Source organism: Artemia franciscana, chromosome 4, assembly GCF_032884065.1.
Source record: "Artemia franciscana chromosome 4, ASM3288406v1, whole genome shotgun sequence".
In the NCBI taxonomy this organism is placed as follows: domain Eukaryota; kingdom Metazoa; phylum Arthropoda; class Branchiopoda; order Anostraca; family Artemiidae; genus Artemia; species Artemia franciscana.
The window spans coordinates 53,633,472-53,747,294 of record NC_088866.1 but is presented as its reverse complement, the minus strand read 5'-3'; the positions used below and the strand labels follow the sequence as shown (position 1 = coordinate 53,747,294).

The 113,823-nt window shown below is 35.8% G+C and overlaps 2 protein-coding genes across 8 annotated transcripts; one reads left to right on the top strand and one right to left on the bottom strand.

The window, feature by feature from the left end:
* Nucleotides 1-5,790: 5,790 nt before the first annotated feature.
* LOC136026595 (E3 ubiquitin-protein ligase TRIM23-like) lies at nucleotides 5,791-58,805 on the bottom strand. 3 transcript variants are annotated; one of them, XM_065703310.1, is made up of 10 exons: nucleotides 58,675-58,805; nucleotides 54,585-54,769; nucleotides 49,781-49,943; nucleotides 39,366-39,490; nucleotides 32,045-32,323; nucleotides 25,920-26,028; nucleotides 22,063-22,301; nucleotides 15,765-16,184; nucleotides 13,119-13,244; nucleotides 5,791-9,275 (listed from the first exon to the last, which is right to left on the bottom strand). In XM_065703310.1, the coding sequence occupies exons 2-10, from the start codon at nucleotides 54,654-54,656 to the stop codon at nucleotides 9,099-9,101; spliced, it is 1,710 nt and encodes a 569-aa protein (XP_065559382.1). In that variant the 5' UTR covers nucleotides 54,657-54,769; nucleotides 58,675-58,805; the 3' UTR covers nucleotides 5,791-9,098. The 3 variants fall into 3 exon arrangements, with proteins under 3 accessions (XP_065559382.1, XP_065559383.1, XP_065559384.1); XM_065703312.1 differs by having other exon boundaries at nucleotides 6,661-9,275; nucleotides 54,596-54,769; XM_065703311.1 differs by lacking the exon at nucleotides 54,585-54,769 and having other exon boundaries at nucleotides 58,675-58,798.
* Nucleotides 58,806-72,247: 13,442 nt separating this feature from the next.
* LOC136026592 (uncharacterized) lies at nucleotides 72,248-108,304 on the top strand. Of its 5 annotated transcripts, XM_065703306.1 has the most exons (5): nucleotides 72,248-72,334; nucleotides 77,952-78,137; nucleotides 98,922-99,017; nucleotides 100,005-100,737; nucleotides 105,851-108,304. In XM_065703306.1, exons 4-5 carry the CDS (start codon nucleotides 100,612-100,614, stop codon nucleotides 106,199-106,201), a joined length of 477 nt encoding a protein of 158 aa, XP_065559378.1. In that variant the 5' UTR covers nucleotides 72,248-72,334; nucleotides 77,952-78,137; nucleotides 98,922-99,017; nucleotides 100,005-100,611; the 3' UTR covers nucleotides 106,202-108,304. The 5 variants fall into 5 exon arrangements, with proteins under 5 accessions (XP_065559378.1, XP_065559377.1, XP_065559376.1 ...); XM_065703305.1 differs by lacking the exon at nucleotides 98,922-99,017; XM_065703307.1 differs by lacking the exon at nucleotides 77,952-78,137 and having other exon boundaries at nucleotides 72,301-72,334.
* The last annotated feature ends 5,519 nt before the right edge of the window (nucleotides 108,305-113,823 follow it).

The window sequence follows — 113,823 nt, the reverse complement described above, 5'->3', positions numbered from 1 at the left end:
ATTTTGCCCCAATTCTTTACAAACAACTCCTGAAACACAAGGGTTGTTTAATTAGAACAATAAGTAACTTTTTTTTAAATGCCAAAAACTGTAGCCTGAAGAGCGAGGTGTTAGGAGGAACGTGAAAATCGCTTTCGTATACGTAAAAATTTCTGTTTGTTTTAAGTTTTGATGCTGCTCCTTACTTTCAGTTGAAAAAACTTTTCAGGTTTATTTTTTCATTGTTTTTTTTTTAAATAATGCTAGAAAATCCTGCGCTCCGTTTATTGAAATTTTCTTCCCCAAAGATAAATTCCTCCATGGAAAGTTATCCCAACATATCCCCCTCTTCACAACCCCTCCCCCTAACCAAGAAATCCCCCTGAAAACATCTGTACACTTCCCAATAACTACTACTATATATGTAAGCACTGGTCAAAGTTTGAAACTTGTAGCCCCTCCCACGGGGACTGTGGGGGAGTAAGTCGTCCCCAAGACATGGTTATAAGGTTTTACAACCATACTGAATAAAATGGCTATCTCAGAGTTTTGATCCGGTGACTTTGTGAAAATAGTTAGCGTGGGAGGAGGCCTAGGTGTCCTCCAATTTATTTGGTCCCTTAAAAAGGGCACTAGACTTTTTCATTTCCATTAGAATGAGCCCGCTCGCAACATTCTAGGACCACGATTACCCTTGATCACCCGAGGTGATCACCCGATCACCTTGATACGATCACCCTTGGGAAAAAAAAAACAAAAACAAATAAACATGCATCTGTGATCTGCCTTCTGGCAAAAAAACACCAAATTCCACATTTTTTGTAGATGAAGCTTGAAACTTCTATACTAGGGTTTTCTGATACGCTGAATCTGATCATGTGATTGTCGTTAAGATTCAATGACTTTTAGGGGATGTTCCTCCCTATTTTCTAAAATGAGGCACATTTTTTCAGGCTCGTAACTTTTGATGGGTAAGACTAATCTTGATGAAACTTATACGTTTAATTTCAGCATTAAAATGCAATTCGTTTGATGTAGCTATTGGTATCGAAATTCCGTTTTTTTTAGAGTTTTGGTTACAATTGAGCCGGGTCACTCCTTACTACAGTTCGTTATCACAAACTGTTTGATATCGACAGTTTCGAATTTGGTTATCAAACACAAAAATATTTAATGCCTTTATACTCAATTGTTTATAAAAAGTAACGCATTATCAAAGTAGTTCGTTAAAAGTAAAATATTGAAACTAAAATTAAGAAAACAAAACAAAATTGTTTAATTAGATATTTTTAATATAATTTTGAATACCAAAAACCAATATATTTGACGCCTTTATGCTTCATAAATGTAAAAAATTAAATCTTTTTCAAAATGACAACTTGATCAATACAATCACTCCTGGAAAAAAAATGATAATAAAAAACAAATAAACGTATCCATTCAGAGGGAAAATACAAATATTTCCAGCATTCCGTTCAGGAGACACATTTCAGATTATAGTGGCTTCATATATCAGCTCATGGGTGCTCCTGCAATGCAAGCAAAAATTGACGGTATATTTTTACCAAAATTTCCCCTTACTAAGTTGTCCCTTGCGTTTTCTATAATTATACGAACTTTCTTGTGAACTAATAACGGCACTCGTTACTAATAAACAAATAAATATTTAGGATCACCATAAAAAGCTGATTCCTTGACTGAATGTTATCAATAGTCAGGCTTATACTTTCGTTATTGATAAGGATCGTTATTTACTTATCAGTCATTACTATAAAAAGTTTGATTTTTTTTTTGCTCTATCCAAATCATATAGAAAAAATGTTTGTGGAAAACTGGTTAGGGGTTATTCAGTCACAAATTAGAACATATATTTTCCTTATTAAGGGTGAAAATCTATTGGCAGGCAGCCAACAATGGGGCGGCAGACATTTTTTCCATGGTTTTTACCTATTCTCCTCTCTTTCCTTTGGTTTTCTTATAATTAATTTTACGCTGAACCTAAACATACAATCATATTTTGCGGTTACTCACAGTTTTCAGGTAGTATATTTATTTGAAATTTTTGTATTTTTTTTATAGTTTTGAAATTTTATTTTTTACTCAATTTTTGGCTGTTGCAACCCAAAGCATGCACAGTGGTGTTACATGCAATTTTGTAGAACGAGTCAGTAATGAAATCAGAACTTTCATTAGTCCGTAACTGTGTACAGAACTTATGAGGATATATAGTCTGTTACATCAAAATTAAAAACGCTGAAGCAAAAGCTAGTTCAAAATCATAAGCAAAGAAGTCTTTGTGCATCAGATTTAAGGAGAAAATAAAAAAAAGTATGGGTAACTTATAAAAGCGGGAGCTGGCGCTTGTATCGACAAAAAAACTATCAACACCATCTAGGATTTGGCGACCATTTTATAACCATTTTTCGATCAGGAAATAAGTTTCTTCAAGTTATGGTGGGTAGGGTGAATATTTAGGTGATTAGTTTTCATTATTATTTTTCACGGTTTGACACTAATGGAAAAGTGGTATTACCCTACGAAATTTCTTATTTCGTAAGGCATATTTCTGCCTAATTTGACAAGTTGTTCGAAGAACCGATGCGGCTTTGAATATGTCATTTTATGATTAAAACTCCTTATTATTATCCCAATTGTTCAAATGCACTAATTAAATTAATTAGTGCCGCCAAACGCTAGATGGCATTTAAACTTTTTTGTCGGCATTAGCACCAGTTCCCACTCTTATAAGTTAACCAAAATCGTTGGGGAAAATTGTAACTATTTAAGTTGTTACAAGAGTATTTAACTGCATTTTTACATCTAGGCCTTCTGGAAAATACTAACAATCCCTGAAGAATATAACTAAACTTTTGATCTAACTCGAAAATAAAATAAATACATCTCAAGGAAATTTACAAAACATACAGGTTTCACAAGCAACTTTTTAAGTTTTTTTGTTTGTTGAATTTTATGGGCTTCACAATTTTTGTACAAAACTTATTTTTCATAGTTTAAAAGGAGAGCTTCCGAATAACGTTTTACAAGCTAAGTCATAAATTTTGCCAAAATTTTTGTATTTTCCGAGGTATTGCGCAAGTTTCTTTTGGAGTTTCTACTGAAAGAAATGATACAACAAACAGAAATACATAAAAAAAAACGATGTCAAATGTATATTCTGAACTGTTTGTTTCTCAAACAAATTTGTTTAAACATGAACAAATAGCTCAATTTACAACCCTTGTTCTAAGGATTTTTGAGTCTTACTTTTTACTTATGAAAAGTTGGTTGGGTTAGGCTCTCGGCGTCCAAAAAGGCTGGGTGTAATAAATCTAAAATTTCAGGAAAGATTGAAGATGTTAAACTACATAAAAAGACACTAGGTGAACCCATGTTGTCGGGAGGGTACAAATATCCAGGAGCAACTAGAGATGAATGTTGTCAAAATGACCTCTCCGCAACATAAAAAAATGTTGCACTGTCCTGCTTTCTTGAGCTGTACTGAGAGAAAGATTAAGATGGCTGGGATACTTTTCGCAGATGGCAGAATGCCAAATATTGTCCTTTCGGTCATCCAACAAGGGTCAAACAAAAACAGGTCGTCCAAGAATGGGACAGGAAGAGGTCGTAAGGATGGGCTTAAGGTGAACTGAAACTTCTTAGGTGGGTATAAAGAGGGAGATTTGAAAATGGTTGGGATGGAGGAGAAGTGTGCGTAGCTGTGTTATTGTAAGACAGTATTTAAAGGAAATTATAGCTCCTTTGAAGGGCGTCAAAACGGAAGCTTTAAATAAATTGAGATGGATGAGGAGCTTGCACGGCTGCGGCCTCAGGTGGCTTAGTGCTTCAGTGAGTTATTTGTAGCATCCACAGTAGCATACCTTACTTTTATACTTGCTGTTGTTATTCATTCAAATTTATTTCTCTTTTAAATTTTGTTTTTTCATTCACAATAGCTTTTTTTGTCTCAAGTTTGAATTATGTTTATTTCATTGTTTGTTTCGACTTCATTCTTGATCGTCTTAATATCAAAGATTTTGATATCAAACTTAATTTTTTTGTGAAAACTATATTCAAACTTATTTTTAAACATAATTAAATTAAGACCTTGAAAGGGTTCAAGAGACTAGGCGGATCTGAGACATCCCATTGTCCCGAACTTGTAACTCCATCAATAAAAAAACACCCCAATGAGCTATTTATTCATTTTTTTTAGTATTTTGATTATATTGACTAATCGAGCAACAAAGAGCATAAATTTGTGCGGAAAAGCCTAAGTTATATACAAGGCTACTCATTTTTTCTTCGAAATAGTTTTTTTCACATTACGAAGCCATAGTTGATGGCATAATTAAAAATTAGGCAAAGAAATAGAGGTAACAACGTTTAGGGCTGTATCAGACCACACAGGAAAGAGGGTTGGGACGCAGTTGTCAGGGTATCAGCCATTTTGTCAGAACTGTGTTGAATGACGAATCGACAAGACCAATTGTTTTGCTATTATGATGTTGAGCCTAGAAGAGACGATGCACAAGTGTAACCTAAGTGTTTTATTGATAGTTCTGAATGGTTGGCGAAATATTTGTGATTCTTTTAAAGCTTATTAGAATCTTACTTGAAACTAACCAAAGCAGTAATTAAATACAGGACGGCCAACAAAAATCAAGCGAGAGCAACAGACTGCCTATTAAATTATGGTCGTCATTCAGTTCTCGAGTTTATTTTATATTTGCAATTAAAGCTCTATTTCTATTTATCAATAATTCGCCCCTCTCATATGTCCTCATCCCAATAAAGTTTTTAATCTTTTGGCTCAAACCCACTGTGTCTTGTTTGTAGCACACATAAGTGAACCATACTTTCTTGGCTAACCTCTAGGTTCTCTGAGCAGGCCATTCTAGCCTGCTGGTCTGATTAATAAAGAGAACAGTTAGGTTGAGTTCTAGCCACATAGACAGGAACACTTTCTGGGGATTGCCTAACAAACCGATTTTATTTAATAAGCTAAATAAGAATGCTCAGAAATTTGGAAAATCTCAAGATTTCTGGTCCCAAGAGTTTCAGGCTCCAAGGTAACTTAAACACGTACGTCCCTGTAAAGAGCGATGACAACAAAGACTCAACTGAAATTGAAGTCAATTGTCTTAATAAAAAGAAGAAAAAGATTGTAGCCACTGTATCTTGTACTTGTTTTCTGTATGAAGAACGATGAGGACTATTTACTGTTTCCAATCAGCTTGAAGTCATAAGATCAGGACCCAAGTTTGTTCCGTCTCTAATAGGCTTGAAACTTACAGTGCATGTACATAGGACCAGTTAGACCCAAAAAACACAAAACATTTGAAGTCTGAATGCATTAGTATGAAACAGCTAAGAAGGGGTCAACAAAACTTGTTTCAAATTGCCTTAAACTACAAGGCATTTATAAAGGACCAATAGATGTTTCTGTTATTCAGTAGATAAAGACAAAAAAAAATGCTAAAAAAGATTATTTACATCAATGCAGGGCATCTTTCTCGTCACCTCCAAGTTCGTAGCATATTAACTGGTAAATCATTTATATTTTATCATTCTTTAAATTAAATAGTAAAAAAAAGTAGACCCAAAACATGAAAATCATGCGTAGGTCTGGTAAGTAAGTGATGGTTTATTATTGTCTATTAATTTTCTTTACAGATTTGTTTACATGATAGTAGTGAAGAAGTGTTAAATAGCTAAAAATTGAAAACAAGGATAAGATGAAATTTAACAGCATCAGCCTTTAATCCGCTGAGAAGAAAAATTTAAATTCTAACTCTTTTAGACTCTAATTACTTCAGTTGAAAACCATATTTATTGTTAAATAGCTTAAAGCTGACAACAAGGATAAGATGAAATTTACCAGCATCAGCCTTTAATCCACTGAAAAAAAAAAAATTAAATTCAACTTTTTTAGACTTATACAGTTGAAAACCATATTTATTGTTGCTAAATAGCTTTAACGGTCAGCAGTAACCGAGCGAGGCGTTATAACTCCCTGGAATCGTGTACTAAGATTAAATTTAAACAATTTAAAAACAATTTTTTCATAAACAGGAACAAAGCTCAGGTAAGACTGAGTGGAGAGCTGGCAACTCCCTGGTGTAGTTTACCATCTTAGCTCACACAATGTAAAACATATTTTTTGCGTTTTCTTTTTGGACCGTCCAACTGGGTAAGGTTAGAGACTAACATCGTCCTAGGACGCAGAAAAAATGAGCTAAGCCACAGAATCTAAATTGAGAATCTGGATAAAGTAAAATCTTTCCTTATTCCACTTACTGTTGACGAGAATTGCCTTAAAAAAAATAGAACACTAGCATTGTATGTACTGTGCCAATTATCGGGTAGAAACAATTATAGAGTTTTTCTTTATGCTTATGTATTACATACAGAGTAAATTTAGGGTACAATCAGTCAAATTCGCTCACACAATATATTTGTAATTATAGATCCTAAATATTTTGAGCTTTTTTGGTTATTAGTCTTATATTAGGGAAGTGTAAACGGAAATTTGAAATTAAGTCCATTAAGTAACAAGACATTAAAAAATAAACAACAAAAACATGATTAGTAATGAACATAACTTGTTAATGCGACCCATCGATTGCAGATTGGGACAACATAAGAAACCAAACTGTCACCTAAAACTATCGCAGCGATTCCTAAAATTAATAAATATATTAGTTTAGTAGCGTCTACTAAAATACAGTTACTTCGAATAAGAAAAGACACAAACAAAGTACAGACTGTATATAAATCTCTAAATCTACGTGAACAAATACTCGAATTACTGCCATAAACAAGAAGAAAAATGACATACGCACATGAAGAAATTTCAAATGATAAATGATGTATCATAATTTCAAATAATCACTACGTCATTGTTCTCTGTGATTACTTACAATTTTCACTTTTAATACTGGCCTTTTTGAAATTTGGAGGAATGGTGGAAGGATACTAGTTAGAGTTTAATGGAAAAGAAACCCCGAGAAAAGTGCAAGTGCTGAGCGTTAAAAAAAACTTTTAATCTACCGAAGAGCAAAATTTAAATCTAAATTGAAAATTGAAGACAAAGATAAGCTGAAATTTACCGGTAGCAGTATTTAATCCCCCGAGGAGCAAAATTAAAATTGAAAATTATTAACAAAATAAGTTAAAATTCATCAGCAGTAACAAACAAAAATTCACCAAAATCAACCTTAAAGCAGCTGAGCGTAACTTAAATTCGTTAATTCAACAACTTAGAATAAGTCAGATTATTAGAATAAGTCATTCTAATAATCTGCAATGCCTTTAAAATAGAATCATTATTCTTATACCACCTACATTAAAAAATAAATGATTTATGGAAATTTTATCTAAAGTCCCAAAAGCTGAAAGATAAAACTTCAAAAATATACAAAAAACCACGACATGTCTTTGGGCTTAGCACAAAAAACTGCTTTACCAAAATTTTCTTAAATTTACTTCGCTGAAATGTGTAAAGGACCCAATTTACAGAAAAAAAAAAAAAAATGATGCTCAAAACTTAAGGCTGACATAGAGAAACTCCATTGCATAGAAAGTTAAAAGTTAAAAAGTTAAATTTAAAGTTTTATGCATATTTTTAGATGCATTTTTTACTTGCAAAGAAAAAAAAAACATTTTTATACAACTCCAAAAGAGTGGATTTTTTTTTTAAATTGCAGATTTTAAAAATCAGACGATGGGCGAATAATTTATGTCTTCATAGAAACTACACAAATTTCAGAATTAATGAATATAACTTCACACGAAATTTTGGCAAAGCGTAAAAATTCGATATTAATATCATTTATTTTTACAAGCTTTTTTCTTGACCTGCCAAGTAGCTACAATTGGATCGATTTTTCTTTAATAATTTTTTTTATGTAGTTGTTTTATGAAAATTGTCTTTTTTTGCTCTTCCTAACTGTAAACGTTTAATGAAACAAATAGCTCCAGACGTGGCGATTCAACAGTCATTTGCAAGTAGGAAATTTAATTGAAAAAATGGGAACGGCTTGATTATAGACCTATGCAGAAGGACGTAAAGGTGTGTTCACCTGTAGGTGAAGTGGGATATTACTTACGGCCCGTTTGGTTAGGCACTTATTAAATTAACGACCTATTAAACTGTAGAGAGCGGAGGGAGAAGGATACAAAGCTTTAAGGGCTTGTTCATGCATCAATAAATAAAAACAAACTAATTTTCACTAACTATGCACAAATACACCTACACTCTGCTAGGTCGTTCTTCAGGTTTGTTAGAAATATGGAAAAAGAAAATCCTCCCGCCACAAGTGCCACGTCTTCCTAGCAAACCTAAAGAATGACCTATAGGAGCTTTTTACAAGCATCAATATTGATACAAGTATTAATTTTATATAGCAATAAGATATTGCAGAAGAACAGCAAGATACAACAAAAAAAGCGAAAAGTTCAAGTTACTGGGAAAATCAAGAAAAAACCTTGTTAAAACCTATCGGTACAATGGGAAAATCGATATATTTTCCCCATAATACCGATCGATTTTTGGGTTACAGTTGTTCTAGTCCCTATGGTGCCGATCGGTTTTTCATATAGTCGAGCAAAAATGAGCAAGCCTTTTTAAAAGTGGAAAGCATGGCAATTGTTAACCCCTTTATGCTTTGGTAGATGAACTAGCTACTGCAAAAAAACACAAAAAGTAAGAGATGCTGCAGAATCTGAGGACATGTTTTTAAATTCTCCTTCAAACTTTTGGCCACAAAAACACACACACAAGTAAATGTTATCTGTGCCTTTCGGAAAAATCTTACACCTATCGTTTGAACATTTCTCCTTTCGCATCGATCGGTTTTTCTCATAGGTTTCCTTATGCGTCTGAACGGACCATAACAAATTTGCAGCCTAAATTATAAAAAAGCCAGTCCAGCTGTCCAGTCCAATTAAGGAGCTAGAAGTGAAATTTTCGATCCATTGAGACTACTGAATGAAGAAAAGCTTTTGGCAATGCAAACTTTGTCATGAAGAAACGATTTATTTAACTTAAACCCATTCAGGTTCTTGTTTGTCAGGTTTTATATTCGTCAGATTTTAGAACAAATTTCACACAGACTAAATCACGAAAGAGCAAGTTCAGTAGTCACTAACTGCCTCGTTAGCCACTGCAATGCTTCAGAGAGTCCAGTTCCAGAGGGCACGTTGCATGGTTGTATGTGCCAAAACTGTCCACATAAAAGAGATGATAAACTGAAAGCTTGAGTAATTTCTTCAACTGAAGCTGCAGATGGCAAGTCCTGGCAAAGAAAAGACTAACTTCAATTATTAGTGTGGTTAAAAATTATTAAATACTTAGAATGAAAGACCTAAAGCAGGATGAGCCTAAATGAAAAAACAAAGAAGATAATCTTGAAAAATAACAGGTAGACCAGTAGGGAAAGAACAAAAAATAACCGAACGAATGCTTGCCTTTGTAAAATTAAGAGTCATTAGTGTTACGAAAGAAAGAATATAAACCATAACAACTTCGAAAAGTAAGGAACCTAAAATAAAAAACAATAAAAAAAGCAAAACTCATGAAAAAACAAAGGAGGTAAAATATAATATAATAGAAATAATATCAAATACATCAAATATAATACAAAGTTATGAAATTTAATTAAATTTATGAACATAGTGTAAAAATACAATAACAATAGAATATAACATAATTATAAAACAATAAGATAGTGTTACAATAGTTGCTTACGTTTAGATCCTTCCTACGGAAAGCCGAGGACGCCTTGTTATACAAAGGCAAAATATTCACTTGATTATCCTTTATTTCTTCCTACAGGCCACAGACCTGTTATTTTTCAGAAAGGTAGAGAACAAGAGAAATAAAATCGAGAAATTAAGAAAAAGAACGCTTATGCTAATTGAAGTTGAGAGATTGCACCTTTTTGACGAATGTTTCGGTGCATTCACAGAGAAACATCGCATAGTAGTAGTAGAACAATTTTATTAGAAATAAACATTTCTTAATCAATAGCACAACATAAGCGAAGCTTGCGAGGCTGTGCTAAATTCAAGGAAAAAAAAAGAAAAAAGATAATATGGAGAAAGAGACCATATACCGAAACCAACAACCGTAAAAAAACATAAACAATACATTACCTTGCGTGACCCCAACACGACAAAAAAAAATAACAAATAAAAAATTACATAAATATTACAAATGAATAATCTATGAAAAATTTATTTTATTTAATCTGTTTCAAAAGTATACCTACCGCATAGCAATTATGTTTCTCATTTGATTGGCTCTTACCTTGGATTATTTCACATTCACTACTCACAAGACTGATTCCTTCCTACGCGTTTGACATTCAAACACCTATGTATAGTCAGCTAACAAATTAACTTAATAGTATGCCTCATTTTTCGCTAATCAATCTTGACTTACTTGATTTAATTCTCCTACTGACTTTGCGCCAGGATCAAAAGAGCATATACTTAAACCCGTACCCTTCTCCCTTAAACCCGGCCTTGAGCCACAGCAAGTGCTTCTTCAGGTCTTATTTTTGCCTTGCTTAAGAAATGATCTAGACTATCGGACCATCTTACTCTTGGACGACCGCCTGGTCGTTTCCATCTAGCGAGCACAAGGAGTTTCTTCTGATATTTGGAGGAGGTGGCTGTACCATCTCAATGAACGTTGCGCAACTTACAGGGAGGATAGAATCTGCATCGTACGGGACACGTGGATGGCGTTGCTGATAAAGTCGTACAGGCGAAATCCTTCATCTTTCAGAGTCCTTCGCTTTGGATTACATCTAACTTCCTCAAAGTCATGGTGGTTGCTGGCCAAGTTTCTATGCTATATTGTAGGACTGAGCAGCCGAGCGATGCATTATATATCCGTATCTTTATAGGCTGACAAGAGGGTTGCACCAAATGTAATTAAATCTCTCTAGGACGGAAGTTGCCCTAGTGATTCTTACGTTTACTTCACTCTCAATTGATCTATCACTTGACAGATTGGAGCCGGGTATTTACATCTGTCAGCAATCTGCTTAAGACTGTTTTCAATGTTTTAAGATAATCATCAATACGCTCTATTCCTTAGCGATTTTTACCCTGCTCTCAATTGAAGCACGGCTGTCTTTTAATGTTTTTAAAACAAAGGAGAGGGTAAAGAAAGCAAAATTATATCACCAGTAGGCCTACTAGCTAACAGAAATTTTTTTTTCATAAAGACATTTGAACTTTCATAATTATCCTTTAAGATGTTCCACCATTTTATTAAGGAGAAAAATTAAGTTTCAGTGTAGTGTCTCACTAGGATGCTTATAGTAAAAAAAACAAAATAAATATGAGAAAAAGCTTGCGGTTAGGAAATCTTGTAGTAACAGAGGTAGAACAGATATACAGAAAACGTTTAAATAATTTCCTGGACCTTGTCTATCTATTTGTACTTAGAACTAAATGAAAATACAAACACCAAAGAAAATGAGAGAACGTCAGGGAAAAGTCAGTGAAAAGCCAACAACTGTCAACATCCTATGCATCAGCAATTGTTCTGAAGGATATTCATCTTTTAAAGAATATAAACTTGTACGAATTGTTTTTTCGGGGATTATAAATGCGAAAATAGGGATTAAAAATTGCTAGCGCCACTTACAGTGTAGTGCGTCCCAAATTCATTAAAAATATAAAAAACAAAATAAAAGTGGATAATTGATATTATTAGCCTAAAATTCACATTAAATTTGGCATTTCTCTTTTAGTGATAGATTATCAACATTGCTTATTTTCAAGAATTCTTTTAAGTCAAAATCCAGTGGCAAAATATCGGCAGATTAAGTAGAATAGTTTACTATAATTTGATAGGCCTACTGGGAAAAGGATTCTGCTTCCTTTACGCTTTTCCCGCATTTTAAAGGCCCCGAGAAGACAAGTACACAGCCTTTATAAATCAATCAAAGTCACAAAGCGTCAGATAGCACAAGTGCTTTTTTCTCGGCAACATTGCCAATTTCCATACTTAGGAATTTCCCGTATACTTCGATAAAAACGGCAAAACTGTTCATAAAAACTATCATTAAGACAATTAGGACTTCGTGTCAGAAGATAACCACAGATATACAAAATGCAATACAGCAATACCCCTGCCTGTGATTGCCATATTTGGATTTGTTATTTCTAGTATCTGTCTATTTTATTAATCAAATTTATGCAGGCGGCCAAGAACCCATTATGTGAAATACCTAACCAACTCCATATATTAAATATTTAATTAAAATATACCTACATGGTAGTTTCTCTCACTCAGGCTAAGCTAATTATAACCTAAATTGCTTTCCTATAGAGGTACCTTAATAATGGCACCCCTTCTTTTCCTTCTTAAAGAGGCTTTCTGCTGAATTGAAATTAAAAAAAAATACAGCAACTAATATTTAGCATATGTGAGTTCGTTTTTATTTTTTCTTTGTTTAGTGTTAGTGCGTTTTCCTCGTCTTTTTATGGTATTTTCTAGTATCTGTCTATTTTATTAATCAAATTCAATTTCCTATTGTTCTATTTTACCGTTGATAAAAACTTCGAGATTTGAAGCTGATATTTTCGGATATTTATTAGTGTTTGTACAAAAACGGTTTTATGTTTTTTTAAAGCCTCCCTGTCCTAATTTCAGTTCTATAGTTTAAATTTAAATTCTGTATCAATCAGAAATCGCCTGAAACAGCACTCTTTAGCGTCTGTATTAATCACTCATAATAATTGAAGACAAAACTGCTATTTTCACACAGCTAATTTCACACAACTGCAAATATACAATAAAAAATAGCGTAATTTAAAAAAAGGCCCGAATGTTTATTCACAATGATCACAAGAGTAGAACCCCTGCAGTTCTTTCTCTAAGGGGATTTTGACGAATTAGAAGTTAATACGATATGTGAATTGGCTACTATAAAAATTGGCTAATACAAAAAAAAAAAAAAAAAAAAAAAAAAAAAAAAAAAAAAAAAAAAAAAAAAAAAAAAAAAAAAAAAAAAAAACCATGTTTATTGGCAAGGATTAGAAGAGCATAATTTTTGAAGTTCTTTCTCGTTGGCGATTCAGCGAATTAAACTATATTTGATAGGTGAAAAAAATCCCACCTGTTTATTCGCAAGGATTAGAAGAGCAGAATTCCTAAGCTCTTTCTCGTTGGCAATTTTGGTTAATTCAGCGGTAGCCTCAGCAAAACGGTCGCGATCAACAGAATCCACGACAAATATCACAGCCTGGAATAAGCAATAATTATAAAATTAAAATCAACTTATTAATTAAGGCTCAATTTTGACAAATCTTACATGCTATCATAGAGCGGTGTTGCCCGATTAGGCAAATTAGCACCATTTTGGCGCTTTTTTTATATTGTTGCATATTGATTCTTCCAAATATTCACAATTTTTCAAAACAAATGTTTATGAACTTGACATCCAAAAAGTGCTGCCTTTGGTATACTTCCACTTTTAGAGCATATGGAAATATTGGCATAGACAAGCAGTAAAATGGAAACAAGTATTCAATTCTACTCACAAAAAAATATATTACAGTTATTATTTGTAAGAATACACAATCTTCTTGGAAACTGAGGGTCATATATTTAGATACAAACAATATTCATATGAAAGCCAATGATTCAGCTTCAAAAGATGACTAAAAAAATAATCATCCTTTGTCCAATCTTGTAGTCTAGCTTCTGTACAGGCTAATCTACACATACAGTGGGTTGTATAGCACCTGATGGAAAAATCCGGCTCTAAATGAGAACCCGGAGAAATCTGGGGGAAAAACACGGGAACCGTCGGATGATTTGTCCCCAATCACGGATTACCCTTCCGGCCAAAGGCATCGAATCAGGAGATTGGCACCTGCGCAACGCATACCATTGGTCAGCATGCAAAAAGGTCTTTTAAGCTTTGATGGAAGGACAGATTATAAATCCTTGAATGGTTTCGATTCTAAATGTACATAGGGTCTAAGAGGAAAAGATGTAAAGCCAGTCAAGACACTAGAACTCAAAACAATCTTGATATCCAGGAGAATTTTCAATCCTGAGTTTATTTTTTTTTTTACAAATACAATCTTTCTGCACCGAATAAGGCTGAGCTGGAAGGATTCCCGCTGCAAGGACAAGGGAACTTCATCATTTTATAATCCAAGTTATTTTAGCAGCATTTTTATAACGCTGCGACTGTTTTGTCGTAAGAGCTTCTGTCTTTCATCTTCATCAAGATCTAAACATCCAAACAGAACTAGTTCTCAGTTGTGTATATAAACGAAACAAAAATGAAACGATATTTAAACAAAATTTATACACAAATAAAAATTAGACGACCAAGGCAATCTAACCATTTACACAAGATACGCAGCAGAATCCCAGAATTACTTGAATGAAACCTGGTCATCACATCCATTGAGTCGCATAAGACAAAATACATATCAAGATTTCTTGGCGCAATTTCACAGAAAGGACGACAGTTCAAGATTGAAAAACTGGAACAAGGTCTAAATATCTTTAATTATCTAGAACAAGAAACGTGAACAATGGCCTCATAGAAAAACTTGGCTTAAATTCAAAACATTTTTTTACACAAGAAAAAAAATGGTATCAATCGTCTCCGTTATCACCAGTCTCCATATAAATTTTTTTCTGTTTTTTTTTTTTACCAATCTAGAAATTTTTAAAGATTTGACGCAGGTAAAAGTCTTGCCCAAAGAGATTTTGAAAATGTTCAGTTCCAGCATTATCACATGCCAAATAATCTTAAATTGCGGAAACATAGATCTAACTGATTCAGGACCTGCAAATTCACTTGGAGAATGCTTTTTTTTGAAAAAAGACCTATGATCAAATAGAAACAATCGCCTAAAGTCGTTTGCTGAAGAAAATGCTTTGTACTAACTGCCAAGAGACTATATACACAAATCAGATAATCTACCATTGTCTTTCTTTAAAATCTGTAAATATTATCCCATGAAAAAAATTATACAACTGTTCTGTACTTTCTTTTTTAGATTTATTTTTTGGACAAGTCTGAATCAGATAATCTATCAGAAGTTTTATATAAGAGCCAAAAATGTGAAAAAAAAACATGCGGAATGCGGGGTGATCGTATATAAAAATTGAAACCAATACATGAATTCAACAAAATAGACAATTTCACGAGCAGTAACAAAAGCTCAAACAACCTGGGGTAATATCAGCTTCCTGAAAACTGAATTTACTCATGAGTAGATGAAACACTGACTTAGCTAATCTGCCCTCCTGAAACATTGGCTCTTTCCAACATTTTTTCGGACGGGGGGGGGGATGTCTATATCTATATACTATCTATAAGAAGTGTAACACCTTATTTTTGTCCTTCAATCATGGGATCATCGAAGAGCAGCACAGTAAGAGCTGTATATAGAATAAAATCTGCAAATATTATCCCATGAAAAAAATTATCCAACTGTTCTGTACTTTCTTTTTTAGATTTATTTTTTGGACAAGTCTAACCGATTAATTATTTCTATTTTTTCATTTCAAGTTTCTTGGCGATGGTAAATAAATTCGAAAACAATCAATGGTGTTTCAATAGCGTTGATCAGAAAAGTAAGTGACTTGAAGGGATAAGTATGCGCTTTTGGTCAAGAACAAATCTGATTAATTTGAGCATTTTCAGCGACCCTTTTTTCAATGAAAAGCTATATGGGTTTCCGGACACCCCTTACTAGCACCACCACTGTCATAAAAAAATTAGAAAAATACTAACTTGGGTATGAAGATAATAATGCTTCCAAAGTGGCCTTAGCTTAGCCCCTCCTCCAACATCCCAAAGTGTCAGTTTCAGCGAAGGATACTCAATCGTCTCGACGTTAAATCCAATAGTTGGAATTGTGGATAGAAACTCATCTTGTTTCAGCTTAAACAATATACTCGTTTTCCCAGCCCCATCTAGACCAAGTGTGATAACTCGAGCTTCAACTTTTGGACCAATTTGAACTCGATTGTTCTTTGTAAATGTTATAGGTATTGAGGCGTCTGGTTGGAGTTGTTCAAGACGGCGTTCAGAAAATTCGCTTTGCCGATCGTCAATAGCTGCAATGGCAGTTGCAATTGCTGATGATGACACTGCTAGCTGTATTTCATCTGCTTGAAGAGTTTTTTCAAGCTCTTGACATATTTCAGATATCTAAAAAATATATATAAATTCATTAAAGCACATTGGACAATAACACTAAAGAACAAAGCACAATGATTTTACACGACTCGATTTAATAATGGCGGAACTTTAGCCTGTTGCAGTCACTACTGTTCAACTTTGCAGTCTTTTAATTTCCTCATGGGAATTTACCCTCCCTTATTAACCATTATCCTCATGGCACAAGGTGCACAATGAACAGTCTCAGCATGTCTCAACCAATAAGCTCAAGACCAACGCACTGAAAAAGAGGAGACAAAAATTCCACTAGTTCTTGGCAGATATTAAACAAGGTTGCCAAATGTTGCATTGTAGTATGAGCTGTCACTCATTTATTGCAATCAAGTACATCAGACACAGACCTCCAAGTATATGTGTCCTACAACCCCAAAGTTATTGTTTTGCAACAACTTCATAAAAACTTGGGTTAAGAGTCACTGCATAAAATTTATTAATGTGGGAGCCTAATCCATGATATGTATAACCAACACATTGATATTACTTTTGATCATTTACAAAGAATTGAAATCTGGTAGATTCATCAATGAAGATTTATGTTCCATGTGAAATGTACGACTTTCCATCAAGCCTATTGCAATAACTTGCACCAAAAGGGCATGCAACTTAAATCCTTGATTTTTATTAGTTTCGCATCTATCCATTCACAGAGCTAAAATTACGATGTTGATTTTTCTTGGAGAATGACTTATATTTAATTAAAAATAGGGAAATTTTTCTGTTTTCTCATGTTTCTGACTTTCAACCTAAAAAACAGCACAGCTGACCACGTTCTTGATAAGCAGTCAGCTGCTCCGTCACCTATCACCATTATCGGTTTTAAGTCTGCTATGCAGACAATATTCTGGATTTGAATCGTACTATCCAGTGCATTAGCGAGGTTTTTACATCGCTACAGTCAGAGCATTCCAGGCTCGGTCCCGAGTTCGATGCCAAAAAGCTTGAATTTCCTTTTTTAGGTTAGTGCCAGCAATGGGATTCCTATCGGGAACAGCAAGATAAACCCAGAAGATCATATTACTTATACTGAACTCCTAATTGGTTCATCAATAAAGCTTAGTGTCGTTAGGACGGAAGAACTATAATATAAGAGTTGGCAAAGAGCTTCGAGTCGAGCTATCGTACGTACCTTTTGTCATGAATAACTTCAACCGTCGTCTTCTCTCGACACTTTTCAACTCCATTGATTCACCGCAAGACCTGTTCATTGCATTCTATTGGGAACTATTTATAAATTCAGACAAGTCGAAACTTTGTTCAGTTTTCTTTCGTTTTGCGAAATATTTTCAACGCTTTCCCACATATCTTATCTTGTAAGTAAATTTGACATTACTAACTATAAAGGTGAAAAAGCAAGTTTCTACGCTTATATATGTATATGTTGCCTTGAATGTCTGAAACCTGGTTAATGTCGACATTCACCAGTGAAATTTCGAATTCCCTTTTCTCTGCTTGGATTCAATTAGCTTTGCGAGTCAACTTTTTCAGTCTCATCAAAGCAATGGTAGTAAAAGTTAAACTTAGGTTAGATTATGTTAGTTAGGTCAGGTTAAATTTGGTTCTAAATATCAGAAATGGGTTAAAAACTTAGTCCCAACTAATCCATTCTAGCCTAACCTGTCATCATCAAACCTTGACTGGCAATGCTGATTAAATCCAAGGAGAAAAAAAAAAGGTATTTCAGACATTCACCGGTGAATGTCAACATTCACTAATTTGCGACAATTCACGGTAACACACACACACGATATATATATATATATATATATATATATATATATATATATATATATATATATATATATATATATTTTATATAATTCCTTTCAATCGAATATAATTCGATTTTCCTTTCAATATTTGAATATAAAGGAATTATATGTATATAATTCCTTTCAATCGAAACTAAACTTTCTTTGAACATCGGTTCTGACACAATAATCTGATGAGGTTGAGAGATATTTTGAAGCGTTTAATTTGTTTTTCTTTTGTTACTCTTTTTAGTATTGCTCCGTCTTCTTGTGCGACACGTTTTGAAATAAGTAAGAAAATAAAAATAAAATATATAATTTTACTAGATAGATAAAACTAGATCTCAGCTATAGAATGATATCAAAATTCTCCTCTTCTGTTATAACATTCAAACCATAGGACTACTACTATTGCTGTTATTAAAAACTCACCGCAGCCACCTGAGGCCAACGCAGCTACGCACGCTCTTGCTCCGTCCCAATCAGTTCAAAGCATCCATCTTTAAACCATCCCAGAAAGTTCACATTTCCCTTCAAGCTTTTTTTACTACATCCTCCCACCCAAACCGAGGACGAACGGATAATAGCATTCCAAAACTTGGATAGTGAACACAAACCTTCTCAGCTTTTAATGACTCAAAAAAAAATTCATACCAATAAATATATTTATTCTACAAACTTTGAAATGAATCTATAAGCACAGTTGAACCGCATTAACCACCAAAGAGGCGGAGGGTTAGCAGACCGAGAATCTTGCTTGTCAGACAAGGGTCTGAACTAGAGATCAGCAAGAATATTGGGGCCCGTGAATTTCGACATGTTGCTCTTCCTTTATGCTAATCGTAACAGAAGTCGTCGATTTTAAATACTAATTTATATGCTTCATGGCTGAAAGGAATTATATTTCTGGAGTTTATATTAATAGTTCTTCAATCCTAATACCACTAAACTGATATATTGACTAAGCCCGAGCATTCTGTCGCTTTGACAAACTAACTTAACCTTGACTGGTCTAACCTAATCAGAACAGACTTGTTTGCCTAATTTTATTAAATTTGCCTCAAAGGGTTGAAATTTCCCTCCTTGTCACGATCTTTTGATTTCCTTGCTTCTCACTGAACGCTCCAACACAGTTTTGACCATCTTCTGTTCGGAGTGCCACATTGAGAACTTTATTGCTAACGGGGGCGGATGTAATGAAAATATGTTGAATAGAAAATTACCCCAAAACATGGATTACCTCCAACATTGAACACACGGGCTTTCAGGTTTTCTTTTCCTTTTGTTTTTAGCGACACTCAATTAACCAGCTTCTACGAAGTTTAACTGTAAGTTATATAAAAGCTTATGATCATTTATGTTACTATTCAATGTCATATTCAAATTCAATTCTTTTTCAAGGTTATACTTGGTTAATTTATCTTCTACCTCAAGTGTCTTTAAGATTATAGCTATCGCAAAATTCTCACTATAAAACTAAACCCAAGTACTTCCAATTTTTTTTACTTCTGGTAGAGCAAAACACAGCTACAAAGATAAGCCACGAAAAACTCATAAGAAATATACCTAAAAACATAATACAACCGAAAAAAAACAAAACAGATACGCATAACTTATGTGTATCCTTATATGACATAAAAACTCAGTTTGCAACGGATATTTCCCTGTGGGCCATAAAATATGCACCGGTGGGCCAAACACAGCGGGTCGTGATTTATCACCCTTGTCCTAAATAATGTCTTAGATTGCATATAAGAAGTGTTTGGCCAAACATACTTAGGACAAGAACCCATTATTACTATAGACGGGCTCACTGCTCTGTAAGAGCCTATAAAAGCTACAGATGCTCCGTCACAAGAAATATTGTAAAATTTGGTATAAATATTTGAGCCAAAAAACTATTGTAATACTACCCAAAATGCTTGTCCGACGACAGGCCGCATCAAAAGGAAAAAAGACCAAAGTGTATATTATTTTGTGACGATTGGAGAAAAAAAATGTTTCGCTCTATTTCTCAAACTTGAAACTCAAGTCAACTTGCCCTACCCCCACAAATGAAAAGAAAATTCACCGAAACTTTTAACCAATCCCCCCACCGTAAGGCAAAACAAGGTAAACTTGCCTGGCTAAGTATAAAATTCGTTACCTTTTAATAAAATTTACTGATTGTGTACAATCTCTATATTGAGAAACACTAGCTTGGCTTTAGGTTTCAGGCATAAAAAGGCGTACAGTCTCTTGCAAACATCTGAATTGATTTCGATTGTAAAAGCACCCGGGAAAAATACCCATCAGATACTCGTTTAACATCATGTGATTTTTTAAGATTAGTAATCGGCTCGTCGTTACGGACATTCAGGAAGTTGCAGGAAGCAAGATGCATGACACAGTCAAGACGTCTTTCGCAGATATTTGGGTCTTAAGACATGCTGTCAAATATAGCAACTGCTCGCTTTTTTGTTTAACAGTAACAAAGAGCTTAGCCAAAATATTACTAGGAACTGCAAACTTCAAAACCAAAGAACTGCACATGACTCACGAGCCGTCGTTCTGTCATTCCGTAGTATATTTATCTTAAAAATTCTTCAATATCTTTTACGCGGCACTGACTTGTTCTGAAGGGAATTAAACAAAATATAAGAAAAAGGGTGGTATTTAGAACTGTAATCCCGGTGCATGTCTAAAAAAAAAACTGTTACAGCGTTTTACGCGACAAAATTTGTTCTTAATGGGGGTTCTATAAAAGAGGGATTGGTGTTTAGACCTCATTTCAATCAGAGTCCTTGGGCTGGAGCCAGGGATTCTAATCAGTAATAAGCGACATAACTCTCGAAACAGCTGTCCTCTGCGCAAGCATACATCTAAACAAAAAATAGATTTTGAATTAAGAATGTACCTCCTCTGTTCTCAATATCGCAGAGGCTCAACCAGAATCTTTATGTTCACTATACTTTCTGAGACATGAGCTCGCATCTAGAAGTTTTTGAATTATCAACTTGGTGGAAGTGATGAAAGACTTGAGATCCATGGCTAATTAGAGTAAAGCCAAGACAGATCAGTTCTGAGAGCCATTTGAAGGCGATTGGGACGAAAAAATTATCTAAAAATTTATGACCAACCATGTCCACAGGACTTGCAGGCAAGAGGGTGACTGAGATTGTTCATATTATATGAGCTTGGCCTACTGGGAAAGCCCACTGGAATTACAATGAGGGTGAACAATATTTTTGGGTTGACTCTAGACGAACAATGTCCACTGGACTTGTATATAAAACGGGAGAATGAAATATTTCCAAACACTTCAAGTTGTGCCTATTAGGAAAGCCCGGGAGAATCGAAGCGGGGCGACTAAGATTCTTAGGTTGATTCATGACTGACGATTTGGGTAAGAAAAATTCACTGCTTTTTCACATTCAAAAGCTAGTAGACTTACTAGAATGACAAAACCTACTATCCAAGTCACAAAGAAAACGGGCGGCACAGCAGAGAAAAACACTTTAGAAGACATATCCATAAAGTTTTGTATCATCATTTATTTACGAAAAAAAAAGGAAAAAAAATCACATTTTCTGCAGAACATTTTCTCAGAAACTTGAAAAATGTAAATACTGGATTTTGGCATAGAGGAGCCAAATATTAGTGAAGTCTGAGTAAGAATAATTTTTTTATAGCTTTACTAACTTCGTCTATTTAGGTGGACTCATCTACTTGAATCTTGAAATATTGATTATGTCGTTACAGCTAACGATATGGCTATTATCTATTTTGAAGGAGAGGTTTTGAGGTATCGTAACTCGCTGCGTCAGTTGAAAATTTTAAAGGTATGGAACTGTTCTGAATTATTTTTGACATATACCTAAAAAGTGTGCAAGTACAACAGGATATCTTAGATATGTTAAATACTGAAAGATCAATACTGAAAAAAAATTTGTACTTACACTAGAAATTAAAACCTTTTTACTTTTACATTTTGTTCTGCTAAACGGAAAAATTAGGACATCAAAGATTAAACAGGAAGGGTGGAACATAATAAGCATATAAAATATAAATACAAACTATAAATATATAAGACTTCTATAAAATATTAAAAATTTAGAAACCTGAGAAACAACGACACTTAAATCTTCGTGATTCTGTCTAATGAAGCACAGCTTCTCACGGATGTAGGAATCAACGGTCAAGAGGGCAGCATTTTCTTGCATGTTCAACATGTCATGCAGCTCTCTGAAGTAGGCTTGAATGTGAAGTCGTGCAGCTTCTGCACTACCAATTGTCACAGTCTCAGTCAGCACTGGGGGCGAATATGCAGAAGATCCTTCAAATTGGGAAGCAACTGTCTCTGAAAATATTTTTGATAATTGTGAAAAGTATTCTCCACTCAAACCACCTTTCTGGAAAAGCACTTTCTTTTTATTATTCTAATTTTGAAGAGCTGAAATTACCTTGATTAGGTTGAAGTGCCCTAGTTGGGTTTAAATCATATTGGGTAAGCTTAGCGACTATACCCTCTGGAACATCCACTGAGTTTTTATAATAAATTTATCAATTTGGTCTATTATTGACAACTTTGTCACATTCCCCTCTCCTCAAGATTTTGGTCATTGGCATACTTATCACATTGGCCCCCCAAGATTTTGCAGGAGTTCTTTGAAGAGTGCAAAGTTTAATTGCATGAATTTTCCAAATAAAAGATTTTAAAAGCATTAGCCCGCAAACTTTATTGTCATACCACGTAAGTGTACAGAAGCTAGTAAAACTTTTGATTAAGATAGTAAAAAATAATACGAAGTAACGTGTGAATGTTCCGATTCCACATATAGAAGTCAAATACTGCCAACAAAAATTACGAGCATACTTCACATAAATGCTTCCTATACAGTAGATAGGCTTCTTGGCAGCTATTTGTTTTCTTGTTGTCGAGAGGATAATAACTGATCTTTTTACTAAGCCTTCTGTTCTTTTTGGCTACGCAATGACTTAAAAGTAACATCATACATTAGTTCTCATCAGCCCTTAAATTCATCTTCCCATAGGCCCCTAGCTCCGATTTTAGTCTGAATACACCCTAAGTCACTAGGAAACGTCCTTACTTTTTACCCCTTTACTTCCCTTAGTTCAGATACATCTCCTCAAAAACTTTCTTCAACTCTTTCATTCTATTTCGTCGTTGAAATATATGTATGCTCACCTTTTTTCGTTACTTTCATGGGGCGATATTCTTTTGCGAATTCGAAACCATAAAAGACACCGCAAAAAAGTAATGTTAAGAATTCATTGTCCCTTCTATTGACGGAATCTAGTGCAGTAAATTTTGATGGTTTATCATTGTTAATGATCAAGAATGATAATTAGCGTTGGGAAACCTCAGCGGACACAGAGCGTTAATTCACAATTAATGTTTATGTTTCTGGTACTGATTACCTACACCCTACACTTTTTACAAGCGTATTTATATATTTTTTTTCCCAAAGGTCTCATAGAATTCCTCACAATGACCTCAGATACTTTTCACTGTAAATATTAATAATTAGCACCAGGAGACCAAGCTTTGCTCAGTCCCAGGTACTGATAAGCTTGTGTATACGTGATTCTCGCTGTCGCTTTTCTTCCAACCGCAGATTTCGTTGTCCATCATTTTCACTTGTGATTTGATGTGATTCTCGTTGTCAAGCATGTTCTCACCAAATATTATGTTGTATTTTATTTTCGTTTGCGATTGGTTATGATAATCGTCGTCACATGTCTTCAGAAGGTTCTTGTTATTGGGGACCTTCTGAAGACATGTCCCCAATAGTATATTATATTAAGTATCATCATCACCTAAGACATTTTTTTTTATGCATTTTACTTTAGCTCTTCAGACTAGTATTGTTGCCTTGGCTGGTACGGGTTGTTTGACAAAATTTCTCAGATTATGTTTTGTATATTGACATTAAATTCGATAAAGATTGTTCATGTAAAGATTGTGTATGTATATGTATATATGTATATGTATATGTGTATATGTGTATATGTATATTTGATTTTCCAGGTTGCTGTTCTTCCAAAGACGAAATTTTCAGCAATTATGAATCTATTTTTTGGGTCGTCCTCAAGGCATAGTTCAAAATCACACATTAAGCATTATATGGTTGAATACTACGGTGACAATATTACTTTCCACTTCTTTCTGTTTTAGTTAAATTGACGCTCTTAATTCAGAACGATCGACTGCAAAAATGAAATTTCCAGAACCTGAGCTTTGCTGGCCTGAATAAAAAACGATCTAGATAGGTCACAGGTTTGAGACAACTTGTTTAGAACCTTGAAAAAAAATTCCAATGAGTGACTAAAAATTAGGTCATTTCGCACCAGGAGTGGTCGTAGGTATTTTAGTATCTCTGAAATATATAAAATTACACAAGATGACAAACTACGCTTAACAGCTAAAGAAAAAGGCATGGAACAAGAAACAGTAAAATCACATTGAATTGCAAACAAAAATGTTACTCAAAGGAATCTGCAATTAAAAGACAAAGCAAAATTGCATTGGAAGGTAGAAACGTGTTAGTTTAACTTGTGTGAGTATGTGAAGGATAGACAAGAAGGAGGGATTGGATTCACACCAGAATCACTTAATTTAATTGATATTGCAGATTTTTGCCCTGGAATGAGAAAGTGTTATTTTAGCCTCTATAATGTCTATATATATATATATATATATATATATATATATATATATATATATATATATATATATATATATAAGGTGAAATTTCATCATTTTCCGCCAGGGGTAGTTGTAGTTTTTAGTATCTATGGCGCAAGCAAAATTACAAAAGACGACAAATGACTCCAAACAGCAAAGGAAAAGGCATAGAAAAAGGAAAAACAAAAATCACACTGAATTGCTAACAAAAATACTGCACAAAGAAATCTACAGTTACAAGACAAATCAGAATCAAAATAAAACGAAGAAATGGGTTAGTTTAGCGTGTGCATGTCTGTAAAGAATAAATAGGGAATAAATGTCGGGATAATATAGGGGATAAATAAATGTCGAATGTATGACACTACAAAATTATACAAGACAACAAATGATTCTGAACATATAAAAGGCATAAAACAAAACAGCAATAAACACACTGAATTGGAAACAAAACTTTGACTTAAAACTAAAAAATAACAAGATAATGAGGCTATTGCAGAATATAGATTTTATAGAAATTACAATGGGATAAAGAATGTGTTGTTTTAGCGCCTGTAAAGGATAAATTGGAAGGGGGAATAGAATTTACACAAAAGTTTCTTAATTCAAGAAAAATTGCTGATTTGCCAGCCTACGACTTGAAACTCAATCATAAAAAGATGGTTATACCAATCCGTAATTCAGATATTTCAGAAGATACAGGTATTGGAACATTTCTGGTTGTTACTTGATTATTTAACAACACAATTACAGTAAAAATATAACAACTGAGGAAAAGCTGAAGGAATTTTTTTTGTATCTATGACGTCAGGTGAAATTACACATGATTTTGATTGAAGCTGGACAGCTAAAGCAAAGGGTATGAAAAATGTCTGTTGCAAAGATTCACAAAGATTAAAAGGTTAATTTAGTTTCTATTACCGATTTCGTTAGTGTAATAATTAACAATATAATGCTATCATGAAATAACACTTGAATAATATGAACAACAATTCATTACCTAATAGTAACTAGCGATCAAATAATTTATTTAAAATACTTATTATATAATAAATTAACAAAATAATAATTAATTTTTTTTAATATGAATTATGATTTACTTCCAGATCTTTTACTGTGAAAGCAATTTACATCATTTTCACTAAAGTTATTGCACAACCCACATATTGGTAGCAATTATTTTGTTTTTAATAATTGAAGTCTTTCAAAATAGGTGTGTTCAACTGCACAGAAGGAGATCTCTATTTACTCAATTGTTGAAAAGCTTACCAAGTTTCCGTATTGATTCTTGAAGTCTATCACCGACATCTTTACCCGTCGAAATTGCAGATGCCACTGAGAGGCGTAACTTTTCAGCTTCCGTTTCAATCAGCCCATGCTAGAAAAGAATACTTATAATATAATAACAATATTTGATGTTGTTAATGTGATAATTAAAAATTGATCCACAATAAAAACTTTAACAAGTACAACTATTTATACTAATATTCAAGCTTCAACTAATGAACTTTGCTCTCATTACTTCTAGATCGTTTCGATCAAAAGTTTAAACTAAATCCTTTAATTGTATTTGTATACTGTTCTCTCGTTTTCTCTTTTTTGGGGTCATGACCCTGCAGTTTTTCTTTGTGTCAAATGTACTATACTATACTGTTTCGTATTTCTATAAATTCAATTTGGTTGCTTAATAGTCCATTTTCTTTAAAATATACCATTTAAGTAAACTTAGCAATAAAAAAAACCTACCCCCTTCAACTCGATCGTACCAATTACACTTGTGGAAATCTGAGATATGGCAGGGAGTTTCAGTTCTCATTGAAGTAACTCGAATAGCTTCCTTTCCCTACGTGGATTAGTAGCGACAATTGTATTTATTATTGGTGGCGATTTTATTTGTTTTTAATTTAGTGTTTTTCTTTTAATCTTGTGCTGAGGACGCCTAGTTTGGATACAGGCGAAATATCTGCGTTGTTTTAGTCTTTCCTCTCTACTGGCCGTAGTCTCGTTTGAGGTTTTTTTTTGTGGAGTTTTATCTCTCTTTGTTGTTTATTGCCATGTCTGGCCAGTTTGGCTTAAGAACTTTCATTCGAAGATTAATCTGCAGACTAAGATTAGAACATTGGAATCAACAGTGACGACAGTGGTCAAATATGGTTCTGAAGCATGGGCAATCCGAAAAGCAGATAAAGATTTGCTAGATATTTTCCAGAGAAATTGTCTACGGATTGTTCTGGGAACCCGGTAGACTGATCGTATTTCAAACAGTAGGCTGTAAACAGTAGGTAATAGATTGATTACGAGCTTTTTCATGTTTTTTCTGATCCCCACCTACAGATGCAAGACTCACCTTGCAATAGTCCTGTAAAATACAAAAATTATGGTAAGGATTAAGTAGCTTTTAGTTTGTGCTGCCAAAAATTGGAATCCGCATTAAGCCCATAGCAGGTGGATCAGAAAAATAAGTTTTTATACAATCTTTGTCTCTTCGTTTAATATAAATTGAACTAATGTTAAAGTTCTTAACCAGAAGACTTATTGATGCATTCAAATTTCTTATTCCTGCCAGAACCTTTGGTGTCCGATTGTAGCATTAATTTCCAGCGACGAAGTGCTGATTAGGTTGAGTTTAGCATCAAAGCAAAACGCTTGCGGTGCAGACCCTCTGGTAATCTGCTCTGTTTAGTGAGACGGAAGCTTTTTTTTATCACCCGATTGCTACCATTCATCAGGTGGTTTTTTAGCCATCCGTTTTGGCTGATCAGAATCTATTCGCCCCACAATAAAATCCCTGATCTCTCATCCCTTAAATCCCTGATTTCTGGAATTGAGTCTCTTGGTTACGCGTAGATGCTAACGGGAGAAGACATTAACGAGAGACATTAACTATTCCAATATACATAATAGTGGAGTCGTTGCGCATTTAGATGACGTGATTTTCTTGCCAGCTATTGAAACTTCTGAAGTTCATGAAAATATAGATGAACGTGACTATGATCATTTAAATATATTACTTACAATTCAAATTCGCTCAAATTTCAGCTATAGTCCTTCTTTTGTTAAGCCAAAAAGGTGATTAATAAATGAAATCTATTTTTAAAAATGCGAAAAAGAAGTTTTTCAAGAAAAGTAAAGGTAAAATAAAAAAGTAAAATAAAAAGTAATTAAACATAATATCAGAAGAAATAAAAACTTACAATAACTGAAACTCAAAACGACCAAAAATTACTATTAAAGAATAAATGAAACCCAAAACGAACAGAAAGTAAATAAACAATCACAGCAAAGAAAAACAAAACATTCGACAGGTGCTAATATAAACGAATAAATAAATGTTAAAAAAAGAAAAGTCTAAAAATGAATACACAAAACAAGCCGAAAACGAGCAAAATCTTTTGCTATAAAAATATAAATGAAATCCAAAACGAACACAAATGAATAAATAAATATTAAAACAAGTAAAATTTAAATTTAATATGCAAATCAAGCTTTACAAAAATCACTACAAGCAAGAGTTGGGGTACAGCCTCTTTCCCTAACTGAAAAACTCTAAGGCCTACTACGTCATTGGTGCTTTACTGAAAACCATATGTGTTTTGAACAGTCTCAGAAAAAACTATAGTCAAACGGAGTATTTGATATATAATGATATTAATTGTTGAAAGCTCAATAGATCAAGATTTTATTTCACTATAATTTTTACTATCATTTTCAATGCTGTAATAACGGTGAAGCGCCAATGACGAAGTAGGCTTTAAAGTTTTACAGTTAGAGAAGCGGACAGTATCCAAACTCTTGTTTGTAGCGAAACTATATTAGTTTTGAAAAGTAGTGCAAGAACTAATAAAATTCCGCCGAATATTTTAAATATAATGATGTTAATTGCTGAAAACTCATCAGTTCAAAATTTAATTTACTGTCATTTTTATATTTATTTACAATGTTGCAACAAGCAAAAAAGAAAATATTTCTAATGTAATTACTTTTCAATAAAGCAACAATGACGCACTAGGTTTTAGACTTTTACAGTTAGGGAAGGAAGAAGTAATTAAACTCTTGTTTGTAGTGATTTTTATTCGTTTTAAACTTGATTTGCATATTCAGTTTAAGTTTTACTCGTTTTACGATCTACACATTCGTATCAGTACCTGTTGTACATGCTTCTGGGTGAAGCTGCAGGGTAGGATTATCCATTAACTGGAAGAAGATGAAAGTCGCGCTAGTGCAGCCAAAGTCTAGCGTTGACAATCCTAATTACTTAGTTACCGGAAACTAAATCGAAGTAGTTGACCACTTCCCTTATCTTGGCTCTATTATATCATTCAATGGCTGGATTGACCATGGGGTTGCCGCCCGTGCAGCCAAGGCCTCTGCCGTCTTCGCTAGTCAAAGCCAAGTTTGGAAAAAGCCATCTATCAAACGAGCCACCAAAATGAAGATCCTTGGAGAGTCAGTCCATTTGATCCGACTACATGGAGCTGAAGCTTGGCCTGCAACTGCAGCTGTCAAGCACCGCCTCAACACTCTTCCGTCTAAGTAGCTTCAAGAAATCGAGAGAAGTCCGATGGACAGACTTTGTCAGCAACGACTGCCTACGAAGTATGACTTCCCAGTCACATTTGTCACACCTGGTTGCCGAACGTTCCAGCGAAGTGATAGTCTCGAAAATTTCCAGGACCAAGCTCGAAATTTGCCGTCTGATACAGATCCTCTTACTGCAGACAGACCCACATGGAGAAGGCTGACGACACTCTCAACGCCACCCCGGCACGAGGATTAAGCAAGTAAGTATGTTTGTTAGCAATGATTGTTTATTTAATTTATGTTCGTTTTGGGTTTTCCTTTATCCTTCAATAGCAAAAGACTTTTGTTCGTTTTTTGATTTAATTATTTGTTTATATTGGTATCTACTGTATCTTTTTTTGCTACGATTGTTTATTTAATTTCTGCTTGTTTTGGGTTTCATTTATTCTTTAATAGTAATTTCTGGTCATTTTGAGTTTAAGTTATTGTAAGTTTTTATTTCTCATGATTTTACGTTTAATGTGGGCTTAACTTTTCTCGAATTTTTTTTTTCATTAAGTTTTGTTTTAGATCAATTTCTGTTCGTTTTTTATTGCCAAAATTTAATGTTTTTTTGAAATTCCTCTATCAAAAAAATAATTTTTATACCAAAATAAATTCCTCTATCAAAAATAATTTTTTATGCCAAAATAAATTCCAACATCAGGCCATGGATAAAGCTATCTAAGAAATATATGCATCTGGGGAAATGATGGTGGGGGGGGGGGTAAATTCCATCCGATCACTTTTGACTCTTAAAAAGGACACTAGAAATTCTGACTTCCAATCGAATGAGCCCTCTCTGAAGTTCATACGATCATCCCTTCCGTAAAAACCAAATATAGCCCCAGGACATAACTTAAAACACTTGCCTTCGGGCCCTGGAGGTTTTGTTGACCACAGAGTTTTGTTATCTGATCTTCAAACTATCTTTAACACAATGGCTATCTCAAAATTTTAATCAGATACATTTGGAGGAAATAATAGTGTATGGGGGGGGGAGATTAGCTGCCCTTCGATCGCTTTTGACTCTTAAAAAGGCACTCAAACTTCTAATTTCCAATCGAATGACCCCTCTTCGAAGTTTATACAACCACCTCTTCCATACGATATGCCTTTGGAAAAAAAAATAATAATAATAATAAAAAAAAACATGAGAGCCTTATGGCCTTCATTATAGGTAACGCTATAGAGTTGCCTCTACTAGGCATATTGTAAGTCTGCACATTTATGTCACTACACTCGACCTGCTGTTGTCAAATATTCCTGTGCCTTTCCAGCTTCTTAACATTAGTTATGCTGTGAGTGACGCGCGTGAGTAAAACACTTATTGCAAGAATATTGTCATATGCCTTAAACTAGCAGAAGCTAAAGCTGCACTTATGATTTAATTGAGGTAAAATACCCGGAAGCCTTTTTGGAAATGTGATCCTAAGCTCAAAAAGGTGAGAAACAAAGCGAAGAATATGATTAAGAACGTGGGTTTCGTGTGGAAGTTCCCCTAGTGGCTACGTTCTTAATATAAAACAGAAAACAGAGGGTGATTTCAGATATTACTTGGGAGCTCTTTGGTCTTTTGAGGGATGATTTCAGTTGGAATCAAAACAGTGGAATAGCCTTTTGAATGTCTCTAAACATGAACATTCACCTGGTGGCATTATTGTGACCTGGTGACTGGTGACTGGTGACACTATGGGTGAGTCAGTCAATGGCCAGAAGGAATTATTAGCTATTGAGAAGAGGGGGTATTTTCCGACCACTCCTATTATATATGATGGTGTCCACAAGATCAGGCTTTGTGGCCCTGTAACTTGTAAAAAAACAAAAACAAAAAGAAAATAAGTTCTATATAGACAGAGAGTAAATTGAGGGTGGAGTGACAGGGGAGGCAAGAACCTTCCTTAATTTTGGAAACACTTTTTTGGTTTTTTTTTTATTAAAAAATTGAAAAAAACGGTAAATTTTTCATTCCCCTAGATTGAAAAAATGTAATTTGCTTTTCCCTAAATTTTCGGGAGATGACACATCCGAGGATAACATTTTGTCCTTCTTGATGTTATATTGTCTTTTGGGGAGCTATGTTTGTGCCAGTACACAAACGTACAGAGGATGAATCAGGTATATGACTACAACATAAAAAATAGTAAAAAGACGAATTTTGTCTGATTGGTTTCAGAAACAGTAAATGGTAAATAACTACATCCACTACATTGCCAAGTTGCCACATTCGACGTTCAAACCAATAGTTATGTGTAGATTTAACGTAAAACATGTAATTAGCTTTTGTAATAAAACAGTGATTCTAATAGGTTATATAAAACACTATCAAGTGGTCAAGAGACACTGAAAACTTGTTTGTTCTTTCTCACTTTAAGGAGGAAATTGAAAGAGCAATGGCCAAGATCAGTTATAAATAATCATTTACTCTTTATATACCATAAACAAAAAATTTTCGGAGTTTTTCTGAACCTTCTGAAAGCAATAGGTAATACTTTTGTTTTCCTTCTGAAACTAAAAAAAAATGGTTTCTCATTTCTCTTAATTTTTTTTTTATATAATTGGAAACTTTAATTTACTAAGGTCCCTGTTGATAAAAATTCAGCTTTGAAAACCCAAAAACGGTTTATTAAACTTCTTAAAAATGAATTATTCAAGAAAAAAAATCGACTGCTATGACTGACAAGTTAGCCAAGACACGAACAACTTGCCATAATCTACTGCTGTGAAAAGCATAGGGAGGTCGGAAGCAAATTCAAGTTATCAAGTAATTCAAGCGGTCTTAACACTAGAAAATAATTTATAAGAATTGGAACATAGAGAGGGTTAATATCTACCATGTGACCCTTATGTCGTCCGTAGTCCTTACAAATGAAACAACACAACGGTGAATCGACGCAACTCTTCTCCAAGCACACGAATTCAACAAAATGGAGCGAATGATACTGACATTTTGGACGTTGTCTTGGTCGTTCAGATACAGGAATCCGCAAGTGTTTCATTAGAGTTCGCGTATTATGTGTCATATCAGAGCACTCGGCGCATAAGTTTGTCAAACAGACTGTGCAAAACACAGATGCAACATGCGTTTCTTCTTCATCACATGCAATAGATGGCTGTAACGAAAAGAATAATTATGTTTCTTTAGGAGTTAAATTATCATGGTAAATTCGGTTTTAAAAACGTAAAATACTCCGTTGAAGATTCATCACTCAATGAAAAAAAAATTATATTCTACTATTGTTTTACTATATTATACTATTACTATATTATATATTACTATATTATCTTGCATTACTGTTTAACATTCAAGTACCAAGGGGATCAAAATTTACATTTTCCACTCCCTGTATCCAATTAAAGTCTATTTATTCCTGAAACTTGCAGTTGTCTGAGATTTTGTTGGTTCTTTTAGAAGCATAAAGTTTCTAGGGCAGTATCACATCTTGTTCAGCATTGCCACGTTGAAACAGAAACAAGTGAGCCAAGCTAATTCGTTAAATTTGACAACCTTATTGTCGGTAAAAACTCAAACACTAGTAATAATCTGTTGATCTCCAAAGACAACTACATCTTAAAAGGATAGCTAAAGCTTCTTCAGCAGTTTCGAACCACATCTTTTAGCTTATTCCTCCCAATCTCTTCCATTTTTTTTTAATTTGGCGTCTTCTACTATTAATAGCTGGATAAATGTATGTGAAGGTCTTCTTTATGAAAAAATGAATTTCCAATTTCTAAATATAAATATATGCGTAAGTTTTAACTTAACGAATTTATATAAATTTCATTTTTGCTGTCTTTGGTACTTAGAAAACAAGTAGTGATCTTTAATGTGGATTTTGTTTTCCTGAAGACAGTAATCAAAATAAAACTTAGGGAAAATTTCAGCGATGACTAATTGCTGTCTTCAACGACAAGCTTCAAACGACAAAGATTCCAAGACTCTCTTGACTAACGAACCAAAATAATAACAATAAAAAAAATCACACTGGAAAAAACTCTTTGGCCTTCTTTACAGCAATCCACCTAGTAAAACACAAACCACGTTGCCAAACATGCAACCTTTTTTCTGATTGTGACTGAGAAGTTTTACTAGCCAAATTTACAACAGCATCAGCTCTTTCCGGAAGAAGTTTAATTTCTAATTTTGAATATTTTATGTTCTCCTGATGGTGCATTTGTAAAATATTTCGCAGATTATCAAAATCAGCCTTCATTTTTGGCCTTTTTGGACTTCTGGGCAAATCTCTCAAGATATTGACTTTGTTTGGTAACATTGGACGTGTACATAGATTATCGTTTTCCGTCCTAGACCCAACAAGCTTAATGAAAAGTTTATTTTACCCATGCTCCCGTTTCTGTGGAAGCTTCTGGCAGTAGTATACTTTGGCTTGAAGTTCGGTGACAGACTCTTAAGCAATGTTGACTTCGCTGACGATTTGGCACTCATGAAAAACACCCTCGAAGAACTTTGGGCAGCGCTGACAGTTATGAGAGAAGAAGCTAGTAAGGTTGGGCTCAACATTAGCTGGAGCAAAACAAAATGAAGTTCATCGACCCGCAACTGTCTCAACAACCCGCTCTTACAATCAAAGTATGCCAAAATTAAGTAGCAGTCGTGAAGAAATTCGCGCACCTTGGCTGCATTCTATCAGGTGATGGATCAGTCGAGAGCAAAGTCAGCGCAAGAATCGCCAAGGCAACTTCCGTCCTAGGGACACTTACATGGGCACCCATAAGGAGGGGGGTGCCAGCCCCTTGGAGGAATGACGCTGCCTTATCTTTTATATTTTTGTTTTGAGATTTGTATTATACAACTAGACCCCAGCGCCGTGCGATAAGGCAAGGTCGGCGGTGGCAGGGCAAAAATAGCAGGAGCGGCGCGCCGCTCGCGCGATCATTGTTGAGCACAAACATTTATGTTTTGATTAATTTTTCTTAAATTCAAGCTTTAATTCATATCAGATTTGGACATCGGCTATGGCATTTCAGAACCCTTGCACAATAGTTGAAATATTTAACAGCTATGTATTCCTAACATAATTAATTATCAAAATTAGTAGTATTTTTTTCATGGAGCAACCGTCTTCATCGAAAAGAACTGTCACAATTTACACCGCATCTGGGTTGGTAGAAAAATCTTTTGCCCTAGATTTCATACCATCAAACGTCCAGAAGGAATTTGCAAGGTATATCCCCTTCCAATTCAGATTATTTTTATAATGAAAATCTGTGCTCTTAAATGCAATCCAACCAAATACTTTTTAGCCCGAGGAGCTAGTGGATAAGTGCCAACCTCACAAGAGGTTCGAACTCCTGCTCCATCCCTCCCCGCACTGCCATCCTCTCACCCAATGCTTTCAGTAAGCCCTGTGATTTTGCAACCAGTGTGAAATAGGGTGGTTAAACCTGAATAAGTGAAACCACATCCCAGCACCACCAAGAAAACAAAATGCTTCAAGGAAGAAAGGAGGGCATAAAAAATGCTCACTGATACATCAGTAAAAGCCAAGGTTGAAGCTGCCTTTGCTACAAGGAAGGCAAAGAAGAATTGGAAAAGAAAAATTGGAGTAGCAAAAGCAAGAAAAAGCAAGAAAGATTTGGTGCATTTAAAATAGTTAATGTTGTATATGGGTGGAAATAGAAACGTCCATAAATCGCAAGTTCCTACATGGAATTTAATCTCGCGTCTGTTCGAAAGACAATTGTCTATTCAATGGATGTATTACAAGAACTAGTACTGAATAAAAACTCACCCTGGAAGCACTGAATTCTTGAAAACTATTTATGTGTCCAATTAATTGCTTAATTTGAAAACTGCACTTGATTTCTAAGCAGATAAATCAAAATCCTTAACCACACGAGAAAAGAAAAGCTCCAGCAGTGCAGATGACACAATAAACAATTGGCTCAACTTAATTCAAAGTAGAGTGGAACGCTGCCACCTCGGCCAGCGGCGGCATTATGACACTTCGGTGGCGGTCAACCGGGCCTCTCGTCGGTGGCGTTTGATGCATGCATCGGGGTATCGCCGGGGTATATACACAGCATTGGAAGTTCCAGTTGGACCAGGTACCCCCCCCAAATTCAGCTTATGGACGCCCATGGAGACTTAATAAAATTCGGAGCAACCCTCTTGTCAGCCGCCCTACAAAGATGCAGATAATTAATTTATCTGTCGGCTACGTCCTACTACATGGCCCAGAAACTCGGCCAGCAACCACCAAGACCTAGAGGATGCTGGATATAATTAAACCAAAGGACTCCGGAAGATATAGGGAGTTCCTCGGTACAACTTTTATCAGCAACACCAACCTCCTGTCCAGTACAACACAGGTTCCATTCTCCCTGCAAGTTGCGCAACGTACACTGTGATGGTACGGCCACCTTCTCCAAATGCCACAAGAAACCCCTTATCGTATCGTATGATTTTAACCCAGTGGTCGCTGGATGGAAAGGATCATGCAGTCGACAAGAGCAAGACGGTTGGGATAATCTACATTATTTTCTAAGCAAGGCAGGCATAAGACCTGAAGATACACCCGCGGCAGTTAGAGACCAAATTTATTAAATAAGGATAATGTCTGCTGTCTCTACACTGGCGCCAAGTCAGCAGAAGAATTAAGCAAGTAAGTAAAGTAGTCTGGCTATAGCTCCCAACCACTGACCTTCTCATATTTATGCGAGGCCTTAATCTCTAATGGTGCTGTTTAGCTTCATCTCTATAGGTTATTTGTTACAGCCTCGCAATTCTCTTGCATTTTTCTTGATGGCTTTTATCACTACAAAATTTACTCATTATTCTGCTAGTCACTATTTGTCTATGTTTGTTTTGGTAACTTTCGTCTTTCCTATAAAGTATTTAATTCATTGTTTGTCTCTTTTTCGCACTAGCCCTGGTCGGTTGAACAGCTTTTTGTCGTTTTTTACTTGAGGACTTACTGTGTCTAAAGATCTGGATCACAAGAGAGCTTAGTAGCCATTCTTACGTGTACTCAAGAACTGATCCTTTCAGCAGCAATTTTATTTCTTTTAAATGTCCTTTTCATTTTTTTTTTAACATAACCCCACCTCTTCTTTTCAGTGGCACCAATAATAAAAAAACAAACTATTTAAACATTTACAAAAAACTAAATGCCACCTACACTTTCATTTACTTAAAAATAGCAGCCGAAGAGTTTCGCATTATTGTACTACTACCTCAAGACCGCATTAAAAGAAACTCTCTCCAGCAGAGATGACGTACTCCCACTACAGGAAGTTCCCTCTTGCGGTAGCCACTTTACAACATCAAATGACAAACTTTCTTTAATTTCAGTTATGAGAAGAGGCCATGCAGCTTTTTTCGTCATTTCTTTCATGAGAATTTACTGCCTAAAATTCTAGATCACAAGGCAACTTAGTAACCATTCTTAGGTGTGCTCGAGTACTGATCCGTTCATCATCTTAACTCTCCTCTTCAGATTTTTCAGGATACTTTCTCTCTTTTTGCTCTAGTGTTGTTTTCTTGCAACAGTTAGATTGGTTGCTTGCTTGGATATTTTCTCAGTTTCTCTTCCGTTTAGCTTGCTCTCTTGACATCATTATTTTTATAAGTGTTTTTTGTTGATTATCAACTTTAACTATTGTAGTGACTTGACTTTACATCCTTTCATACTGGCATATTACGCAAAAATACAATCTTTTACGTAGAAACATAGAAGATTCTCTACTAACACAAAGTACTGCTCCCACTACATTCTTCAACACAGGGTTATCATATATGTATTGAGTCGAGGCAACATTAAAACTCACAGGCCTTTAGTGTAGCTTTAGTGCTTTGTGGATTGATAATTTGTGATCTGTGTGAGCATGACTTCTCTCTCTTAATTGTTGGTGGGTCCTCAAAATAAAGAAATAACCATACGAACATGGGAGTTTAAACACGCCACCAGCTTAAATGGGGCTGTTTTTATCATTCCCGCAGCTGAAAAGCTCTGAACTTTATTTAAACCCTCAAATGTGGCATTGAGACTAGCTTATTTTAAAATTCTTGTTGTGCGGTGTAGTCATAACAGTATAGTCTGGTATACAATAAAGATATGAATTAACTTACATAAAAAGGGAAAAGATAAGTTGGTTGAAGACTACAGAGGTGATAGACCACGAGGGCGCCAAATTTAAGCTATATAACTGCTCATAATGGTCGACTGCCTTAGAATGGACTATAGTACTAAAAGTAAGATTTTTAAATAAGTAAAAGGTGAGTGGAGCTCGTCCGGAATGAAGCAGACCTTGGTCTGCTGACCCCGTACCACTGGATATGGGTGAATCCCCTATATAAACGCTCCACGTAAAGGGTGGCCTTGACCTCACAAGGTGGGTGGAGCCCAACCCAGGGACACTTAATAGTTAGACTCGAACCTAATTGCAACGAATAGTGATGTTATTGCCTCGGATGATCGATCTTCTTTTTACCCTTCAAGACTTCAGCATGTCCCCGGACCAAAATTTGACATTTGTTTGAACCTTATTGACCAAGGTGGTCTTCGCCTGGCCACCTGGAATGTTCTGACCCTTAACTTCCCTGGAGCAAAGTCAATGCTTGCGCTAGAACTCAAGCGTTTTGGCGTGGCTGTAGCAGGCGTAACTGAAGCTCGCCTTATAGGAAATGACTCTGAAGACATCGGTGAAGGCTATCACCTAATCTGGTCGGGTGACCAGAGAACCAAAACTAATGGAGTCGCACTTGTGCTAGACTCTCGGACCCGGAGGTGCCTCCTTTCTTACGAGCAAATTTCAGACAGGATACTAACAGCGCAAATCCAGCACAAACATGGAAAATGGACCATCATTGTCTGCTGCGCCCCAACAAACCAAGCCCCAGATGAGGTGAAAGATCGTTTTTACGCCCAGCTGTCTAGCATCCTAGCAAAAGTATCCCCTCGTGATGTTTTAACCCTTCTTGGCGACTTCAACGGCACTGTCAGAGATACAGACGGTGTTTGGAATAGTGTTCTAGGACCTGTTACACCCGACTGCTTGAACGACAATGGGCTAAGGCTCCTTCAGCTGTGCAACATGCACGATCTCGTGATCACCAACGCCCTTTTTCAAAGGAAAGAAGTTCACAAATATACCTGGTATAGCAGTGACGGACGAACAAGAAAGATGTTAGACTACATAATCGTGTCCAGACGCTGGCGTTCCTCTAAGACTAATTGCAAAACTTACAGAAGTGCAGAATTGGGAAACGCCGACCACAGACTTGTCGTTTCTAACCTTAGACTACGCCTGAAAGCCCGGAGGACGGTGGTCACTGAAAGTGACCACCGTCCTCCCAAATTAGACCTGAATAATCTCACAAACTCCAACACGCGCCAAGTCTTTGCTGTCTCCATCTCAAACCGTTTCGACTGTCTTGGTCAAATTTCAGAATCTGAAGAAGCATGGCAACTATTCAAGGACGGCGTACTGCTTTCAGCCGAAAGTACTATTGGTCGTCTAAAACCCAGAAAAAAGTCCTAGATATCGCAGGAAACTCTAGATATTATTGAACAGCGTCACAAAGCACGCCTAGCGAAGGACATGGTTACCTACAGACGTCTAAATGGCGTAAGAAATAAATTCCTCCACAGAGACAGAAAACTGTTCACCGAAAGAAAGGCAGCTGATCTCGAGGAGGCCGCCAGAAAGGGTGACACATGCGCTTTATACAAACATCTTCGGGATCTTACAGATGGAAAGCCATCCTCTCTAGGCCCTATCATATCTAATGATGGAAATATTATCACTGACGAGAGCACTCAACTGTCCGCCTGGAAGGATGACTTCTCTTCACTTCACCTTAGAGATAGCCATTTGCTTATTATCTAGTCCTGTTTAATTCTGAAAGATAACTTAGATCTGTTTTTATTGAATCAAGAAGAGACCTATTACTTTGAATCATGAAAAGCTTTATACCTCACACTACTGCTCCAAGTTTAAAGTCATGCTCCCAATGTCCTTCATGGATAATAGGAGAACATCCCAGTAAAATTTCAAAGCAATATATCACTTCACAAAAAAAGGTTAAATATCATACCCCTGGATATGATGAATGGAAATTCGTAGCTTCCTGTATATTTCATAATTTCAAAGCAATATCACTTCACAGAAAAAGAAGAAGAAATATCATACCCCTGGATATGATGAATGGGAATTCGTGGCTTCCTGTACATTCCTTTCTCTCTCTACTATTTGAAGCTTTTCAAGTAGCTCTAACAAAGCAAAATTCTTCTTTAAAGACCATACAGCAGAAGGTCCTATAGAGATAAAGAATAATTATAAAACCTATAATTAAAAACACGACAAACAGTATTGCAGATAGTTCATAAATAGTATCAATTGGCTATAACTAATGGATGATCATCTCTTTGAACTTTGACGAAATTTCTTTTTGTTAGTTTATCATAGTTTTGACTTCCGTCATTTGTATTGATTTGTCTGCATAATTATGCAAGTATTTCTGCATAATCTGCATAACTATGATGTTTCTGCATTACAATTATCTTCCTACCATAATTACAAGAACTGGATCTGAGGGTAGATCTAAAGAAATTAAAAAAAAGAACAGAAAAAACGATTGCACGCGTAGTATTTTCTTTTTTTAACGACTGCAGTAATGCTTTGTAATGTTTAAACTTTCTTATACAGAAAACAGCACTTCAACTTTAAAAATAAATAAAAACCTAACAGTAGAGCTCCATTAAGCAAAAAAAGCAGAAATAAAGTTAAATAATCTTCCAAGTGAAAAACTACCATAAATCACTAGCAATAAATAAATGAAACTCAAAACAAACAGAAATTATAATAAATAGCCGAGTCAGAATCAAAACGAGCAAAAATTAACATTAGTACGGTTCATAAGCCCCATACCTTCTCAAGACCGGAACATAATTTGCACTTTACTGAAAGAAAAAAAGCGAATGACCATGGATTGTCAGTTTAATTGACATGTACTGATATTTATTCGTTAAAGTTTTATAATTTTTATTTATGAAAGTAAAAAAGTGAAAATATTTAAAACTTGTTTTGCTTTCAGTAAATCACAAATTATGTTTTAGTCTTGAGAAGGCATGGGGGTTATCAGCCGCACTAGCGTTAATTTTTGCTCGTCTTGAGTTTGACTCGGGTATTTGTTGTATTTTCTGTTCGTTTTGAGTTTTATTAATTAATTGATAGTGATTTGTGGTAGTTTTACGCTTGAAAGATTATTTGACTTTATTTCCGCTCATTTCTGGCTTTATGGAGCTCTTTACTTTTTTTGAAAAAATTCGTTCTGTGGAAAAAGTTTTCTTAAATTGATTTCTATTCGCTTTTATTGACATAGTCTTTTTCATGGAATTTTTTTTATGTCTTTTTAGATTTTTTTCTATAAGAATCAATATTTTGAATTGCTATTTGCATGTGGGAGAAACTTTTTCAACAATTTTTAATCCTGACACGAACAATATTTTTTAATTTGATTTTATAACTCCTAAAGTTGACCTGAAAAATAAAACAATATCATTCCCGTTCTATCCATGGTCTTTGACAACCTGGATACACTTACACTCTTTTTATTTATTTAAATTTTAAGAGCAGAAGTAGTAATAGTATTAGCCCAAAAGTTTTAACTTAATACTCCCAGTCGTTCTTGATATATAGCTGAGGTGTCTTCTTGGTAACCATAAACACAGTATCTTTTTATTTAGTTTAAAGTGACATTTAGTTTTAATGCATAATGGACCAAGTGCATGATTGTCGGGGATTGGTATTCCCAATATACCTAAAGACATTGTTGCCGACCTTCTACTATGCTGAACAAAATGGCTGACTCAAAATTTCGACTTGATATCTTTTGAAAATGAATAGGCCTCAGAGACAAGGACTACTTGCCCTCCAATTTCTTTTTACTTTTAAAATGGGAACCAGAACTTTTACTTTTGAATCGAGTGAGCTCCTTTAAAATGTTCAACATTTCCAGCTATTATAGAGTGGTGCTGCCTATGATATACTTTGTATGCCCTTTTGAAAACCTGCATACATACAGTTTTTTTCGTCTAATTGAAACTCACCTTAACATCCTTAGCGTCATTAATTACAATAACTGTAGTGGTAGCATTAAAAGTATACACATAGTACCTTGTGGCTAGTTCAAAATCCCACACAACATACCCTTAAACGTCTAACTTAATAATATAATTATTTCTTCAGATATTGCTTTGTCACCTTTCTGAAAGTCCATAGCCTCATAGTTTGTTTTAATTTAGTTCAACATCTGCTTAAATATTCCTGAAAAGCTTCACCTTAATACCCTTAGATTTTACAACAGCAACAGTTGTAGCAGCATTAGTAGCAGTATGCGCATAACACCTTTGGTTTCTCAAACGTCCTCTTCAACATAAGCTAAATGTTTCAGCTTAATACCATCAACCGTTCCTATAACATTTCTGATGCGTCCGCTTGACAACCTGTGTGGGCATTGTGTGTTTCGAATTAGTTATATTTAGTTTCTATATATCCCAAATATTTCACCTTAATATCCTTAGCTTTAATAGCAGTAGAAGTGATATTAGCGGTAGAGTCTAAGCTTTAGTAGCAGGAGTAGTTATAGGAGTAGTAATAATAGTAACAGTTTTAGTACAATGAGAAGAAGCAGTAGCATTAGGATGAAAATATTTTCTTTGGGTTAGTTCAGCATTCTTCACAACAAGCCCTGTTAGTTTCAACTTTACACACCAGACTATTCCTAAGATGTTGCTGTTTCACCCTTTTGATAACCTGCATACAGAAGGTGTGTTGTGATCCAGTTCACCTTTCCCCTCAAGATTCTTTAAAAATTTCACCTTCATACCCTTAGGCATAGTTGCAATAGTAGTCACAGTAGTAGTATTGATATCAGTAGCATTATCATATTGCCTTTTGATCAGTAGAACATCCCTCTCATCAACTCCTAGAAGTTTCTACTTACTACAACTAGCCGTTGCTATGACATTGCTAATACGTCCTTTAGAAAACTTTGATGTTATCAAATTTTCCTCTCAGTGCTCTTAGTCTTACAAGCAATATCAATGGAAATAATTCCCCTTTAAGAATTCTCTGAAAGTTCCAACTTACTACCCAAACCAATTCTTGAAATACACTATTTTAACAATTTGCACGCAAATTGCAGCTTTTGATTTAGCTCGAATTTCCCAACAATACTGTAAATATAGTAGTCTGGTAGTAGTAGTAGTGGTGGTAGTTGTAGGAATATTGGTAGCACGCACATATTGCCTTTTCGACTATATCCCTTATCATTTTCTGAGTTTTCCAACTTAATATACTCAGTTATATTTGTGTTACACCCTTTTGACAATCCTTATACACATAAAATATTTTGATTTAGTTCAACATTCCCCTCAACATTCTCCGAAAGGCTCACCTGAATGCCCTTCATCTGCTTGGAAAGTAAAGTTCAAATATGAGTACCTTTCTCAATAACATATGCTGTGAATAAACAATGAAAAAACTGCCCAGCTTACAGCCCTTGTCCTGAGGACTGTGGGGAGGTTGATATCCCAAAAGACAAAATAACTGGACTTTTCAACACGACTGAAAAAAACAGATCTCTTGAAATTTCGATCGGATATGTTTCGGGTAATGATAGGCTTGGGGGCGGGAGTAGCCCTCCATTCATTTTTGACTCCTAAAACGGGCATTAAAACTTCGGACTACCAATCAAATGAGCTTATAAGGCCACCCGTTCTATTAAAACCCTATATGCCCCAAGACATCACTTATAACCCTGGCTCTGGGTTATTGTGTCCACCATAAGAGCGTTGTTATATGATTTTTAGACTGTTGGTAACAAAATGGCTATCTCGCAATTTCGATTGAATGCGTTTTGGGAAAAGAAGATGTCAGGGAGGGGGGCTAGCTGCTCTCCATCATGTTTGACTCTTAAAAGGGAACTAGAACTATGCATTTCAAATTAAATGAGCCTCTTCTAAAGTTCACACGGCCACTCCTTCCATAAAAACCTTATATGGCCCTAGGCAAAACTTACAACCCTTAGCCCCATATTCTGGGGGATTCTGTCCCCCTCCCCCCAAAAAAGCCTTATATAATCTTTGGACGATTTTTGAACAAATGGCTATCTCAAAATTTGTATTGGATGTATTTATGGAAAATACGACGTAGGGAGTGGGGCTACCCCTGATCATTTTGATTTATAAAAAAGGAACTTGAACATGACCACCCTTTTCATAAAAAACCTTATATGACCTCAGGGCATAACTTACAACCCTTGTACTGTAAACTGTGGTAGGGGGGATGCCATTTTCAGACATAACTTCAAGACCTTTCAACTACGCTCAACAAATAGTCGATCTCAAAATTTTGATAGGGTGTGTTTTGGGAATTGATGGGTGTGTTGGGCGGGGGGGGGGGGCTTTTTGCCCTCCAATCATTTTTGACTATTAAAAAAGGTTCTTTCAATTTCCAGTCGAATGAACAATTTTTGAAGTTGCTATGATAACAAATGGACATCTCAAATTCCGATCAGATTCATTCCGGGAAAATACGAGGTGTGAGAGGGGGGGGGGGCATCCGCCTTCTGATCACTTTGAATCTTAAAAAGGGTATTAGAAAATCTAATTACCAATCCTCCGAAGTTTATACGACTCTACCCCCTCTGAAGTTTACACAACCTTATATGCCCCCAGGGTATTGCTTATAACCCTTGGGATGAGGGCTATAGGTAGGGGGGATAGTTACCCTCAAAGACATAGACTCCTGGACCTTTTAACTAAACTGAACAATATGGCTATCTTAAAATGTTGATTGGATGTATATGAGGAAATGGTGGGTATGGGAGGAGGATTAGTTGCCCACCAATCAATTTGACTATTAAAAGGGGCACTGCTCCCTTCAATTTCCAATCGAATAAGACTTTTTCGAAGTTTCTACAACAACAAATGACCATCTCAAAATTTCTATCAGATACATTTTGGGAAGATATTTGGGAATATACGAACAGAAATTACTCCGTATATGAAAGGGGCTTTTCCTCCTCAACGCCCCGCTCTTAATGCTAAAGTTTGACTCTTTCTCTTAACTCTCGTTTTAATGTTGCTCCTTACTTTCATTTTAAAAAAACTTGTTTTTGTTATTTAATTTCTGACGTTTTTGAATTAATGCATGTTTTGATCTTGGCTCTCCGCACATAAATAATTAAAAAAAAATTGCATACTGATTAATTGCAATTAATCGGAAGATTTTGAGAAAAAAGGAGCGAGGGAGGAGGCCTAGTTGCCCTCCAATTTTTTGATTCCTTAAAAAGGCAACTAGAACTTTTTATTTTTTACGAACGTTTTCATTGGTAAAAATATACGTAATTTACGAATTAACTTACGTAACGAACTTCTATATTCGTATGGTTTTATTGCGAATATGAGGGGGTTCACCCCTCGTCGATACCTTGCTCTTTACACCAAAGCTTAACTTTTGTCCCAATTCCTTAAGAATCACAAAGGCTGCAGAATAAATAGTTGAAATTACTAAAAACACTTTAGCGTAAAGAGTGAGGTATTACGAGGAGCCAAACCCCTCATATGCGTAATAAATTTTGTTCGTTTTAAGTTTTAAAGCTGCTCCTTACTTTCAGTAGAAAAAACCTTTCATATTTATTCTTTCATTGTTTTTTCAAATAATGCTAGAAAATCCTGTGCCCCCTTCATTGAAATTCTCTTCCCCCATGAGAAGTTCCTCCATAAAAATATCCTCCCAAGTAACCCTCTCCCTAAACAAAAAAAAATCCCCCTGAAAACGTCTGTACACTCCCCAGTAACCATTATTATATGTAAACACAGGTCAAACTTGCAGCACCTCCCACAGGGACTGCAGGGGAGTAAGTCGTCCCCAAAGACACAGTTATTAGGTTTTTCGACTATGATGAATAAAATGGCTATCTCAGAATTTTGACCCGGTGACTTTTGGGAAAAAATGAGCATAGGAGGGGGCCTAGGTGCCCTCCAATTTTTCGGTCACTTAAAAAGGGCACTAGAACTTTTAATTTCCGTTAAAATGAGCCCTCTCGTGGCAATTAAGGGCCACTCAGTCGATACGATCATTCCTGGAAAAAACAAAACAAAAACAAACAAACAAATAAACACGCATCGATGATCTGTCTTTGGCAAAAAAATTGAAATTCACATTTTTGTATATAGCAGCTTGAAACTTCCACAATAAGGTTTCTTGAGTAATCGGTTTTTACGGTGGCGGGTTACTAACCCTCCTCCTTTTTCCAGGCTTGTGGACTGGCTGTATATTGGGGGCACATGGTGCGAATGGGTGATGGAAGGCTACCTCATGACATATGGTGTTGGATACCCCCTGGCCTCTGCAAGTCAATGAGACCCAAAATGACCGTTGGCAGGATGTTAGAGAAGGAGGTGAAGCTGGCGAGGTCTTTGATGGAGGAGCTTTGGTCGAAGGTTCAGGACAGGTCGTCGTGGCGAACCACTGTTGCTGCCTTATGTGCCCTCAGGCGCGGGAGGACCTAAGTCTAAGTAAGTAAATTGCGGGGAATAGTTGAGGGGGTCCTTACACTTCCCTTTTTCCTAGGTTCCTTCATTACTGGTTTAGATTGACGAATGTGCAAGGAAAATGGACTTCGATCTTGAACCTTCGGAATGTTTAGTTTTTTCCCCTGTTCTGAACTTTCTTCAGTACAACTTGGAGAGAGGAGTAGAAGATGTACTTATTTTGAAATCAGCTGTTGACTTTTTTGAGCTGGCTGATATTACGAAGGGGAAGAAGCTGCTGTGGGAAAAGGTGTCGATTACGGATGCTTGTCCTAAACGCACGGGACCAAATGCTCTAATGAATCACCTGAAGGACTTGAACAGTTTTAGAAAATGAAAACTGAGCCTTTTCCTATCATTCCTGTTTTTGTGATACGTTCCCCCACAGAGGTTCCGTGTTTGCCTGCAGTAGCCTATTCTAGGCTCTCGGCAAAAATTAATGCTCTTCATCAGAACCTGCTGCAAATTAAAGATAAGGTGACTGCTTATGTTCTCCACTTCCCAGGATTACCAGGGGATGGTGATGCTTCCATTCCAGTTGTAACGAATCAAGCGACAATCGTTATCACGAAGACACCGCGTGATCTTGACAATCCATCAAAACGAAAAGCTGTGATTGATAAAATTGCCAGACATGAATATGTTGAGAATATTCGCACCTCTGGAGACAGAATAATTGTGAATATTGACAGCATTGCGGCAAGCGGCTTTTGTGATTCAGCCCGATCAGTCTTGCGTGGATTGGATGTGAAGTTTCTGGAAAGGAAGTTCTACAGAATCGCAAAAGGGATTGGCGACTCGTTTGATTTATCTCTGTTCAAGAACTGTTCTGGAGTTGCTGAAGCCACCCGGATTAGAAATTCCCGGTGTGTCAAGATTGCCTTTAGTGATCAAGGGTCTCTTATTTCGGCTCTTAGACAGGGGTTGAAAATTGAATATGAACTAATCCGTGTCTATGAATTTTAAAAAATCCCGAGACGCTGTAACAAATGCCAGTCTCCTGAACATCTAATTGCTAACTGTCCTAGTACCTGCTATAAATTTGCTAGATGCTCTTGTCCTCATGAATATTGCAATGACACCCCATGTACGGATCCGATAAAATGCGCAAATTGCGGTCGATCATGTGGCATTTAGTTTTCGCTGTCCTCGTCTCCAGGCTCTTGTTAAGACCATTACAGGGTGCCTTCATAAATGAACTGTCGCAAAATTTCAGTGTGCTCGTTTAACATTAACGGGACTAAAGACAAAGTGCCAAGTCTGGAGGAAAAGTTAAGCCGTTTTGATGTCCTTCTCCTGCAAGAACACTTGCTTCCTGCCTGCAGCGTAAACTTTTTACGAAGGAATCGTGATCACATTGTGTTTAGTACCAATGCTAGACGGACTCGGGGTAGGCCTTCTGGTGGCCTCGCGTGTCATATCAGACGGAATCTTGCAGATTTATCACCGGTGTGCTACCACTCATCTGAGCATTTTCTAGCTGTAAGACTTGGTGACTCTGTCTTAATTAATGCTTACCCGCTGCATGATAAAAAGTCGGTACAGTCGTTCTCGAGTTTTGCCAAGTCTTGTGATAAGCTACAAGGTCTAATTAGCGGAATTGAATCTCTTGGGTATTCATGGCTTCTTGCCGGTGATCTAAATTGCAACATTCACATATCATCCAGTCGATCTGAGACCCTACTAAATGCTCTACCAGTCGCGCATAGGACCATAAATAAAGATTGCAGCTTCTCATATATCCATAATAGTGGAGCAGTTTCTGATTTGGACCATTGTGTGTGTTCACCCCTTCTTCATACCTTTGATGTTCACATTGATGATGAGAAAAGAGACTATGACCAGCTCCCTCTTAATTTAGATCTATCTATTAGCTCTACAATCAGCTTCAGTGCTCCTGCTAAGCCTAAAAAATGGATTTGCAAACGTGATTGGGATAATGCAAATTGGCCACTCTATTTTTCGACTCTCGCTATTCTGCTATCCACTATTTCGGTGCCGTATCATCTTCTTGGCGCTGGTCATTTTGTAAGTGATGCTCGTGGTTAGCTGTTCCGTTGACTCGCGTGCGACTTAACACCCGTAAGACCTTTTGGAAGTGTGATCTGGAACTTAAGACAGTGAAGAATCAAGCCAAGTTTTGGTTGAAAATGTGGATTGCTTCCGGTAGACCTTCAAGAGGTAAACTTTTTAGCATCAAGCAGAGAACAAAATCAGTTTATAAGCGTCATCTTCGTACAGATCGGTTTTCGGGCGCTGAATTTCCGACAAATGGTAAACAGTGGCAAAATGTTCTGAATGTGCCAAAACTCAAAGAATCTTCTTCTAGTGATATTATTCCAAGATTTTCGTGGATTAAACATTATACGCGCATCTTTTCCGCTATTAATTATGATGTTCATAGCCGTTTTACTGCTTTAGTGGCGAAGTTCTTCCTAATAGTGTGAGCCAAAGACATGTTATGCCTGTTGATAAAGCTAATATTGTGAAATCTCTTTGACGGTCAAAGTCAAAGTCTTGTGACCTTGATGGTATTTGTGCCGCTCATCTTGATCCGAGGTCAGCTGAACTCCTGTCGCATCTTCAGTTATTATTTCACATGTGCCTTTCAAGGTTTATTGTTCCTGATTCATTTTTATGTGGAAGTGTTACTACTATATTAAAGAAAGGAAAAGATCTAAATTCGTGTAATTTGTACAGGCCAATTACCGTCGCCTGTACTCTAAGTAAATTATTTGAGTATGTTCTACTCCCACATATCGATGAATTTGTTAATTATGAGGCTAACCAGTTCGGCTTCCGGTCAGGTCTGAGCTGCCAACATGCTCATCTTGTTTTAGCGCAGCTTATTAAGGAAGCCACCCGGAATAGTTATAGTCTTTATTTTTGCACCCTTGATATATCTAGAGCATTCGATAGTGTTTGCCATGCTCAGGCTTGGTATGCTCTTAGTCAGCTTGGTGTGAATGCGTCTGTGATTCTGGTTTTGAAGTTTTGGTATTCAAATTCTTATTCAAGATTAAAGTCAGGAAATGGTGATTTTTTCGGACATATACCAGTCAAGTGTGGAGTGAGACAGGGAGGAGTTCTCTCTCCTCATATCTTTAATGCTTCCATTGAAAATGTTTTGTCTGGTATACGTAGTTCTTGTTTTACAGGATTCACAGACGTATCATACTTGGCTTATGCTGACGACTTGCTTCTTATTAGCCGAACTGAGACCGGTTTAGCGCGTTCTATCCGATCCGTTGCTGATGCATTTGCAAGAATTGGATTATTGCTAAATGTACATAAATGTTAATTTCTTATATTTAATGGGGTTAGTTCGTCTCATCCTTTGGATTGCATTTCTTTTTCCGTACCACAAGTTACTAATTTTCGATGGCTTGGGATTTCTGTTTGCAATTCTTTAAGTTCTTTTCGTTTTCAGATGATTAGGGATATTCAATTTAAGCTTAAACTGGGGTATTCTAAAATTGTTGGAAATTGTGGACATTTCCGGCGACAAGCACTTACAAAGCTGTGCTCGAGTTTCTGTGACCATTCTGTGTTATTTTGTGCTGTTTTTTTTATGCTTTCGAATAAAGGTGAGGTAAGAGGGTCAAGACGGATTACTATCGGTATTTAAAGTTCCTACTTTATTTACCACAATAATTTCGGAACCGAAGGTTAATTAGTAAATATCAGACAACGGATATTGTTCTTTCAGTGGAAAAACTAAGTTCAAATTTAATTGATGAAGCGCCAATCTGTCTTGGTCCTAACAATCATCTTATCCGCCTCTTTTGCTAAATTGTTACATTTTTTTTTCTTATATTTGTGCTATTTGTTTTTGTGTTATTTGTAGTTCTTTGTTTTTCTCCTTGTACTCCACTTTTTCCCTTTTGTAAATGGGTAAGAAATAAATTATTATTATTATTATTATTATTATTATTATTCTACTGCATAAAACCTTGGGAAGAATATTCTGAAGATGTAAAATTGAAACAATAGCAACAGTCTTACCAAGAATTGTTTCCTGTCTATCAAATGGACAAAGAAGAGTAACATCTTGTGTTGGAAGCTTCATGAGACATGAATGACAAACAGTGTGTCCACATTGAAGCAGCCGTGGAACATGTTCCCCTTGCTGTGCAAATGCCTCATCACATACTTTGCACTCTAAAATCTAGAAAATTAACATAACTTAATTTATGTTCCATAAATGTTTCCAAAAGCAAACAGGCTTCACACTTGGAATGTAATCAGAGGCAACACTATAGTAAAAAGCCATAAGGCTTTAATGTTTTATTACTTATTGTCTATTTTCAGTTTTTATGGAGGGGGTGGTTGTATAGACTTTGGAGGACACTCATTTGATTGGACATTGGAAGTTGTAGTGCGTTTTTTAAGAGTCAAAAGAGATTGGAAGGCAACTAGACCCCCTTGCCCTCTTTTCCCCAAATATATCTGATTAAATTTGAGATATCTATTTGGCTCAAAATAGTACAAAGGTCATAAAACTATGCTTCCAGGGTTGACAGAACTCCCCATAGCCTGGGGGCAAGGGTTGTAAGTTATGCAAGTTTCTTATAGTTAACATATAAGGTTTTAATGGAATAGGTGGTTATAGAAATTTCAGAGGAAGCTCATTTGATCCAAAAAAAGCACCAGAAATATCACACCGGATTATCAACAAAAAAAAATCTGGACTGTTTAAAGGATAAATTGAATATTATCGATTGGTCTCGTGTATTTGATGCTGAAGACGTAAACTCTGCAATGGCTCATTTCTTCGAAAAATTTAACGCTGCTTTTGACGAGTCATGCCCCAGAGTAAAAACACGAAAAGGAAAATATAATCAACCCATTCAACCGTGGATATCACCCTCCCTTTTGACCTCAATAAAACAAAAAAACTGTCTTTATAAAAAAATGTTATCATTCCCAAGCGAAGAAAATAAAACAACATTCAAAAAATACAAAAATCTACTTTCAAAAATAATACGTAATGCTAAAACCAAATTTTATTTTGAGTCTTTTAGAGAAGTAAGTAAGTCACCAAAGAAAACTTGGGAGCTAATCAATTCATGCTTAAATCGATCACCAAAAACTTCTAAACCATCAGAAATAAAGGACGCTCGTGGTCATATAATTGAAAGGGAGCTAGAAATAGCTAATTACATGAATTTGCATTTCGCGTCAATTGGACACTCGGTAGCCAACAAGCTCCAACATAACCTGCCTTATGGTCAATGTGATTATCGTACATACCTTGTAAAGCCTTCTGTAAAATCTATGTTTTTAACACCGGTAACAGAGAAAGAGCTTGCCAATATTGGTAAGCTTTTGAAAAATGGGAAATCCCCGGGGATTGATGAATCGTCTACAAATATTGTGAAAGTTGTTTTACCAAGTATTAATAAAGTAATGTGTCATTTGATAAATCTGTCATTTAGATCAGGAACTTAATCGTCTACGAATATTGTGAAAGTTGTTTTACCGAGTATTAATAAAGTAATGTGTCATTTGATAAATCTGTCATTTAGATCAGGAACTTTTCCGGATTCATTGAAGAAAGCAAAGGTGATACCACTGTATAAAAGCTCTGACCGGAGTGATTGCACGAATTACAGACCGATATCTATTCTTTCAGGCTTTTCTAAATTAATGGAGCGATGTTTTTATAATCGAGTGTATAATTTCCTTACTTCGAATGATTATTTTTCAAAAAATCAGTATGGGTTTAGAAAGGGACATAGTACGCAGGATGCTATCCTGACAATGGTCCAATTTATTCACGAATGTCTTGATAAAAAAATGATTCCGGCAAGTATTTTTTTGGATCTTGAGAAGGCATTTGACACGATTTGTCACGAAATATTGTTGTTTAAATTAAGCCATGGTGGGATACGAGGACCAGCGCACGATTTTATCGCATCTTACCTAACAGGTCGATCCCAAGTAACAACTATCAATAAAACAGTTTCGGATCCATGCTTATTGCCTAATATTGGTGTTCCTCAGGGTTCAATTCTGGGACCACTGCTCTTCCTAATATACATAAATGATCTTCCATCAGCAACAGAAACCAACAGCCTGAATGTCCTTTTCGCCGATGATACTGGATCAACACTTGCAGGGAAGTCGGAAGATGATGTCAAAGAGAAGCTGCAAATCGTGTTTTCCCAGCTGATTGTATGGCTAAAAGCTAATCTTTTGTCATTGAATGCCGCCAAAACGAAATTCATCATTTATAGTAGACTTGGACACAAAGCAAAAGGAATTTCAACTATAATTGATCAGGCTACAGATATTCGAATTCAAAGGGTAACTTCACTCTGGTATCTTGGTATAACTATTGATGAAAATCTATCTTATAAAGAACATTGTAATAGATCACGCATTAAAATCGCCCAAGGAGTTGGTGTAATGAGGAGGCTTTAGCATTTTTTCCCCTATGAAGTTCTGTGACTCATTTATTTTGCCTTGGTGCATTCCCATCTTACGTATTGTCCCCTAATTTATTTGGCAACTTTCAAATATCATATAAAACCGATACAGACTCTTCAAAACCGGGCTCTTCGAATTTTGCAAAGATATTTACCGTCACCTTCTTCCTGTCCAAATAAATCTAAAACTGAAACTATATATTTATTAACTAATATTTTGCCTGTTTCAGAATTATTCACTCTTCATTCTTTTTTATTCAAGGTAAAATATAACCGCTCAGAACTGCCTCCGTACTTTCGTACAAGAAATTTTTTCCCTGAGCAACCTGACCATGTTTATGAAACCCGTAATAAATGGAGAATGCAGCACCTGAAATTAACCACTGAGAGATCACGGTTCTCGCCATATTTTTCGATCATGGGTTCATGGCATTTTTATCTACCATATATTGACTGCAATAAATCTCTCCCACATATTAAAAAGCAACTTCATTCTATCCTTATAAATAAATTCAAGAATCAGTAATAAAAAAAAAAAAATCTTAAAGTGAATAGTTGTTTGTTTGATATTGATAAGGTGGGCTCATTTTATTTTTTTTTATTATTATTATTTTTTTTTCAAATAAGTTGCCAGTCATCGGTCACCCTCGCTTGCACACTGTTTTATTTTGTTTTTCGGATTGATATTTGCCGAGTGTCAGTTGTTTTGGGGGTGGGTTCCCGTCTAGTGGTGAGTCGTGGATTTATTGATATTTATTTTATGCATTTGTTTTTGTTTATTTTTTCTGTCAAATAGGTGTGCTATATTGTTATACCGGGTCTTTGTCAATCGACCTTGTGTCTCCGGCTTGACCCTTTTTTTTTATATATTGTGTGTGTTGTACAGAAGTTTAAATAAAATCTTGAATCTTGAATCTAAGAGTCAAATATTGATCAGAAGGCAATCATCTCCTATGCCCTTTTTACCCAAATATTTCCAATCAAGATTTTAACATAACCATTTTGTTCAGAAAACCCCAAAGGTAAAATAACTATGCTTCCAGGTTTGAGCCCCCCCCCCCACGCCAGAGCAAGGGCTGTAAGTTATACAGGTTGCTCTTTGTTAACATATAAGGCTTCCATGGAAGGGTTAGTTATGTATACTTTGAAGGGGGCTCCTATGATTGGAAATCAGAGGTTTTAGTCCCTTTTTAAGAGTCAAAAGTTATCTAAGAGGGCAATCAGCCCACCTCACCCTAGCTCTTTTCCCCCAATGCATCCAATCAAATTTTTGAGGTAGCCATTTTGTCCAAAAAAGTATAAAGGATAAATAACCAAGCACCCAGGGTTAACACAAATCCCCCCATAGACCTTGGAGCAAGGTTGTAACTTATGTAAGTTTTCTATTGTTAACATATAATGTTTCTTCAGAAGTTGTGGCAGCCTAGAATAAACTTCAGAGGAGGTTCATAAAAATGTAATTTTTTGTGTGTGTTTGTTTGATTATCCCTCCACTATATCATTTATTGTCAGTTGGAGAGATTTTTGTCAATAATTGATATTAAATACACAAATAAAATCTCCTTGGCACTTTGCAGATGAGGATGGCAGCCTCTACATTAGAACATTAAAATCTTTCCAGGATAGCAAAAATTTCTCTTCATCCCGAATTCTACTTGATGTAGCCTATGATCAACAGCCTACTAGTGTTTTGGGTAAATATTTTGCAGTTACCAATAATTGTTAAATTACAATAAGTTAAATAATTGGCTTACCAATAAAGTGAAAATATCACTTAGTGCCTTTTTTATGTTCTTTACAAATATAATACTTGCTTGTATCACAAATTCAAATTTAAGCACTTTTTGACCTAACCCATTATAACCTAACTACAATTAATTTTGGCACTGAGAAAACATAGTAGACCATATTTTGGCTATTGATGCCCTGTAATGTAAAGTTACGCATATTCATACAATTTAGCTAAGAAAAGAGTAAATACATTATTTGATTCTTATTTTTATGCTCTTTCCAAGTTCAGAAAACACATCCAGGACAAATTCCCCTTTGAGCTCTTAAAGTGATTTAAACCCCTATACAAACCAAATGATTTAAAAAGGTGTTTCTAAAAAAACTGTCTAGTGAGAAAAAATGGTAGAAGTGCATGGTTAGTCCAGTACACAAGGGAACATTTCAAGAAAACCACTCTTACTTCATAAAATGCAGAACAAGATAAAACTTTAGTTTCATCACAAGTTGCCTAAACTGGAGACTATGCTGCAAAGCAGCATAGTTTCCTTACTATAGCACTTAGAAATGCCTATTCTAGAAGAGCATTCATTTCTGGTTGACCCTCCTCCTCCATGGGGCAAAGTAAAAATTAAGAACAGCACACTAACTGTTTTCTCACGTGATAATGTCCTATTATTCTTGCTGCACCATTGTTGAACATTCTTTAATGCTTTTTGCATCACTGACTGTGAAAGAAGAGGTGTTTTCCCAGTTGGTACCAGGGCAATGTCATCAGCACATATATAGGCTTTGCAGCCAAGGACAGTAGACAAAACCAAGTCACTGCAATAAACTACAAACAAAATAGGACTTAAAACTCCTCCTTAGGGTAGACCCAAATCATTTTTAATCTGAAAATTTATGCAATACCCCCTAGAAGCTACCCTAACCTCACAATTTCTCAAAAAGCTAGAAAGCCAATTTATGCAATTGGCAGGTATACCTATTTCCCCTGTTTTCTTTAAAAGTTTATCCAAGTCAACTCAGTCAAATGCTTTATGTCTAGAAAAACTGTAAATGTAACTTTCTTGCATCTGAAGCCCTATTTTATTTGGTCCTCAAGTCTAACTAACCAGTCAGTTGTGCTCCAACTTGGTAGGAAACCAAACTATTCTTCTTTTTACAGCTTTTATTACAAGCCTAATGATTCTATTTTTAATCAGATGTTCCATTAGTTTGCAGAGGCAAGATGTTGGTGAAATGGGCCTTGATGAATCTGGACTTAGAGGGATCCTTTCCTGTTTTAGGTACTGGGATTATGGATGTCTTTCCTGAAACTTTGGGAGTGTATCCTTCTTTGATGGACTTATAAAATAGAATCAGAAGTATATTTTTGGCTTCATTTGGTAAATTTTTGAGCATTAAGCTATATATTTGATCAGGGCCAGGTGCTCCTGGTCTTATTTTCTTTATAGCAGTTTTCAGTTCTTCAATAGTGAACAGTTCTGTTTGGGGTTGGTTATTATTATTGGTAGTTATATTAGTTGGTGCTTACCTTAAATTACATTAAATCACATTGTCCAGCAAAATAAGGATCCTGTAGAATTGCTGGTTAGTGATGATGATGGTTGGACATCTCAATGGCATCCTACTCAGTTTGTCACAACTTTGATGACCATTCTCCATCAATGGCTCTTTTAAAGGCAGCAGTACTGGGGGTAGTGACTGCTTCTTTAGTGAGCAAATTCTATAAACTCACTATTCTGTTAGTGAAGAAGTTATTGCATAGTCTAGTGGCAGCTCTCTTCTGATATAGTTTCAGACTATGTCCCCTAGTTCTGGCAGACTGGTCAAGTTGAAATGGCTTATTTAATGGAGAGTTAGAATTCAGGAGCTTATGTGTCATAATAATATCACCCCTTTTACATCTGTAGATGTAATTGACACTAATACCCTTGGTCATTTTTATAAAATTATCTAGGATTCTCATTTTATCTTTTGGAGCTGTGGACTCCATGTCATCCTTTTTGAGGAGAATAGGAATTTTGGGGGGGGATTTTTTTTTTGGCCTGTATAAATTCTGAAATTTTGCCACATATCTTTTATATTCATATTATTTGAAAATTTTCATCAATTGACTTTTTCTATCCTTCTCTTGTTTCTTGGAGCATAGTTGTTTTTTTTTTAATGCAGCAGCCCTATTCATCTCAAGAAAAAAAAGGAGAAATCAATATGCAAGAGATCTAACAATAAATAACAAATTATTTATTGTTGGATTTCTTGCATATTGATTTCTCCTTTTTTTCTTATCCAACCTCCAACCAAGCTTTCTCACATTTTGCATTCCAACCAGGAATGGAATTTCTTTTTCTTTCCTTGGGCTTAGAGAACCAAAAAATGTCTTCACTAGTCTTCAATAGCAAATCTGTTACTTGTTTATTTAGTAAAAGAATTGAATTATCAGTCAATATTTTTGTAGTTTAGATGCTATTGTACTTTGCCAACTAGGCTATTTATTACTACAAAAATTCCACATTTTGTTCTCTGTAATTCAATGCAGTCTATGGATTCCTCTAGTTCCACAATTAATGAAAGTCAGATTCCACAGCACCTGCTAGTTCAACATGTTGGCTTATAATGAATAGGAAACAAGTGATAAATCTAAAGTAGAATACTTACCATTGGTTACAATTAGCCTATTGCCATGGTCACATGGTGTAATAAGACAAAGATTGCCATCAGGTTCAAAAATATAATCAGCAAAGGCAAATGACTGTTGTAATGTAGTGTCCCACATTTTATTTTGAAGATTGAAGTCACCCCCTATAAATTCATCCTTTTCACAGTTATTACCTTAAATTACCTTAAATTGCAGCTTGGAGTGATATAAGGATTATCCATCCTTGTGATGCTCCATGAGAAAAAAAAGAATTCGTTTGGTGTAGATTGTGGCTGTTAGATTAGACTCTTGTGGAGGACTCTGCAGCTTCCCAATTGTAAAGGAACTCCTGGCAGAGCCATTCCCTATCAAGGTGGGACTTGAACATGTCAATTGAAGTAGCAGAAACTGTTTCTTCAGAGAGATGGTTCCACATATTGATGATTCTTTGGCTAAAGAAGTGGCTTCTATGTCTACTCGTGGAATGCTGCATGGAGAGCTTCAAAGAATGTCCTCTAGTACCAGAATGCAAGGGCTGTGCAAAGAGACCAGGAAGGGTATTTTTAGAGAGGATTTTTTTGGTTAAAATAATGTCACTCCTTTTCCGTCAGCATGTCAGTGTTGGCAGCTTCAAACGACGTAGTCTTTCTTTGTATGGAAATTTATTCATGTTGGTAACCATCTTAGTGGCATGATGCTGGACATCCTCAAGCAACTTCCTATCTTTTTTGAAGAAAGGGGCTGCCAATGACATTCCAAACTCCAGGCGTGGATGATTATTATTTACCTTTTTAAATTGATTCAGGCCAAAATCCACTGTTGCTCTATTATAGCCTAGTAGTTGAAAACAGAGGTAAAATTATAGTTAATTGACTTCTTGCTATCTCAGAAAGGGCTTAGGTTAGGAAAATGAAACTTTTGGGGATGAATCTACAGACTCAAGTATGTCCCAGGAAGGTATTTTGAAGCAACTACCTCTACTCCTTCTCCCTCTAGAGGGCCCTTACCTTTGATGACCTTTAAAAATTAGTGTTATAAAAGTGAAACCTTGCAAAATAGATCTTCTGCTGAATTGAAGTACAACTAAATTGCTTTCAGCTTCATAACTGCTCAATTCCATTTTATGAGGTCTTAAAGATATGCAAATACATTTCCTAAATTTTGAAAAAAAAAAAAAAACATTGACATGGCTCAGAATTCTACCCAAATAACAGGAATTGCATTTTCACAACTAAAGGCAGAGAAAAAGCAACTAGTAACTGAAAATTAAGGTAAAATGTTGTTTTGTCAAAATTTTGACAGATAGCCTTTAGACTGTCATAGGCAAATTTCAGGGCCCTCTGGAGGGAGAAGGAGAGGATGAGGGTAGTTCAAAATACCTTCCTGGGACATACTTTATTTTGTAGATCTATCCCTGAAAGTTTTATTTTCCAAGCCTACACCCTTTCCAATATAGCAAAAAGTTGATTAACTAGAATTTTACCAAAAACAGATAACCATCTATTTTCCTCAAGCTAAATATTTATCAGACCAACTTTATTTTTACTTGTAAAGGGCAAAGTTATTTCTCTAAAGGATATATTCACTCTAACCAATTTCAGCAGGCCTCTCCCTTTTTTCTCTTCTCTATCCCCATCTTACAGGATGAAAACCTACAAATTTTGTTTTCTTTTCACTGGTTAGAAGAGTCTCCTGAAGGAGGACCAAGTAAGGTTTTGCTGTTACTAATAATGTATTTCTTAAAGCAGTTTTAGTTTTTCCTATTCCTTGTGTGTTTAGTTGCAAGACCTTCAGGATTTATTGATATGCTTCCCCTTTTTTAAATGTTTACCTTTGTCTAGTGAGGTCTCTTTACCAGGTGATGTACAAGCTCTTTTTGTCATAATTATCTTACTTTGATCCTTTTCTGCCCCATTATTTCTTAGAAATATTCTAGTTGACCAACTTCATCTAGGATGCTAGTAAAATTTTGTTTTTCCTGTTTTCTGACACATAGGCTATTAGTAAGCTTTGAATGAATAATCAAGCCCTCATTACTAGGCTAATCTAAAGAAATTAGCCTCGGCATGGCTTTTGCTAGTCTCTAAAAAATTACTCACACTTCCTTTAGATGTAATTTTTTGGCTTTCCTTTCCTGTGAACATCTAGCTCTATTTCTGTACTTCTGTTTCTTCAACCATTTAATGATCAGTCTTGCCAATGCTTCGGAAGAAAAAGTACCGTATAACGCCCTAGACTTGAGGCCTTTTTTCGCGTCAACCAAAGAGACTGTTTGGGCTCAACCACTCGGTGTGGTTGAGCTCAACCGCTGTTTTTGCGTGAAACAGTGACAAACCAGGTTGTCATGAAAAGTGATTTTGCGTGAAACAATTGACTGGTTGAACTCTAATTTAACCAGAACTGTCATTGTTTTTAACCGTAGGGTTCTGCCATTCATAATTGTTGGTTGACCTTTTCAGGCGTAGATTTCGAAAAGAAGAATTCGTAGGCTATAAATAAGTCTATATAAAATAAGAATTATAAGCTGACAATTAGAATTCTAGCCACGCAAAAGTAAGGTTTAATTTTGTTTTTTTCGTATTAGGGCTATTTGGATAAATGTTAGGTTATATCCTGCAATTTGATTCACATAGGCCTTAAGACAGGAAGTCAAGAGTTTGAATATGCTTTTGAAAACTTATGTAGATACTTGGAAATCTTTGTTTCATCCTTTTGATGCCCTAGGCTTGACCTTAGCTTGGTAATTTGGCTTCAGAGATAAAACCTTGATGAAGCAAGACCCTAGTGGTTATAAAGCATTGTTAATCCAATTACTATTCTTACTAGATGCTTCAAGATGTGTTGCATCTTTGTCAGAACTCTTTACATTTCAGCCTTACCCTATAGGGCCATGGATAAATTTTCAGGTCAAACTCTAGTTTGGCTACTGTTTGCTATCTTAGAAAAGGGTTAAGTCAGGAAAATAGAACTTCCAGTAATGAATCCAAAGCAAAAAATAGCCTACGTAAAATTCTAGTTTAGCTAATTTTCATTATCTTGGAAAGGGAATAGGTTACAAGAATGAAACTCAGTAATTAATCCAGGGTCAAAAACACTCTGGGAAGGTACTGCCAGGCTTCTATGTCAACCCTTTTCTGATTTCTAAGTCTTAGATAATTGCTTACTCAAAAGGTCTATACCTATACTATTGAAATTTTGACAAAACAAAATTTACCTTAATTTTTAATTATCAGTTTCTTTTACTCTGGCTTTAGCTCTTAAAATGCAATTCCTTTTATTTGAGTAGCATTTTAAGCCATATCAATATTTTTTTTCAAAATTTAGGAAATGTCTTTGCATATCTTTAAAACCTTATAAAGTGGATTGAGGAAAGCTGTGAAACACAAGTCTTAGAAGTATCTTATATCAAAATACACCTGATACAGTTTAATTTTTTAGAGATGACACAGAATAGCATTAAAGCTGAGTATTTGCTTTGCAAGAAATGTGTCCCTTCTGTTGTAAAGCATTTTGGATAGACACTAATCTAACCATGGGTGTATTGCTGTTGCAAATGGTTTTGCTTAAAATGGTTTGGAAAACAAATAGCAAATGTAAATTTGCTTTTTTATCATTATTTAAGACTAGAATATCACAAAGCTATGCAATCACATTGCTTGTTGTATCTTAAGTAAATACAATCCCTGATGGAGTTTTGTTGATACCTGTCTTAAAATTAATTTGTCTAAATAAAATATATTGTTTATGGGACAGTAGAGAAAATGGCAACAACCATGAATTGAGTTTTTTTCAATATTTCTTTTTTCAAATAATAGTTCTCTGGTCACATTTGTGTTCCTTGCTAAGTTGTTGGCACTCTGTTTTGGGAATCCTTTGTCCAAGGGGTACAGGTTTAATTCCTGGCATTGCTAGTGTATTTGGTTTTTACCAGCTAAGTATTCACCATGCTAGTTTGCATCTTAAGTAAAGCAATCCCTACTGGAGCTTTGTTGACACCTGCCTTACAATAACTTGTCTAAGTAAAATACAATGTGTATTGAAGATTAGTGAAAATGGCTGTAAATCCATCTTGGTTTTTTTTTCAATTTTTTTTTTTTTAATAGTTGTTCTACTCTGGTTGTAATAATGTTCTTGGCTAAGTGGAAAGCACTCTTAGTAAGAAATCCTTTGTCCATGGGGTACAGGTTTGATTCCTAGTATTGCCTGTTTATTTGTTTTAAATGGGGGTCAGTGATGTTAGACAGATCTAAACCAGCTCTAAATAGGCAAATGGAGAAATATGCAAAAGGTAAGCAGGGAGGGTGTACAAAAGCACAAGATTTCTGGCCCCCAGCCCTTAATTGCAATTCTTGGCCAAAGGGTCACAAAGTGGAAATTAGCACTGCCTGTTTAGACCTTGATGTGTCAGTGCTGCCATACTTACTTACTTGCATGTTGGTGTTGAGTTCGCCCACATTTTATCTTGATTACTATCTAAAATCATTTAGACATTCAGCAAACTGTCTCAAAGCACAATTAGTATTGAATAGTTTTTGGACCTTACTGACTTTCCCTTTATAGCAAAGGTTTATTGTTGTGTTTATACACAAATATGTGTAGATATTTTAAAGTAATCAATCATTAAGAATTCCCTTTTAGTTTTATCAAGTTTTTGAGTAATAAACCTTTTTAATTACCTTAAAATATTTATTCAGGTCCTTTACTATTGGCTGCCCTTTATATTACAATAATGATTGAAATATATTGTGGTAACTAAAAATTTGGATAATCCAACCTATTTTACCATCTTAAGGTTGTTTACAAAGGTGTATGAAATATTTAAGTACTGACTTAGCTACAGAAAACTTCTAGATATAATAAAATGTAAGCAAGATGGCTCTTACTTTGACCATATCTATGGAAGCACTAATGAGAGAGTGGGTCATTTGATGCATTTGTAGGATTGAGTGAGATGAGAAATGAAGTGTAGGTTTGATGAGAGATGGCTGGTGAATGTGATGAGGGATGAATGTTTTGCAAGATTTTAAAATTTTGGACAATTTCTCATGTTGACAGTAGAGTGCAGAAGTAAAATTTTGTAATTTTTTATTCTTTGTTTCTGTTATGTTAGACAATGTTGAATATTCTAAAGTGAAGTTTCTTTTTTGTTTGGAATTGTGATGGCCCTAGGGCTTTAGTGCAATACAAATTACTAATGTTTATTCACTTTCTTTAAACAAACACAAGGTCTATGTCTCCTAGCTTTAACAAAGTCAAATGTAATTTTAAGACCAGGGATTTCAAAGTAGGTCAAATGAACTTCTGGTAAAAATGAGCAATTTATGAAACATCTAGATTAAAAAAAAGTCTTTTAGACAACAAAGAAGACAATTGAATAAAGAAAAGTACCTTATATCATAATTGTTGTGTACCCTTAAGATAGAAATGAACAAAGCTTCAATTAAGATTCTGTTTTGTTTAAACAGACAGAAGGGACAAACCTCCAAGCTTTGACAAATACAATCTCACTTTGTGGCTCCTATCTTTTCAAAGGGGACTTTCTTTGGATTTTTTCTATCCAACTAAAACTGAAAAGGACAGCATGATATACAAGTCACCTTCCAATTACCCTATATAGCAAGAGAAAATCATTAAGTTAGGCTATGCTTTATCTCAATCCCCCTCCCAATGTGCAGAAATATGGCTCAAATTTCATATTTTCAATGCATTTAACCTCCTGTCACCTGTTTTTCTAGTTATTGTTTGTCACATTTGTTTAATTTACAGCTACATGGGATGAAGTTAGAGAGACAGATTGACAAAACAAATGGAAAATAGGAAATTTCAGCAATACATTTTTATATTGGGAGGATTGAGGGGTAAAGTAGAGCAAAGTTGAATGTAAAATGTGTTACCAGCTATTATTCTAAAAATTATGAAGCATGAATTTTTTCTTTTATTATGTTTCTTTCTCTTCAGGTCCTTCTCTAGGGCTTTACCAAATCAAACATTCTATGCCCAGAAAAATTAGCAACAAGGTATAGTCTATATACAAAGGCTTATGTTATTTAACTATGAATATGGAATTTATATGGCAATCAGGAACTGGATACAGGCTAAAGCAAGTAAAAAAGAAAGAAAAAACTTCCCTAGTTAGCTCAGGAGACTTTTAATAGATTACTCTTCAGATAATTGCCTATGATACATAATTTAAATATTTACCCCTGTACAGTAGGGCATTAAAACAATCCATCACAATGTAAGATACAGTATATTTAGATATGATGCTGATTTACAAATTCCAGGATTCTTTGTTGTAGTTTTCATAATTTTGTTGATAAAGTTTTATATATTCATCATATTATATTTTATGTCATTAACATTAGCCAAACTAAACTTCTCAATAGAACTTGAATGTGGTGGCTATAATGCACAAGTACTGCAAAAATCTTACAACACATTATGTGTTATGGTAACTGTTCAGTGAGAAAAAAACTATTTTCCTAGTTTAGCTTAATTTGTTATATTTTTGTGCTTATCAGAAATATTTTGTTAATTTTAGGCAGCTGTCCCCCCTCAAAAAATTCTTAAACATTTGCTGGTTTATACTTAACTAGTATTCTACTGAAAACAAAAATTAATATATATTTTGTATTGAAGAAACATAAAGCCCTTTGGATTTTTTTTTTATTAAGATTAAGCAGTTTGCTATTTTCTTTTGTTAGGCTAAGCCTGTAATAGTGCTTTATTGTGAAGAGTCAAAATTTGTAGGGATTGCAAAGGCTAGCCTGAACAATATGTTATTACAAATTATTAGGTTAAACTTCTGTTTGGTAAAATTCTAGTTTAGATAAATTTGTATTATCTTGAAAAAGGTTTAGGTTATGAAAATGAAACTTTTAGGGATGGGTCTAGAGACTAAACTATATCATGGGAAAGTATTTTGGAGCATCTAACTCTACTCTTTCTCTCTCTTAAAAATGTTTGCCTTAAATTACCTTAAATCACATTGTCTAATGAAATAAGGATTAAATCCAGTAGAATTGCTGGTTAGTGATGATGACAGTTGGAAATCTCAATATTTGGTCCACACCCTTAAAAATGCTTGTGTTATAAAAGTGAAACCCTTGCAAAATAAATCTTCTAATTAATGACAAGAAAAAAGCGTTTTTAGTGTCATAACTTTGCTCAATTTCAATTTATGAAGTTTCTAAGATTTGGAAACTTTCAGGATATACATTTCCCTATATTTAAATACAAAACACTGATATGGCTTAAAAATCTACTCAAATAACAAGAATTGCATTTTCAGAGCTAAAACCAGAGAAACAGAAACTGCTTGCTGAAAATTAAGGTAAGATGTTGTTTTACCAAAATTTTAATAGTTACAGACCAGTCCAGTATGCAAAATTCCCAGATTTAAAAACAGAAGAGGGTTATCACATAAGCTTAGCAATAGCTTCTCAGAGTATGTTTTTAGCTATGGATTAATCACTGAAAGTTTCATTCACCTAACATAACCCCATTCAAAGATAGCAAAAAGTAGCTAAACTGGAATTTGACTGGAAATTTAATCTATAGCCTGGTAGGCTAGTAGAATTCCAAATCAAAACAAAAAGAAGTCAAACTAGAATTTTATCCTCTGTTTAGGGTAGCTCAACAAAGCTAAAGTCTTATCATTTAGGACTTTTTTATAGATAATTTTTCTTTTACAGTATGAATACAACATTTTCCAATGTATTACCTGAACAATTTAACCAAAGATTCCACTAATTCAGACCCTTCCTATCTCTTCAAATATACCAGAGAGTATGCTAGATCATTTTTCAATCCTCTCTGACCTCAAACTAATGTGAAATATGTCAAATCCGGAGGAAATTAAGACAGTGCTAAATCCTTTAATTATAATAGAATGACACTCTTAACACTATACGGATGTTTTATGTTTGAAATTTTTTGCCCAAACCGACAAGTAAAAAGAGTGTTTTCGCGAACCAGTTTTGTTTGAGCTCAACCATATGTAATTTTTTTCCGTTTTTGCGTTAAACATACAAGCTGGTTAAACCAAAGCTGTCATTGGTTAAACCAGCTGGTTGACGCGAAAAAAGGCCTTTGTACCACTGATCAAAAATTGTACCATATCTGTTTTTTTGCATGTTGTGCTATGGGCAAGAAGAAAAATATTTTTGCTTACGCACAACTCGTGGACGGTCGGAAAGTTACTTTGCAATACAGAGAACAAAGTATAACAAATCTTCTTTCGAAGATATTTTGGAGACCTCCTTTCCCTGCAGAGACCATTTTGGTGTCACTCCTCCCAATAGCTGCTCACCTATTTAGTACTTACTGCAAATATGGCTATGCTGCTTCACGCGATATTATGACCGCAAGAGGCCAACAACAGGCACTTAAATAAATGTGTAAAGAAAAACTTAAAACTCTAGAAGAGAAAACAAATAAAAACTACAATTCCCTCCGCTCGCAGCGTCCTAACGTCCTGTCAAATCTTATTGTACTATATTGTACGTGAAATGTACCAAAACAGTACAACTGTGCCACTGTTGGCAACCTTGTTAATGGTAAATCCTAAAATCAAGGGCGTCAGATACTTGATTCACAAAAAGTTTTAAATTTTCAATCCAGAAAATGTCCTTTTGTTGCGACCAAATTTTTTAAACGGCACTTTTGGTTTTGTTTCAAGTCTTTTTCTACATCACATTATGCCTAAACAGTTTGTTGAAAGGGAGAATATTGTTATATTTGGACTTGGCCACGAAGATTGTCACACTGATTGAAATAGAACTGAAGATAATAGAAACAACTTTTTTTTAATCATCATAAGAAGTAGGAATGCAAAAAATGTGTTGACATTAACCAAAATTTTTCACCGGCTTATATTGCTTTGTCATGCAAGTAAGGGTTTTTATAAAAGTGATTATTAGGGTGCCTTCATATTGACTTCAAAATTCCTTTATACAATCATTTTTTTCGTTCTTGTTGTTACTTCAACTGAATAAAAATTGCAGCTTTTGCAATGTAAGTTAAGCGCACATAGAAAACTTGTAAAGAAGAAAATAAAAAAAAACTATCAACCAAATCGACTCTGTCACATAACGTTTTACCTGCAAAAGGACTCCCCTGGCCACAGAAAATCAAAACAAATCCAAAATGCATCATCACCATCTCCACCTCAAAAAATACTCAAGGTCTAAGGCTAGAGACTCCTGATTCTTCCTCCTGCAACCTGGAAAGAGGGAAAAAGAAAACTGTTTTTAATACGAAGCCAACCCAAACTTACCGCTTTCTAACAATAGACCTGTCAAATGTTTGCTCTCTCAACAAAAAGACAGAAGAAATGTAAGTTTTCTTAAGGAAACGTGACATTGACGTCATGTGAATGACAGAAACATGGATTTCGTCTTCTGCTTTGGCCATTATTGACGGGTACTCCTGTTACATTTCCCCACGCTGCAGTGCATCAGGTGAGCCTATGACGCAAGGTGTCGATGTCGGTTTCTATTGCAAAGAAAAAACACATCACAGGATCCTTAATGTTGCAGTGTCAAAAAAAAACCCATGACATCGAAGTTTCATGGCTGTGAGCACGACAAAAATGCCTACCTTGTCAAGTGTCGTCACTGATATATGCCACGGTATATTTCCCTCCAAGAGGACCATAGTTGCGACAAAGTTGCGACCTCATCAGAACTAAATAACCATATGCTGGAATCTTTCTTTGTGGGGACTTCAACGACCTGAAGCCGAACTGAATCGAAAGCTCTACAGCCCTTCGTCAAATAGTTAAAGTAAAAACACGGGGAGAAAACACCCTCGATTTGATCTTCACTACACTTGGTGATTTCTACTTAAATCCCTCGGCAGAAGCACCACTCTCAACCAGTGACGTCGCAACTGTTCTATTGTGACCAAAGTAAATAGTGGAACCTAGTAAATCAACCCAATTCAGCTACCGTCCGCTCACAGAGGAAGGCATGATTGGCCACAGAGAATGGCTCAACTCGGTATGCTGGTCCCGCCTTTTCAAAGACAAAAATGCAAACAGCATGACCTAACTCATCTATTAGAAAACGACTCGAGAGTACCAACGATTCTTCCCTGAGAAGCGAGTTACGATTAAGGCACAGAGCAAACAATGGGTTACTCCGAACATAAAAGCTGAACATGTACAATTCTAGGGCGTTACACGGTACTTTTTCTTCCGAAGTATTGGCAAGACTGATCATCAAATGGTTGAAGAAACAGAACCCCAGGAAAGGAAAGCCAAAGGGTGTGTTCCAGCTGACTGTTTTTCAGTAACTGCAGTAACTGCGCGGTAACTGCCCATTTCTAACTGCAGTAGAGCCAGTGGGAACGGCACAGTAAGCTGACTAGCAGTAGCGTCATTTTCGAATTAAATGCACGTGTTTAAAAATTTAAGGGACAGTTTAATGCTGATTAGTATAATTTTTTTATTCCTTCTGTTTCAGAGTATTTAGAGAGGCTCTAAGCCAACCATGGGCATTTGGCTGTCACAAATGATTTGCTCAAATGAGCTGGTGAAAAATAAATAGATCATATACTTTTTCTCTTTTTAATTATTTCAAGACTAGAATATCACAAAACTAAGCATTCAAATAGCTTGATTGTATCTTAAGCATATACAATCCCTGATGGAGTTTTGTTGATACCTGTCTTAAATTGATTTGTCTAAATAAAATGGGCCTATAGCATTTACAGGATAGTAGTGGGACAACTATAGCAAGTTTTTTTTCAATATTCTACTTTTTTTAAATAATTATTGTTCTCCGGTCAAATTTGTGTTCCTTGCTAAGTGGTAGGCGCTCTGGGCTGGAATGCTTTGTCCAAGGTGTACAGGTTTAATTCCTGGCATTGTCAGTTTATTTTGTTTTGGATAGGGGTTGGTGATATGACTAACCTCAGCTAGAATTGGCCTAACTTTAAATGAGTACAGATGGAAATCTAGGGACAGTAAGAAGGAAGGGCATGCAAGAGCATAGGCTGGCTGGTCCTTAGCTTCCTATTGCACTACCTGGCTAAAGGACCACCAGGTCCTTTACTGGCCTACTGACTTAGCCATAGAAAATTTCTTTCAAACCCATTAAATATAAGTAAAAATGAAGAATACCAGTATGATGGTCCTTCTATTTCCCTGAAATGTGGATGTATGGACAAGAGTGTGGGTCATGAGAGATAGCTTGTGAATGTAATTGGGGTGAATGTTCTGCAAGATTTAAAAAATGTATGACTGTTGCTCAGGTTGGCAACTGAACACAGAAGTATAATTTTGTTATTTGTTTTTCTTTGTGACTATCATGCTTATTTAATGTCAAGTATTTTAAAGTTAATCTTCTTTAATTTGTCTTTAATTGCCATAATTTGTCTTTAATTGCCATAATTTGTCTTTAATTGCCTATTAAGCCCCCTAGGGCTTCAATACAATAAAACCTACTTATATCCATTGATTTTCTTTAAATAGATAGTAGCTCTATGTTTCCTAGCTTCAGCAAATTTAAATGTAATTGTGAGACCAGGGATTACAAAGTAGGTGAAAACTTGCAAATGAACCTCTGGTATCAATAAAAATTTGTAAGAAATGGATATCAATTTAAAGATTAAAAAAACTGTTAGAAAACAAAGAAGACAAATGAATAAACAAAAGTACCCTTTACAACCATTTAATGAATTTTCACAAATATAGGCCACCCTAAGATTGAAAAGAACAAAGCTTCAATTATGAATCCATTTTCCTTTAAACAGACTGAAGGGGCAAACCTCCAAGCTTTGACAAATTCAATCTCACTTTTGGGCATTCTCACCTTTCCTTTTCAAAGGAAACTTTCTTTGGATGTTTCCCATCCAACTAAAAACAACACGGACAGCATCAGGTACAAGTGACCTTCTACTTAGCCTACATACCAAAGGGAAAAGCATGCATCTCTATACTATAATTTACCTCCAACCTGCCTAATGTGCAAATATATAGCCAAAATTATGTAGTTCCAATATATTCTGTCACCTGTTACCTTTACCCCCATTCTTGCTTTGTTACATTTGCATCAATTAACAGGGAGTTAAAGGTTGAGGGATAGATTGGCAGAATCAATGGGAAACATGTAACTTCAGCAATATATATTTTTGAAGGTCATCAAAGATCAGGGCTGTCTAGAGCAAGAATGAGTAGAGATGTGTACTTTGAAATACCTTCCCAGGACATACTTTAGCCTGTAGACCCATCCCTGAAAGTTTCATTTTCCTAACCTAACCCCTTTCAGTGATAGCAAGAAGTCAATCAATTAGAATTTTACTGGATAAAATTACCATCCTTTGGAATAGACTCTGAATAGTCTACCCTAGCCTACTTCTTCAATAGGATTAAAGACAGTCTCAGAATAATGATTTGGCAGCCCATAAATCCTCAATTTATCTGTAATACTTCACCTAGGCCTGTTTACAGAGCCTAAAAGGAGTTAATGCTTAAAATGCTACCATTTGGCAATTTAATGGAGCCTCAATGTTACCTGGAAGAAGTCAATCCTTAGAATGATTCCAAATGGCAATTTAAGGTAATAATTATACCTGGATATGCCAGAAAACATGGAAATCTTTAAATTAAATAATAAGTTTTTCATTGATTTAACCTACTTGCTATTAGATAGCCTACTACTCAGGGTGTCCTTTCATGTTGATCCCAAAATATGGTTATTTACTAACCTGGCTCAGATCCCTCTTTCTTTTGCAAAATCACTGTCCCACCTTCTTCCAAGCAAATAACTTGATATTCCATTACTTCATTATTGTCCATATTTATTTTTTGTTGAATGAGATTTTTGTTGAAGAAGGTGAATTATGTACTTACTGCGCTAACCATTCTTTTGAGCACGGTAAGAAAATCACTTACTGCGGTTACTGCCGGCAGTAACTATTCGCGGGTGTGTTCCAGCTGATGGTTTTTCAGTAACTGCAGTTACTGCGCGGTAACTGCCCATTTCTAACTGCAGTAGAGCCAGTGGGAACGGCACAGTAAGCTGACTAACAGTAGCGTCATTTTCAAATTAAACACATGTGTTTAAATTTAAGGGACAGTTTAATGCTGATTAGTATAATTTTTTAATTCCTTCTGTTTCAGAGCATTTAGAGAGGTTCTAAGCTAACCATGGGCATTTGGCTGTCACAAATGATTTTGCTCAAATGAGCTGGTGAAAAATAAATAGAACATATAAATTTTCTCTTTTTTTATTATTTCAAGACTAGAATATCACAAAGCTAAGCATTCAAATAACTTGATTGTATCTTAAGCAAATACAATCCCTGATGGAGTTTTGTTGATACCTGTCTTAAATTGATTTGTCTAAATAAAATGGGCCTATAGCATTTACAGGATAGTAGTGGGGCAACTATAGCAAGTTTTTTTTTCAATATTCTACTTTTTTCAAATAATTATTGTTCTCTGGTCAAATTTGTGTTCCTTGCTAAGTGGTAGGCGCTCTGGGTTGGAATGCTTTGTCCAAGGGGTACAGGTTTAATTCCTGGCATTGTCAGTTTATTTGGTTTTGGATAGGGGTTGGTGATATGACTAACCTCAGCTAGAATTGGCCCAACTTTAAATGAGTACAGATGGAAGTCTAGGGACAGTAAGAAGGAAGGGCATGCAAGAGCATAGGCTGGCTGGTCCCTAGCTTCCTATTGCACTACCTGGCTAAAGGACCACCAGGTCCTCTACTTGCCTACTGACTTAGCCATAGAAACTTTCTTTCAAACCCATTAAATATAAGTAGAAATGAAGAATACCAGTATGATGGTCCTTCTATTTCCCTGAAATGTGAATGTATGGACAAGAGTGTGGGCCATGAGAGATAGCTTGTGAATGTAACTGGGGTGAATGTTCTGCAAGATTTAAAAAAATTATGACAGTTGCTCAGGTTGGCAACTGAACACAGAAGTATAATTTTGTTATTTGTTTTTCTTTGTGACTATTATGCTTATTTAATGTCAAGTATTTTAAAGTTAATCTTCTTTAATTTTTTTTTAATTGCCATGGCCCTAGGGCTTAAATACAATAAAACCTACTTATATCCATTGATTTTCTTTAAATAGATAGGAGTTCTTTGTTTCCTAGCTTCAGTAAATTTAAATGTAATTGTGAGACCAGGGATTACAAAGTAGGTGAAAACTTGCAAATGAACCTCTGGTATCAATAAAAATTTGTAAGAAATGGATATCAATTTAAAGATTAAAAAAAAGAAGACAAATGAATAAACAAAAGTATCCCTTTACAACCATTTAATGAATTGTCACAAATATAGGTCACCCTTAAGATTGAAATGAACAAAGCTTCAATTATGAATCCATTTTCCTTTAAACAGACTGAAGGGGCAAACCTCCAAGCTTTGACAAATTTAATCTCACTTTTGAGCAATCTCACCATTCCTTTTCAAAGGAAACTTTCTTTGGATGTTTCCCATCCAACTAAAAACAACATGGACAGCATCAGGTACAAGTGACCTTCTACTTAGCCTACATCTACATACCAAAGGGAAAAGCATGCCTATACTATAATTTACCTCCAACCTGCCTAATGTGCAAATATATAGCCAAAATTATGTAGTTCCAATGTATTCTGTCACCTTTCCCCCCATTCTTGCTTTGTCACAGTTGCTTCAATTAACAGGGAGTTAAAGGTTGAGGGATAGATTGGCAGAATCAATGGCAAACGTGTAACTTCAGCTATATATATTTTTGAAGGTCATCAAAGATCAGGGCCCTCTAGAGCAAGAATGAGTAGAGATGTGTACTTTGAAATACCTTCACAGGACATACTTTAGCCTGTAGACCCATCCCTGAAAGTTTCATTTTCCTAACCTAACCCCTTTCAGTGATAGCAAGAAGTCAATCAACTAGAATTTTACTGGATAAAATTACCATCCTTTGGAATAGACTCTGAATAGTCTACCCTAGCCTACTTCTTCAATAGGATTAAAGACAGTCTCAGAATAATAATTTGGCAGCCCATAAATCCTCAACTTATCTGTAATACTTCACCTAGGCCTGTTTACAGAGCCTAAAAGGAGTTAATACTTAGAATGATCCCATCGTGGCAATTTAATGGAGCCTCAATGTTACCTGGAAGAAGTCAATCCTTAGAATGATTCCAAATGGCAATTTAAGGTAATAATTATGCCTGGATATGCCAGAAAACATGGAAATCTTTAAATTAAATAATAAGTTTTTCATTGATTTAACCTACTTGCTAATAGATAGCCTACTACTCAGGGTGTCCTTTAATGTTGATCCCAAAATATGGTGATTTACTAACCTGGCTCAGATCCCTCTTTCTTTTGCAAAATCACCGTCCCACCTTCTTCCAAGCAAATACCTTGATATTCCATTACTTTATTCTTGTCCATATTTATTTTTGTTGAATGAGATTTTTGTTGAAGAAGGTGAATTATGTACTTACTGCGCTAACCATTCTTTTGAGCATGGTAAGAAAATCACTTACTGCGGTTACTGCCGGCAGTAACTATTCTCGTTCCCAGCGGGTTGGGCAGTAACCATTTTCCCGCTAGGAACGGCAATAGTAACCATTCGGTTACTACAGTAAGTCCCTGGAACACACCCCGCGTTTCCAGCGGGTTGGGCAGTAACCATTTTCCCACTAGGAACGGAAATAGTAACCATTCGGTTACTACAGTAAGTCCCTGGAACACACCCAAAGCAACACCACAACAGGAAAGCCAAAAAATTACATCTAAAGGAAGTGTGAGTAATTTTTTAGAGACTAGCAAAAGCCACGCCGAGGCTAGTTTCTTTAGATTAGCCTAGTAATGAGGGCTTGATTATTCATTCAAAGCTTACTAATAGCCTGTGTGTCCAAAAACATCAGATAAAACAAAATTTCACTAGCATCCTAGGGTAAAGCAACCGGTACTGGGACACACACTTATTCTGGGACAGAATCTTTAATTTGATTGCAACATGTCCAATACTCGGACAAAAGACTTCAATCTTGGACACCCAATCTGTACATTTTTCTGGGTTGCTTCCAAAAACACCTGTTTAGACATTCTTTGCTGATATCTATGACTCAGGCTCTTTGTCTTGTTATTAGACAGTTTAATGTCTTGAAATTTATTATTTTAAATTGGATTTTCTGAGAGAAAATTGTTAATCCAGGATTTCCTTTAGGTGGTAGGGGGAGTGCGCATAATGGGTTGCTTTGATAAACTTGCAAACAAAGAAATACCTGCAATTCAAAGGGAACCTCAACAATTATGCATCATAGGTAGGTAGTGGAAATGGTCTAAAGTGCTAAACAAGTTTTGTCTTTATTTTAATGTTTTAGGATGAACAGAGGAGGTGATATGTCATATAATTCACAGCTTTAATTGGATGAAAATAGGCAGTAAAGTGGCCACCATTTCCTCACAAAAATCCAAAATTCAAATTAATTATTTGGTAAAATTCTAGTTAATTGACTTCTTGCTATCTCAGAAAGGTTTAGGTTAGGAAAATGAAACTTTCAGGGATGAATCTACAAATTAAAGCATGTCCCTGGAAGGTATTTTGAAGCAACTATCTCCACTCCTTCTCCCTCTAGCGGGCCCTGACCTTTGATGACCTTTAAAAATATGTCTGCTATAAAAGTGAAACCTTGCAAAATAGATCTTCTGCTCAATTGAATTACAACAAAATTGTTTTCAGCTTCATAACTTTGCTCAATTCCATTTTATAAGTTTTAAAGATATGCAAATACATTTCCTAAATTTTGAAAAAAAACATTGATATGGCTCAAAATTTTACTCAATTAACAGGAATTGTATTTTCAGAACTAAAGGCAGAGAAAAAGCAACTAGTAACTGAAAATTAAGGTAAAATTTTGTTTTGTCAAAATTTCAATAGGTAATAGACCTGTCATGTAGGCAAATTTCAGGGCCCCCTAGAGGGAGAAGGAGTGGAGGTGGGTACTTTAAAATACCTTCCCAGGACATACTTTGGCCTGTAGAACCATCTCTGAAAGTTTCATTTTCCTAACCTAAACTCTTTCCGAGATAGCAAGAAGTCAATTAATTAGAATTTTACCAATTATTTTTGTACTTCTCATACATTTACCTTCTATTATACAAATCCCCTAAAAACCACTAGGCTATGTTGTAAAAGCCACCCCTCTGCAAAAAAAAAAAATCAAATCCAAAAAACCAAAACAGACTTCCAAAAAAGTAATGATAGGCCTATCAATTTCTTTGCCTCAGTGCCATAGCAAAACTTGAAAAGAAATTTTGACAGTAAAAAGAAGCAAATATTTTGCTTTTCAGTCCTGTTGTGACAGCACAATCCTGAAATATCATTTTGACAGCCTAAATAAGGTAGGATTTTAAATTTCTCCTCCTTGTTTTTATGAAAAGATTTTTGCCTTGCAGTTGGCTTTTGAGGTAATACGGACAGATTCTGTTGATAAACCTAAATGTAATTAAATACATTTTGGTGGTATCTAACATCAGTAAAATCTAACAAAGACCTCACAAAGTGACTAAAATCTTGTTTCAAACTTGTTTGCAAAAAAGAACAGTCTTAATATTGAAAAATTTTTGGAAAAACAAATTGTTCAAAATCAATTACAAAGAAAAATTACTTTTGTCCAGACCCAAACCATAGCAAGCAGTCCCAACCACAAATCCAGCACCATGTCATGAAGGGGTGCACCCCTGTGCCCTCCTTGGATCCGTCCCTGTTCAGATTGAAAAATCTAGCTGTTAAGTTGGACAGCTTTCAACAAGTTGGGCTGCTTTGAGGTGAAGACCCTTACATGAATGAATTTCAGATGCTTAAAAACAAATTTAATGTATCTTAAAACCATATAACATATGGGTATGTATATAAAAAGGATGGTCCCTCCCTCAACACCCACTCTTTACAGTAAAACTTTGTATAAGAATTCTAGCAAATTCCCCTGGTGTAAAATTTTCCATGAGAAATTTATCCCCTAGAAACTTACCTCCCATTGGAAATTCTCCCTGTGAAAAATTTCACTAGCATAAAATCCCCCCCCCCCACTCAAAAAACATATGTATACTACCCTATAATAGGCTACATAAGGAACGGGCAAATTTAATAACTTAAAACTATTCCCAGGAGGATTGTGGTATCTCAAAGGTATACTTGTTTGGCCTTTCAACTATTCTGAACAAAATAATACTTCTTCTACAAACAAATTACCACAGCACCAAGCCACATGAGGCCCACGCGGCTAAGCTCAGTCCTCTTCCATCCCAGTCTATTCAAAGCTTCTTTCTTTACACTCTCCCAGAAAATGCCCATTTCATTTAAAGCTTTCTTTATGAAATCCTCCTGCCCCAACCATGGATGACAACCTTTCTGTTTAGCCCTAAACGGCTAGCCAAAGAAGGATATGTCATCCTTTTTCCACAAAGCGTGCCCTAGTCATCTTAACCTTTCTCTCATTACAGCCATAGAAAGCAGGATGCTATCTCAAAATTTTGATTCAACCATTCTAATAAAAAAAAAAAATTCTAGTTGTGGATTCCCTTCAGAATTTAGCATACTTATAGTTGAAGAAAGATCTGTTTTCACTTAAGTTGTGATCCTTTTTAAGATTGCAAGGGATCCCAACGTGCGGCAAATATTTTTGGGAACCCTCCCCCCTCCAATGAAAATATTCTCTGACAAGAATTTCCTCTATTGAGAATTTTATTAAGAACTTAAATGTTTGGGTGGTTCTTTTTCAAATCGCCATATACAACTTTTTATTTAGCTAATGCCCAAGCTTCTTTGTTTTTTCGCACTTCAGAAAAACAGAAAAACTTTTTTGCTGAAAGAAGTAGGCCTAGTCCTTTTTTTAGAAGTCAAAAGTGATTGGAGATCAATCAGCCATGGGGGTATTTTCCGGGGTAAATACCCCCCCCCCCTTAACAAAAAATAGAATCATCATTTAAACACTTTCAGAAGCACTTAGGCCTATTAGCCTATTCATAATAAGAGAGTAATATGGAGCAACCTCCCTCACGTAATAGGCTAATTAATGTTCGTTTTAAATTATAATGTTGGTCCTTACACTCTTTTGAAAAGTTTTTTGTCCGTCGTCTTCCAAATTTATGTTTAAATTGCTAGGAATAAAATAAAATTAGTTATTCAGTCAACTCTTAACATTAAAAAAGATTGTTTTTAGTTGCTAGCCAGCTAAACAAATGAATTTCAATAACCTTAAAGGAAATGACAGCAAGCTACTGTTGTCTTTTCATATGTCATTATTTGGTTCCTTGTTGGGTTTAAAATATTCAATAACATATCACCCGCGAGACGATTAGTTATCTGATTGCTTCGTACTTAGAGAGGGAGATGATTTAAGAGAGTGCATTTTAATGTCAAAACATCCCAGCTCTCATTGAACCGCCAGATAAATACATAGGGTAATTAGTTCTGAGGAAGTGACGAACAGAAACACCGTCACAGGAAGAGAGAGAGGGATAGACATACAGAGAAAAACACACACAAGTTCCTTATGCCAAAGGTTTTTTTTAGAACATTTGAAAAAGCTCATTACTCTTATTAAACAGACTGTGTATTTCAGGAGTCATTCTTAAACAATTGGGATAGAAGTCACATTTTAGCGTAAAGAGTGAGGAATTGAGGAGAGGACTGCCCCCCTTACATTAGTAATAATTTCTGTTCGTTTAAGTTTTAATATTGCTACTTATTTTCAGTTTTTTTTTCAATTTAATTCCCTTTTGAATCAAAATGCTTGACAAATATCTTCCCGGGACATGCTTCAAAAACAATTGCATCAGATTTAGAGTAGGCTATATATATATTTGGTTTGGGATGGAAGTTAGTAGCTTGACTCTGTAAGCTAAGCCGGAACCAACCCTGCTCTAAATGGGTACCTGAAGAAATCTGGAGAAAATAAGCAGGAAAGATGTGCAAAAGAGCCGAATCGTTTTCCCCCAACCTCCCTTGCGCGTCCTGACTGAAGGACCACGTGACCGAGATCGGCACCGCTGTTTTGGGCCCTAGGGGGCCTGTGGCTTCATAATTACTGACTTTCGTTTGAACTCCAAATTTCACTTCGCTTTCTCTTGTCCTCTAAAGGCGAAATTCTTTACTCCTCGCTTTTATTTTTTACATGTTCTGATACTCGCTTTTGCATGCCTGCTAACTAAACAATCATTTCTTCTTCACTTTCATTTTTAACACATTTGATTCTTCCTGTCGCTCGAAATTCTCGCTTTTGCTTATCTTCTAACCACATTATTTGTGGTTCGTACAAAAAACGTTTGTAGAAAAAAATCTAGTTGCCTTTATAAGTAACCAAAAACTGGAGGGCAACTAGGCCTCCTCCCCTACCCCTTTTTTATAAGAAAGTTTTATCGTCTGATCAAAACTTTGAGAAAGTCATTTAACAAAAAAAAAAAAATAAAAAAAATGCAAATGTGCAGTGAGCCAAAATCTAAACATGCATTAATTCAAAACGATCAGCAATTAAATAAAAACAAGTTTTTTTTTTTAACTGCAAATAAGGAGCGACATTAAAACTTAAAACGACCAGAAATTAATATGTATATGAAAGGGGTTGTCCGATTTGCAACATCTCTCTCTTTACGCTAAAGTTTTTTTATTGTTTGAAAAAGTAGAGTTATGACAAGAATCAAACTGTAGCGTAAAGAGTGGGCGTTGCGTGAGGGGACAACCCCTTTCATGGACGGAACAGTTTTTGTTCGTTTTAAGTTTTAATTTCGCTCCTTGCAATAAAAAACTTGTTTTTATTTAATAACATAAACAACAGGATGCTAAAGTGGCCACAACTTCTTACAAATATTGAATATTGTATCTTTGTTTTAAGGTTTAATGTTACTATTTTATTTTAGTTTGAGACAATAACGATATCACATTTTGCATGCAGATCCGCCAAGCTCTACTCCCCCTCCTTAATTCTTTTACATAGGCTAATTCTTTTTAATTTGTCTTTATTCCTCTTTGAATGCACAATTTTATGCAGAGAAAGAACGTTGTGGTGGAATTGTCCAGAGGAAATTTTCAGCAAATTGAATCAAATTGTCTGGCAAGATTTTCCCATGAAAAATAGGATTAATATCCACCAACATACTTCTTGTTATTGCATATAATAGATAGATACGTTTATTTCAAAAGCCCAAAGGCCATATACACACAAAAATATAAATAAATAACAAGCAAGGAAATGAACAACAGTAGAAATTACAAGTACGCACAGAAACAGAATACAACGTGAAAATACCTAATCTAATGACAAAAGAAATTAATCATATAAGCTTTTTCTTCTTACTAAGGATTTATCTATATACACTCCCACTCGAAATATTGTAATTGGGTTGCTATTTTGCAGAATATTTCCTCTAATGCCTTGCTAAAAGCAGAGTCAAGTGCAATTAAACGATAATTCTCATGAGCTTCCGGGTTTGAACAATGGTGGTAAAAAAAGTGGTATGAACAATGATGTCTTCCAAACGCTTGGCTATTGTCCTGAAGTTAAAACCTTATTACAAAGAAGAACAATTATCGGCATAACATGGTAAGAAAGTCCTTAAATAACTTTATTGGTATACCATCACCACCCACAGCAGTACCGCCTTTTTAATTTCTGAAATACCAACTTAATGTCTTGGCCATTCACATCACCCACTAGATCATAATCGTGTTCCCTCATAGGATAAATAACTGTCTCTGGGGTGTGCGCTATCTCCTGAAGATCTACGCAATGACCTTCCGATTTTTTAGGTAATCAGGCCATGAATCAGCTTGTCAGGTAATCAGGCCATGAATCGATTCCAAGAGCTCCTTTTTAAATGCCTCAATATCTTTATCTGTTAAATCTAATTTGTTTTTCTAAACCTACTTTTCTAAACTCCGCATTGTAGAAATTTCTTACTCGTGGGACGCGGCCCTGAACCTGCCCAACCTTCACATGAAGCTTAATAGCTCTATGATCAGATCCAACTAAAGTTAATGTTACCATATTAATTGATTCAGGTACAAATTGCGTTTTAATTAGCGCATAATCTACACCACTTGGAGTTGGTCTCGAAAGACAAGTATACTCCCCCGTACCCTTATCATTCCCAAACCTACCGTTTGCAATCATCAGACCATGTTCCCCACAAAGCACCAGGAGCTTTCTTCCCCATACATTTATTTTTGTTTTTTCATCCTTGTTACTTCGTGTTATTCTACAACAAATTGGGACAAAATCACCTAAATCTGGGATCAACACATCTAAGATCTCAGCCTCCATGCCGGTATTCGTATTAAAATCCCCCATCAACACGCACTCCAGATCTCTCTAACTTTCTTGTATTAACGATAATTTTTCTTCTATAATTTCCCAAGTATTTTCTCGATTGTACTAACTATTCCGTGGAGGTAAATTAATTGCTTCGGGAGTAAACCCAAAACTAATTGCTTCCCATATTCAAAACAAATATACAGTCAAAGCAAGTTTTCATATCTACTATTAATTCTCTCAAAACTTTCAATAGCAGGTGCTTTAACCAAACCCGAAATGCCACCCTAATGTTTATTGTGTTGCGGAGCAACACTACTGCTTTCGTAGTTTTTTTTTTTTTTTTCACCGTGATCAGCGACCTGTAGCTCCGAAGTGGTAAGAGTTAAAAATTTGAGATTTTTCAGAGGGAAGGGAAACGTGAAACAGAGTAAAAAAGTTCCAGAGAAGTTCCTAAAATTTCTAACAGTTTTCCATAAAAAAAAATAAAACCGTTTTTTTCTTAGAAACTCTGCGTTTGATGTTTGGCGTCAAGTTAAGACGACCCTAGCTTCGGAAATAAACTTGTTAGAAATACAGTTATGCTGAACTCATGTAGAACTTTCATTTGTCTCTTCGAGAACCGGAGCACAAAATTCCATAGCTCTTACAGATTTCCCGGAAATAATTCCGGAAAAGTCCATCTCGTTCTGATTTTTTTTGGAATTTTCCCAAATTTTCGATTTTGATGTTTCTTATATTTTTATCGAGTAGTGCTATGAAAAGTATGCAAGAAGAAGTGAAGTGTTCTATATACCAAGTTGCTTCGTTCTCTAAGAAATAATTTCCGAAGTTTCGACGTTCTAGAGGTAACTTCTGTTCTGGACCAGCTAGAATTTTTTTTCCAGCGCGGTTCGACAGGTCTCGATCTCCTAACAACTGGAGCTTACAATAGTTTCTCCGAAATAAAATTCCTTCTGTGGGTTTTTCTATTTGGAAGTTTTGTCATGCCCTCGGGGCAATTTAAATTTTTTGGTGAATTTGGTTTGTTTTATATTTTCCTAGCTTAGACCATCAAAAGTTAAGCAGAAAACTATAAGACGTTATTTCCGTATCTCTTTCAGATTTCCCGGAAATAATTCCCGAAATGTGCGTCTCGAAACATAATACTTCGAATTGGCGTCAAGTTAAGACGGCCCTAGTTTCGGAAGTAAACGTTTTAGAGATAAAATAATTATGAACTCATATAGAACTTTTATTGATGTTTTCGAGAACTGAAGCATGAAATTCCGTAGCTCTTACAGATTTCCCGGAAATAATTCCGGAAAAGTGAATCTCGTTCCGATTTTTTGAAATTTTCTTAAATTTTCGATTTTGATGTCTATTTTATTTTTATCGAGTAGTGCTATCGCTCAAAATAAAACCATATCAAAGATGCTTCAAGATAGCAATCGAAGCCGCATTAGAAAAATGTCCTCTGAAGGACATAATGGAGACTGTTGCTCCGCAACTGTGTCCTGTAGGGCACAGTTGCACGTGTTGCTCCGCAACTGTGCCCTAAGGAACAGGGCATAGTTGCTGCAACACTTCCCGTTGCACAGGCAACGGAGGTCTAGTTGTGTTGCAGAGCAACACTACTGCTTTCGTAGCTTTTTTTTTTTTTTTTTTTTCACCGTGATCAGCGACCTGTAGCTCCGAAGTGGTAAGAGTTAAAAATTTGAGATTTTTCAGAGGGAAGGGAAACGTGAAACAGAGTAAAAAAGTTCCAGAGAAGTTCCTACAATTTCTAACAGTTTTCCATAAAAAAAAAATAAAACCGTTTTTTTCTTAGAAACTCTGCGTTCGATGTTTGGCGTCAAGTTGAGACGACCCTAGCTTCGGAAATAAACTTGTTAGAAATACAGTTATGCTGAACTCATGTAGAACTTTCATTTGTCTCTTCGAGAACCGGAGCACAAAATTCCGTAGCTCTTACAGATTTCCCGGAAATAATTCCGGAAAAGTCCATCTCGTTCCGATTTTTTTTGGAATTTTCTCAAATTTTCGATTTTGATATTTCTTATATTTTTATCGAGTAATGCTATGAAAAGTATGCAAGAAGAAGTGAAGTGTTCTATATACCAAGTTGCTTCGTTCTCTAAGAAATAATTTCCGAAGTTTCGACGTTCTAGAGGTAACTTCTGTTCTGGACCAGCTAGAATTTTTTTCCAACGCGGTTCGACAGGTCTCGATCTCCTAACAACTGGAGCTTGCAATAGTTTCTCCGAAATAAAATTCCTTCTGTGGGTTTTTCTATTTGGAAGTTTTGTCATGCCCTCGGGGCAATTTAAATTTTTTGGTGAATTTGGTTTGTTTTATATTTTCCTAGCTTAGACCATCAAAAGTTAAGCAGAAAACTATAAGACGTTATTTCCGTATCTCTTTCAGATTTCCCGGAAATAATTCTCGAAATGTGCGTCTCGAAACATAATACTTCGAATTGGCGTCAAGTTAAGACGGCCCTAGTTTCGGAAGTAAACGTTTTAGAGATAAAATAATTATGAACTCATATAGAACTTTTATTGATGTTTTCGAGAACTGAAGCATGAAATTCCGTAGCTCTTACAGATTTCCCGGAAATAATTCCGGAAAAGTGAATCTCGTTCCGATTTTTTGAAATTTTCGATTTTGATGTCTATTTTATTTTTATCGAGTAGTGCTATCGCTCGAAATAAAACCATATCAAAGATGCTTCAAGATAACAATCGAAGCCGCATTAGAAAAATGTCCTCTGAAGGACATAATGGAGACTGTTGCTCCGCAACTGTGTCCCGTAGGGCACAGTTGTACGTGTTGCTCCGCAACTGTGCCCTAAGGAACAGGGCACAGTTGCTGCAACACTTCCCGTTGCACAGGCAACGGAGGTCTAGTTATTTCTTGATACATTACGCACGATCTGTTCTACCAAATACCCAGGGAGAATGACATGTTATGGCATATTTGAAACAAACTTAGTTCGTTATCTTTCCGGTCTTGTCGTTTAAAACCATAACCTGTCATTGGATCTCAAATTGCAATTTAGAAGTCTTTTCAAGTTTAAAAAAAACTTGGGTTTTATTTTAACTTTAATACCATTTAAGGCTTGCTGGGGGGAGGGAGTACAAAAAGAAATCTTAAAAAACAAATCAAAACTACGTTTATGTATTTTTAATACGTCTTTTTGTGTTGGAGAAAATTTTTTTGGGAGAGGAGGAGGGGTCTAATCCCTACATCCTGCTTTATGGATTCAGTATATGAAAGGGGCTGTCTCCTCATCAACGCACCCACTCCTTACGCTAAAGTTTAACTCTTTGTCACAGTTCTACTTTTAAAAACAATAGAAAACTTTAGCTTAAAGAGCGGGGCATTGAGGAGGGGACAGCCCCTTTTATACACAGAATCATTTCTATTCGTTTTAAGTTTTAATATCGCTCCTTACTTTCAGGGAAAAAAAAATTTTTTATTTAATTTCTGAACACATTTGAATTAATGTAGGTTTTGATTTTGGCTCATCGTAACTGAATAATTAAAACGAAATTTGTATATTATTTTTTTTTGCCAAATTGTTTTTCAAACTTTTGATCGGACGATTTTGATCAATAAGGGGCGGGGGAGGTGGCCTAATTTCCCTCCAATTATTTGGTTACTTAAAAAGTAACCAAAAATGTTTTTTTTTCAAATAAAGCTGGAAAATCCAACATCCCCTTTTTGGAAAAGCTCTTCCCTGTGATAAATTCACCCCTTGGAAAGATCCTCCCACGTATCCCCCTCCGCCCGACCATGAAACGTTTTATACATAAATTGTTGGATCTCACACATTTTATACTTTAACATCTTTTTGTGTTGCAGAAACATTTTTTGGAGGGAGAGGGAGGGGGACCTAATCCTGGTTCCTGGGTTCGGTCTTGCTATCATTGATAGCCTATATTTTTATGGCACTTGGTATTAACCAAGTGACATGTAGCAATCGCAAATTCTGTCCCGGTTTTGCTACTTTAGGCACTTCCAGGTAAGTTAGGACGATGAAATTTGGCAGGCATATCAAAGACCAGACCAGATTAAATTAGAAATAGTCGTTTTCCCTATTTGACCATCTGGGGGGAGTGGGGGCCAGTTAATTCGTAAAAAATAGAAAAAATGAAGTATTTTTAACTTACGAACGTGTGATGGGATCTTAATAAAATTTGATGTTTGGAAGGATATCGTGTCTCAGAGCTCTTATTTTAAATCCTGACCAGATCTGGTGACGTTGGGGGGAGTTGGAGGGGGAACCTAAAATCTTGGAAAACGCTTAGTGTAGAGGGTTCGGGATGAAACTTGGTGGGAAAAATAAACAGAAGTCCTAGATACGTTATTGACATAACCAAAACGGATCTACTCTGTTTGGGGGAGTTGAGAGGGAGGGTTAATTCTGAAAAATTAGAAAAATGAGGTATTTTTAACTTACGAAGGAGTGATCGGATCTTAATGAAATTTGAAGTTTGGAAGGATATCGTGTCTCAAAGCTCTTATTTTAAATCCCGACTGGATCCGGTGACATTGGGGGAAGTGAGGGGGACCTAAAATCTTGCAAAACGCTTAGAATGCAGGGATCGGGCTGAAACTTGGTGGGAAAAATAAGCACAAGTCCTAGAAACTTTATTGACATAACCTAAATGGGCCCTCTCTCTTTGAGGGAGTTGGGGGGAGGAGGGTGGATTCCGAAAAATTAGAAAAATGATATATTTTTAACTTACAAAGGAGTGATCGGATCTTAATGAAATTTGATATTTGGAAGGATATCATGTCTCTGAGCTCTTATGTCAAATTCTGACCGGATCCGGTGAAGGGGAAGTTGGGGGGCGGAACATAAAATGTTGGAAAATGCTTAGAGTGGAGGGATCGGGATGAAACTGGGTGGGAAAAAAGCACAAGTCCTAGATACGGGATTGACATAACTGGAACGGATCTGCTCTCTTTGGGGGAGTTGGGGGGATGGTTAATTTTAAAAATTAGAAAAAATGAAGTATATTTGACTTACGAAAGAGTAATCGTATCTTAGTGAAATTTCATATTTAGAAGGACCTTGAAACTCAGATCTCTTATTTTAAATCCTGACCGGATCCAGTGTCATTAGGGGGGGGGGACCGGAAATCTTGGAAAACGCTTAAAGCGGAGAGATCAGGATGAAACTTGGCGGAAAGAATAAGCTCTAGTCCAAGATAGGTGGCTGACATAACCGAACCGGATCCGCTCTCTTTGGTGGAGTTGGAGAGGGAAGTAATTTGGAAAAATTAGAAAAAATGAGGTATTTTAAACTTACGAACGGGTGATCAAATCTTAATGAAATTTGATATCTAGAAGGATCTGTGTCCTTTAGAACTCACATTTTAAATCCCGACCAGATCTGGTGACATTGAAGGGAGTTGGATGGGGAAACCGGAATTCTTGGAAAACGTGAAAATCGAGGTATCTTACGAATGGGTGATCGGATCTTAGTGAAACTTGCTATATAGAAAAATCTTATGTCTCAGATACTCCATTATCAATTAGAATCGGATCCGGGGACATAGAGGGCCGGAGGGGGGAAACAGAGATCTTGTAAACCGGAAATCTTGGAAAACGCTTAGAGTGGAGAGATCAGGATGAAACTTGATGGAAAGAATAAACACAAGTTATAGATACGAGATTGACATAATTGGTATGGATCCATTCTATTTGAGGGAGCTGGGGGGTTGTTAATTTGGAAAAGTCAGAAAAATTGAGGTATTTTTAACTTAAGAACGGGTGACCGAATCTTAATGAAATTTGATATTTAGATGGAACTCATGTCTCAGAGCTCTTACTTCAAATCCTGACCAGATCTGTTTACATTGGGGGGAGTTAGATGGGGAGACTAGAATTCTTGGAAAACTCTTATAAATGTCGTAGATACGTGATTGACGTAACCGGACTGGATCCGCTCTCTTTGGGGGAGTTAGATGGTGGGGTTCAGTGCTTTGATGAGTTTGGTGCTTCTGAACGTGCTAGGACGATGAAAATTGGTAGGCGTGTCAGGGAGCTGTACTAATTGACTTGATAAAGTAGTTTTCCCCGATTCGGCCATCTGGAGGCTGAAGGAAGAGGAAAAATTAGAAAAGTTGAGGTATTTTTAGCTTACGAGTGGGTGATCGAATCTTAATGAATTTTGATATTTAGTACTTTGTGACTCACAGCTCTTATTTTAAATCCCGACCGGAATTAAGCCTCTGATTTTCCTTTTCAAGCAATCTATTGATTCAATGAATTTTGCTAGAGCTCATGCCGTCACAAGTGCCATATGAGCTCTTAGCTCTTGTTTTCATGTGCATCCCAAGATATCCAGTAAATTCAAGAAAACTTTCAAGAGAATTCAAGAGATCCAATGACTTAAAATCGAATAGTTGCGGACATCAAACCATGGCTAATCAAACAGTTCGTGATAACGAACTGTAGAGAGGAGCCACCCGGGTAAATAGTAACCGAAACTCTAAAGAAACTGACTTATCCATCAAAAGTTACGAGCCTGAGAAAATTTGCCTTATTTTAGAAAATAGGGGGAAGTATCACTTAAAAGTCATAGAATCTTAACGAAAATCACACCATCAGATTTAGCGTATCAGAGAACTCTACACAAGAAGTTTCAAGCTCCTACCTACAAAAATGAGGAATTTTGTATTTTTTGCCACAAGACAGATCACGGACGCGTGTTTCTTTTTTTTTTTTTCCAGGGTGATCGTATCGACCCAGAAGTCCTAGAATGTTGCGGGAGGGCTCATTCTTACGGAAATTAAAAGTTCTAGTGCCCTTTTTAAGTGACCTAAAATATCGGAGGGCACCTAGGCTCCCTCCCACGCGAACTTTCCATGGAGGAATTTTTCATGGTTGAAGAAAATTTCCTTGAAGGATTTTTTTGCATTAAAAAAAAAATATGAAAAAGTTCTTTCAACTGAAAGTGAGGACCAGCATTAAAACTTAAAACGAGCAGAAATTATTACGTATATGAGTGGTTCACCTTCTCCTAATACCTTGCTCTTTACGCTGAAGTAATTTTAGTAATTTCAACTATTTATTCTACGGCCTTTGTGATTCAGGGGGTCATTCTTAAGGAATTGGGACAAAATTTAAGCTTTAGTGTAAAGAGAGAGGTATTGACGAGTGGGCGAAACCCCTCATATACGTATACGAATATAGAAGCTCGTTACGTAAGTTAATTCGTAAGTTATGTATATTTTTACTTATAAAAGTGTTCGTAAAATTAAAAGTTCTAGTTAAAAAAAAAAAAATGAAAGTAAGTCAGTTAAATTGAAACTTAAAACGAACAGAAATTACCCCGTATATGAAAGGGGCTGATCCCTCTTCAAAGCCTTGCTCTTTGCACTAAAGTTTGACTCTTTCTCTCAACTCTACTTTTTAAAATAGTAAAAACTTTATCGTAAAGAGCAGGGCGTTGAAGAAGGAGCAGCCCCTTTCATATACGGGGTAATTTCTGTTCGTTTTAAGTTTTAATGTCGCTCCTTACTTTCAGTTAAAAAAATTAGCGAAAGTCTAGCGCTGACAATCCTAATTACTTAGTTACCGGAAACCAATTCGAAGTAGTTGACCACTTCCCTTATCTTGGCTCTATTATATCATTCAATGGCTGGATTGACCTTGGGGTTGCCTCCCGCGCGGCCAAGGCCTCTGCCGTCTTCGCTAGTCAAAGCCAAGTTTGGAAAAAGCCATCTATCAAACGAGCCACCAAAATGAAGATCCTTGGAGAGTCAGTCCATTTGATCCGACTACATGGAGCTGAAGCTTGGCCTGCAACTGCAGCTGTCAAGCACCGCCTCAACATTCTTCCGTCTAAGTAGCGTCGGGAAATATAGAGAAATCCGATGGACAGACTTTGTCAGCAACGACTGCCTACGAAGTATGTCCCAGTCACATTTGTCACGCCTGGTTGCCGAGCGGACACTTCATTGGTTTGGACATCTTTTCCGATTGCCTGCTGACACTCCGACTCAGGTTCTTTACCGCTTTAAACCAACCAGTAGTGGCTGGAAGCGTCCGAAAGGAAGACCCAAGTTCCAGTGAAGTGATAGTCTCGGAAATTTCCAGGACCAAGCTCGAATTTTGCCGTCTGATGCAGATCCTCTTACTGCAGACAGACCCACATGGAGAAGGCTGACGACACTCTCAACGCCACCCCGGCACGAGGATTAAGCAAGTAAGTATGTTTGTTAGCAATGATTGTTTATTTAATTTATGTTCGTTTTGAGTTTCATTTATCCTTCAATAGCAAAAGATTTTTGTTCGTTGTTTGATTTAATTATTCGTTTATATTAGTATCTACTGTATCTTTTTTCGCCATGATTGTTTATTTAATCTCTGCTTGTTTTGGGTTTCATTTATTCTTTAATAGTAATTTCTGGTCATTTTGAGTTTAAGTTATTGTAGGTTTTTATTTCTCATGATTTTAAGTTTAATGTGGGCTTAACTTTTCTCGAATTTTTTTTTCATAAAGTTTTTTTTTTAAATGAATTTCTGTTCCTTTTTGATTGCCAAAATTTAATGTTTTTATGAAATTCCTCTATCAAAAAAATAATTTTTTTACCAAAATAAATTCCTCTATCAAAAATTATTTTTTATGCCAAAATAAATTCCAACATTGGGCCATGGAGGGAGAGCCAGGGGTCGGCTCCCAGAAGTTTGGAATAAAATATCGTTGATTGTTTTTTTTGAGGGGGGGGAGGAGAGGAGTCGGACTAAGGAGGGTCAGAGGTCAGCTCGCTTAAGTTTTGGAATAAAATATCGTTAATAAGTTTTCTTGAGTGGGGTGGGGGTTAGTCTTATCTGTTTTAAAAACATTGCATAAAAACCTTATATGCCCCCAGGGCATAACTTACAAAACTTGTCCCGGGGCTCTGAGGGGTTATGTCGACAACGGAGTTTCTGTTATCTGGTCTTTGAACTTATTTTAAGAAAACGTCTATCTCATAAATTCGATCGGATCTATCTGGGGATGACTGCTAGGGGGGGGGGGGCTAGTAGCACACTGGTCACTTTCGACTCTTAAAACGAGAATGAGAACTTTGAATTTCCAGTCTGATGAGCCCCCTCCAAAGTTTATACAACCACCCCATCCGTAAAAACTTTATATGCACCCGTGTAACATAATTTAGAGCATTTGCCTCCGGGTTCTGGGGGGTTGTGTAAATCTCGGAGTTCTGTTATATGATTTTTAGTCTATTTTGAACAACATTACTTTCTCAAGAATTCAATCAGACACATTTTGGCAAAAAAGGGCTGGTAGAAGGGGGTGGGGGGGTTACCGTTCGATCACTTTTGACTCTTAAAAAGGCACTACAACTTTCAATTTCGAATAATCAGAGTCTCCTTCGAAGTCCATAAGAGTACCTCTTCAATAAAGACTTAAGTACCCCCAGCGCATAAGTTACAATCCTTCCCCCGAGTTATGAAGGGTTATTTCGACCTCAAAATTTTGTTACCTCGTCATTTGACTATTTCGAACAAGATGACTATCTCAGAATCAGATGTATTTGAGGAAATTAAGGCGTGTGTGTAGGGGGGGAATTAAGGGGTATAGATGCCATCCGATCACTTTTGACTCTTAAGAAGAGAACTATCACTTTCAATTTTCAATCAAATGAGTCCCCTCCGAAGTTTATACGACCACCTTTTCCATAAAAACTTTGTGTGCCCCCCGAAGAATAAGTTATCATCCTTCCCCTAGGCTCTGGAGGTTATTGTGACCCTGAAACTGTTGTTACCTCATCGTTGGACTGTTTCGAAATGAAAAACTATCTAAGAAATATATACATCTGGGGAAATGATGGTGGGGGGGGGGGTAAAAGTCATCCGATCACTTTTGACTCTTAAAAAGGACACTAGAACTTCGGATTTCCAATCGAATGAGCCCTCTCCGAAGTTCATACGATCATCCCTTCCGTAAAAACCAAATATAGCCCCAGGACATAACTTAAAACACTTGCCTTCGGGCCCTGGTAGTTTTGTTGACCCCAGAGTTTTGTTATCTGATCTTCAAACTATCTTTAACACAATGGCTATCTCAAAATTTTAATCAGATGCATTTGGAGGAAATAATAGTGTATGGGGGGAGGTTAGCTGCCCTCCGATCGCTTTTTACTCTCAAAAAGGCACTAGAACTTCTAATTTCCAATTGAATGACCCCTCTTCTAAGTTTATACAACCACCCCTTCCATATGATATGCCTTTGTAACAAAAACTATAAAAAAAAAACAAAAAAAAAAAACATGAGAGCCTTATGGCCTTCATTATAGGTAACGCTATAGAGTTGCCTCTAATAGGTATTAATTTAAAAAAAACAAGGTTTTTTTAAATGAAAGTAAGGAGCGACATTAAAACTTAAAACGAACAGACGTTACTCCGTATATGAAAGGGGCTTTTCTTCCTCAACGCCTCCCTCTGTACGCTAAAGTTTGACTCTCTCTCTTAGCTCTACTTTTTAAAAAATGAAAAAACTTTAGCGTAAAGAGCGGGGCGTTGAGGAAGAAAAGCTCCTTTCATATACGGAGTAATTTCTGTTCGTTTTAAGTTTTAATGTCGCTCCTTACTTTCATTTAAAAAAACTTGTTTTTTATTTAATTTCTAAACGTTTTTTAGTTAATCCATGATTTGATTTCGGCTCTCCGCAGATGAATAATTAAAGCGAAATTTGCATATTTATTTATTTGGCTAAATGGCTTTCCCATAGTTTTGATCGAATGATTTTGCGAAAAAAGGAGGGGAAGGAGGCCCAGTTGCTCTCCAATTTTTTGGGTACTTAAAAAGGCAACTAGAAATTTTAGTTTTTACGAACGTTTTCATTAGTAAAAGATATACGTAACTTACGAATTAGCTTACGTAACAAACTTCTATGTTCGTATGTTTTTATTACGTATATGAGAAGGTTCGCCCACTCGTCAATACCTCGTCAATAACTCTTTGCATTAAAGCTTAAATTTTGTCCCCTGAATCACAAAGGCCGTAGAATAAATAGCTGAAATTACTAAAAATCCTTTAGCGTAAAGAGTGAGGTATTAGGAGGAGGTGAACCCCTTATATGCGTAATATTTTCTGTTCGTTTTAAGTTTTAATGCTACTCCATACTTCCAGTTGAAAAAAAAACTTTTTCGTATTTATTTTCTCATTGTTTTTCTAAATAATGCTAGAAAATGCTGCGCCCCCTTTATGGAAATCTTCTTCCCCCATGACAAATTCCTCCATGGAAAATTTCCCCCACATAGCCCCCTCTTCTCAAACCCCCCTCCCAACCAAAAATCCCCCTGAAAACGTCTCTACATTTCCCAATAACCATTAATATATGCAAACACTGGTCAAAATTAGCAACTTTCAGCCCCAACCACGGGGACTGTGGGGGACTAAGTCGTCCTTAAAGATATAGTTATAAGGTTTTTCGACTATGCTGACTAAAATGGCTATCTCAGAATTTTGATCCGACTGCTTTGGGGAAAAAATGAGCGTGGGAGGGGGCCTAGGTGCCCTCCGATATTTTTGGTCACTTAAAAAGGGCACTAGATCTTTTCATTTCCGTTCGAATGAGCCCTCTCGCAAAATTCTAGGACCACTGGGTCGATACGATCACCCCTGGAAAAAACAACAACAAAAAAACAAGAGCTAAGAGCTCATATGGCACTTGTGACGAGGCGAGAAGAGCTAAGAGCCAAGAGATCATATGGTATGAGCTCTAACAAAATTCTATGAATCAATAGATTGATTTAAAAAGGAGAATAAGAGGCTTAATGCCGGTCAGGATTTAAAATAAGAGCTCTGAGTCACGATGTCCTTCTAAATATCAAAATTCATTAAGATCCGATCACCCACTCGTAAGTTATAAATACCTAATTTTTTCTAATTTTTCCTCTCCCTTTAGCCCCCCAGATGGTCGAATCTGGGAAAATGACTTTATCAAGTCAAACTGTGCAGCTCCCTGACACGCCTACTAATTTTAATCGTCCTAGCACCTCCAGAAGCACCAAACTCGCCAGATCACTGAACCCCTCCCCCCAATTTCCCCAAAGAGAGCGTATTCAGTACGATTCTGTCAATCACGTATCAAGAACATTTGTTTATTCTATCCACCAAGCTTCATCCCGATTCCTCCACTCCAAGTGTTTTTCCAAGATTTCCCCCTCCTACTCCCCCCAATGTCAAAAGATCTGGTTGGGATTTGAAATAAGAGCTCTGAGACATGAATTCCTTCTAAAAATCAAATTTCAAAAAAAGAATTCTGATTTCCCCCTCCAACTCCCCCCAATGTCACAGGATCTGGTAGGAATTTAAAATTAGAACTTTAAAGCACAAGATCCTTCTAAATATCAAATTTCATTAAGATCTGGCCACCCTTTCGTAAGTTACAAATACCTCAATTTTCAAAATTACCCCCCCCCCCCCAATTCCACCAAAGAGAGCAGATCCGGTCTGGTTATGTCAGTCACGTATCTTAGACAGGATTCTAATCTTCCCATCCAGTTTTATCCTGATCTCACCGCTTTAAGTATTTTCTAAGATTTCCGGTCCCCCCAACGCCCCCCCCCCCCAATTACGCTTGATCCGGTAGAGATTTAAAATAAGAGATCTGAGTTACGAGGTCCTTCTAAATATGAAGTTTCATGAAGATCCGATCACTCCGTAAGTTAAAAATACGTCATTTTTTTCTCATTTTTCAGAATTAACCCCCCCCCCCCCCCAATAGAGCGGATCCATTCCAATTATGTAAATGACGTATGTAAGACTTCTGCTCTTATTTTTCCCACCAAGTTTCATCCCGATCCCTCCAATTTAAGCGTTTTCCATGATTTTAGAATCCCCACCCAAAACCTTCCTCCAATGTCACCAGATCCGGTCAGGATTTAAAATAAGAGCTTTGAGACACGATATCCTTCTAAATATCAAATTTCATTGAGATGCGATCAACCGTTCGCAAGTTAAAAATACCTCATTTTTTCTAATTTTTCAGAATTAACCCCTCCCCCGACTACCCCAAAGAGAGCGGATCCGTTCCAGTTCTGTCAATCATGTATCTAGGACTCGTGATTATTTTTTCCACCAAGTTTCATCCCGATCCCTTCACTCTAAGGTTTTTCCAAGTTTTAGGTTTCCCCCTCCCAACTCCCCCCCCCAATGTCACCAGATCTGGTCGGGATTTAAAATAACAGCTCTAAGACACCATATCCTTCTAAATATCAAATTTCATTGATATCCGATCACCCGTTCGTAAGTTAAAAATTCCTCATTTTTTAATTTTTCAGAATTACCCCCCCCCCCCACTCCAACAACCCCAAAGAGAGTGGATCCGTTCCGGTTCAATCATGTATCTAGGACTTGTGCTTGTTTTTCCCACCAAGTTTCATCCCGATCCCTTCACTCTAAGTCTTTTCCAAGATTTTAGGTTTCCCCCTCCCATATCTCCCCCCAATGTCACCAGATCTGGTCGGGATGTAAAATAACAGCTCTGAGACACGATACCCTTCCAAACATCAAATTTCATTAAGATATGATCAACAGTTCGTAAGTTAAAAATACTTCAATTTTTCTAATTTTTCCGAATTAACTGGCCCCCCACTCCCCCCCCCAGATGGTCAAATCGGGAAAACGACTATTTCTAACCCCCCAACTCCCTAAAAAAGAGCAGATCCGTTCCGGTTATGTCAATTATGTGTCTAGGACTTGTGCTTATTTTTCCCACCAAGTTTCATCCCGATCCCTCCACTATAAGTGTTTTCCAAGTTTTAGGTTTCCCCCTCCCAAATCCCCCCAAATGTCACCAGATCCGGTCGGGATTTAAAATAAGAGCTCTGAGACACGATTTCCTTCTAAATATCAAATTTCATTGAGATCGGATCACTCGTTCGTAAGTTAAAAATACCTCATTTTTTCTAATTTTTCAGAATTATCCCCCCCCCCAACTACCCCAAAGAGAGCGGATCCGTTCTGGTTATGTCAGTCATGTATCTAGGACTTGTGCTTAATATTCCCACCAAGTTTCATCCCGATCCCTCGACTCTAAGCTTATTCCAAGTTTTAGGTTTCCCCCTCCCAACTCCCTCCCCCCAATGTCACCAGATCTGGTCTGGATTTAAAATAAGAGCTCTAAGACACCATATCCTTCTAAATATCAATTTTCATTGAGATCCGATCACCCGTTTGTAAGTTAAAAATCTCTCTTTTTTAATTTTTCAGAATTACCCCCCCCCCCAACCACCCTAAAGAGAGCGAATCCGTTCCGGTTATATCAATCATGTATCTAGAACTTGTGCTTATTTTTCCCACCAAGTTTCATCCTGATCCCTCCACTCTAATTGTTTTCCAAGATTTTAGGTTTCCCCATCCCATATCCCCCCCAATGTCACCAGATCTGGTCGGGTTTTATAATAACAGCTCTGAGACACGATATCCTTCCAAACATCAAATTTCATTAAGATCTGATCAACAGTTCGTAAGTTAAAAATACTTCTATTTTTCCGAATTAACCGCCCCCCCCAGATGGTCAAATTGGGAAGACGACTATTTCTAATTTAAGCTGGTCCCGTCCCTGATACGCCTGCCAAATTTCATCGTCCTAGCTTTTCTGGAAGTGCCTAAAGTAGCAAAACCGGGACCGACAGACAGACAGACAGACCGACAGAATTGGCGATTGCTATATGTCAGTTGGTTAATACCAAGTGCCCATAAAAACAAACAAATAAACACGCATCCGTGATTTGTCTTCTGGCAAAAAATACAAAATTCCACATTTTTGTAGATAGGATCTTGGAACTTGTACAGCAGGGTTCTCTGATACGCTGAATCTGATGGTGTGATTTTCATTAAGATTCTATGACTTTGAGGGTGTGTTTCGCCCTATTTTCTAAAATAGGGTTGATTTTCTCAGGCTCTTAACTTTTGATGGGTTAGACTAAACTTGATGAAACCTATATATTTAAAATCAGCATTAGATTGCGATTCTTTTGATGTTACTATTGGTATCAAAATTCCGTTTTTTAGAGTTTTGGTTACTATTGAGCCGGGTCGCTCCTTACTACAGTTCGTTACCACGAACTGTTTGACCAAGAAACTGGAGGGTAACTAGGTCTACTCCCCAGCTCCTTTCTTCTCAAAATCGTCCAATCAAAACTATGAGAAAACCATTTAGCCAAAAATATAAATGAATATCCAAATTTTGTTCTAATTATTCATGTGCGGAGAGCCAAAATCAAAACATGCATTAATTCAAAAATGTTCAGAAATAAAATAAAATAATAATTCGCCTCAAAGCGGCTCAGTCTTCAAATGAGAGATACATCTTTCAATCTGAACAGGGGCGGATCCAAGGAGGGCGCGGGGGTGCACCCCCCATCACATGGTGTTGGATTTGTGGTTGGGACTGCTTGCTCTGGTTTGGATCTGGACGAAAGTGATTTTTTTTTGTAATTGATTTTTAATAGTTGAGCTTTTCATAAATTTGCCAATATTAAGACTGTTTCTTTTTGCAAACAAGTTTGAAACAAGATATTAGTCAATTTGTATGGTCTTTTTTTAAATTTTACTAATGTATAGTAACGTATACCGTCAAAAAGTATTTAATTAAATTTAGGTTTGTCAATGGAATCTGACCGTATTACCGCAAAACCCAACTGCGAGGCGAAAATCTTCATTTCGTAATAGCAAGGAGGATAAATTTAAAATCCTAACTTTTTTAGGCTGTCAAAATCATATTTCAGGATTGTGCTGTCGCAACAGGACTGAAAAGCTAATTATTTACTTCTTTTTACTGTCAGAAATTTTTTTTCGAGTCTTGCTATGGCACTGAGGCAAAGAAATTGATAGGCCTATCATTACTTTTTGGTAGTCTGTGTTGAGTTTGCTTTTTTTGCGAAGAGGGGTGGCTTTTACAACAGAGCCTAGTTGTTTTTTAAGGGATTTATATAATAGAAAGTAAATGTATGAGAAGTACAAAAATTATTAATTTAAGTTTTGGATTTTTGTGAGGAAATGGTGACCACTTTACTGCCTATTTTCATCCAATTAAAGCTCTGCATTATATGACATATCACCTCCTCTGTTCATCATAAAACATTAAAATCAAGGCCGAGCTCTTTAGCACTTTAGACCATTTCTACTACCTACCTACGACGCATGATTGTCGAGGTTCCCTTTAAATTGCGGGTATTTCTTTCTTCGCAAGTTTATCTAAGTCATCGTAGACGGAATTTACTTCTTGAAATGAAACTGTAACAATAGCTCGTTGTCATTTCCGTTAATTCTATCTAGTATAGATCTCATTATAAATTCATTTGTTTTGCTGGCTAGCAACTGAAAACAATCTTTTTATGGCACTTGGTATTAACCAAGCGACATATAGCAATCGCCAATCGGTCTGTCTGTCTGTCGGTCTGTTGGTCCCGGTTTTGCTACTTTAGGCACTTCCAGGTAAGCTAGGACGATGAAATTTGGCAGGCGTATCAGAGACGGGACCAGCTTAAATTAGAAATTGTCATTTTCCCAATTTGACCATCTGGGGGGGGGAGTGGGGGGCCGGTTAATTCGGAAAAAATGAAGTATTTTTAACTTATGAAGTGGGTGATGGGATCTTAATGAAATTTGATGTTTGGAATGATATTGTGTCTCAGAGCTCTTAATTTCAATCCCGACAGGATCTGATGACATTGGGGGGAGTTGGAGGGGGGAAACCTAAAATCTTGGAAAACACTTAGAGTGGAGGGATCGGGATGAAACTTGATGGAAAAAATATGCACAAGTCCCAGATACATGATTGACATAAACGGAACGGATCCGCTCTCTTTGGGATTGTTGGGGGGGGGAGGGGTTTCTGAAAAATTAGAAAAATGAAGTATTTTTAACTTACGAACGGGTGATCGGATCTCAATGAAATTTGATATTTAGAAGGATATCGTGGCTCAGAGCTCTTATTTTAAACCCGACCAGATCTGGTGACATTGGGGGGGGGAGTTGGGAGGGGGGAACCTAAAACTTGAAAAACACTTAGAGTGGAGGGATCGGGATGAAACTTGGTGGAAAAAATAATCACGAGTCCTAGATACATGATTGGCATAACCGGAACGGATCCGCTCTCTTTGGGGTAGTTGGGGGAGGGGTTAATTCTGAAAAATTAGAAAAATGAGGTATTTTTAACTTACGAACGGGTTATCGGATCTCAATGAAATTTGATATTTAGAAGGGTATCGTGTCTCAAAGCTCTTATTTTAAATCCTGACTGGATCTGGTGACGTTGGGGGAAGTTTGGGGAGGGGGAACCTAAAATCATGGAAAACGCTTAGATTGGAGGGATCGGGATGAAACATGGTGGGAAAAATAAGCAGAAGTCTTACATACGTGATTAACGTAATTGAAACGGATCCGATCTATTGGGGGGGGGGGTTAATTCTGAAAAATAAGAAAAAATGACGTATTTTTAACTTACGAAGGAGTGATCGGATCTTCATGAAACTTCATATTTAGAAGGACCTCGTAACTCAGATCTCTAATTTTAAATCTCAACCGGATCAAGCGTAATTGGGGGGGGGGGCAGTTGGGGGGGGGGGTCGGAAATCTTAGAAAATACTTAAAGCGGTGAGATCAGGATGAAACTGGATGGGAAGATTAAAAACCTGTCTAAGATACGTGACTGACATAACCGGACCGAATCTGCTCTCTTTGGTGGAATTGGAGGGGGGGGGGTAATTTTGAAAATTGAGGTATTTGTAACTTACGAAAGGGTGACCAGATCTTAATGAAATTTGATATTTAGAAGGATCTTGTGCTTTAAAGTTCTTATTTTAAATTCGACCAGATCCTGTGACGTTGGGGGGAGTTGGAGGGGGAAACCGGAATTCTTGGAAAACGTAAAAAAATGGGGTATTTTTATCTTACGAATAGATGATCGGATCTTAATGAAATTGATTTTTAGAAAGAATTCATGTCTCAGAGCTCTTATTTCAAATACCGACCAGATCGTTTGACATTGGGGGGAGTTGGAGGGGGAAATCTTGGAAAAACACTTGGAGTGTAGGAATCGGGATGAAGCTTTGTGGATAGAATACACAAATGTCCTTGATACGTGATTGACAGAATCGTACTGGATTCGCTCTCTTTGGGGGAGTTGGGGGTAGGAGTTCAGTGATTTGGCGAGTTTGGTGCTTCTGGACGTGCTAGGACGATTAAAATTAGTAGGCGTGTCAGGGAGCTGCACAATTTGACTTGATAGTCGTTTTCCCAGATTCGACCATCTGGGGGGCTAAAGGGAGAGGAAAAATTAGAAAAAATTAGGTATTTATAACTTACGAGTGGGTGATCGGATCTTAATGAATTTTGATATTTAGAAGGACATCGTGACTCAGAGCTCTTATTTTAAATCCTGACCGGCATTAAGCCTCTTATTTTCCTTTTTAAACCAATCTAATTTATTTTCGAATAAAATTTGTTTTCGAGTCTTGCTATGGCACTGAGGCAAAGGAATTGATAGGTCTGTCATTACTTTTTATGCAGTCTTTTTTTTTTGTCTTTTTTTGCAGAGGGGTGGCTTTTACAACATAGCCCAGGTCTTTTTAGGGGGTTTGTATAATAGAAAGTAAATGTATGAGAAGTGCAAAAATTATTAATTTAAGTTTTGAATTTTTGTGAGGAAATGGTGGCCACTTTACTGCCTATTTTCATCCAATTAAAGCCCTGCATTATATGACATATCACCTCCTCTGTTCTTCCTAAAACATTAAAATAAAGGCAAAACTCTTTAGCACTTTAGACCATTTGGTATAAAAGAGTATTTATATTAGATTAAATGTCAAAAAGTGTGAAGAGTGAACAAAGTGTCCCAGTACCGGTTGCTTTACCCTAAATGAAGTTGGTCAACTAGAATATTTCTAAGAAATAATGGGGCAGAAAAGGATCAAAGTAAGATAATTATGACAAAAAGAGCTTGTACATCACCTGGTAAAGAGACCTCACCAGACAAAGGTAAATATTTAAAAAAGGGGAAGCACATCAGTAAATCCTGAAGGTCTTGCAACTAAACACATAAGGAATAGGAAAAACTAAAACTGCTTTAAGAAATACATTAATAGTAACAGCAAAACCTTACTTGGTCCTCCTTCAGGAGACTCTTCTAACCAGTGAAAAGAAAACAAAATTTGTAGGTTTTCATCCTGTAAGATGGGGATAGAGAAGGGAGAAAAGGGAGAGGCCTGCTGACATTGGTTAGAGTGAATATATCCTTTAGAGAAATAACTTTGCTTTTTACAAGTAAAAATGAAGTTGGTCTGATAAATATTAAACTGGAGCAAAATAGACAGTTATCTGTTTTTGGTAAAATTCTAGTTAATTGACTTCTTGCTATCTCAGAAAGGGTTTAGGTTAGGAAAATGAAACTTTCAGGGATGGGTCTAGAGGCTAAAGTGTGTCCCAGGAAAGTCTTTTTTCCCTGTCCTGATGCTGCATGTGAAGCTTTTTAGAGACTACTGAAATCCATATGTGTTGCAATAACTCCTTGGGTTTCTGGCATTATAGAATGTTAAAGAAGAATGTCTTATAGTAGCTCCGTGGATGTACAACACTGGAGTATGTTGGTGTACATTTCAAGTTTAATGCCCTTTGTTAGGGTTAGGTCAACTAGGTTAAGTCAGGGTGGTATTTTGTAATGTTTAAGACACTTTAGCAAATTATTTTAGTGGGTATGCAGTGTTGGAGTTATAACATTACATTCCAATAGGCTATGATCAAGGGTTTTTATTTTGTATTGCAGGATCTGCAGTATAGAGATGAGGATGTGAGTACAGTAGCATTAGGGATTGTATTAGAGAAGAGATTAGGGATTTGATTAGAGCCTGTATATTGAGGATACTTAGGCCTTCAAGGATTCTCTGGTACATTTTGAAGTGATATTTGGCAGAAAACACAGAAATTGTATTGCACAATTTTAATGAGAATATTTTCTATTTTATCTAAAATGTTGGCGATCCTTATAATTCACAATTGGCGTCATATGTTACTGGTGCTTTACTAGAGCTATGATGTTAAAATAGCCAACTTTTGATTTTGCAGTTTGATTTTGTGTCACCCAATGAAAAAGAATCTTCATTTTGGAGAATATTCAGTTTGCTACAGTCCTGGAATCATGGCTGGAAATTTGATTCTTAGGTCAGCAAAGTATAATCTTTTGGTTTACTTGTGTCAAAATTGACTATTAATATTCTATTTAGATAGTTCTAACATATTTAAGTAACACTTTATTTCAATCTATTCACACAATTAAACTAATAAATCAAATAAACAATCAAAAATACAATCAAGTTTAAAAAAACTTCTCATGAATATGTCATGATTCTTAAAACCACTTGTTATACACAAATTTTAGCACCAACTGACTTATTAATGACTCAATTAAAATATCTTAGTGTCACAGATGAACTGCTATGTGCTAGCTTGCAAAGAAAGGGGAGGTAATCTGTCCTTACAAATCTGGTAATATATCTTGTTCTTCCATGAAGATGCAGCTGTGTGAACCTGGGTTAAGCAGTGCAAACTTTGGTTTTTCCATGTAAGTGAACATAGAACTTCAGTCACTTCTTAGCCTTCATAATTGATTTAATGTTCAAGAGGATATGTCTATTGTGACCTTCTAATTCTCTATTAATCTTTTTAATGAAGGAAATTTAGTTTCTGTACTTCATGAATATTTCCTTCGAATGTTTCCGAATATTTCCTGAATATTTCCTGCATCCTTTGTTTTTAAGTTTAAAGGAGTTTCATTGCTGAGACTTATGGCCTATAGCTTCCATATTATGATTACGCTATTAATATTAAGGAATCTGAGTTTTTTAATTTTACGGATTTTAGTTTTTCTTAGAAACAGTAATTTAAGTTCAAGATTGGACCTAGATTAGTGAAGTAATAATTTTAAACCAATTACTGCAAATGAGGACAAAAATACAATTCTAAAATTTTAGATTTTAAAATTTAATTTTTCTAAATTTTTTAAATTGGTAAAAAATTTGATAACACTGCTGATAGTATGATCACTCTATATTAAAATGAATGAGTCGGATAAGGAGAATACACTTTGTGTTTTCTTTTTCATGTTTACTGGTTTCTATTATATGAATTTATATGAATTTATTTTTTCAGTTGAATTCTGATTCAGATACATACAAGCTACAGTGTCGATGAAATCGAGTCTGACGACCAGACATCAGACTTGCATGTAAAAACTGTCGCTGATGTGTTTGTGAGTGAAATTGTGGAAAGACTTTGTAAAAAATATGATAACAGTGCTTAAAACATCATCTCTAATTCTGAGAGCTATGTTCAAATGGAAGAGTCAGATAGGAAGAAAATGCCAGTGCAGCTAATGTATGTAAAAAAAAAAATGCAGCCATTTCCGAAGAGAAAGTCACAAGGGGAATTATTGTTTCTCCACCCCTCTCAAAAAGGGGGTCAACTCTCTCGAATCCAATCTGGGGAGCTTTCAACAAAGAGCAGTATAATAATCAAGTACATGAGGTCCTCAAAGAGATTCAGTGTAACACCGACAATTACAATCGGATAATGAAGCATGTTGGTCTCATTGGGATGGAAAGTAACAGCACACCAGCTGTGACAACTGCAATACATTAGAACTTGAAAAAAAAATTAATGTTTTTGGAAATAAACAAATTGTCTGAGAAAGTCTAAGAAAGAAGCTGATTAATTGAAGTCAAGCTTAACTGAAGAAAAGAATAGGTTTAAGAAGCAAATGGATAATGAAAAACGAAGATGGCAGTTGCAGATTGAAGAGGAAAAAATAAAATTAAAGAGTTCAGACAAGCATGAAGATGAGACTCCAAAGATGACAGATGAAGGAATGGAGTTGAAAAATAAGGTGTGGTAAAAAGAACACTTTTTTGAATATAAGTGGGGAATTACTCAAAAAAAAATAATTAGCGCTTGAACTCTAGTGAGCTCAAAGAAGAACGTTCTTTGATGAAACACTTGTAGATCAAGTTATAGTCTTGCTGTTTAATTTTGTTCACAATTTTAAACATCATATATTAAAACAAATAATAAATAGAGATAAGGAATAATAACAGTAAGAAAAGAACTAGCAAGATTTGCAACAGTAATTTTTTGTTATAGCTGTAACAAAATCCTGTATGCATGAGAACATATTAAATTAGCATTATTATACATGCTGAATTGGAAAGTTGTAACAGGGCCTACCAAAATCTCAATTATTTTGAACAACTTTACATGTTTTTGCTTTTGTCAAACTCCCCTTCTTCTCAATTGTTACTCTCTCTTTAGTTCTATCTTCTTCTATCTCCCCTTCAGTTGTTATTTTCCATCCTAATGAGACTAACATGCTTCATTATCCAATTGTAATTGTCGGTGTTACACTGAATCTCTTTAAGAACCTCACTTTATTATACTATTCTTTGTCCTTGAAAGCTTCCCAGATGGGATTTGAGGAAGTCAACCCCCTTTTAAAGGAGGGAGGAGAAACAATCTTTCCGCTTGTGACTTTCACTTTGGTAGTTGCTGCACTGTGTTTGTCACAAAATAGCTGCACTGACGTATTCTCCTTATCCAACTCTTTCATTTTAATATAACTATCAGCATGAGTGATCATGCTATCAGCAGCATTATCAATTGTTTTATGAAGTTTTTAAATAATTTCACAAGCAAACACATCACCAACAGAATGGTTGTCAGAATCAATTTCATTGATACCATAGCTTGTAACCATTGTATCTGAAGCAGAATCACCCTGAAAATAAAAAAGAAAAACATTAAAAAAAATAAAAAAGAAAACCTATAAACATAAAAAAGAAAACACAAAAGCTGGTTTTTCAGCCAGTTTTCCAGAAAAAAATTCCAGAAATTTCAGCAATGAAACAAATTTCAGCAATACAAAATTCGAGTTCATTGCTGGTTTTACAAAAACTGGTTTCACTGGCTTCTGGTTTTTCTTTTACTTTGTGAAACAAATTTCAAGAATGAAAAATTCCTATTCATTGCTGGATTAAATAATTTTTTGGCTTTTATGGCAGTTTCAAAATTAAAATAGACAATTTAAATTAAAGACATAATCTGTTTTCTCTAGCATTGAAAGCTACTGTTGGGAGGAGGGGGAGGGTGCACCATGGCTAAGGGCCTACAGCCTTTTTAGTGAATAGTATGTATCTCAACAAAGTCAGATATCTGTCTAGGATTGTCCTTGTTAACCAACCATCAAGGATCAAATAAAAAGCAGGTTGTTCCCAAATGCGGTGGGGAAGTTCGTAAGGTTAGATTTAAGTGAAATTGGAACTTATTGGCAAGGCGTAGAGAGGAAGGCTTTGAATAGATTGAAATGGAGGAGAAGTGTGCATGGCTGTGTTGGCCTTAGACGGATTGGTGCTACAGTGAGACAGATTGGCGCTAATCCTGATGAAACATAACCTTCATATAACCTATAGTTTATGTAATACTACAATTTGGGCTATATATTTGAACATTAAGGGGGAGGGATAAAATTATTTGAACAGCGCCACTAACCTAACCCCCCTTCCCCACCCTCTAGTGTTAAATATATAGCCCAAATTGTTCAAGTCCAAAGCATTCTGTCTAAGTCCAATATATTGCATCACCCGTCACTTGTCTTTGTAGTTATGAAACCGGTTTTTTGTAATCTAACCTAAGCATAATCCTTGAGTGTGTTTCATTTAATTAACAAGTACCATCGATTGTATCAGAAAACAGGAGATAGTGGAGGTTCCATTAGCGATAAATAGCTCCTTGGCACCCATTCCCTAGTTTAGCTTGTTCTTAATGGAACAAGCTAATACATTTAATCAACTTTCAAAAAAATTATTTCCATCAAGGGTAAACGTTTTTTGTGCTGTTTTAACAATTAAAATACAATTCAAAGGACAAGGTTTACAATCATTTTCCATTACTAATGGCTTTACATTTTGCGACTTTTGATTGAGTAAATTATAGCTAATACCACTAATAAAAATCACTGCAGTACCAAGCCACATCAGGCCACAAATATTGTATGCTCTCCCCCAACCCAACATTTTCAAGGCTTTACTCTTTACCCTAACCCAAGAAGCTTACATTTCCTTTAGATCCTTCAAAGGCCGTATTCAGGTGGGAGTTGGCACCCCTCCCCTACCGAAATGTTTGTCTGACACATAAAAACGTAAAAAAATGAATATAACTTTTTTATATGATTTATGAAGGTCTTTTTGCAAGACACCCAGAAAAAGATCCTTTTGTACCCCTCCCCCTGAAAAATAATCCTGGATACAACCCTGAATCCTTCCCTATGATCTGTCCCATTCCATTCACAACTTGCTTTTTGTTTTACCCCTGATAGATGGCAAAAATTAGTAGTCTTTATCAATCTGTCATCCTTCATCTGTAGAACGTGCACAAATTTCTTTCTTTCTAGCCCTAAAATGTAAGATGGCCATGCTCTAAGATTGGTATTGCCAAAAGTCAGATGTGATTGAGTGGTAGCCACCTTTGGAATTTTAAGATTACTGTTCCTCCTCTCACGCATCTGCTTATCTTGCACTGGACAAAACGAATCCAAAAACATCTGAGAAGCAGCCTATGTAGAATACCATAAGAAACACAAGCAGATATTTCAACATCTTGAAAAATAAACTAGATAGGTTTAAGCAAGCCATGATATTATTGAAGCCTAAGATATTATTCTCCCCTAGCTGAAGCTTTTTTTAAAAGTCTGATTGAAATGTGGAATGCTGAAAACCTCAATCTGCTATGGCTTAAGCCTTGTTTTTTTTTTTTTTATTATTATTAAAAATAAAGCATTTTTACTCTGGACAGATGAAATTACAAATTTCAGTCTAAGTTTAGAGGGTGGGTTTTTCTTTTCTTTTTACCTTGACTAGGGTAATCTAGACAAATGAGTAATAACTTTACATTTTCCTATACCAGCTACAGTTTACAAGTATTGTTTAGTTGAATTTTACAGAAACTGATTTTTCACTTAGACCCGCATCCATGCATGTGCAGTTTGAACCCAACAGAATTTTTCATTCTACATCTTTGGAAAGTTTGCGTTCTTTGTAAAGTTAACAATCATTTGGAAAGTTCGACAAACTAGTGAAGATGTATGAAATAATAGGCAACATTTCCAAAACATCTGAAATTTTTTTTCAGATTGTCTCAATTTGGAAAAGATCAAAACTTTTCAAGGGTTTAAAAATCATAGTACGAGAAAACATAAAACAACTCAAAAACTAGGAAAAAATAAAATTAGTAACACGTAACAATAATCTGCAAGGCTTGGATTTAATTTTACTAGTTTTGCAGCTTTTTTTTCTGAAGGGATGAAATTTAAATTAGCCAGAAGTGATTTAGAACTGTTTTAGTGAGAATACATACTGCTTGTTGAGGATCATAGTTGCTGAGCACTATTTATGCTAGGGGCCCATTTCTTTGGTGGAGTCTTAGTACTTTTACCTTAAATGGGAATATTTTCCCAGACAAAATATCAAATAAAGCAACCTTAGACCTTAGTTCCTCCAGTGCCCCTAGAGGCACACTGGGCATTATTTAGTAGCCTCCAATCTTCCCTAAAGTGGAACAAATGTAGCAAACATGTCCAAAATTTCAATTCCAAAATCACAAGTTTTGAAAAGTTTTTTGCTGTCAATCTTGTCCTTTATGGGACCAAATCTTCCCTATGACACTTAAAAAATGATTTCAGTTTTTAAGTAATTAAATTTTTTAGCGTGACTAATGAGGCAGTAGCTCACTTTCATAAAATTTGTCTGAATTTTGGGGAGTACAGAACCTTAAAGAGAAGTTTTAATAATGTGAATGTTAAACTAGTTAGTTTTTTATTTATTTATTTTTTTTTTTTTTTTAGCTTCGTCAGACTTTATTTCTAAAACGGTGAATTTTATTTCTTAAAAAGAAACTAAAAACAAGTAAACAGACTAGAAACAAAATCTAAAACAAGTCAAAACTAAAATGAATAAGAAGGTCAACTTAAAAACGAACAGAAATTACAACAAACAGGATTAGGGTTACTGGGCAGAGGGCTACAGGGTTAGAGGCTAGGGTTATAGGGTTAGGGTGGAGATGAGGAAGGTGCTGTCCCACTCCTGTACAGAATAAATTCTACTCATTTTGGGGTTGAATGTTATGCTTAACTTTTATAATAACAGCACAGAGCAGAAAAATTCCCAGAAACCAAGAGGTAATAAATATCTGTTTTACATTTCTGGTGAGTTTTTTTTTTAAGTTGACACTGCACTTGATTTTGAGATTTTGTTTGGATACTTTAGATGATTGGTACCATAAGATAAAAACCAGCAAAATTTCTTTAATTTCTAAGCTGACTGCTATATGGCTTTTGTCAATTCAGTTTCTAAACAATTTATTTAATGATTGCTGCTGGTAAACCAACTTTTGTGTTTTTTTGAAGAAAAAATAAAGCTAGCTAACCTAAATACTTTTTGGATGATTGTGTTCCATATTCTGCCACAAGCAGAATATGTAAACTCAAAACCCGTCAGGTGTAGTGTCAACATTTGATCGCGTCCGAAGGCAAAGAAATTGTAGCTGTTTGCCTTATTGTGGCGAGCTTCAAATAGGTTATCTCCCGTGGAAAAAATGGTAGACACAATTTAAAATCGAATTGTCATCTGAACATTGGCTGATGTCATTTTTTTTAATTATTCAGGAGCCATTTTGACCAAGTCCATACAAAGTAAAGAAAAGTAATGGGTTGATGCGTTGCCATTACTAAACTATAGCTTCAACTCTTTCAGAAAGGATAATAATCCTGAAAAGGATTTCAGAACCAGCAATGAACACGAATTTTGTATTGCTGAAATTTGTTTCATTGTTGAAATTTCTGGAATTTTTTTTTTCTGGAAAACTGGCTGAAAAACCTGCTTTTGTGTTTTCTTTTTTATGTTTACAGGTTTTCCTTTTTAATTTTTTTTAATGTTTTCGTTTTTTATTTTTAGGGTGATTCTGATTCAGATACAATGGTTACAAGCTACGGTATCGACGAAATTGATTCTGACAACCATTCTGGTGTAAAAACTGTTGGTGATGTGTTTGCTTGTGAGATTATTTCAAAACTTCGTAAAACAATTGATAACACAGCTGATGGCATGATCACTCATGCTGATAGTTATATTAAAATGAAAGAGTCGGATAAGGAGAATACGTCAGTGCGGCTATTTTGTGACAAACACAGTGCAGCAACTACCAAAGTGAAAGTCACAAGTAGAAAGATTGTTTCTCCTCCCTCCTTTAAAATGGGGTTGACTCCCTCAAATCCCATCTGGGAAGCTTTTAGGGACAAAGAATAGTATAATAATGAAGTAAGTGAGGTTCTCAAAGATATTCAGTGTAACACCGACGATTACAATTGGATAATGAAGCATGTTAGTCTCATTGGGATGGAAAGTAACAACTGAAGGGGAGATAGAAGAAGAGAGAACTGAAGAGAGAGTAACAATTGAGAAGAAGGGGAGTTCAACAAAAGCAAAAACAAGTAAAGTCGTTCAAAATAATTGAGATTTTGGTAGGCCCTGTTACAACTTTCCAATTCAGCATGTATAATAATGCTAATTTAATATGTTCTCATGCATACAGGATTTTGTTACAGCTATAACAAAAAAATACTGTTGCAAATCTTGTTAGTTCTTTTCTTACTGTTATTATTCCTTATCTCTTTTTATTACTTGTTTTAATATATCATGTTTAAAATAGTGAACAAAATTAAACAGCAAGACTATAACTTGATCTACAAGTGTTTCATCAAAGAAGGTTCTTTTTACCATACCTTATTTTTCAACTCCATTCCTTCATCTGTCATCTTTGGAGTCTCATCTTCATGCTTGTCTGAACTCTTTAATTTCTTTTTTCCTCTTCAATCTGCAACTGCCATCTTCGTTTTTCATTATCCATTTGCTTCTTAAACCTATTCTTTCTTCAGTTAAGCTTGACTTCAATTAATCAGCTTCTTTCTTAGACTTTCTCAGACAATTTGTTTATTTCAAAAAACATTATTTTTTTTTTTCAAGTTCTAATATATTGCAGCTGTCACAGCTGGTGTGCTGTTACTTTCCATCCCAATGAGACCAACGTGCTTCATTATCCGATTGTAATTGTCGGTGTTACACTGAATCTCTTTGAGGACCTCATGTACTTGATTATTATACTCCTCTTTGTTGAAAGCTCCCCAGATTGGATTCGAGAGAGTCGACCCCCTTTTTGAGAGGGGTGGAGAAACAATAATTCCCCTTGTGACTTTCTCTTCGGAAATGGCTGCATTTTTTTTTGCATACATTAGCTGCACCGGCATTTTCTTCCTGTCTGACTCCGTCATTTGAACATAACTCTCAGAATTAGAGATCATGTTATAAGCAGTGTTATCAAATTTTTTACGAAGTCTTTCCACAATTTCACTCACAAACACATCAGCGACAGTTTTTACATGCAAGTCTGATGTCTGGTCGTCAGACTCGATTTCATCGACACTGTAGCTGTATGTATCTGAATCAGAATCTGACTGAAAAAAAAAAAATTGAAAAAATAAAAAATAAAACCAGTAAACATGAAAAAGAAAACACAAAAGTGTATTCTCCTTATCCGACTCATTCATTTTAATATAGCTATTAGCATGAGTGATCATACTATCAGCATTGTTATCAAATTTTTTACCAATTTTAGAAAAAAAATTTAGAAAAATTAAATTTTGAAATCTACAAATTTTAGAATTTTATTTTTGTTCTCATTTACAGTAATTGGTTTAAAATTATTACTTCACTAATCTAGGTCCAATCTTGAACTTAAATTACTGTTTCTAAAAAAAATAAAATACCTTAAATTAAAAAACTCAGATTCCTTAACATTAATAGTGTAATCACAACATGGAAGCTATAGGCCGTAAGTCCGAGCAATGAAACTCCTTTAAGATTAAAAACAAAGGATTTAGGAAATATTCGTAAATTGAAGCTCAGAAACTAAGTTTCCTTCATTAAAAAGATTAATAGTGAATTAGAAGGTCACAATAGACATATCCTCTCGAACATTAAATCGATTATGAAGGCTAAGAAGTGACTGAAGTTCCACGTTCACTTACATGGAAAAACCAAAGTTTAAACTGCTTAACCCAGGTTCACACAGCTGCATCTTCATGGAAGAACAAGATATATTACCAGATTTGTAAGGACAGATTACCTCCCCTTTCTTTGCAAGCTAGCACATAGCAGTTCATCTGTGACACTAAGATATTTTAATTGAGTCATTAATAAGTCAGTTGGTGCTAAAATTTGTGTATAACAAGTGGTTTTAAGAATCATAACATATTCATGAGAAGTTTTTTTAAACTTGATTGTATTTTTGATTGTTTATTTGATTTAATAGTTTAATTGTGTGAATAGATTGAAATAAAGGTTTTACTTAAATATATTAGAACTATCTAGAATAGAATATTAATAGTCAATTTTGACGCGAGTAAACCAAAAGATTATACTTTGCTGACCTAAGAATCAAATTTCCAGCCATGATTCCAGGACTGTAGCAAACTGAAATCGAACTGCAAAATCAAAAATTGGCTATTTTTACATCATAGCTCTAGTAAAGCACCAGTAACATATGAGGCCGATTGCAAATTATAAGGATCGCCGACATTTTTAGGTAAAATATAAAATATTCTCATTAAAATTGTACTATACAATTTCTGTGTTTTCTGCCAAATTTCACTCCAAAATGTACCAGCGAATCCTTGAAGGCTTAAATTACCTCAATATACAGGCTCTAATCAAATCCCTAATCCCTTTTCTAATAAAATCCCTAATGCTACTGTACTCACACCCTCATCTCTATATTGCAGATCCTGCAATACAAAATAAAAACCCTTGATCATAGCCTATTGGAATGTAATGTTCTAACACCAACACTGCATACCCACTAAAATAATTTGCTAACGTGTCTTAAACGTTACAAAATACCATCCTGACTTAACCTGGTTGACTTACCCTTACAAAGGGTATTAAACTCGAAATGTCCACCAACACACTCAAGTGTCTTGCATCCACGAAGCTACTATAAGACATTCTTTTTTAACATTCTACAATGCCTGGAATCCAAGGAGTTATTGCAACACATATGGATTGCATTAGCCTCTAAAAAGCTTCACATGCAGCGTCAGGACGGGGAAAAAAGGAAAGAGGGTCAAATAGTCTTGACTGAAAAACCTGTAATTGCTAAAAGAAGACGTACTATTCTAAAGCGTATGAGTAAAAACTCCGCTTTTATCCTTGATTTGTAATTTGTCAGAGCATAACTTTGATCACAATTTTACATAAATTATAAATAATTAAAATTAAAACGAAGAAAATAGAATTCATAAAAATATTGTACCAAAATATTGTACCAATATACAAAAATATAAAAAAATGCCAAATTATTGTAGTAAAAAATATTGTTGCTACATCTGATGAAGATCAAGTTGCAATTGATCAGGTTGATGTAGGAAAATAATCAGACTATAAGGAGGACTGAAGTGTCATTGATAGTAAATTATTTGTTTGATCCTCCCTTTGAGAACAGCTTAGCAAATAGTTTTTAGAAATTATCTCAGAAGTTTGAAAATATTAATACGACCTTTACGCGTGACAGCAACGAGATAACTGGGTCTTATGGTCGAGGTCGTAACCAGGGGGTCTTGAACCACTAATTTTGTTCGGGGAAGGGGTGAGGGGTGTTTATGTCAAGAAGGCGGTGGGGTACAAAAGTTTTAAAAACTCATCACTTACAAGTCAAACAAAATTTCCAAGGGCGAGGTGTACACCCCTATACCAGTCAGAACACCATTGTCCCCATCTCATGAATAAAAATAGTGGATGCAGCCTTGCTGACGTTGGAACGGCCCGTGCAACTGGATCTCGAAATTTGAAACAAAACGGCCTGATATCATTGAAGACGTTTAACTAATTAACAAACAGTGTCGTACCAAAAATTTCTTCGAAATTGAACATTTTGGAAGAATAATTAGACAGGGGGCAACCCTTCTATACAATATTCAGGTATATCAATCGTCGCCACAACGGTTTCAAAATAAAGTATAAAATTAACTCGCAAGAAACCTGCATTTTAACTTTTTTTTCTTTTCTAATTTTTTAAACAATACCTATGAAGGTATTTAAATTTATCAGTAAATCGGCACGTGTCTATAATAAGCTTGGTTTTTCAGTTTGTTGACACTTTCGGTGATGGACACGTGCATCAGCATCTGTCCATTTTAAGCTTGGTTTTTAGATTCGTTTATCCTTTGGTCTAAGCTTTGTTTTTAGCGAAGTTTTTAGATTCGTTGACTCTTATAGTGCTGGACTCATGAACTAGCACGCGTTTATATTTCGCTTAGTTTTTTACTTGACTTTTGATGATGGACCCGTGCATCAGCACATGTGTATATAAGCTTGGTTTTTAGATTTGTTGACATTTTTGGTTTGGCATGTACTCGGTTTCAAATACTTCCATCACAGGAATTACCTTTCTTCAACTTCTGATTTTTTTTTTTTTTATAAAAATGAAGCAAGCGATAAATTTGAAGTATAGAATCCTTTTCAGAAGGCTACTGACCTTTTCAAAAGGTTCCTTCGACTTCAGATCAGTGTTCTTTATCTGCTATGTTTCGTAAATGGCTGAATTTATTGCTTGAAATTAAGTAACTACTGTTCGTATGGTTTTTAGCCAATGCAGTTTACCGAGTCCGTATTAAGTTTTGGAGATTAGGGCTGTTTTCAATCGAAGAGAGTTTTCCTTTAAAGGTGGCAAAATGCTTTGTAGATGAGAAAAGAACACATATATTTCGTCAAGGATGTTGAAAAGCTAAGCTATCCAAAGAGAAGAATTGTCATAATGTTCTATAGTAAAGTTTGGTCTGTGGGCCAGTCAGGGAATATAGGGCAGACAACGATCAAGAAGTTCAGACATTTCCAGCTGGGCTCCACTAAATTGACTAGACATCGCACTTGCATAGTCATAAGACTGGAAAGCTAGTTTGTTTGGAGGAATCCTCTTCTTGACAATGCATCCATTATTCTTAGTGCCATACCCTGCCTGTTTTCGTCATTATTTTGAATAATATATAGTAAATAATAATAATAATATAATATATTTGAATTCATATATATATATAATATATATATATATATATATCATACATATATCATATATAATAATAATATAATATATAATTTGAATATTATTTTCATTTCAATAAGGTCTCTTCCTAGGTGTCCCTTTTGAGCTGGTGTCTCGGATTACACCCGTAAGCTTATCAGTATGTGAAGCATCGGGTATCGTATCCGAGAATAAAATTCTGAATCCAAAACTTCGTCGAGGATCTTCTCCCTGACTTCTGCTGAAAAGAGTCAATGAACTATGAGGAATTGTGGGTAATTAGGTAAATTTTCATGGTCTATATCAGATATTAAGAGCTGCCACGTATCTCGCTAGAAGTTGAATAATTTGAACAAAATTCCCGTTTTGTTCTTTAGTTATCATAAAGCCAATGCGCTGTCTCGTTAGGGTCCCTGCAGCGTCAACGAAAAATTCACAGTTTTTCTGTTTGTCTTTCCACGTTTTGCTTGCTGCAAAACCATAGTTCGAGGGTGTCTTGGGGCTTTTTTTCTTTGAATTCTAATTACTTTTCTATTTTGTTTTGAAATTTCTTTCCTTTTCTTCAAATAGTAGTCAAAGTCTCACCAACAATCCGACAACATGCGAACATAAACAGATTTTAAGGCCAGTTGCTAGGCTACCAGACCAATCCCTAGAAGCCTGGTTTAATTTAAACGACTCTGTTTAGATCCAAGATTATTTAAAAGAGGAATTAAACAATAAAATAAAACGACTATATTCTATTTACACGCAAATTTAGTTTTCAGTATTTACGACCGAAGCTAAGCAAGAATAAAATAAACCTTTTCTTTATTGAAAACCTCAAAGTCTTTTTAGGAGAAGGAAAAATGCAACCTAGACTGTCTATAGCTGAGTTGAGCACCTGGGAACTGGATAAGGCCAAAATAGACGACTTGAATGACTTCAGAAAATGTAGAGGCTTAATTTGAACAACCAGACAAAAACAAATCATATGCAAGCATAAGCAGGCTTTTTAGACATGAGTTGCTACCAGTTCGGTCCCTTGAAACCCAGTTTCATTTAAACGACTTTACGATTCTATTCTATTTACAAGCGAATTTAGTATTTGATTTTTATAATTTAATCTCAGTTGTGTCAAAATCAGCCATTTATTTTCCGAGAAGTTTGAAAATGCAAAAGTGTTTCCAAGAGAAGGATGTAAAACTTAGATTGTCTAAGAAATGAGCACCTTGGACCTTAAGAAGTCAAAACAAACAACTTTTACGACTTCGCAAAACCAGGGGGAGTCCCCCTTATTTCCCCTTTGAGGGGAAATGAGTGTAGATAGAGCCTAGAGCCTGTGTAGCCTACTAGTCCTTTCCTCGTCCTTAGAAAAGTCAAATAACCTGTAAAGTATCGTCTTAGTTTGTCATTGACAGTCAAATATAGTTTAATTTAAGAACTTCGTTCACAACATGATTGCTGAATTTTAATTTTATTTCACAAATAGCACTAGTATACAAAGAATTTGACCTTTACGTCAAACGTAACCAATTAAACTTCACTTCAAACATAATCCAAACAGAATACATAAATAAAGAAAAAAAAGGATGAGTCAAAACTTAGTTTAAAAGTCAAAAATAAAAAAAAATAAATAGATAACAATAAAATTAATGACTAGTTTTCCTGGCTAATATACAAATCAACAAAACTCCGAACAAAAGTTTTGTGATACCTTTCATGTTTAGCGGGGATGAGAGTCAGTTTGAGGACTCTTTGGGATTTTAATATGGGAGGGTATGTTGTGGGTGGAAAGGTAGGGTTTGGGGATGGTGCAACGTAATCGGAGAACAGACAAGGTCTTGGTACCAAGACGAAGGCACATGAGGTTTCTTCTCTCGGCCAAAGTGGTTAGTAAGTAATGATATGGAATCTTCCCTTCACCATTTATGATTCTAATTGCTCGTTTTTGGACATCTTCAATCATAAATATGTTTTGAAGAAAGCTGAAATGCCACACTAGACAAGCCAACTCCAGTATTGGCCGAAAAAAGGAACAATAGTTTGAGGAGATTCTTAGGGGGGAAAGAAAACTTAATAAAAACCTTTAGAAGGGAAACATGAGGGAAGCTTGTTTGAGGATGTTATGAACATGGGCATCCCACTTCAAATCATTAGTAATTGTCACCCCAAGTAGTTTAATGCATGTGACAGGAATTTTGGGAGGAATGGAATTTTGAAAGAAGGGGGCGATTAAAAAAATTAACTGTCATAATTGATGATTTATTAGCGTTAGCTTTCATCTTTGACAAAAAAGCCTCCTCTGTGAAATCATTAAGTAATGTTATAATTGAGCTTTTACGAAACTGCCTACGAACAGAGAAGTAATTCATATTTTTAGTTAGCTGCCTAATACTGAGATGATATTTTAAAGACCGAATCAAATCAGAGGCAACGCTATAGCATTGCCTATAGTAAAGGCCATACGGCTCTAATGTTTTATAGTTTTTTTTCCCCAGAGGCACTTCATATGGAAGGTATAAATTTCAAAGAGGGCTCATTCGATTGGAAGTCGGGAGTTCTAGTGCTCTTTTTAAGAGTCAAAATTATGGGATATGGGGAGGGCAATTATGGGATCAATACGACCCCCCAGGGCCCGGGGCCAGGTGTTATAGGTGTTGCCCTGGTGGAATATTTGATTCTTTTAGAAGGAATGTTTGTATAAACTTCAGAGAGGGCTCATTTGATTGAAAGTTAAAATTTCTACTTCACTTTTTCAGAGTCCAAATAGATTGGAGGACAACTACCCTCCACTACCCCTTTTTTCCCTAAACCC

Excerpts from the sequence above, each read along its gene's own strand:
- LOC136026592 (XM_065703304.1), top strand. The coding sequence starts at position 100,612 with ATGGATAATGAAAAACGAAGATGGCAGTTGCAGATTGAAGAGGAAAAA. Across the intron at positions 100,738-105,850 it reads GAATGGAGTTGAAAAATAAG|GGTGATTCTGATTCAGATAC; the intron begins GTGTGGTAAAAA and ends TTTTATTTTTAG.
- LOC136026595 (XM_065703310.1), bottom strand. The coding sequence starts at position 54,656 with ATGCAAAAAGCATTAAAGAATGTTCAACAATGGTGCAGCAAGAATAAT. Across the intron at positions 49,944-54,584 it reads CATTATCACGTGAGAAAACA|ATTTTAGAGTGCAAAGTATG; the intron begins GTTAGTGTGCTG and ends TTAATTTTCTAG. Across the intron at positions 32,324-39,365 it reads CCCATTCATCATATCCAGGG|CCATCTATTGCATGTGATGA; the intron begins GTATGATATTTC and ends TTTTCGTTACAG.